General features: G+C 38.7%; 2 protein-coding genes and 1 non-coding gene across 4 annotated transcripts; 2 read left to right on the forward strand and 1 right to left on the reverse strand.

Moving 5' to 3' along the window:
* Positions 1–5,097: 5,097 nt before the first annotated feature.
* On the forward strand, positions 5,098–35,438 carry Fam98b (family with sequence similarity 98 member B). The gene is made up of 8 exons (XM_026391762.2): positions 5,098–5,186; positions 13,842–13,987; positions 15,491–15,625; positions 19,527–19,705; positions 22,105–22,185; positions 23,099–23,215; positions 31,198–31,365; positions 34,671–35,438. Exons 1-8 carry the CDS (start codon positions 5,116–5,118, stop codon positions 35,049–35,051), a joined length of 1,278 nt encoding a protein of 425 aa, XP_026247547.2. The 5' UTR covers positions 5,098–5,115; the 3' UTR covers positions 35,052–35,438.
* Positions 35,439–40,151: 4,713 nt separating this feature from the next.
* Positions 40,152–110,380, reverse strand: Rasgrp1 (RAS guanyl releasing protein 1). Of its 2 annotated transcripts, XM_026391076.2 has the most exons (17): positions 110,344–110,380; positions 105,451–105,635; positions 74,553–74,658; positions 68,727–68,789; positions 67,907–68,038; positions 65,451–65,604; positions 62,153–62,326; positions 61,096–61,212; positions 59,605–59,880; positions 58,412–58,492; positions 56,963–57,067; positions 55,999–56,108; positions 55,130–55,274; positions 54,375–54,411; positions 53,446–53,598; positions 43,398–43,783; positions 40,152–41,192 (listed from the first exon to the last, which is right to left on the reverse strand). In XM_026391076.2, the coding sequence occupies exons 1-17, from the start codon at positions 110,376–110,378 to the stop codon at positions 41,058–41,060; spliced, it is 2,394 nt and encodes a 797-aa protein (XP_026246861.1). In that variant the 5' UTR covers positions 110,379–110,380; the 3' UTR covers positions 40,152–41,057. The 2 variants fall into 2 exon arrangements, with proteins under 2 accessions (XP_026246861.1, XP_026246865.1); XM_026391080.2 differs by lacking the exon at positions 56,963–57,067.
* Positions 110,381–135,332: 24,952 nt separating this feature from the next.
* Positions 135,333–135,521, forward strand: LOC113186241 (U2 spliceosomal RNA). The gene has a single exon (XR_003301251.1). It is a non-coding gene; the product is annotated as a U2 spliceosomal RNA (small nuclear RNA).
* The last annotated feature ends 8,658 nt before the right edge of the window (positions 135,522–144,179 follow it).

Consider the following 144,179-nt stretch of genomic DNA (forward strand, 5'->3'; position numbering starts at 1 on the left):
GTTTCAAACTAAAAGCTTCTTCATAGCAAAGGAAACAATCAAGAACATGAATAGAGAGCCTACAGAAATGTGAGAAAATCTTTACTACCTGCACCTCAGATGGTACATTAATCTCCAGGATATACAAAGAACACCAAAACCTTAAAACCACAAACAAACAAACAAACAAAACAAATGACCCAATCAATAGTTGGGCTAAGGAACTGAACAGGCACTTCACAGAAGAAACATGAATGATTGAAAAATATATGAAAAAATGTCCTATATCTCTAGCAATTAGAGAAATGCAAATCAAAACTACACTGAGATTTCATTTCACCCCTATCAGAATGACAATTACCAAGAATATAAGTAACAATAGATGTTGGTGAGGACGTGGGGGAAAAGGTTTACTTACACATTGCTGGTGGGACTGCATTTTGGAGTAACCATTATGGAAAGCAGTATGGGGAGTCCATAGAAGACTTGGAATTGAATGACCATTTGACTCAGTTATCCCCCTCCTCGGTTTATACCCCAGATACTTAAAATCAGCATACTACAGTGATGCAGCCACTTCAATGTTTGTGCCAGCTCAGTTCATGATAGCAGAGCTATGGAACCAACCTAGGTACCCTACAACAGATGATAAAGAAAATGTGGTTCATATGCACAGTGGAATATTAATCAGCCATAAAGAAGAATATCATGTTAAGTGAAATAAGCTAGTCTCAAAAAACCAAAGACAGTGTTCTCTCTGATATGTAGATGCTAATCCACATCATTGGATTAGGCAAAGGGGAATGAAGGGGAGGGAAGATGGATGGGACTAGGAAAGATAGTAGAATGAATCAGACATAGCTTTCAGATCCTTAATGAATACATGACCAATGTAACTCCACATAATGTACAATGACAATAATAGGATCCTAATTGGAAAAAGTTATACTTATTCTATGGATGTATAATATGTCAAAATACACTCTACTGTCTTGTATATCTAGAAAGAACAAACAAATAAATAAATTAAAAAGAAAAGCTGCAACTCTGTGAGCTGCTACATACCACCAGTGGTAGTGAAGAAGAACTGGGCTTTGCCAGCTGCCACACAGGTGGACACTCCTTTGCTGTGATTGGCTGAACACTAAAAGGGCTTTTTTGGCTGCAGAAGCCTGCAGCTTTCATAGGCCCCACCCACCAGTAGAAGCAGAGAATCAAGTTTCAAACTCGGGTTTCACTGCTCAGTCAGAAGCAACTGTCCTCATAGAATGGCTAAATGACCTATGGGAGACTCAGCTGGGGCATCTGCTCAGGCTCAACGTCTTGCAGGTTGAGTTTCTGATTTCCAGTATCTTCCACATTGTGATGTGTTGTATTTTTATTTTCTTCCAGTTTAACATGCTAATTTTCATTGTAATTTCTAGTTTGATGCCTGATTATTTATAAAGGTATTGCTTAAATTCCAGAAATCAAAAATTTGCATCTTTTTTGAATTTTTTTTCTTCTTTTCTTATTGAGTCCCACTTTAATTAGGGATCATGCTCTTTAGGCTTTCAGTCTTTGAATGTGAAGAGACTTATTTTAGGATCTCTTAAAACATCAAGTTTTATAAGTGATATAGCACTTGAAAAAATACATATTCTGATGTTTTGGGTGCAGTGATCTATGTATATCAATTAGGTCAAATTTATAAGTCACATTTTCCAAATCTTTTGGATAACTACTGATAATTTCGATAGCTTGTTATACCATTAATGAGGGACATATGTTAAACTTTTTCCTCTGGCACTGTAGTTTTTAAAATTCATATATTTGGATGCTGGTTGTTAAGCAAATAGACATTTATGATTGTTAGAGCTTCCTGCTGTCTTGATCATATTATCATGAAATGCCCTTACTTATCTTTCTCCATAATACTTCTTGCACTGATAACTAATTTTTCTGACATTGATATTGCTATTCAGCTATTATATGGTTTAATATTTTGTTTTCTGTTTTACCTTCTTTTAGATTTAATAAACATTTTGCATTATTCTATTTTCCCTTTAGTTGTTAGTTAAATAATATTTGATTATTCCTTTTCTGATTATCTTAATGATGTCAATAGGCAATCTTGATTTACTACCACGAATTATTTATTTTACCATGTCCTGGACAATGGAAGAGCTTACAGTTCTTTAATCCTTTGCTAACTCCCCCCAACAATTTCCCAATTCTCTCTATATTTTAAATTTCATAAGATATTACTATTGCTGGTTTCATAAGACATTACTATTGAAGAGTTAATATGTGCCTAATTTTTCACTCTCATATTTATCCTTTCCAAGAGCACTCTCCATTCCTTTTTGTATTATTGTGGTTTCATCTGGCATTATTTTCTTTTTACCTGAAGAACTTCTTAATACTTTCTCAATATAGGCATGCTTGAAACAATGTATTTCAGTTTTTATTTATTTGAAAACATTTTTATTTTCACCTTCACTTATTAAGGATATTTTTGCTATGTGTAAAGTTACAGATCTGTAGTTATTTAGAGGATATGAAAGGTGTTATTCCATTGTTTTATTGCTCCTATTGTTTCTCTTGAGAGGTCAGCTTATGATTTTTGTTTTTGTTTTTTCTTTTTGTAGTGCTGGGGATCAAGGTTAGGGTCTTGTCCATGCTAGAGAAACATGCTATCACTGAGAATGTATCCTCAGTCGGCCAGCTTATGATATAGTATTGAAGTTTGAGGGTTTTTTCCTCTAGCTGCTTTTAAGATTTTTCCTTTTGCTATGTTCAGTATTTTTACTGAATTGTGATTATTCTAAATTGCAAATTTTATAAATTGTGACTTTCTTTGTATTTATTTGATTTGGAGTAAGCAGAGATCTTGGATCAGTGGTTGTTTTATTGAAATTTTTTTGTTTAGACTCTTTTATTTTTTTTTTTTGCTTCTCTATTTTCTCAATGTTTTTCATTTTGAAGTTTAATTGTTCCATTTATGGTCTAAGACCTTTTCACATATCTGTTATGCTTAAACAAAACAAAAACAAAAACCTTTATCAGTGCTTCAGTTCTATTGTTTATATATTTTTAATGAAAACCTGCAGCAGAAAACTCAAGGTCAACATGAATGAAAAAAAAGTTACCTCATTGCTATTTGTACTGGTTATTGAACCTAGAGGTGCTTAACTACTGAGCCTCGTCCCCAGCCCTTTGTATTTTTTGAGACAGAGCCTTGCTAAGTTGCTGAGGCTGGCTTTCAACTCGGGACATTTCTGCCTTAGCCTCCTGAGCTGCAGGGATTGCAGGCGTGCACCACCATGCCTGGCCTCTGGTATTAGATTTTGTTTGTTTGTTTGTTTTTTAATACCGGGGATTGAACCCAGGGCAGCTTAATCACCAAGCCACACCCTCAGTCCTTTTTAAAATATTTTATTAGAGACAGGGTCTCACTGAGTTGCTTAGGGCCTCAATAAGTTGCCGAGGCTGGCTTGGAACTTGTGGTCCTTCTATCTCACCCTCCAGAGTTGCTGCTATTAGATTTTTTTTTTTTTTTTTTTTTTTTTTTTTTTTTTGTGGTGCTGGGGATTGAACCCAGGCCCTTGTGCATGTGAAGCAAGCACTGTACCAACTGAGCTATATCTCCATCCCCTTGCTATTAGATTTTTACAAACGCTTTTTGTCAAGATTACTAAGACTAATACCTCTATAGCTCTCCAATTCCTTGATGAAGATGATAATCACTGGCAACATCCATTCTCTCTCATTTGGGGATGAATTCAGATTCATTAAAGTGCAAGACATTTAAATCTTGCGGGACACTAAGTAACAGTATCCTGTAAGTAGTCATTATACATTATGAGCAAGCATCTCTCAGGGTATGAAACACATTTATGAGTAGGCTTTTTCTTTGAACACTGATTGGGAGGTGAGAGTATTATTGACTTTTACTGTGGCTAGGGATGCTATGTATTCTGCAATGTAGATGACAATCTTTTACAAGAATAATTAGCCTGGAGTGGTGGTGCATGCCTCTAATGCCAACAACTATGGAGGTTGAGGCAGGAGTATTGCAAGCCAGACTCAGCAATTTAGTGAGGCCCTAACCAATTTAGCGACACATGCCTCAAAATAATACATAAAAACTCTGGGGATGTAGCTCAGTGGTAAAGCACCCCTGGATTCCATCCCTAGTACAAAAAAAAAAAATCAATAGTTGTAAATAGTTGTATGTCTTACATGACTTTAATCTGTAAGAGGGCCTTCTGAGATACCCCTGTAGGTGATATATCTGCTAATAATAATCTGACCCAATATTCTGATTCCCTTTTACATATTAAAACCTAGGAATTTTGTTCTGTATTGTTTAGATAAAGATTGAATTTCCCATGAATGGTAATAGAGGGAATAGTGTATTTTGTTTTTTGGAACTTTATGGAGGGTTAGTCATAATTCTATAAATTGATATCCAGTACCTTACTCTGCTCTTGGTATTTTTGTTGCTTATACAATTCATATATTGTTTGCAATACACATAGCTTGAATACGTATTTGAAGTGATTCCACAGACAGAAACAAATATCTGGTCACTTCATTGGTCTTCTATGTTTCATAATGAAATAATATTTTTGTTATAAATTACCTTCCCTTCTATATTAAAATCGGAGCATTGCTGTGCATATTGATTTAGTAATTATACTTGTCAGTAGATGCTATTGTTTAATAATTGTAACTCGAGATAATTATAATTTCATCTCAGGATTTTTGTTTCAAAAAGAGAGGTCTAAGCCGGGCTTGGTGGCACACATGGCAGCAGGATCGCAAGTTCAAAGCCAGCCTCAGCTACTTAGCCAGGTCCTAAGCAATTTAATATTTGATGTTTGATTTCAACATACTGATAAGGCTCCAGAAAGATTCCTTTTATTGCAATTATTTACTTTTTATTATTGTTTTAAGAAACTACTACTGTTATACAAAGCGGTTTTAGACTCTATCAATCAAGCGTGGACTTCGTTAGGCCGGGAACCTTGGCGGCCTCCTTCAGAGGTGCACTCAGTAGTCACCGTCGATATCCTAACCGGAACCTTGGCGCTGTGACGTTGGTTTCCGGCGGTCTCTTTAGAAAGCCGAACAGCTTTGGGCCAAAGGACCATGAGAGGGCCGGAGCCGGGTCCCGAAGCTACCATGGAGGGGGACGTGCTAGACACACTGGAGGCTCTGGGGTAAGTGTTCTTGGGACTTTTCCTTCGAAAACGTAACCTTTTCTTCTGTTTGGCTGCTGCAGCCTCCTCCCCGTCAGTCTCCGCCGAGTCTGCGCGGCCCGCGTGCAGGCCTCCTCAGCCTTGCTGCTTCCGGCGCCGACGGAGTTAAGCGGGAGGCGGGAGAGAAATCCGTTTAGAGGGTGGAGCAGGGCCGGAGAGCTGGGGCCCGTGGCCCCCTCTTACAAACTCTTTGCTTAGAAACTCTGCAGCCGGACCCGGCGGGATGGGCTGGCGTGGAGCCGGCGAGCTACCGCCTGTCCCGCAGGCACGCCCGTGCCGGCAGGTGATGTTTATGTTGACGTTGTTTTCGCGCCCGGAGGCGGTCCTGGAACCCGAACTATGGCTGTGGACTAGTCTCCTACAGTGTACAACCCGGGACTTGCTTGGGGCTCAAGAGTCAATCATTCCTGCATCTTTGACAGGAGAAAGCATTTTGTTTAGTTCAGTCCGAGTCCATGCATTGAACCATTTAATCCGTTCGCTAATACATATTTATGTGCTAGAAAAGGTTTTCGGATTATTATAAATTCAGTCGTGGAAGGTACAAGGAGTCTCTTGCCTGCTGCTATTCACAATTCAGAGTACTTTTATGAGAACTCCCAGGGGTCGAGGTGGCAGTGATGTTAACAGCTTGCAGGTGTCGGGGTCCTTATACTCCACAACATAACCTACGCTCATCCCGTTTTTCATCACAGCCCTTGCTCCCATCTTGTTTGCCAATTTGTCAGTCTCTTCAACTTCACGCTTCCTTTTTCTCCCTCCTCCCAAATCAGCTCCTGGAAAACTGGTACCTTCCGGGTTTTGTTTCCTGCTGCGCTCCCAGCAACATCCCAGATTGGGGTCTGTCACGTGTATGGTGACTGAGTGAATGAGTAAATGAATGAAGACAAGTTCAAAGGAAACTTGCACAGAAGTAAGCATAGGACCAGATTATTTGAGAGTCGAAAAGATTCCTATTAAAAACCTAAAAAGCTTGGAACAATCTGCATAGTCTTTTGCTGTGCTGCCTGCAAGGACTTCTTAATGGGGTGAGCTGTGCCTTCGCAGTACTGTGTAAAACTTGAAACCCTTATGTCCTTGATTTTTCTCCTCCAAACTGCATTTGTGCCTCTACCAACTGCTTCTTTAGTTGCACCCAGATAAAACCTACTCTGCTGTGACCCTGCATTAGAGAACTTTGTGTTAGTAGCTCTTGAATAAATGTTTGTTTAATGAAGGAACAGATAGTGATTATTTAAGAGGCATTTGTTTTTGTTTTTACTTATGTGCAACCCCTTGGAAATTCTTCCTTAATTTGATTAAAGAAGTAATGAAGACAAGAAGTTAAAATACTTCAAAGTGTTTAGACTCCAGTTTGATTGCCAAAGTACTCCCAATAAGAACAATGGGATCCTGTAAATCATTTATGAAAAGGGGGAAAACAGTGTTTTTATTCCTTCTTTCATTCCTTGAACTTACTGTTTATATTTTAGTGTTTTGGAAAATGAAGTTTTCTGTAGTCTTGACTTTAATCAAGAAAAATTAGTTTCACATTATTCAGTATGGGAAGTAAAAGAGTTTGCATACTATAAAATTGTTTTTTTTCCTAGAATACCTGAGGAAAAGGGTTTGACATTCGAATTCCATGTGATAATGAAATGTGAAAAAATAGTTTTTACAGTATATGTTATAATTTAATACTGTTTTCAAATGTCCATGTAAATAGTGACTAATGTGTTTTCTGTTGTGGTTTTAGACATTTAGGATACCAGTGAAGGTGCTTTAGTTTGTTGTATAAAGAAATTAATGGGAGGAACTAAAAGGGAATCTGATAAAGAATAATGTTATAGTATATTACAAATGAAAATGATTGGAATCACTCAGTTTCCTCATCTCTGAAATGAGTGTGTTGGAGCAGATGATTTCACAATAGTTCATGATTTTGTGGAACAGTAGGTCTTGTTATACATTAGAGTCATGTGTGGAACTGGGAGCAGTGGCACCCTTCTGTAATCTCAGTGACTCTGGAGGCTAAGGTAGGAGGATCATAAATTCAAGGCAAGCTTTAGCAATTAGTGAGACCCTGTCTCAGAAAAAAAAAAAAAAAATCATGTATGGAGGTTGTGAAAAATGTTCCCCATTCTGGCAGATACCACAGCTGACTGAATGATCATCTGCAGAGGTGCAGTATAGACTTGAATATTTTTACAAAGCTTCACAGCTTAGATTGAGAGCTACTAGTATAGAAGGTAACACAACTGTATGTTGAGCACTGTTCTGAGGTATTGGTGATGAACACAGTAGTCTTGGTTCTTGTCCCTGTTGGGCTTACAGTCAAGTGCAAAAACAGACAGGGTCACACAAATAATCATAAACTGTAACGAGTTCTTCAAATGAAAGGAACAGTAATATTTTAGAAAGCTTAGTGGTAGGTTCCTGAGTAATTGACTTTTGGGACAAAGTAGGAAGGGAGAATAGAAGTTAAGTACGTGAGATTGGATGGAAAAGGAGGATAAAGGTGTCCTTATAGTGAGAACAAAACATGAAGACCTTGAAGTAGGAAGGAGCATGTTGTATTAGAAGAAAAGGAAGTAACTTCATGTGGTAAGAAGGCAGAGTGCAAGGGACACAGTGGTGGGAGATTGGAAGCATGAATCGGGTGAGGACTAGCACATGCAGCAACTTTTTAGGCTTTGATGTAGATTTTATTCTTTAACAGCAATGGAATATGACAGAAGGGTTTTAAATAAAAAAGGGAGTGATTATATGTCTATTTGGAAAGGTACGTCTCTCAGCAAATGAGTTGGAGAATTTAGTGGCCTGAGACATTGTTTAGTGGCAGTGAATATGAAAAGAAGTACATTATAAGACTTAGTGAGTAATTGGATATTAGATTTCAGGGATTCATTTCTTTAGTTAATATTAAGCACCAAAGTGAAATGACACTGTAGAATCTAAATTGGATAGGAAATTAAGTGAAGAAAGGAGGGAGCTAGTAAATAGAATGTGGAAGGACCAATGGAATGGAAGTAGTGAGATCAAAGAGTAGTTGTAGGTGAGTAGTCAAAAAGGCAAGCTGGAAGGATAGATGTAGTAGGTTGTGATGAGGGAGTGATGTGTTTGAATTTGTGATTTGGGAGGTAGAGTAGGTGTAGCGAAGGCAAGGTCCAAGAGATAGCTGATTGATATAAGGTAAAGAAGGTTGGTAAAAAGGAAATTAGGAAATTGCAAGTTCAGAGTACCAGATAGGATATACATATGGACTTTGAATAAACTCATTATAATGGCAAAAATACAGGTGGAGAGGAAAGGTGATAAAAGGGAATGTTGAGTGTCCAGGAGATTGATAGATGAAAAACACAAGTGGAAGAGGGTGGCAGATCTGACTGGCTAGACCTTTTGAGAGAGCAGGAGCAGTGATTTGGATACTGTCTTGGAAAGTAAGGAGGACAAAAACCTATCAACTGATCTTGTGCAATTTGAGAATAAAAATAAGGAAAGCTAGAGGTGGTAGGAATAAACTTTTTGAGTGATATTGACAAAATATGAGTTGTTTATGGGTGGTACACAGTGGAAGAGATGGGAAGCAGGTAGGGGTAGAGAGCTGAATCAGAGGCTCGACTAGTCAGGTTGGCAAATAACAGGGGAAAATACACAATCTCATGTTATGTTAGCTGGTGAAAATAAACAGAAAGTAAGTAAGGCCCTGGATGTCTTTCTCTCTGAGGAAAGTTGCCAGTATCCTTAATGGAAAGATGTGGATCACCTAGCTTGAAGTGGTGCCAGACTACTACCAATTGTTCCAGTAAGAGGCCCTGGTGGGGAGGTAATCTAGGCTTATGAGGGATGTCACCAGTGTTTGGAATAACAATATCACTTTCCTAATAGGAATGTATAGAACAAACTAAGAGCATGGCTATTCTCAGTAAATAGCAGAATTGCATTGGGAAATCAAAGCAAGCATGCAGTAGTAGTAGTGATAAGCAGTAAACAGTTGCTAAATATGGCATAAATAGACTCTTGAATTCCTGCTGTAATTTCTCCTAGTCTACAAGGGTAAAAACAATGAGTAGTGATGACAAACATTGAGAGATATTTAAGTGAAAAAAAAAGTTTCTTAGTACTGTGCTGTTTAATGAGAGGTCTGTGGACCAGCAGCATTGATATCACCTGGGAATTAGGAATACAGAATCTTAGATCTCACTATTGCTCTGCTGAATTAGTCTATTTTAACAAGACCCTCAGGAGATCAATATGCATATGAAAGTTTAAGAAGCATTGCTGTAGTCTGATGTACTATTTCCTACTCTTATTCAATTATCTAGCAGAATATTTTCAGATATTTCTACTATGTAAAACAATTAGATATGTTTCTGAATGGCGACAGTTCAGTAGGGGAAGTAGGGATTAAGAACATAGGGCTGTAGCAATAAGAGTGTATGGCTCAGTTCCTAGCCAGTTAGCTATGATTATGACAGTCCCAAGGAAGTTCTCTCTCTGTACTTCAGTTTTCTCATCTGTAAAATGAGGTTAAGAAGAGTACCTACTCTAATAGGTATTATGGCAATTAAATGAGGTAATATATGCATAACGCTTAGGGCTAGCCTAAGTAAGCAGTTTGTGTTAGCTACTGTTACAATTATTATTAGATATTCAGATTTGTTAAATGTATTTATGTTTTCCTCTTTTTATTTTTACCTTACTTGATTAGCTAAGGCATTAAATATTATGAATTTTTTCCTTTGGTGATTTGAGCAGTTTTTATTGAATTTGATAAATGGCATTTCAATGAAAACTGACTTACATCTACCAATATGAATTAGTTGACATTTATTCAGGAGTTTATGATTATTTTATTGCAGAAATGAAAGCAAATGGGGGAAATAAGACATTTACTATTAAGTCTCAATGAAAATCACTGTATGATATGGAGGAAGAGGTGAGACATAGAGGAAGCAGCTTTGGGCTGGGGGTGCAGTCCCAGTTCTGCCTTTTATTTGCTGAATCATCTGGGTCAGGTTAGTTGCTTAGTTTCCTTATAGGTATTGACAGATGTTTGAGTTCATACAGAGTATTTGGGCTAAATTCACTTAAATCCTAATGCCATTGTTTATTTGCTTATTTTCTAGTCCTATAGAATTAGGATAATACCACCTCAAAGCATTGTTATAATGATTGAATGAATTATATATGACTAGCATTGTGCCTGGCCTGCTACTTAAGGCAGGTATCCTCACCTTGTTAAGTCTTAATTTCTTTACCTGCAAAGTGGGAGTTAGAAAATATTCCCCATGTGATACAACTGGAGAATTCAGAGAAAAACAAATGTAAATGACTTAAACATATGCAGAGACACACAGCCTTGCTTATAAAAGAAATGTAAACACTGACCTACCACATAGTCAGAATTCCAAGTTTGATATTTTCAGTGAATTACCAGACAGTGATAGATACCTTGATAGTACAACTCCTGTAGAGGTAGGTTTAATAATGAAGATTTAATAATGTCTAACAAAATTATACATCTATATACTCTTTGATCCCAAAATCCCACCTTTAGGAATCTATCCCAAATATACACTGATGAAACTTTGCCAAATTATAATAACAAAATAGTAGAAACTACCAGGATATCCTCATTAGAAGCTGATGAAGATATGATGTATTCAGACAGATAATACACAGCTGTAAAAATGATTGAAATTTATCTGTAAGTATTCATCTCTAGTAAATGCAAATATATGTATGAGCATGTATGTTTGAAGGAAGGAATAGAGCAGTGTGTAATAGGCTACCTTTTGTCTTAAAAAGGAGAAAAATATATATGCTTGTATTATTTTAAAAACTATTATAGAAGTATAACCCCAAACTTGTAAATATGGTTACATGTTGGGTGGGAGGCAGAACATAGGGAATAGAATAAGATTAAGATTGTGAATGTACCTTGTTTTGTAAATTAGACTTAAATCCACAGAAATATTTTATATAATTATAAAGCAGAATTAAATAAAAATGAAATCAAAACAAAACAAATCCCAAGCTATGGAATCAACCCAGGTGCCCTACAACAGATGAATGGATAAAGAAAATGTGGTATATATACACAATGGAATATTACTCAGCCATAAAAAGAATGACATTGTGACATTTGCTGGAAATGAGTGGATCTGGAGACTTAGCATAGCTAAGTGAAATAAATCAATCCATAAAAACCAAAAGTCAGATGTTCTCTCTGATACGTGGATGCTGACACACAACAAAGGGGTGTGGAAAAGAATAGAAGTTCAATAAATTCGATAAGGGGAATTAAGGGAAGGGTGGAGGGACAGGAAATAGGAAAGACAATAGAATCAGCCTGACTTAACTTTCCTACATACATAAATAAATACACCACAGTGAATCTCTACATCATTTACAATCATAAGATTGGGATCCTAATTAAAATAAGATGTACTCCATGTCTGTATACATATGTCACATTATACTCTACTGTCATGTATAACTAAAAAGAACAAATAAAAATAATTTTAAAATATTAAAAAATCCCTAAAAATTAAAGCACAATGAATCAAGTGTCTATTGGTATATTGAGTAGATGGAGTAATTGCCTGGAAATAAACTGTTTTTCTGTACAGTCTTAATGGAATATATTCTAAATATAAAAAATTGGATTAATTGGACAGTTTACTTCTCAGATGTATTTAATTGAAGAATTTGTCCAATTGAAGAGTTTGTCTCCAGACATTTTTCTAAAATGTTACAATTAAAATTCAAACATTTTGTTAATTGATAGTAAATTGTTCTGGTATATACAGTGAAAGGGAATTGAAAGCATTATTTACACATTGTGCCACATAAATTCAGCCAAATATGAGTACAACATATCAAGGCAAATTCCTTTCATGGACTTGCACTTTCTGTTCTGTTTTTTGTTCCAATGGGACTTAATGTTTTGGGTGTATACACCAATAGGTGACATGAAACAGAAGTTGGGATTATTATGGTAACCTGAGCATGTTGGAATCCAAGGAGAGGCTGAATGTTATATGTAACCTACTAATTGGAGTAATCTATGAATCACAGTGAATGGTAGAACCAGACAGAGCTGCATATTGCAGAATAGACAGCAAGGTTTGGGCAGAGCAGTCACCAACAGTTTCCAAATAAGCAATAGCTAATATCTGTAATATCAGAAATCCATATTTCCCTTTCTGGAACAGTGGCAATAACAGTGTATCTTAATAAATGCCATTGGGAGAGTGAAATGAAAATTTTCTCAAAAATAAAACCACTGAAAAGTTTAATTTGATTTACAGGGATTAATCACAGTTGAGGAATTTGACCCACAGGGATAATTAATTGATTCAAAAACTTAAACTATTTTCTGTAATGTTGTTAATATTGCTGGATTTCCTATTCTGAAACTAGGTAATTTATATCTATTTTATATTTAATTGGATTATATAAATATCATTAGAATTTTCATTTTAAAAGAAAATAAATATAAAACAAGTAAAAACCTCACAGTTGCAAATTCAGATTGGAAATAGCAATATGTATTCCTGATGTAATTTCTCTTAAAAAGACATACAGGGGTTAGGGGTATAGCTAAGTGGTAGTATGCATGCTTAGCTTGCCCAAAGCCCTAGGCTCAAACTCCAGTAACCCCTCCCCTCAAATATGTGGAAACAGTGACCAATGTGTAATAACAGATTATATACTCTAAATGCCATTAAAAAGGACGAGGGACTCTTGGAGAGATGTCTGACTACAGCAGGACTAGGGCAGGAACATCTTGTCATAGAAAGCAAGGAAAGTATTTAAAGACTACTAAGGATAAGTCATAGGACTCATTGGCCATATGAGTGGGCTCCTACTAATGAGAGTTAGAACAATTTAAATATCAATAACTGCAGTAGATTAAAACATATCAAATACATTAAAATTGTGAGATTATGACATTTTTAAAAGTTGCAGAAAGAACAATAAAAGAAAATTGATATCTAATTCAATTAAGATAATAAGGTATTTTGAAACTTTAAGGTTCTTGTCAAATACATTTGCAAAAGTATTTAAAAGTATAAAATTGTGAAGTGAAAAAATGATTCAGGTTAAATTGATCTCGTAGGTATTTTTCAGGTTTAGGTTTTTGAAATTTAAAATTTGCGCCTGTGTTTTTTTTCACTATAAATCTTATTTTTGGAACTAATATAAAACTGAAAAAGTTTCTATTATCTGACTTTGTATTATCTGTAATATTGACAATTGTTAGATAGTTTTATGGTAAAATGTTAAAATATGGGGAAAAAAGCCAAATACTATTTGTATAGAGTAAGAATTGGCAAACTATTTCTGTAAAAGGCCAGATAGTTAACATTATAGGCTTTACTGATCAATTACCTGGTTATAACTGCTCACATCTGCCCTGGTAGTATGAAAGCAGCCATAGACAATTCTGTAAATTAGTATGTTTATTCCCTGTGTTCTAATATCACTTCATGTATCGAAACAGATAGCATATAATTTTATATACATGTAATCTCTAATTTAAATTTTATTCCTAAGCCTGAATAGGCCTTAATAGAGAATATTAGATTTCTTTTCTTTTCTTTTTAATTGCCTTTTCTTCCTTTCTAGGTATAAGGGACCACTGTTAGAAGAACAAGCCCTTACCAAGGCAGCAGAAGGTGGACTGTCTTCACCTGAATTTTCAGAGCTCTGTATTTGGTTAGGCTCTCAAATAAAATCATTGTGCAACTTGGAAGAAAGTATCACTTCAACTGGTATTGTCATTTAGTTTTATTTACCTTTCTGTTATTAGTAATAAAATAAACTGCTAGCTCATAATTTATAATTTTATTAATCATGGGATCACAGTAGAAAGAAAAATTGCTAATGGGGAGAAGTTCAGTATGAGATATTAAAAATCTTGATTTAGAATTTTATGGTAGTACAAAACTGATTCTCAAATTTGATGTAAAATTATGAACAATACTATTTATCTGCCGTGTTGACTCTAGTATTGTTCTTTAGCAAAAAATAGTCTGAATTTGGTTATTTTAAAAAAATTTTTTAATATGACTCAGTTTTGAACTAATTTTATATACATGTAATCTCTAATTTAAATTTTATTTCTAAGCCTGAAACTCAGGGCATGTATTTATATAGAAATACTTTTATAAAAATATGCCCTGACTCAAAGCTTGTTCAATTTATTATCATCTTGGTAACTGGAGTCCTTGTGGATCTTTTTTTATTTTATTTTATTTTTTGGTACCAGGGATTGAACTTGGAGGCACTCGACACTGAATCACATCCGCAGCCCTGTTTTTTGTATCTTTTATTTAGAGACATGGTCTCACTGAATTGCCTTGCTGAGATTGGCTTTGAACTGTTGATCTTCCTGCCTCAGCTTCCTGAGCTGCTGGGATTACTGTCATGTACCACCCACCTGCCCCCACCCCCGCTCTCTGCCCAATCTTTGGTATAATTTCAGATAGTGTGAGAAAATAAAACATGAAAAACTATTGGGCATTTGCTAGGGAACAAAATAGTCTTCCCTTCTAAAGCTGTCCTTTGAAATTATTTTTTTCCTTGCCAAATTTTAACAGAAGTTGGTCTGGGAATGTAGCTCAGTGGTAGAGTACTTCCATAGCGGGTTCCATCTCTAGCACTGCAAACACAAAAGAAAACAAGCAACAAATTTAACAGAATTCCTGTGAAACAAAGTAAAATAATGTGAATTCAAAACAAGGCACAGTTCCTACATAATTACATTTCAAATTAAAGATAATGAAACTTAATTAAATGATTGCATTTAATAATCTGGTTAGAAATAAAAAAGAAATGGGTAATTTACTCTGAAGCCAGTTACAATAATTGTAGATCTAATAATGTTTTAAGTGTTTCAATTGCTAGTTCCAAATATTTCCAGTTTACCTGATTTTATGGAGAGTTCATTGGACAAAACTTGTCAGAGATTTAAATATAAGTGTTTGCAATCTTGTTATTACAGATGTTCTTAAATTGATTTTTGTTCTTAAATTTAAGCCTAAACACTTGTGCGTGCGTGTACACACACACACACACACACACACACACACACACACACTTTGTATGGAAATTAGTTGCCTTAAGCTAAGCTTTGTAGTTACACATCTAAGGATTAAATGTGAAAGTGAAAATTTAGAATTGAATATAAAATTGAAATTAATGAGGTAGATTTCATAGTATTGGATTATATGGTAAGTACTTAGTAAATGTATTATGATTTTTCTTTTTTAAAGGGAGAGATGACCTAGAGAGCTTCCAACTTGAGATAAGTGGTTTTTTAAAAGAAATGGCATGTCCATATTCTGTTCTCATATCAGGAGATATTAAAGACCGTTTAAAAAACAAGGATGACTGTTTGAAACTTCTATGTAAGTTATATTTCCTTGGACATTTAAATGCATGTGTTTGATCTGGTTTTGTTATTTTCAAGCCAAAATTTATGCAGTTTCATTAATGAAACATTACTCATTTTATCTGTTGAAAATATTTTAGTATTTGACTTAAAATATGATGCTGTCTCAGATGTTTGCATAAATAAATTTAAGTAAATTCTACGAGTATATCCTCTAACACTTGGGATGTTATGGTTAATATAGAATGCCCTGTTTGTACTTTCTATTTCCTTCACCTTATTCCTCTCTTAGCATTTATGACTAGATGTGTAAAGTTGGTGATCTCCAAGGTCCTATTTAATTTAAAACTCTGGGAACTAGACTGCTAAGGAGATTATGAGATCTCATTTTAGTGATAGGCATTGAATGATAATCTGTTCAAAAACATTTATTGATCACCTACTCTTCTCTTGTACCAAAAACTGTCATAGGCACCAGGAAGATGTTGGTGTGTTTTTTTTTTTTTTAAGAAAAGTTTGTATAGTCCTTTTTGATTATAAAAATATATGCTCAGGAGGAATGTGATGGGGTATTAATGTTTATGGATACCAAGTTTCACTGGGGAAGATGAAAAAGTTCTGGAGATTAATGGGATAATGGCAATGCAATAATATAAATATGCTTATTGTTACAGAGCTGTATGCCTAAAAATGGCTAAAATGGTAAAGTTTTAAACTTACATGCTGATGGTATAAGTCTTAGAAAGTAGACAAAATTGTAAAGAAGAAAATAATTTGTAACTTTACTACCTAGAGAGAATTATGAATACTTTTGGTGTATTTTCTTTTGAGGGGGCGGGTACTGGGGAATGAACTCAGGGGCATTCGACCACAGAGCCACATCCCCAGCCCTATTTTGTATTTTAGAGACAGGGTCTCACTGAGTTGCTTAGTGCCTTGCTTTTTCTGAAATTGGATTTGAACTCTCAATCCTCCTGCCTCAACCTCCGAAGATGCTGGGATTACAGGCTTATGTCATTGTGCCTTGCAACTTTTTGGTGTATTTTCTTTCCCCTTTTCTTGTGTGTGTACACACACATACACACACACAGAGGAATGATTGAGAAACTGTTACAGATGCAGTTCCTTTTCTTCTTCCCCTCATTTGATGTATTATTCTACTCTTCATTTCCCCCTCACTTCCTGTTGTTATTATTTTTTGGTACTGGTGATTGAATCCAGGACCTTGTGCATGCTAGGCAAGTGCTCCTTTTATTTTATTTTGAGACAGAGTCTAGTTAAATTACCAATGTTGGCTTTGAACTTGTAATCTTCCTGCCTCAGCCTCCCAGGTAGCTGGGATTACATGTGTACTCCACTATGCCCAGCTTTTTTTTTTTTTTTTAATCAAATTGATTTAAATTAACTCTATTACTTTTTATTGGCATAATATTTTTAGTTAATAGATTTCAAGTTTGGAGGTATTTTAATTTTTTTTTCTATTTTAAAACAATTTGTGTTTCTGGTTACTTTTACTTAGACAAAGACTATGAACATTAAAAAAAATCTTTTGTCTAGTTATATTGCCATATTTTGCTTCAGAAATCAATTCACAGTCTTACCAAAATTTACTCTTTATCTTTAGTTTAACTGAAGTATAGTTATAGTTAGCTGTTTGAATCATATTTAGTGATATAATAATCTTGCTATTGATCCTAGAATGTTTGTAGTGTGCTTAAAATAAAAAGGGCAAATTCCTTCCTATGGGAAAAGCTTTAATGAATCAAGAGGAAAACATGAGAACTTCACTAGAAAAATGTATGAAGTATATAAGACGTGAACATGTATTCTAAAAAAAATTTTTTTTTTTGTACTGGGAATTGAACCCAGGGGCACTCAACCACTGAGCCACATCCCCAACCCTTTTTAAGATATTTTATTTAGAGACAGGGTCTTGCTGTGTTGCTTAGGGCCTTGCTAAGTTGCTGAGGCTGGCTTTGAACTCGCAATCCTCCTGCCTCAGCCTCTTTGGATTACAGGCGTGTGCCACCACACCCTGCAAGAAAAAGAATTTTAAAATTGCATATAAAGTGAAAAGATGCACAATGTTTTTCAAAATCAAGGCATTATAAAAATAAAATAATACAAGTGTGTAGGATAACAAATTCTTATATACTGTAGACATGCTATGGGGGTCAAATAACTGGTGTAGCCTCTTGGGAGGCTTTCAAAATCATAGTTAAAAACTCACCTTTCTTTGACCTGGTAATTCATTGTCTCTGAATACATATCTAATGCCCTAAATATTGAAAGATAAATGAAAAGGATGTTTATTACAACATTGTGATATCAAGAAGACTGGAAACCTGAGTGTCCACAAATAGTTAAATGGGGATGGTGCATTTATGCAGTGATATCACAATCTAGTCGTTAGGAAAAATGAAAATAGATCAAATGTGCTTTTATGGAGAAATCTCTGAGATACGTTGGTAGTAAAAAGCAACATAGAACATGCATAATTTACTGTGGTGGGAAGACAACTTATTTTTCCCTGTATTCTTTATACTCTGCATAGGTTAGTCTTGACTAAACTCTTGATTGAACTATTGCTTAGAGCATGCTTCTGCAGAACAAATGCAGACTTCCAAAGATACATTTCTGAAGAACTAGTAGTCTCTTTTAATGAGGTTTTTAAATCAGAGGGTCCTTAGTGTAGTCCTCATCAATGAAGTATGGTAGATACTGGTTATAACTTTTTGGTATTTGGCTCTTTAGACTGTAATATGTAGATTGCATAAAAAATTAGTGTTTTTTCTCTCTCCATGAGAGTCACCTTGACTCTAAAACAAACTACACAGATGTCCCAACTTCTGCTTCATCTCTGTTCATTTAGAATCTCTGAGGATGGGATCCTGGTATCTATACTTTTTATACAGTTTCCTAGATATTGTGTTCTCAGCTGAATTTGAAACTGCTATATTAAATTGTGGCTTTTGTGTAATGTCAATTTTAACTAAGGACAAAAACAATATCATAACTGTTGTAGTAAAAAGTTAATTTAAAATAAGACTATCCATCAAAGGTTTTTTAGTAATTTTCTTAAATATGGCTTTTGAAAGAATAGAATAGAATAGTGAAAGGAGAGGGAGTTGTGAACAGCTTCGTGTGGTCTTTACTGACTCACATTGTTCCCTCCATGTATAGGTGAGTTAGAGCTACACATTCTCTCCTAGCCCAGTGCTTTGTCATAAGAGAATGTGTTAGTAAAGTCTCATACATTCTTAATTTTTTGGTAGGTCTTTTCTACTGGATTTTAAACGCTTTAAGGGTAGGCAGTCTCTCTGATGTTGCAACTCCATTGTATACACTGTGCCTGACTCAGAACAAAATGTGTAGGTACATTGAAAAAGCATTGTAGATCATTTACTATATTAATTAAAATGGAACTGCAGCCAGCTAGTGCAAAATCAAGGAAAATATAATAAGTCATTAATTCATCCCTCTTTTACCTGATGGTATTAAATAAATTCATTTTCATTTTTATTTTTAGTGCCCCCCCTTTTTTTACTCATTTATTCAAACTAAGTCTTAGAGTAAATTTTTACAGGTAAAATAGATGAAAAGTGAAGCTTCTCCTTTGGAGGGACCTGGAGCCTTGAATGCTTGATTCTAGAGGGAGCTGCTCAGGCTTCTCCAATGTGAAAAACAATTAGCCATTTAAAGTACAGTATAAATTTGAAAGAGTATTTTATGTAGCTTTAGGTAAGTTGTGTCCCATTCACCTCCGCTGCCTTAACACAGTTTACTGTGTTCTGCAAATGTTTTATTGCTCTTTGGTCCTTTGTAAGGGAATATTGGTTTTGGTATTGTTGATACTTATTTTATTTAAGATATTTGGTGCAGATAATAACATTTGTTTTAACCTTTTTTTGTTATAGTATTTTTAAGTACAGAACTTCAAGCTTCACAGATATTGCAGAAGAAGAAACGTAAAAGTTCTCAGTTAGATAAAAACAGTGAAATTTATCAGGAAGTTCAAGTTATATGTGATTCTCTTGGTGTTCCCAAGTCAACCACTTCCGACATTCCACTTATGCTAAACCAAGTGGAATCAAAGGTATTCTATTTGTTTTATTTTTATTTTCTCCAAATTTAGCTAAATACTAACATATAAATGCTGGATTAAAATGAAAGCCTTTCCTTTAAGAGTAAAATATACATTATCATTTCAAGACAAATTTATCTTCATGTAAACTAAATTTTGGATTTGGACTTAATGTCCATGTGACTTAATTTGCCTATGGCTAATATTTAAGAATCAGATCTTAACATGTGAGTAGTGTTAGGCTTGGCTAGAGTTTGCCATAATAGAAATAACTTTTCAAATTTAAAGATTCTGTTACTAATCAGTGATATAATACAGTATAATGAAAGAAGGATAGTTTTTCTGTAAAGTCAAAAGAGAAACTAAACTTTTTTCCCAATGGATGTTACAGTGGGGTTTCTTTGGCTCTGATTGAAAAGTTTTTTTGTTGACAAGTGTTCAGTAAGTGAGTATTACATAATGAATGCATAAATGAGTATTCTGACAGAATAGTTAAAGACAAGTACAAATCTCATACCTCATGCTTTTTCCCTTATAATGGTCTTCTGGGCTGTTTACCTAAAAAGGCTTCCTATACCAGTCACTTCCTATTAAAACTAAAAATTTCTCTATTTTCTTTCTTCTATCTGTGATGTGTGCCCAGAAGACAACTTATTATCATTGGGGGAAAAATTTTTACAATGCAATCTAAAGCTGTTCAAAGGTATAGCAGCAAATAGGTATCATTTACTGTTCTAAATGCTTATATGTATAACTCATCTAATTCTCATATTACACATGAGATAATAACCTCTATGGGAAAAAACTGAGGTATTGAAAGATTTAATAATTTAAATAAGTAAGTTTCCAAGTAATGGTAAAAACCTGAGGTTTGAACATATGTAGTCACTTTCCAGAGCCTATGATCTTAACTCACTCCATAACAAGGAATGTGAATATCTGAGGGTGGCTACATGTAGGAAACTATATGGGTGCATTCAGAATCCCTCTGGAGTGAGGAGTTAAAACCTGGTGCATGCCTTAATCCCAGTGACTTGGAAGTCTAAGGTAGGAGGATCAAAAGTTCAAGGCTAGCCAAGCAAGGTCCTAGGTAACATTGTGAGACCCTGTCTCAAAATAAAAAAGGGCTGGGGATATTGCTCAGTGGTTAGGTGCCCCTGGGTTCAACCCCCAGTACAAAAATCAATAAATAATGTATAAAATAACATAAAATTGACATTACTTATCATGATTGGAATTTGTAGAAATGACATATTTTAAGAAAATAAGTTAATTCCATAAGATATGTAAAGATCAGGTCAATATCATTGGTATAGAGGTAGATTGCTACTAAGCTAGTGAAGCTTAAACTCTGGGGTCTCATTTGCATAGGTACTTTCTAAGCTAATTTAAAATATGACTTTCTAGATATAATTTGCATGTCATGAAATTCATTTCATCTTAAATATATAATCAATGAATTTTAGTATATTTACCAGATTGTACAACCATCTCTAAAATCTAATTTTAGAACATTTCCATCACTGTGAAAAGAAACCTCATGTTCATTTACAGTCATTTCCTATTACTACCCCATCTTCCAATGTGATTTTGAATTATTTTTCTTCAGGAGTGCCCCCAACATTAATTAAATAAGCTTCATTCTCCTTAAAACCTGAACTGCTCCTGGTTATCTTCTATTACTACCTTATAACTAAGAAACTTTAAATATTTCATTTATTTTTGAAACATTTTCTTTAGCTAGTGAAAGATTCTCTAGTTAGGAAGGTGAGCCTACTTAGGCTGTCATTCTGTGGTCGTTTTATTCAGGATAGATTATTATTATTGGATAGCTCCTGATACTACTAAAGAAAAAGTAAATGCCAAATATCTTGCTTACCAAAATAAATGTTTTAAGTAATTTAAATCAGTGACTTTGCAAAAGTAATGAAAATGTGTATGTGGTGACAATAATTGACATTTTTATATTGTCTTGCTGAACAATGAAACCAGAATAAATACAATTAGAATGTGCACATTGTATTTGAGAAAAATCAGTATGCTTGTTAAATGTGTAAGTATCCTCTTTGAGAATTTACCAGGAAGTAAGAGATTGCCATCTTAAGAAGAAACTCCAAAATTATTTCACATAAGACCCAATTTCTCATAGTAGAACCCTTTAATAGGTACCTTAGTCTCTGTACACTATTTCTTCTTATTAGAAAGATCTTCTGTAACTTGAATCAATATAACTGGTGCTTATTTGAAAAAGATAGTAATGGTACTCTTTCCTGATTTGTGAAGGTGTATTTTAATTATATCACTTTAACATTTTATTTATTCTCTAATGTTCAAAACAACACTCGCACCAGAATAAGCTTGTTTTTAAATTAGGTATATACATTTTCACAATTTTTTGTATTTACTTTTAGGTAAAGGATATTCTCTCTAAAGTCCAGAAAAATCATGTGGGAAAACCACTGCTAAAAATTGATTTAAGTCCGGAACAGGCGGTAAATCTTCCTTTCTTATTAGTTTGGTGCATATGATTGTATTAGTTAATTTTTTGTTACTACATTGAAATACTCAAGTCAGAATAACTTTATAAAGAAAAGAGCTTTATCTATCTCAGTCTTAGAGCCTGAATGTCCAGACAGCATGGTGTAGGCTCTTGCAAGGGCTGCTTCTTGGCTTTGTAACCTAATGATTGCAAGGATGGTAGTTGAAGGGAGATCTCACATTGTCAAACAGGAAGCTGGAGAGGCTGGGGTCCCACAGTTCCTTTCAGAGGCAACCCCAGTTGACCTAAGGATCGTCTACTAGGCCCTATTTTTTAATTCTCTTACTGCTTCCCAATACTGCCAACCTTCAGACAAAGTCTCCAACACAGGAAACTTTGGGGGGGGGGACAAATAATATATGAACCATATAATGACTTAATTTTGTAAATGGACATTCAGGTTTTACAATGCATAGCATGCATGTTATATTGGAGAATTAAAATGGATTGATATTCTAGAGTAATATATATAAACATTTCTTCAATCAAATTATTAAGTGAAAACATACCTGGTCAAGAATATTGAAATTGCCCAATCTGTTAGTGTAGTTATGATTTCAAAAAGACAATATTTTTAAAGCTGATGAGAAGAGAAATTACTGGTATATTTTTTCTATATTGGACATACTACATGGAAAGTAGAGTTTTTACTTAATATGTTTAATTGAAGATAAACTTGTTTAATATCTTCTAATATCATAAATGTTCTATTAGATGTTCATTATTTAAATAATTCACCATAAGGTCTAAAGGGAATTAGAAAATGGTTAAGTATAGTATATTTTAAATTAGTAGGAAGTACTTAATTCTTAGGTTTCTGTGTAGAATGAGTCTGAAGTTTATGGTTTTTGTTCCAAATTCCTTAGGAACAACTGGAAAGAATTAATGATGCCCTTTCCTGTGAATATGAATGCCGCCGCCGCATGTTAATGAAACGTTTAGATGTGACAGTGCAGTCCTTTGGATGGTCTGATAGAGCAAAGGTAAGGCTGTTTTCCCATTTGTATCCTGTAGGTGGTATCCTGTGACAGCTCTTCAAGATCTTGTTTGCTATTATGCAACTGTACCACATTTGTTCCTTATCGCTAATCTGAACCACATGTCTAGGTCAACTACTGGTCTCTTATATAAAATGATCCTAGTCTTGCACAAATTCCTGTTTGCAAAAACTTAATTTTTCCACAGGCTTTCATATTTGTTTTAAATTCATAGATGGTGTGATTTATGTCAGAATATGCCATTGCAAAGGAGGCATCCTATGAGATAATTAGTAACTTATTAAGAAAGTAGGATATAGAAACGGGACAGATCGTACTGATGCCTGAACAGTTCTTAAAAGTTTCTTAAAACTGGGTAGGTGGGGGATGTGTTCCATTTGAAAAGGAGGTTTCAGGAGAGGGGAATTCCCATTTATGAATCCCTTCAGAAAGCTTTTTAGAAAGCTGTCTCCCATCACTCCCATTTTAGGTGTTTAATTTGTATTCAAGATTTAGTTTGGGATCCTCCCTATTATGGTTTAGATATTAGGTGTTCTCCAGAAATTCACGTGTGAGACAATGCAATAAAGTTTAGAGCTAATATGATCAAGTTATGAAAACCTTAACCTGATCAGTGTCTGGGTCCCCTGACAGAGATTAACTGGGTGGTAACTATAGCAGGTAGGGTATAACTGAAGGAAGTGGATCTTTGGGGTATTTATTTTGCCCCTGGTCAAGAGAGCTCTTTCTCTCTGCTTTCTGATGCCATGTTCTGAGCTGTTTTCCTTTGCTACACCCTTCCATCATGAGATTCTACCTGCCCTTGGGCCCCAAAGAATGGAATTGGCCATCTGTGGACTGAGACCTCTGAAACTATGAGCCCCCAAATAAAAGTATCCTCCTTTAAAATTCTTGTCAGATCTTTTGGTCATAGCAGTGAAAAAGCCGATTAAAATATCCCTAACCTAACTTGCATCACAGCCTGGATACTTTCCAGGCAGTAAACAGGGACAATAATAGAACTTACCTTCTTTCAAGGATCACCATTCTAGACTCCTTGTTGTCCACTATCTGAAAGTCATTTGTACATATGAATTACCCAGTTTTAAAAAATTATTTCACGTCGAATGGTAAATCTGGTTGGTACCTGTTACTTGATGCAGGTGAAGTTCAGGTATTATTTTCATTTTTTTGAATTAAGTGGGTAGTTCTTCTGTTTTGTGTTAATATCAGTTGGGGCTGCTTATGCAGGGCTTTGTTTTGGATATGGTTTGCCCCCCAAGTGGGCATGTGCTGGCATCTTGATCCCCAGTATGGTGGTGTTAAGATAATGAAACCTTTAAGAAGTGGGACCTAGTAGGGCTGGTGTTGTAGCTCAGTGGTAGAATACTTGGCTATCATGTGTGAGGCACTGGTTTCAATTCTCAGCACCACATATAAATAAATTAAATAAAGCCCATTGACAACTAAGAAAATATTAAAAAAAAAAAAAAAGAAGAAGAAGAAGTGGAACCTAGTGGAAAGTAATTAGATTGTCCACCCTCTTGAATGGATTAGTGCTGGTCGTGAGTGTGTTTGGTCTTGCAGAAGTGAATTCATTTTTGTGAGAATGGGTTGTTGTAAAGCAAGGCCACCCCGTGTACTTGGTCCCTCTGCACACAGCTATTTCCATTTGGCTTATTTGCCATGTTGTGATATAGCTGGGGGAGGGGGGGGGGCGGGGGGGGGCGGGCAGTGCTGTTTGGACTCTCTACTCACCAGAATTGTGAACCTAATAACTCTCTTTATGCTTTATCCATTCTCAGGTATTTTGTTATAGCAACACAAAACTAATACATGTAGCTTCTTTCATCTCATACCTGGCCTGGAATGACCAAGATGATTGTCTCACGTGTATGTGTCCTGACTCTGTTGTAGTACTTCCATTCTCCTCTTGGTTCTTGGCAGTCTCTCTCTCTCCATGTAGAGTGTTAGTTTTCTACAGCTGCTATAACAAATTGTCATAAACTTAGTAGCTGAAATAACACAAACTATTACAGTTCTGGAGACCAGAAGTTCTAAAATGAAGGTATTTACAGGATTGTAGACCTCCTGGTTGTTTTAGTGGAGAATCTGTTTCCTTACATTGCCTGGCTTTTACATGCCACCTGCGTAGTGTGGCTTTCACCCTAATCTGTCTCAAAGCAAGTAGCAGAATCTGATATTCTAGTCTTTCTCTCTGTCTCTGCTTCTGTTCTCGAATCACCTTCTGTCTCTGATACACTTCTGTCTCTCTTTTAAAGGATATTTGTGATTATAATACAGATTAATTTTTCCATCTTAAGATGCTTGTCTTAATTGCATCTGCATCTACAAGGTAATATTCCCAGGTTCTGTGAATAAGGATATACAGATGTCTAATTTTTTTAATTGAATTTTATTTTTCATGCATTATATTTCTACAAAATGGTGGTAGCTTTTTTTTCATCATAAGAATACTTATAAAAATTAAGTCTTCTAATGAGTATTTAGTATTTCTGTTATATTTTTGTCTCCCAGAAACTTGTGTCCTCTTATTGCAAGCTCATCTGTTTATATGGCTATCTTTGGCTGCTCCTCTGTTTTCTGGACCTCATGACCTGCTATTTCACTGATCACTCCCTCACTCTCTCACTCCCTCATTTTGCCATAGTAAATTTACAAACAACTTGTTAATACAGAGTGTATAGGACATGATTTTTCTGAATCCCAAATTCTGAAAATGTTTGTTCTGCCATCACATTTGATTTTTTTGATGAATATATATATAAAGTTCAAAAATAAAAAAAAATTTTTGTCTAAGAATATTGAAGGCATTATTTCAGTTTTTTCAAGAACTTGGTACTGCTGTTATGAAAACCAATGTCATTTGCTGTTGTTTGGATAACCTTTTATTTTTCTCCAGACTCTTGGGCTCTTCATTCATGCAGTTATGAAATTTTATAATGTATGTTGGTTTGAATCTTTTTTTATTCATTACACCAAACACTAGCTAGGCATTTCAATCTATAGATTCTTTTAGCTTTTATGTATTCTGTATTAATTTCTTCCCTTTTATTCTCTGAAATTCTTGTTAGTCAGATAGTGAACATCTGGTAGATCTGCTTAAGATGCTTTATTTTCTCTCTCATTTTCTTTCACTTCCTTTTTGATTTACTTATTGGAAATCTTTTCAATTTTATTTTGTACCTAGTATTGAATTTTTGTTTCTACCATCATTTTTAAATTGTCATAAATTCTTTTTTGATTCTTTGGGTTTTTTTAATATCTTTATTGTTTAGTTGTAGATGGACAATACCTTTATTTATCTTTATGTGGTGCTAAGGCTCAAATCCAGTGCCTCACATATGCTAGGTGAGTGCTCTACCACTGAGCCACAGTCCGAGCCCCTTGGGGTTTTATTAAAAAATTTTTTTTTTCTTATTTTTGGATGTACTGGCTTCTTGAATGCAGGTGAGAACTTTTTTTATTTTGGAGTTTTTGTTATTATTATTTTGCCTTCAATTTCCTCCAGGGTGATTTTTTTTTCATTTTTTTCCCCTTTTGATCTCATACTGGTGACTTTTTTCAGCTGGATGGTGGTCCTTGGTTGTCCATAAGAAAGAGGAACAGAAAATCAGATTGGAAACTTAGTCATTGATAAAGATTATTAACATCAGGCTTTGAAGCTGGCCGTTGTGCCGTGGCACTTTTGACTTTAGCATGTCTTTGTAGCTGCCCATTTTTTTTTTTTTTTTTTTACAAGAAAGGAAACTTCATTTTACCTTATACACCCCCCCCCCTTTTTGGTCAGGGAGGGAGGGATAGCAGCATGGAAGTAGGGATTGGAGTAGTTTTCTGTGATGTTGGTTTCCCACTCTCTATATCCCTTTTATTCTCTTTGCTATAAGATGTGTGTCTCTTTTTATATTTAGTGTATTCATTCTGACTCACTTATTTATCTATAAATCTTCCCTTATATATCTTACATAGAGTATTTCCAAACACCTAGGAGACAGATAAAGGAAAATGAAGAGTGGTTGTAACAAGGTTCTTGGTACAAAATATTATTTCAGATAACTTTTTTTTTGGGGGGGGGGTACTGGGGATTGAACTCACTGAACCACATCCCCAGCCCTATTTATTTAGAGACAGGGTCTCAATGAGTTGGCTTAGTGCCTCTCCATTGCTGAGGCTGGCTTTGAACTCATGATCCTCTGTCTCAGCCTCCTGAGCTGCTGGGATTACAGGCGTGCACCACCACACCTGGCTCAGATAACTTTTTTTTTTTTTTTTAAAGCATAGTAGTAGAATATCTATAAGGCAGAGCTGAAAGCTATCATCCATGTATTTTTGTTTTTCAGTAATAATGCAGTACCTTGTGTATGTCAAATGTCAAGCACTGTGATATACCTGATTGTGGATAGGCATATCAGATTCTCTATAATTAGGTATAGATGTTTGTAGAAGATTGCTGTTTCTATAATTCCTACTCAGTTTCTCAGGTGGTTAAAGTTTAATTCTTTTCTACATGTGTACCTGGATAAACTCTTGGATGTGTCTGTACATGTTATTGGAGTAACTGTTTGCAAGAAGCTCATATACCCTGAAGGCTGTGAATTATTAAAGAAGTGTATATAATTGTTGACCTCAAGAAAAACAGTTCAGCTATGTGAGAAGTACCAGTTTTTAATAACCTCCAGCAACTTAAGAGCTATTGTATATATGTTGGGTCTGTAGTTTAACCTGATAGAATTTTTATGAGAAAAAGGAATTTAGAAATATGAGGCAAATTGTGAAAGGTAGTTACATGAAACTTGCCTCATTAAACAACTTGGAGGATATTTTCAATGTTGGCTTTAATATTATAGAGAAATCTTAAACAAATGAGTTTTTTAAAAATATTTTTTAAGTTGTAGATGAACACAATAACTTTATTATTTTAATGTGGTGTTGAGGATCAAAACCAGTGCCTCACATGAGGGAGGCGAGAGCACTCTACCACTGAGCTACCACACCAGCCCACAAGTGAATTTTGATACATTCTTTTCTTTGAACATTCAGAGTGACATGGATACATAGGCATGTTGATCCTTTACTGGCCTTAAACAGAGGCTTTGAGCAAATATGCCTTTAGGAAATATGTTGCTATATCTTCTGATCTTGTTTCTTTTTCATCATATATCATATATTAGGATGGGGGGAGGTCTTTTTTTTTTTTTTAATTTGGTCTTTTCCCCAGTCTAGGAGATTTTAAAAAAAATATATTTTACCTTGGCTATCTGTAGATAATTTTTGGCCTTTTAATTCTTTTTGGTTTGATTATGTGCGTATATACCCTAAGTTTTGTTTTCTTGTTAAATTTAGTACATCTTTATCATTTTTTCTTTATTATTATGATAGAAAAATGTCTGATATTGTTGTGGCTGTCATCAAATATTGTTCTATAACAGTTTAAATTTCTACAGAGTATTTTGTCATATAGATATACTACACATTAAGGCTTTCTCTTACTTTGTCTGTTTGACCCTTTACTAAAATCCTTGGCAGCTAAATGATATATTCCTAAAAGTGGAATTTCTTGTTTAAAAAAAATTCATGATTTTAAGGCTTTTGAGTCATATTCTGGGTTCGCCTTTGAAGATTATACTCAGTTATTAGTAAGATTAATCTAGTTTCTTTTATTTTGCTAGTATTGAAGTAATAATATGAGTGTAATTTTATAGTTTGCCTTTTTCACTAAATATATGGTGACCATTGCCCATATTACTAAAAGCTCTACTTCGGTACCCTTTCTAAAATTAATTTTTATCACATAACATAAAATGTATTATTTAAAAATGTACAGTATGCTGGTATTTAGTATGTTCACTTTGTTATATAACCATTACCACTAATTCCAGAAAATGTGCATTGCCCCAAATGAATAAGTACCCATTAGCAGTTATTCCCAACACCCCATCTGCATTTCCTGGCAGCCATTTTTATAATGTATTTTCTGTCTCCAATTTACCTATTCTGAAGATTTCACGTAAATGGAATCATGACATGTGCCCTTTTGTGTCTGGCTGCTTAATTTACTAGGGATAATGTTTTCAGGGTTTGCCCATGTTGTAACATGTAAAAGAATTAAGTCCTTTTGGTGTCCTGTTTATGTTGGTATTGTATTTTGTCATGTGAAATTGCCATAATTTATTTATTGTTTTATATTTTTTCCCGTATTAACAAAAATGAAAAAAGTTGAATTTTTTTTTTTTTTAAGAATATTAGACACTTGAATTTCCTCTTTTTTTCCTATCTCCCCCCACCCCCTCAGAGTCTTCCTGTTTTCCTCTTGACTGAGCTTTTTATGTTAAGGAAGTTTTGTTAGTTGCTTTGTTAAAAATATTTTCCCCATTGTCTGTTGATTTGTTTTATACCTTTTGATGTGTAGAAATTTTAATCTTTATAATAGGGTTAAGTTTTTAAGCTAAAACTTCAAGCAGTTAACTATTCACTTCAGAATTCTCTTTGGTATTTGATGTGCCTTATTGTTATTATTAATGTTTTAATAAATAATTAACAGTTAATTCCTTATTGGAGCACTATTTAAAAAAATCTCTCACTTCTTGTGAATCTCTGATGCCTCCTTTATCATTTATGTAAATATATTCATATGTCTATGGGGCCCTCAATATCAGTTGTTTCTTTTCATCAATTTATTTTTTTCTTCTAGTTTTAATTAATTATATGGAGGTAGGAAAGTATACTGTCTCTATAAACTTGTGCTTCAGGGTCATTTGACCTTTATTAGTAAATGGACAGAACTGGTATTCCTCTCTGTGGTTTTGGAATAGTAACCTAACATTTCTAAGCTTATTTTTCCCCCCTGTCTGCAGAATGGGATATTAAAATCAACCACTCTAAAGGGATGTTTTGAAGATTGAAGAAATCATGCCTAAGTGAACAATATCCTGGAATATTTAGCTTTTTTTAAAAAATTTTTTTGTTCTAGAGATTGAACCTAAGGGAGCTTTACCACTGAGCTACATCCCCTTTATTTTTTAAATTTTGATGTAGGGTCTCTCAACTAAGATGCTTAGGGCCTCATTAAGTTGCTGAGGCTGACCTCAAACTTGAATCATCCTGCCTCTGGGATTATAGGTGTGCACCACTCTGTCTGGCTAAATGTCAGCCCTTTATTAGTAAATGGACAATGATAATTTTATATTAATATCTTGTAGGATTCTTTCAAAATTGTTCAAGTCATTCTTACGTATTTAGTTTCTGGATTTTTTTTTTTTTTTTTTGTACTGAGGATTTAACTCAGGGGCAGTTTACTACTGAGTTATATCCAAACCTTTTTTTTCTTTGAGACAAAGTCTCACTAAGTTGCTTAGGGCCTTGCTAAGTTGCTGAGGCTGGCCATGAACTGTCCCAGCCTCCCCAAACCCCCTCAGTTGCTGGGATTATAGGCATGTGCCACTTTCATCTTTTTTTTTTTTCATCCTTCCCCAAACCATTCTAATGGGATTATAGTAAGTCTAAATTTATAGGTTAATTTGAGAGAAAGTTAACATGAATATTCACTGTCTCCACCCAGAAAGTTGATATTTCTCACCATTTATTCAGGTTTTCCTTTTGTTTCTGCAAGATTTACTGAAGTTTTTTTTTTTTTTTTTTTTTTTTTTTTTTTTAAGTTCTGTACTTGGTTTTTTTTGTGGTTTTTTTTTTTTTTTTTTGGTAAAATTTTTAGATTTTTTTTTGTTAATATGAATAGAATCATTTCGTGTTATATTTCTTTGTGAGTTGTTGCTGGCATTTATATATTCTTTTAGCATCTGTTCGTCTATTTTTTCCTTTCACATATAAATTATCAGATATTTGAATTCCTTTGCTCTTTCCTATTTATTTTTTAATCTTTTTCTTTTCTGAAGTTTGTGACTGCTATTACATTGCTCTTTCATTAAACTTTACTTTTGTTCACTTTTTCCCTATCCTTTGTCATTTAGGTCAAAACAGATAACATAGCAAGAATTTACCAGCCCAAACGTTATGCTTTATCACCTAAGACAACAATTACGTTGGCACATCTACTTGCTGCTCGCGAAGATCTATCTAAGATCATTAGGACAAGTAGTGGCTCCAGCCGGGAAAAGACAGCGTGTGCCATTAATAAGGTTGGTTTTTCTTTCAACATAGTGGAGAGTGAATTTATCATATTCTTGTTTGACATTTTTACACAGTTTGGTTCATTTTTCTTTTTCTTTTTCTTTTTTTTTTTTTAACTTTTTAAAGGTATTTGTTTATATTAAAGACCTGAGAGATTTTCTCATTTTAATTTTATTTATTTATATGTGGTGCTGCGGCTTGAACCCAGGGCCTCACATGTGCTAGGCGAGTACTCTACCACTGAGCCATAACCCCAGCCCCCATTTTTCTTTTGTGATTTTTTGTGAAACAGAAAAGAGCATGGAGGAGCTTAGGTCCATGTTGGCTTAATTGTGCTTTTTAATGTGTATTATTTATTTGAATTTTTGTATTCATAAATTAAATCAAAATTTTATTTCAATCTAAGTAATTAAGAATTGCTTTTATCAGTAGCTTTAGCAAGAATTATTTGCTTTATTTCCAGTGTGAAGTTTTTTCTTTTTTGGTAAGAATTTGAAGGAATTTGTTCCAGGTACTTGTTTTTTTTTTTTTTTAGGGGATTTAAAAAATGTGTTCTTTTTAAATATACATGACAATAGAATATATTTTTGACATATTATACATACATGGAGTATAACTTCCCATTCTTGTGACTGTACGTGATGTAGAATTATACTGATCATGTATTCATATATGAACATAGAAAATTATGTCTGATTCATTCTAATGTCTTTCCTATTCCTATCCTACCTCCCTTCCTTTCATTTTTGTCTAATTCAATGAAATTCTGTCCCTCCCCACAACTTATTTTGTGTTGGCATTCACGAAATCAGAGAGAACATTTTGCCTTTGTTTTGGGGGATTGGCTTATTTCACTTAGTTACATCTATTTACCCGCAAATGCCATAATTTCATTCTTCTTTATGACTGACATTTTAGCTCTTTATATCTCTGGTATAAAGGGAAGATGAGCACATGTTTTAGAGTTATACTAATCTGGGTAAACACCTTAGCTCTAGCCTTTATTTAGAGGAATTGCTACCATGGCAAGTTACTGAATCTCTTAGAGCTTCTGTTTCCTGATTCAAAGTACAGATTCATTTCTCTGACAGTGATCTTAAATTAAACAAGCCCAAGGACACTGAGGTGTTTTTTTTTTTTTTCCCCTTGTTACAGTGGCAGTAATAGTAAACTAATTTAGAATGTTTATATCGGCTAACTAGCATGTCTTCTTTGTTTAGGTAGAGAAGTCCATGGCAGACTTTATTACAAAAGAGCAAAAAATCAAAAGAGATGTGGATAATTTTAAGGCATTGTTTTTTAGTACAATTTGAGATAGGATATCTTGTTGAGGGGACTTATTTCTTTCCTACTCCTTCCCCTTCATCTCCCTCCCCCATTCTCCCTTTTCTTTCCTCTCCTTTCCTCTATGCTAGGGATCCAACCCAGGGCATTGAGCATGCAAGGTAAATGCTCTACCACTGAGCTAGACCCCCAACCTTGGGGATAGTTGTTTTTAAAGTCAACTTGCTAATTATTACTATGTTAAGCATCACCAATGTTTGCCTCTCTGCTTCCATTTTAGATCATCCCCTTCTATATTCTGAAAATGTTCTTTCCTTCAGTATGTTACTTAATGTCTTGCATTGGATTATAGTCAAAATGTAGTCTTCCTGGATTTAAGTTCTGCTTCTTTAAGTAAAATTACCCTGTCTTTTCTGAGTTTATAGTCTGATTAGTTGAGGTAACCTTAAGTTCATTTCTTGGAGCAGCATCTCCATAGGCCCACCAACATATTATGTTTGGTTAGAGAGACCAGTGATAATAACAAGCAAAAGAAGGTTATTTTTTTTATTTGATGATTAGGATATTATTGCTGACATTAAAAGAGTGTTTGCATACTTAGAACGTTGTTGCAAAATGAGGATGTGGTGGTAATTTTTGTCATTCATTTACTCCATAATTTTTTTTAATATTTATTTTTTTAGTTGTAGTTGGACACAATACCTTTATTTTATTTGTTTTTAGGATTGAACCCCCAGGGCTTTGGACGTGCTAGGCAAGCACCCCACCCCTGAGCCACAACCCCAGCCCACATTTACCGCATAGATTTTTAAAGTCAGTTTGATTAGAGTATCAGTGGAAGTGGAATGCAACTGATTCATAGGTCATTTTGGTTAAAGAGTATATATTTTGCTTTTTTTCTGAAAAGCGTTAGTAAGATGCTATTGAATTCTCCTTGGCTGTGGTGGGTGATTGACACCCTCCTCAATTATCTGTCTTTCTCTCTGCTCATGGCATGTGTCGTACCTTCTAGAGAAGGTTAGGAACTTAAATTATTCCCTGATTTGTCCTTCAAGATTTTGCAAAGCATAAGTTAAGGAAGTATATCAACTTTTTATTTTTCTTATATAGGCTGAATATAAAGTGCTTGGGAACAGAAGTGTTTCAGATTTGGATTTCTTTTGAATTTTGGAATATTTGCGTATATGTAATGCAGTAACTTGGAGATGGGACCTAAGTTTAAACACAGAATTCATTTATGTTTTCTATGCATGTAACAAATAGCCTAAAGGGAATTTTATACCATATTTTTAGTGCACCTATGTGTTGACTGTGACCCATCACATGAGACCAATTATGGAATTTTCCACTTGTGAACATCATGTTGATGCTTAGAAAGTTTTGGATTTTGGAGTATTTCACCTTTTGAATTTTAGGAGTAGGGATGTTCAGCCTGCAATGTTATAGTTACTGTCATTAAAAAAGTAAGTGAGCTTAAGTTTCTCACAAGAAAGAAGTAATTCATTGAGAATCTTTGCATCTCTCTGCTGTGATGCCTGATGTTATATTCAACTCTGACTTCTTTACATTTACATGTTACCTTCTATACATTATGCTTTGTTGAAATAAAATGTGCTTAGGAATACAATCTTTTATCAGTTAATGTATTACCAAATCAATGTTAAATGTAGGGTATGTAGTTCATGTATGTGAAAAATTTTTTTTACTAAAAAAGTTCTTAGCATGATAGATACTACATTTGTTATAGAATTTGTTAGACAAATTTAAATAAGAGAAAATTAATAAGCCTTTACATTTCAGAAATACTCCCCCAGATTTTTTAAAAATAATACCACATTCTGAGGAATTTGTCATACATCACACTTATATTTTCAATATTAATTTATACTTCCATGTCTGATACTTTCATGTTAAATATTTGGCTTATATTTCTTTATTAGAAACAGTAACTTTAGTATTATTTGAAATCTTTATGTAAGTTTTAACTTTTAAAATACTAGAAACTGAAAGAAAATATTTCTTCACACAGGTGCTGATGGGAAGGGTGCCTGACAGGGGAGGACGGCCGAATGAAATTGAACCACCACCCCCTGAAATGCCCCCTTGGCAAAAGAGACAAGATGGTGGTGGAAGGGGTGGTTGGGGTGGTGGAGGTGGAGGTGGTGGCAGAGGAGGTGGTGGGGGTGGGAGAGGTGGCTGGGGAGGGGGAGGGGGAGGGGGAGGCGGGTGGGGAGGAGGTGGTGGAGGAGGTGGGGGTAGAGGAGGTTTCCAGGGTAGGGGAGATTATGGTGGTAGGGGAGATTATGGTGGAAGAGGAGGCTATGGTGGAAGAGGGGGCTATGGTGGGAGAGGTTATGGAGATCCTTATGGAGGAGGGGGTGGTGGTGGTGGAGGATATAGAAGATATTAAAAACTGCAACAATTAGATATTAGTGCTTACTTCTTGTTAGATACTTTAGGCATAGTATTCTAAATAACAAATTTGACTATTATCTTTGGAGAAAATACCATGTTAGATTCCCTGATGAAATCATTCTTGAATTGGGTTAATGTGTAAGAACATTGTTTTATACTACCAATTGATCTCTCAAAGTGATGACTTTTTCCATATTCTGTGTACTATTGAGCATGTTGTGTCTTTTTAAAAAACAAAAATATTTTTAAAAGTGTAAATATTTATTACCATCAAACTTGGAAAATGGAAAGTATTTTATTGTCATGATTGAATTTAGATTGTTAACCTGTATTTTGTTCAGGATTGAAACACATAAATAATTCTGCCTGTGATAGAAAAGAATATAGACTCTTGCCTCATCTGTTTTCCTGTAGATGTTTTATATTTGTTAATTCTATTTTACAAAGTAGGAAAGGGACTGATACTTCTGTTCAAAATGTAGTTGTCATGATTTGTATTTTCTTTTATGGGATGAGATTTCTTCTGATCACATTTCTGTTTAAGGTTCTATTAATTGAAGCCCAGGTTTTTTTTTTTTTTTTTGCTCAAGACAATACAGTGATAGCCTAGGTTTTTTTTACTATGCACATTTGATTTTGTTTTCTAGTTGGATTTGAAACTGGTATGATTTTATTTGAAATTAAGCTAAGTTAAAACTTGAGGTCAGAATTATTTGAAGGGACAAAAATACATACAGATGTTACATAATGTTGTGAAAATTTTTCCTATGAATTGGTCTTTTCATTGTTTGTGCCCTCGCTTTAGATAATCTGATATTCAAAGTTAGACTGAACTGTATCACACAGGATTAAGGCAGTAATTTCCAGCTTCAGTAGATCAGGGGTCAGGTAGGGCATTCACTGATAATTCTGATTCATAGCTAAATTTGGGAAACATAGTATTAGAGAATAGCTATATGTGGTCTGGTGAATAGAGCAAAGTCTTGGGGATTGAGAGTTATGAATTTAAACTGTGGTCAGGGGTGTTTTGGATTGAAATGACCTTAGCTCTCAAGGATTAATTTGCTCTTAGTTGTCAAATGAGGAATGAGCCAGTTGCCACTTGCTTAGGTTGTTTCATAAAGACATACTTACCAATGAATTTGTTGAAAATTTATAGAGCTCCTATTGTGAGGGTTTAAGAGGCGATTGGTATTTTTCTCTTAGTGTAAGAATTGGAGAAAAAAAGCTGATCATACAAAATTTCTCATACTTCTTATAAAATTTCAGTGTGGGCTCCTGGTCAATACCTGTACATAATAACCTGTGATCTAACCAGTTCAATGATAGCTTAATTACCAGTGAGCAAATGGTATTTGATATTTGGCAAGTTTGATATTTTATTTTACAGTAAATCCTCTGGTGAAATCTAAAATAATGTTAATTAAATCTTTAAACATAAATTTTGTGTATGATGTAGTCTTCAACATGTATTTATCAAGCTAACTCTTTGAAGGAATGTGTTCAGGACAGAAAAACATACAAAAGTTTTGGTTATTTGTAAACTAATGCTTTTTTTGTGTTTATATTTAATTAAGAGACTTAGTTTCATTTGTTATAATTGAAGGAAAAAGGATTTACTTAATTAAGAAAACACCAATTATCAGTAGCTATAAACTCAAAAATAAATACTTAAAAAAAAAAAAAAAATATATATATATATATATATATATGTATAAGCAAAAGACCACTTGAGTAAAATGTTCCAAAAGAGTTAGTTTTAAAAAATGTTCATTTAAAACTTTTACATTTCTGTTTCTTTTCTTTTTGGGAGCATTAGTTACTGATATGGAAAGAAGATTTACAACCATTTTTAACTTTTTTAATACTAAAGGTTTATGGTAAATATGGCAGAAGCATTAGTTTATAAACTTCTACAAAATTTTTTGTACCTTCATAGGTTATCTGTTGCTCGGTTATCTGTTGCAGTCACTATAAATCTTTTCTTAGTTGAACACCTTTCCTGGAGTTGTAGTAGAGCTGGAACTCCTATTTTCACATTGCTGTGAATGTCAATTGAATGAAAAGCTCAGTCCTCTAGACCCTAACATCTTCTTCTTTCTTTTAATATGGGATTTTCTTAATAATCTTTGATCTGTAAGTTTCTTTTGCATAACTGATTTAGGACCTTAATGTGAAAGGCCATTTATGTAAAAATGTTTTATAAATTGAGTTAAGTACAAATGTAGAATAAGATGAATGGTACTCCACTGCTTCCTAAAATCTAACAGCTTTTTTGATACATCCACTTAATTCTTTTGAACCTCCTCATTACTAGTTCTCAGCTTCATTTTTTTCTATTTTCATACTTTCCTTCCTCCTTCCTTTTTCTTCCTGTCTTTGTTCAACCAGTGGCACCTAATAGCACCTATGGACATGATCTTACTAGGAGTTTCTGGAGTAAAGTAGGAATTGACCTTTCCTATGGGCCATATAATAACATACATTCTGTCTATATGTAATTACCACACAATTACTCATAAACGCTTCTCAAAAGGGAAATAGGTATTTCCTTTGAATCTATTTCCTTGTGTTTTATAGATCTTGGAAATCTTGCCTCATTAAAGAGAATAAACAAAAATTTTAAACCAGCATTTAAAAAAAATTTTTACCTGTATTTGTGACAAAATATAGGACAACCTAAAATGTATGTGGCTAGACAACATTTTGATAGTGATACTTCTATACCTTGTAAGGAGCACAGGGTAGAGAAAATTTTGGTAGCAGTTTAATCTTTTCCTCAGGATCAGGTTGTCAGTATGATTTCATTCTTTTGTATGAAATATTATGAATTGCCAAAATGATAAATACAACCCCCTCCACATGTACCAGAATGCATTCCACAGTAGAATTTGAATGGCTGAAACACCTCCATTGGTCCACTTAACAAAATATTTGACTGGGGATTAAGGGAAAATCATGACTATCTCTAATCACTGTAAAGAATCATGACCACAAATAAATTGCATGAATCTGTTTGTACACTAGGTTGAATCATCTTCTACCAGTGTTATCTTTTTTGCTCGGTAGTTTGTTGAGGTGGAACTGTGAAATTAAAGATGAAAGCCACAGAGAAATGACAACCTCAGGTAGTCTCCATTAATGTTAAGAAATTACAGACTTAATATTTGGGTATGGTGGGAAAATGTTAGATATTTCTCCAAAGTTACTTTTTTTAAAAAAAAAAATTATTTTTTAGTTATAGGTGAACACAGTGTCTTTATTTTGCTTTACGTGGTGCTGAGAATGGAACTCAGTGCCTCGCGCATGCTAGGCGTGTGCTCTATTTCTGAGCCACGATTCCAGCCCCCAAAGTTACTTCTTCATGACATAAAAAACACAAGCTGAAAGTTTAGTTGCTTTGCTTGTCCTTTCAGGAAAATTGTTTGTTTAATAGCATAGGGGAGTGATCTCAGTGTGGAGTATAGTAAACATTCAGGTGAAGTTTCTATATATTCATAAAGTTGAAGAAACACAAGACATTTATTTTGTAGGGATCCTAATGTCTTTTATCATATAAATATTACACAAGGAAAACTTACATCAAGTATCAAAAAAAAAAAAAAAAACTTTACAATCTGTACATTTTTTTTCCCTTGCAGTTCTTTTACATTATACATCTTTAGACAGAAATTCACAAATGGTCAGGGAAAAGGTGGGACAATTAACAAAGAAAAGGAGAAGTGACATTGCTATATTTAAAGAAAAAAAATTCCTTGTTTTGACAGATCTATTTGTGCCCAAATTTATGTGAGAAACAAAAATTTGCAACCTAGGTTTGATAAACAAAAACTTGTTTCAGATTATTTCTATAGATTCCACCAGACCCTATAACTCAACATGAATAATATTAACTTATACAGCATAATTTGGCTCTTGCTGAACTGTAAAAACCTGTAATGAAATTATTACCTTCTATTCATTTTGATGGTAGATTGTGCAGTGCTTGAGACTATCTAGTCATAATTTGACTAAGGGGACTATGACCTTTTGAAGTCCTACATATAAAGATTATTTACATTAAAAAATAATTTAGGTGGTCTTTATTTTGGATGGGAGAGTAAGAAGAATGAAAAAAAATTTGTTTCTGTGACTCTTTAAAAAATTGAGTTACACAGCCTTTTTGGTCTTTATAAGAGGAAAATAATAGTGAAGAATACAATTTTAAAATTTGTCACAAATGCGTATTTGTTCCATATAAACTATGTAACAGTGCTATAATGAGGTGGTAGACCTGAGTAGCCCTGCTTTGAGGATTTCTGATTTTGGACTTAGAGAAAATAAATTTGTGTGTAAAGTGATTTTTTAAAATGTAATGAAACACCACCTATAAGCTAGTTCTGTGTCAGTAAAACTCAGTACAAAGAAGTGTTCAGATGGAAAGTAGTTTTTCATAAACTACTTGAGTGATCTGAATCCTCCAAGTAGGCAACACAGGGTGTGTGTGTGTGTGTGTGTGTGTGTGTGTGTGTGTGTGTATGTATACACTTTGCATTGTTATGAAGACTTGGTACTACTAGCTTTAGGTTTGAGACTTTCAGTTAAAATTATATTCTTGGCAGTTGGTTATTTTTTGTAGGAATTGAAAGTCGGCCTGATACCAGGCTTTCCAAGCATGAAAATCCCTCCCCCCAAAAAATGGTTATATGATTTTTAAAAATGGAACTAAAATAAGGCTGATATGGAGTTTGTGAATACTTGGCTAGGCAACCAAATGATTCCATTTATCATTAATCATCATATTAGGGTACTCCTGGGACTGTTGTTATTTTTGCCAAACAATAACAATTTACATTTAAGCAGTTTCTTTATCTTCTAACAAACAGAACTATATATTTATGAATTTGAAACAAAAAGTCACATTTGTGAATAAATGACTAAAGGTTGTTCACTTCCACATTTTTGAAGGAAAAAAAAGTTCCAAGCCACATGCATATCTGATATTGTATATACATACATGTTATGTACATATGTACATGCTGTCAACTATTATTTAAGCCACTAATCCAATTAGCTTATTTCTAAATAGTATTACTAGTAAAGACAGTTTAAGCACAAATTCAGAGGACTTTAAAAATTGTTTACTTAAAAGATAAAGATGGAACATTTAAATATACTTCAGAGATTGTTTCTTAAGAAACCATAAATTCCTAATTCTATCCACTGTAGAATATATGAGGACAAACATGTTTACATTGTTTTAGCTCATTAAGCCAGTCATGTATGAGATGGGAATAACTATGTTTCCAGGTATTGGATTTGATTACCTATAATGACTTAAGACTAGAACAATGAGTTGACCTGCAGACCTGCAATTGGATAATGTTGTGTTGTTTACTAGGTCCCTAAAAAGCCATGGCTGCATTTCTGGAAATTTATTTCTAGGTAGATATGCTCGTGTGTATGAGCACAGTGAGAAAGGAGGGGAAAGAAGCTAATTGATTAGGTCTGAGGTAGTGAAGCAGAAACCAGATTCACAAGGAGTGCTGGCATGTAGGAGTCAATCTGCTTTGGAATTGGGTATTTTTTCATTATGAACAAAAAAGTTGGGTAGAACAAATTAAATTCCTTAGTTTACAGAAAACTCAGGGAAGGAAGCAAATTCATTTTCCAGAGATTTTAGTTCTCAAGAAGAATCAGTTGAGCATGCCACATGAGATGCTACCCTTTCAGGAAACTGTAATCATGTTTTAGCACACTTTTGGTGTTAGTCCCAGAAAGGGAAAAAAGTTTTAGTATGAATACCAAAAGTTTCTCATTCTTCAGCTTTCCTCCCCTTTGAGCCAATTGATTAAAAGAGGAAACCGTGCTACAGATTAGGAATCTTTTAGGTAAAAACAAATAACAAAAACTGCTTTTCCTTTTTAAAGTACCCTCTTTAAACAGTCCATGTAAGGTTAATCAGTGAAAGAATAGATCTCCAGTATACTCATCTACAAATTGTGTTTCTTGAGTTTCTGGGCTAAGAACAGTCACCTTGTTCCATTTGTGCTAAGACATGATTGGTTTTTTCAAGCTGGAGAGATTCTATTTTCTTCTGTGCATATTTCAGCTGGATCTTTAGGGCATCATTATCTGCTTTCAGGGTATTTATTTCCTAAAGGGAAAGGAGAATAAGGTATGTTAATAAAGCAGCAATGAATAGCAAATCAGTTAAAGTATTGGAAGCACTACACTTGATTGGCATCTCCTATTCACTATGGTTGAGAATTAAAAATAGTTATTTTGCCCTGAATATAAAATAACATGTAAATATTAAATAAGCATGTACAAACAGCAATTAGTCTTTGTTAACATATCACAGATGTGAGTGGCTAGCAAGCAGAATAAACCATTCCTGGGCAGTGGGTGGAGGATGACAAAACCTTTAGACATTGTGTAGTAGATCTTAACTTGGCAGAAAAAAAAGTCTGGTGAGATCTGAGCTGTGAAAGAAGTGCTTGCAGATTCTATGTTATAGTTTATTTAATCTAAGACCCTCTCCAAGTCATTGAAACTAGTATGTCCTTTTGATGAAGATAAAAATTTTTACTACACCCCCTAAACTGGGATTTAGTGATCTAATTTGTAGAGATTTAATTACAGAGTCATCAGTTTATTTCCAAGCTTCTGATTTTGAAGCCAGTGTTCATAGATTGCATTGCACTGATTACACCAAAAGAATATGTGGGTGGTGTCTGGACAATTAAGGATAAATTGGGTTGTTTTTCAGCCTGAATTACCTGGTTTGCTGCCCATCGGCTACCATATAATATTGAGTATGTGCTCGTGCTTTCTTACATGATGACAGACTATCTTAACCCTCCACTCACTCTGAAAATAGGTGGTAGATCTAGATTTTTTTTTAAAGAGAGAGTGAGAGAGGAGAGAGAGAGAGAGAGAATTTTTAATATTTATTTTTTAGTTCTCGGTGGATACAACATCTTTGTTTGTATGTGGTGCTGAGGATCGAACCCGGGCCGCACGCATGCCAGGCGAGCTCGCTACCGCTTGAGCCACATCCCCAGCCCCTAGATCTAGATTTTAGTAGAAGCAGAAAACATTGCTATATAGTGTCAGACTGGAGATTGGAACTTGGGTACAGGTGACCCAAGAAACTTTGCTTTTTCTTTTGTCCCATGCTGATTCAGAGGTACATGTAGACTAAAACAACATGTCATATTTATTCATACTTCTATTCATATATTACATGCTACTTTAAAATACTGGTATAATTTAACTAGTTTCTTGTGGATAGAATTGTCAAATTACAAACAAGTCTTTATAAGGATTTTATTTAATTGAAAAGTGGGACATGTTATTGTTACTCTAAAATGTACCTACTGAATTACGGTCCTGAAGTCTCTTTGGCATGGGTAAAAATAAAGAGAGCAACCATGAAAATGTTTAGGGGGTTTGCTGGCCCTGGGTAGGAATTATCCTGGACCTAATTTATCTGAAATCTTTCTGCTAGCTACATTATTCAGTTCATAGGCATGTAAAATTTCAAGATTTGAAAACTTAGCATGCAATTACATTTTTGTATTTTACAGAGGACCAAAGAAACATCTAGGATTGGAAACAAATCTTTGCCTCCAAGATCAAAGTCCTTTTAACTTTATCAAGTTTATTTTTCAAGCTTTCTTTCACTGTTTATAAAACTTCTGTTTGGTAACTTTTACCCCTAAGGAGAAAGGGCTTTGTGTAACCATGGTTGGTCACTTGATTCCTAAAGTGAATCTTAATACTTTAAATAAGAAGTCTTCCCTTTTATCCAGGAAATCTCTTGTTTTGTTTTCATATGTTTTTCCTAATATTATGTTCTTCATTCCAGGCATCAAATCAAGAGTTTCGCAAACATATCTAACTTGTTTCTTCAAAAGTTTCTCTAATTCTGTTCTGTGGAGTCTGACAGGGAAGGTGTGATGTTGAGAACAGTGCAGGGAATCCTGAGGCCGGCTGGGCAGTTTCACTGTATAGTCTGTAGAATTAGATAAGGAATTCTAACTAGGTGGATGTTTGTACTGCTATGTGTCTCCCAACATGTATTGCAAACCTTGATGTTTTGGGAAAAGGCAGACAAGCACTCCTCCCCTTTAATAAAATGAGGGATAATGTTAAAACTAATATATCCTTGCTTCCTTGTTTCTAAAATGGCTTATTGCCTATAATTGGCAATGTTGTTCTTCCCTTTCTCCCTCCCCTCCTTTATTCTATTAGTAATAATCTGAGTTGAATCTTCAGAATCTTCAGTTTACATGTTCTGCCCTGTTTAGTTGTACTTTACCACAAGACTCTGAAAAATAGTGAAATGAACAGGTACCTGTTCCAGCTCTTGGTAGGTTGGGAGTCTGAGGTGACGGAGCTCTTCTTTTGATTTTATGAGGGATTCTTTATTTTCCCACTTGACAAAAGCCCGCTTTCTGACCAAGACTGGGCTGGGGCATGGAGATGTGGGACTGGGAAGCACATAAAGGGTGTCCTGGGCTGTCCTCCTTGGAGAAGACAACACAAAGTGACCTGAAGGGCCCTCACTGCCAATCCAAGGAAGTGACTCAGTCTGGGTGGTCTTGTGGGCAACAGTTCTCTTCAGACGAACGGAAATCTTCTGTGAGGACACTCCCATCAACATGATTGTTCGGTCCTTACTCTCCTCACTGTGTTCCACCATTTCCCCATTAGGGAATGTAAAAGAGCCTTCCTCAGGTGCTATGGGAAGACACAGTGAGTTAGTATTCTCAGAAAAGCAGAGGACTCAAGATACTCACATGAGTTTCACATGAGACATGTCTTGCTATTACAGGAACTCCCCATTTCCAAATAGCCTTCATTTGCAGGTATCCATGCAGGGGGTAAGTGGAGGCTGAAACCCAGGGATTTCAAACTACAGCCTTTTTTCCTGTTTGTAAAAAAAAGGTTGCCTGGAGAGTTAGTGTTTCTGCAGGTAAGTTGGAATCCCTGTCTGAATGCTGCACAGTTTCATCAATTCAGAAAAGATCCCATTTGTATAATAGACACAGCTTAAATATGAGGGAAAAGTTAGCTTTGTGGAAGTATGTTCCAAAATATATCACTCTTGCTTGATATTGATGCAAAAGAACAGATGTGTCATTCTGGGTCTTTTCATTGAACCAATATACCTCCCTAGGACCCAGCATGGAAATGTTAACCATAAAGAGAATTTCCTAGAAAAGTAGAGTATTTGAGATGAATGGTAGGCTTTAAGGTAAACTGCAGATCATCTAAGTTTATTGTTTGCAAAGACTCAGCACTAAGTGTGGGTTCTCTGAAAAGTCCTATTATGTCCTAGACAACACTTTACACACAAATTTTGGATTATTTCATTAAATGGGGATGAAAAAATCCTACCTTCCAAACTTTGGGGAATGATATGACTATGTGAAAGTGTACATTTGTATTAAAGTTTTTGTTTTTTTTCCTGTTATAGATTTTTTAGTTAAGACATTGGATTTAATCCCGGGCCTTACAAATGCTAGGCACTGGGTTACATCCATCCCAACCTTTTATTTTCTTATGTTTTTATTTTGAGTCAAGGTCTTGCTAACTTGCCCAGGCTGGCCTCAAACTTGATCCTCCTACCTCAGCCTCTTGAATAGGTGGGATTATAGGTATGCCGCCAAACTTGGCTTATTTTCCTACTTTTTAAATTAATGCATATTAAATGTACATATTGATGATCGATCATGTCCAACTACCCATTCTTCTACCCTCCTCCTGACCCCCACTTCTTAGTCCCTAGTAATCACTATTCTACTTTTAAGTCAACTTTTTTTTTTAATTTACACATACGAAAGATAGTATGCAATACGTTTCTGTGTCTGGCTTAATTTGATTAACATGTTATCTTCCTGTTTTATCCATTTTGCTGCAAATAACAATTTACTTTTCCTTATGGCCTAATAACATTCAGTTGTGTTCATATACCATATTTTCTTTATCCATTCATCTTGGCAGTCACCTACGCTAGTTCTATATCTTTGTTACTGTGAATAGTGCTGCAGTAAATTTGGCAGACAGGTATATTTTTCATTTGCTAGCATCACTTTCTTTGGATATGTGCCAAGAAATGAGATATCTAGATTATATGGTAGTTCTAGTTTTAGTTTTTTGAGGAACCTCCATACTGTTTTCTGTAATGTTTGTATTCATTGACGTTCCCCTTAACAGTGTATAAGAGTTCCTTTTTTTAACATATCCTTTTTAGCATGTGTTAGTGGTTTTTTTTTTCAATTGTTATTCTAACTGGGATGAAATGGTATCATAGTTTTCATTTGCATTTCTCTAGTGGCTAATGATACGGAACATGTTTTAATATACTTATTGGCCTTCTATAATTCTTCAGAAAAGTACTCAGATAATGGGTCCATTTTTTTTTAACTTAGATTATTTGTGGTTTTTTTGTAAAGTTTTTAGGTTCTTTATATATTCTGGATATTAACTAGATAAACAGCTGGAAGATTTTTTTTGCATATTATCTCTTCACTCTTTTTTTTATACAGAAGCTTTTAAATTTGATGTAATAAGGATTGCTTTGGCTATCTGGGGTCTTTTGTGCTTATGTATGGATTTTAGGATTATTTTTTTTCTGGTTCTGTAAAGAATGCCATTGGTGTTTTGATGGGATTACATTGTGTTTGTAATGTAATGGATTGGAAGAATATTGTTAAAGTGTCCATGCTACCCAACATCAATACAAAAATCCTCAACAAAATAGCATCTCAAATTCAACAGCACATCAGAAATATCCTACAAAGATGGTTCAACATTTGCAAATCAATAAACATATCACAAACAGAATGAAGGATAAAAATCATTATAATCAACTCAATATTTGCAGAAAAAGCATTTGATTAAAATTCAATATCCTTTCATGGTAAAAACATTGAACAAATTAGGTATAGAAGGATCATATCTCAATATTATAAAGTATATATATATGACTGGCCCCCTTATATGTACTTTTGCCTGATTGCTCTAAAACTTCTAGTACTTATTGAATAAGTGAGAGTAGTTCCCATTGTCTTGTTCCTGATCTTAGAGAAGATGCTTTAATTTTATCCCCACTGGTATGAAGTTGGCTGTGGGCCAGTCATATATATACTTTATAATATTGAGATACGATCCTTCTGTACCTAATTTGTTCAAGGTTTTTACTATGAAAGGATATTGCATTTTTTTATTGGTTGTTCAAAACCTTACAAAGTTCTTGACATATCATATTTCATACATTAGCTTCAAGTGGGTTATGAACTCCCATTTTTACCCCAAATACAGATTGCAGAATCACATCGGTTACACATCCACATTTTTACATAATGCCATACTAGTAACTGTTGTATTCTGCTACCTTTCCTATCCTCTACTATTCCCCCTCCCCTCCCCTCCCTTCTTCTCTCTCTACCCCATCTACTGTAATTCATTTCTCTCCTTGTTTATTTTCCCATTCCCCTCACAACCTCTTATATGTAATTTTGTATAACAATGAGGGTCTCCCTCCATTTCTATGCAATTCCCCTTTTCTCTCCCTTTCCCTCCCACCTCATGTCTCTGTTTAATGTTAATCTTTTCTTCCTGCTCTTCCTCCCTGCTCTATTCTTAGTTGCTCTCATTATATCAAAGAAGACATTTGGTATTTGTTTTTTAGGGATTGGCTAGCTTCACTAAGCATAATCTGCTCTAGTGCCATCCATTTCCCTGCAAATTCCATGATTTTGTCATTTTTTAGTGCTGCATAATACTCCATGGTGTATAGATGCCACATTTTTTAATCCATTCATCCATTGAAGGGCATCTGGGTTGGTTCCACAGTCTAGCTATTGTGAATTGTGCTGCTATGAACATCGATGTGGCAGTATTCCTGTAGTACGCTCTTTTAAGGTCTTCAGGGAATAGTCCAAGAAGGGCAATAGCTGGGTCAAATGGTGGTTCCATTCCCAGCTTTCCCAGGAATCTCCATAGTGCTTTCCAAATTGGCCGCACCAATTTGCAGTTCCACCAGCAATGTACAAGAGTACCCTTTTCCCCACATCCTCTCCAGCACTTGTTGTTGTTTGACTTCATAATGGATGCAGGATATTGCATTTTAATCAAATGCTTTTTCTGCAAATGTTGAGTTGATCATGATTTTTATCCTTCGTTCTGTTTATATGATATATTTATTGATTTGTGAATGTTGAACCATCTTTATATACTTAGAAGGAAACCAACTTGATCATGGTGTAGGATATTTTTGATGTGCTGTTCCGAGTTTGAGATGCTATTCTGTTGAGGATTTTTATATTGATATTCCTCAGGGATATTGGTCTGTAGTTTTTTGTTGTTATGTCCTTGTCAGGTTTTAGTGACATAGTAATGCTAGTCTCAGAGAATGTATTTGGCAGGGCTCCCTCTCTTTTAATTCTGTGGAACAGTTTGAGAAGCATTGGTGCTAGTTCTTTAAAACTTTGTTGAATTCAGCAGTGAAGCTTCCAATTCTGGGATTTTCTTTTTTGGGAGATGTTTGTGTTTGTGTTTTTTAACTGATTCTGTCTCATTACTTGTTATAGGTTTGTTCAGGTTTTGTATCCTGTTGGTTCAGTTTTGGTAGGTCATATAACTTTGTTTATTTCTTCTAGATTTTCCAATTGGTTAACATGGTTTTTTCAAATAATCCTTAATAATCCTTTGTATGTCTGTAATGTCAGATGTAATGTCTCCTGTTTCACTTCTAATTTTTTTATTTGGGTCTTCACTTTTTTCTTAGTTTATCTAAAGGTTTGCCAGTTTTGTTTATTTTTACAAAGAACCCTTTGAGTAAGTGATGCTTTTTTTTTTTTATTCATTTATTTCTGCTGATTTTTTTCCCCTTAATTTTTGGTCTGGTTTGTTCTTTTCTAAGCCTTTGAGAAACATCATTAGGTTGTTTATTTGAAATTTTCTTAAAAAAATTTTTTTAATGTAGGCATTCATTGATAGAAATTTCCATGTTAGTGCTGCTTTTGCTGCATTCCACAGGTTTTGATATGTTGTGTTTTTATTTTCATTTGCTTCAAGAAATTTTTAAATTTCCCTTCTGACTTCTTCAATGTCTCACTGTTCATTCAATGTGTTGTTCAGCCTCTGTATACTCATAATTTCTAAAGTTTCTCTTATTGCTTCTTGTTTTATTCCACTATGATCAGAAAAGATATGTGGTACGGGTTTTGTTTTTTTTTTTTTTTTAACTGTTAAGACTTGTTTTGTGGCCTTGATAGTACTTGATCTATTCTAGAAAACATGTTTTGATGAAAAAAATCTGTAATTTGAAGCTGTTAGAATGTTCTATAAATGTCTATTAAGTCCATTTGATCTATAATAGAATTTAACTCTGATGTTTCTTTGTTGATTTTGAGGGGGTTAGTATCTGTCCATTAAAAAGAGTGAGATATTGTACTAGAGCCTATCCTGTTAGATCTAATTGTGTTTATCTTATTAAATTGGCTGCTCTGGCATTTGGTGCATATAGATTTACAATTGCTATATTTTCTTGAGGACTTAATCTTTTAATCATTATATAGTGAGCTTATTTGTCTCTTTTTACAACTTTAAAAGTTTACTTTGTCAGAAATATAAGGAGAGCTTGTAAAGCCTCCTTGCTTTACAATTCCATTTTCTTGAAATATCATTTTCCATCCTTTCACATTAAGTCTGACCGTTTATCTATACTAGTGAGGTGAGTTTCTTGTAGGCAGCATATTGTTGGGTCTTCTTTTTATTCACTCAGCCAGCCTGTATATTTTAATTGGAGAATTTAGTCCATTTACATTCAAGATTATTGAAAGATAGATTTGTGCTTGTCATTTTGTTGAGTTTCTTCTAGTTGTTTTGCATATTCTTTGTTCTTTTCTCCCTCTTTTAATCATCTTTGTGATTTGATGGTTTTCCATATTGTAATGGTTACTTCTTTTCTGTTTCTTTCTTGTGTATGTACTCTTCTAGTGGGATTTGAATTTAATGCTATCATTATGGTAGTCATCTTTCTTTCACTTAGGGATATAGGACTCCCTAAAGCATCTTTTGTAAGGCAGGTCTGTTGGTCCAGAATTCCCTGATGTTGCTCATCTTACAAGGTCTTTGTTTCTGAAGGATATACCTTTGCTGGGTATGGTAATCTCAGTTGGCAATTATTTTCTTTCAGAACTTGGAATATTCATTCTCTCCTGGCCTATAGGTTTTCTGCTAAGAAATCTGTTAGTCTAATGGGGAACTCCTTAAATGTGACTGGGTGCTTTTCTCTTGAGATTTTAAAGTTACTTCTTTGTCCTGTATTTTTGATAGTTTGAATATAATGCCATAGAAAATATCTTTTCTGATCTCCTATTTAGAATTCTATAAACCTCCTATACACGGATGTCCATATCTTTCCCTAGATAAGGGCAATTTTGTGATTTTATTCATTTAATAAGTTTTCTACCCCCATTAACCTTCATTTCCTCACATTGAATGTTCCAGTGATTCAGATGTTTGATTGTTTAATGTTGTCTCAAGATCTTGAATGCTCTCTTCTTTTTTTTTTTTTCTGTCTAAATGTGTCATTTCAAAAGACTTGTCTTTAAGCTTTGATATTCTTTCTTCCCCTTGATCTACTGTTATCACGGCTTTCAGCTGAATTTTTTATTTCATTTATTGACCTCTTCATTCCCATGATTTCTGTTTGGTTCTTTTTTAGAATCTCTATTTATTTGTGGAATTTCTCATTCATATCCTACATTTTCTTCCTTCTTTAGCTATATAGCTTTATTTTCTCGGATCTTAGTAAGATGTTTAAAAAATCATTCTTTTGACTTATGGGGCATATAATCCATTTTGGTTTCTTTGGACTCTGTTACTAGAAAGATGTGATCTTTTGGAGGGTGTCATAGTACCTTGTTTTTTCATATTTCTTGTGTTCCTCTGTTGAAATTTGTCCTTCTGGTAGATCTGACATCTCTACCACTTTTATGGAGTAGCTTTCTTTATAAGCAGCTTTCTCCTGAAATGTGTCTTAGGGTATTGGTTTGTTATGAAATGATGACTTTATTTCCAGCTGGGCACCATGGTGTAGTCTCCCTGAAGTTTCTTTGGCTGTGATTAGTGAATGTAGACACTGTGTTCAAGTCATAGAGACTTGCAGCTCATGCAAGAATGGGACACACTAATGGTTTAAATCAGGTATGGTATGGACAGCATAGAGTGTGGGTTGCACACTTTGTAGCTACTACCACTATAGAAGTGGTGGCCCCTGTTATATGATAGAAGTTTGCTTAGGCACTGGTGATACTGGCTTTGTTACTTTTAAGAGTATTTGGTATTGGTTGCATCAGTTCTGACACGGGACCTGAAGTACTTGACTTCTGATCAGACAGTGGTATTGACCTAGGTGCTTCACCAGGATAGATGGGGACAGGAATCACAGCAATCCCTCCATGGAACTTACACCCAGTCTTGCCAGCAGTGTGTGATCAAATAAGGTGCAGGGGTAGCCAGTGGTGGAAAGGTTTGTAGTGTTTCTGTCTGCTGCTACTGTGGCATGCCCACCTAGGAACAGGAACCCTTAGTTGTGTGCCAGGGGTCTGGGTGATAGCTGGGGCTTTGCATCCCCTTACTCTTTAGCTGTAGTTTCTACCAGGGAGTGAGTAGAATTGTGTCCCAGTTGAAACTAGCAAAATTTCTCTCAAAGTCTCCCTTGACTTGTGTGCCAAGGAACAGAGTGACTGCCAGGGCCACCCCTCAACTCTGTCAGCAGAAGGCCCCCATGAATAAGGGCAGAACATGGCTGGTGCCAGCTAGTTTCTATCTAGACCTCTTTAGGTCATGTTGGGGGGTGGGGAGGAACAGCTGGAGTGCTCCATAGCTCCATGAGTGTGGTGGTACACACCTATAATCCCAGTGACTTGGGAGGCTAAGGCAGGAGTGTCCCAAGCTTAAGATCTGCGTCTGCAACTTAACTGCTTTGTCTTAGGGGGCTGAGGATGTAGTTTAGTGGTAGAGGAGCTCCCCTGGATTCAATCCCTAGGCTTACAAATAACAAAGAAAGAAAAAAGCCTAGCACACAGCAGTGGAACCACAGCTCTTTCCTGATAGTGATGGGCTCATCTGTTTTCAGTCCTGGCACTGGTGTGAATCTGCATGCAATTGGTCATGCCCCTGGGCTAGCAGGGCAGGCTTCCTGATTTCCTGGTTCTTGAGGGCAGTACCTTCTGTTCCTGTGTAGCAATATCCATCCCCTGCTATGCAGAGCACTCAGCAGATTTGAATCAGAGACACTCTACTGAACCGCATTTGGTTCATGAGGTAGCTATGAACTGAATCATTGCAGTGAAGTGTATGAGATTCCCAGAATTGGTCATATGCAAGGTTTTCTGACCCTTAGAGCAGTCCAAATTCAAACAACAGTTCCCTTCTTAAGATGGTTTCTTGCTGCAACATTCTGGAGGTTCACTAGGAGATGCAAAATCCTTTTCCAAAGCAAGTCTGCTGTGCAAATCTCAGGTTACACTCTGTAGTTAGACTGCAATCCTTAGAGGGTTGTGAAACCCTCCGTTAGCTAGGATTGCCAGTATCTGTACCAATAAGAGTTTTCTGGAACTTTTTCACCTTTACCCCTGCATAGGGGAGATTTCCCTTCTCCTGACTGTGGAGCCATGTGGCAAGTGTTGGAATATTTGTTTCTCTTACTCTGCTGTTGTTCTTCATCTCTGAATCTTACAAGGTTTTTGTTTTTCTTATTTCCAGTTTACTCCCACATTCACTGTACTGAAAATGCAGCTGTATACCTGTTATATTGGTTCTTTATGGAGGTGCCGGTGCTAGATGCCTCTATTTAGCCATCTTGAACTCCACTATTCTTTTACTTTTCTTTAACCCAGTTATACTATTTTTACCAATCACATTTCCCCAATTATGAATATAACATCTATTATTTTGTTCAAATTCATATACATACAAGCAGCTTAGAATAAAAGAAGGCAAATAAGAGAAAAGCAACAGAAACTAAAATTACAGAAAGAGTTCCAAGACACTGCTGTGTTATAAAAACCAAAAGAGCTATAAATTTCAAGAAGTGAAAATTCATCCATAAAAAAAATTTACAGTGAAGTGATGGGCTAAGGAAAAGTCATTGGCAATTTTGATTTGATAAGAAGGTGTGCTATCCCAGAAAATAATTATTAATGCTAAGATGGAAGCAGTTTGAATGGAGGATAATAGTCTCTCTTTTCTGTACTCCTGTCATTTGTGTCACTGCAGTCTATTTGACTCTTGGCACATACCCTTCTGCGTTGTTTCTAACCTGCTCCTTGTTTGTATAGTATCTTTGCTAAGTAGACAGAGGCAGACATTTCTGCTGCTTTGCAGTTTGGACCTGGGGAATCTCAGAGACAGTTTAAAAATCACTTTCTTATTCTATTATTTGCATTTTGACACAAGCACATTTATATCTCAATTGTTGAAAATTTTGGCTTAGTCCTAGGATTGCTTAGTCCTTGTATGATTTGGAATTTTAATCTGCAAATTTGTCTTGAGAGTTTTGCTTATTCTCTTCCTTTTGTGTCTACTATTCTATTTCTAGAATTTTGACAGTTATTTCCTTCTGTCCTCATTGAGTCCCCAGTCTAAGACCAGGTCTTAATGGTTTGGGATTCCTATCCTGGAAAAAAAAATGGGAATATCACAGGTAGCCACTCATAGTGGATGGCCTTGCCTGTAATTAATGATAGCTTTAAGTGACAGTTGCAGTTTTTTTCCTGTCTCCTATCTCAGTTTTAAGTAGTGAGTCTGGTTCTGTTCACCTTTTATGCAAAGGTGGTCTCTGTTACTCTGCAGAAATAAAATTCTCAGCCACATTTGCCTGCTTCTGCAAATGGAATCAAGAAAACCTATGGCTTCAGTTTTCACTTCTTATAGTATGTTTTCACTACATTTCTGAGTAGTAGAAGAGTGACTAGCTCCTCTTTGATTATTCCTTTTAAATTAATATACTGTTTATAGATCATGTTATATATACATGCACATTCACCTTACTGTTTTTAGGTTTGGGGGTGGAGTAGGACAATTGTTAACTTGAAGCACTATCTTGGCCAGGAATCAGTGTCTGCACTTCGTATAGGTGCTCAGCAAACACTAGCAACTCCTGATTTCTATGCCTACCCTGCACTATTATTCTAGTACCCTTATGTCTGAGATAGAGGCAGGGAGCTGAAACTCAAAAGTGTGGCAGGGATCAGTCCTGGCCTAGCAGTAGAGGTTAAGGTTTACTGAAACTTGGACATGCAATCATGAGGTGATCTTTCTTACCCACACACTCCACTCTTCCTCTATATTTTCCAAGATGAACATTCCCAGTGCTTACTTACCATGGAGCAGATCTTTGGCTCCCAGTGAGCAGAGGTTGGGCATTGGCCCCACAGAGGTACTATTCTCAGTGGAAGGTGCTGGGTTCTTGGCTCGCTTCTTGCATTCGAAAACCACCAGGTCTTTGCATTGTTTGTGGCAGTTCATCCCACAGTCTGTGGACAAGAAACCCTAGTCAGGAAGGCTTTCTGTTTCCTCCAGGATCTCACAACCAAACTCATCCAGTGATCTCTTTTTCAAACATGTCTATCCTGTCTTCTGGAGCTAGGATACCTAACATTCCCCATGAACCCAGCATTCTTCTCTCTTGATAAACCCTGGGCCTCACAAGCTGATCATATCCCTTATCTGTGAGTCTGAGAATCAAAAGCAGAATACCTTGGAGGGAAGAGATGGTATCCAGGTCATCCTGCACACTCTGCCTACTCTAGGGAGACCCCTGGAAGCTCCCAGCTGCTAGGTCTTAACTTTTTCTTTCTTGCAGTAAAAGAAATAAAAATAAAACTTTCTCCCATTCCTGAATTATCCTACTCACAAGGAAGGACACTTTAGGTTCTGAGATATCTGCTGATAAAAGGAAAGCCGACAAGAGTCTTTTATAATCATTTATATCATATTCCAGAAGGGATTGTCCTTTTTATTGAGAATCCACCCTTCCATGAGAGTATGAAAACAGTCTCTTATCAGCTGCCCCTATTTTCAGAGCAGTCAAGGTAGAGAGAGGATCTTGTAAAGGCAAACTGTGTCACAGGTCACCCAAGGTATTCCTCTCTCCTGTGTGATGGCAGTCCTTCTCAGAGTGCTCTTGGGAAGCCAATTTGAAAATGAGGTTCTGTCTCTACCAAGAAGTTGTGGACTTCATAGACGAGTACTGCTGTTGAGAGTCCCTCAAACTAGGGAGAACAATGTGGCCAACAAAGCTGACTCTTACCTTTACATCGATATCCTTGTTTGATCACTCCCCAGAGCTAGGAGACAAATGAGAATATACATGTCATTCATCTATCTGGTGTGAGGCTACAGGGTAATACTCATTCATTTTCCTTCACTCTACTCTCTAGCTTAAATAGAAAGGACACCTATTTTATTTCTTGTCTTGTTCCTCAGACCTTAAACTGAAAGCAGGAAAAAGCATTGTTGGCCAAGCTTGACTAGTGTTTTTATGATCCAGGCCTTCTGCAGGCCTGAAATGGATGAATCAGGAGCAACAGGCTGCTCTGAACTCCATACTGACAGACAAGGATATGGTCTTGGGTCAGGAACCTGTTTTAGAGGACATTTATTGGGTCAGGGTGGGACAGAGGAGGGGAGAGCTCGGGTGAGCTCTTAAAGGCAGGTTTTATGTTTTGTTTTGTTTTGACAGGGGAAGGAGGGTATCTAATATTTTTTCTAGCATTTGAAACAGCACATGAATATGATACTTCGAAATGTATATCCAAAGTCCACCATTGTTGTACCATTTATCCCAGGCCTCATATACCAGTAATAAGAAAAAGTGAGAAAAAGAAAGACAACGTGAACACAAATAAAATCCATACACTTGAGGACTAGGTCCTTCTCCGTGTTACTTGGGCACTAAGCTGGGATAAGTTTGTAAGGATTGTGAAGCCCATGCCTGTCTTACTCACTTAAATGTCCTGTACGCTTCACCAAGTTCAACCCTGATACAGTCTAACAATAACTTACAAATCCAGCGCAGTTGTCGCAGAAAGTGGGCTTCAGGTAGGTGGTCTCTTGGAAGTTGTGAGGAAAGCCCAGGCCCAGTTTAGAGTAGATAGAGCTGGCCCTCATGAAGTAGGCTGTAATCTCATCCCTGCTGATGAGGCCTTCCCTGCCAGCACATGACAGGCAAGTATGTGAGTTGAGGCACAGCCTTAAATACTCACCTTTTATCATCAGTGGCAATACGGTGTGTACTACGTGAAGATTGCTTCCACAAGCCCTCCTCATCCTAAGGATAGTGATGAGGACAGCATGTAATAAGTAGGTAAAGCAGGTTACTCAGTCCCAGAGCCATTCTTTGGCTAGACGAGGTAACTGACTTTACCACTATCTACAAGACTTGAAAAATAAATGATGTAAAATTTATTTCTAGAGAGGAAAAATGACTTATGTTATAGTTTCTGACTTTAGACAGTATATAACTAGAACCCACAGCCATATATTTGGTTTCTCATAAAGAATTATAATAGAAGATAATAATTGAGAAAAGTAAATATGCAAAATGTGAGTAAATATTAGTTCTTTCCCATAATTTGTAAGATGAAACGAGAAGGAAGATTGAACTTTTTCTTATTTGTAGTTGGCTCTTCCTAAGATAGCAGATTTATGGAATCTTCAATTTCGAGTTATTTTTAAAAGCATGAATATTTCATGGTCTTTTGTCCAAACTGAAGGCAAAGAGACCTTCAGTTGATGACTCTTTTAGCTCCAGTATTCATTACATAATCATAGCAGCAACACATACGAGTTTACAGGTTCTTCTAGTGAAACACCTATAAACCTGTTCTCATCAGCAGGCTCATAACAACATATTCCTGTACATACATCCTCACCTGTCTTTGTCCATCACACAGAAGGAAAATGGAAAACTGGCAGCAATCTTTTCAAACTCTTCCTGAGAAATGTATCCATCCTGGTCATGATCATAGTTCTTGAAGACAGACTGAAAAAAAGGAGTGTCTGTGGTGATTATTATATAGAGAAACCTATAATCTCCCTTTAGCCAAGTGAAAAGGGGGCTGGGGCAGTTGTGACAAGCCTTTTGACAGCCTGAATGAGAGGAACAAGGAAACAAAAACTGAACCCTGGATAAGCTGAGACAGAATCCATTCCATGAGCTATGGCAAAGATGCACAGATTGCTTCCCAGGTCTTTGCCTTTAGGGGTGGCTAGGTGCTCTTGACAATTAGCAATCAGCTGTGCCATTGCACTGCTAGTCCACTGCATAAGGAGTGTTCTCCCTCCACCCTGCCCTTCTGCCATCACTCAGCTCAGATTATGCCTTTTCTGAGAAGCTCCTATGAACAGTGGAGTTGGAAGTGCTTTCTCCCTACTTTAATCCTCTGCTCCTCACTGTTGTGCTCTTTGATTTCTCTTGTTACACAAGAATGGCCCATAGTAATACAGGCAGAAGTATGCAAGTACGGAGCCCCTCCTCTGCAGTTAGCATGGAGAATTGAACCAAGTAGGGCCACAATGCTCAGTTTCAGATTCTTGTTACCCTTACTATACTCAGACCTTTCCCAATTCCTCTTTGCCCCTGTCAACCAGCTTTCAGACATGCTTTCTTGCTAGGTCTTTAAGGAGAGTCAGACCTGCCTCATATGAGACCAAAGTGCTAGCAAATTATACCTTCTGAACCATTCCTTAGCTACAGTATGAGAATAGGGTCCTTGTGCTCCTGCGGGAATGAGTTTCGACTTTCTCACCTTTGTGTTTCTGTCACTGTGCTCCCTCATCCTTGTCCCCACACAAAATTAATGCCTAGTTTCTGTCTGTTGAAACAGAGGTACTTACATCCACCATCCTCTGGACGTGTTTGCTAATGGTCTTTGGGTCTGGTTTGGGAGATACTCCGGAGGCCCAGTCTACTACTACCGGTGGCTTTGAAGGTGTCAGTGGCTAAAATGAAATATTCAGAGAAATCCATAATGTGGTATTACAACTTAGAGCCCCTTCCTTTCCCACTACCTGACAATTCCATCTATAGATAAGCCCTGGCTGTGTGCAGTGGCATAGAGTACACATGTAACTGAAATCTGTATGAATGATCTTGATTAACAGTGTTGTGCTTTACAGTTCCTATAGTGCACTTCTCATACATTATCTCCAGCTACAGATAATTTAAAATACTCAATGTGCCCAAGTTTCATTCCTTTTCCATTAAACTCTTGTCAGAGCTATCAACAAAGTAAAGTGAATCATTTAAATTTGCTCTATCCTCTAGTCACTTTTTAGTAGAGAGGTGAATGAGAAAAAAAAAAACTAGTAAAAAGGCATCAAGATACATAAGAAAAAAACAAAAACTGAACCCTGAATAAGCTGAGATAGAATCCATTCTTAAATATTTGAAACTTAGCCCAAATTAAAATCTCCTCTAAAAACAGGAGAAATTCACCTTTTTACTGAAGTGTCTCTGACACCCTGAAAATAGAACCTACTAAATATTTCCAGTGAATATTTTTCATTACAATAGGAAGCTAGAACTTGATTTTTCTGTGTAGAGGCAGTGAAATCTAGCCCCTCTAAATAGATCAGCTGGATTTCTTATGTGCAGACAGCTATTCCCTTGAGGAGCACTGATTTGGGGGTTGGGAAACTTCCAAGGAGACTGAAATGATTTTACATGCCTGCAGGAGAGACAGGGCCGATAACCTCACTTTGAGGTTCCTAAGATGTGCAGTTCCAGGACTAAGTTCTATTTTGAGGACTGCTGGACATCAAGAGGTCAGAAGACCCAGCAAACTGCTCTTTCTGTGAGGTCTGAAACTGACATCAGAAATAATGGGGCTATTCTACCTACCATGCCAGAAAACAGAAGTAAAGCTTCTCATTAGTATGCATATCTTCCCCCTCATTAACAAATCATAGTAAAACAACTTATGTGGGGACACTTTTCATAGGAAAATGATGTCACTCTAGTTCATAGTACTATCTCCCTTCTCTAATTTGTAAACCACTGACTGATTCCACCACTCAAGACGCTTTCATGGTATATAGTTTTTACTGTTCATAGTCATCCCTTCAACTCGATCACAAGCTGTTTATGAACAGCAATTGTGTGTCACTCATTTCGAGAAGCTTTCTCTGTTCCTAGCTCAAGGCTGTCATATAGAAACAATATACTTATGAAACATTCTTATGAATATCTTATGAAACAAAAAAATTCTGTTTCTTAAGATAAATTAACTTAAGGAGCAACTAGTAAAGTACCACCACACACCAGTTTTAACGTGAGAAACTCACTGGGGCTCTGTGGTTCCTTGGCTCTCGTGCATAGGAAAGCTCATAAATTTCATCTTCAGTGTAGTAGAGATCCAGAGATAACTGTGGATCAAAGCAGAACAGGGTTAATTGCTAGGATACCATCTACTTACCCCAAGACTCATGTTCCTTTCCTGGTTCCTTTTCTCCAGTGGTTTAATCTTCTTGGCATGTAACAGTTTGTTTTATAAATTCACAAAATTTGGCCAGTGTAACACCTGCTACTGCAATAGGGCAAACATTAGTTATTTCTTGTTAAATTGTTTTTAAGTTTTGGAGAAGTCCCAGGATGCCCTCTTTTTAACTATGATTTCATATTTTTGGTTTAACATCTAAGCCTTTATAAGCCATCTAAGCCCCTGTTCATTTTGTCCAAGGCAGAGATCAGCCAAGGTCAGCAACTAAAGAGAAAGGGCTAGAACACCAAGATTCAGCCTGGGGTGCTATCGAAATGTTTCTGCAAGGTAGAAAGAGGTTATGGTCATTATTCCATTTCACAAAAAGAATTGGGTTAAAACTTGTATAATTTTAGAACTGAGAGAGAAGTTAGAAGGTGTCTTGGAGACTAACCCCTCTGAATTCACAGAGGAAACAGACTTGGAGAGTATGGGCCCACAGTCGCCCAATCAGTGAACCACAGAATTGCAGGTCTGGAAGGAAGGAAGCTCAGCTGTTTTTACCTCACACCCAAAATGCAAATCCTGGTTTCCACACCACTGACAAGAGTTTACCTACCCTTTGGCTTGGACATCTCCAGGAGCAGGGTTCTAAGCCAGTAGTAGCTGGACTCAAAGAACAAACCTGCCTGTTATACTCACTGTCTCCCTGTTTTTAGATAGCACACAGTTTCCCCTTGTTTCCAATGCTATATCCTGATTTGCCCTGTGCTGCTCCTAAAGAGATTAAGACTGCTTTCATGGGAGTAAGGAAACACTCCTAGCAGTCCAAAAGGCACACTGCTCAAGAGAAAGGATCTCCCCATCTGGGTCTGCATCAAGGCTCTGAATAATGTGTGGTCTCTTGGCAGGTTATGTCTATGCCCTAGTACCCCATCCATAAAGTGGAAATAGTAGTTCTATTTCATAGAGTTTTTATGAGGCTTAACTGCTCATATTTGGCGAGGTGTACCGAATGAAGCTTGGCATGCAAAAATTGTTCTCAAGAGTCAACCTCACCGTGAGCAGATGCACCAAGTCCTTGTTGGCTTCCAATGGTGGGGCTACCTCCTGCAGCTGGACCAATTCATTGATGTGATTGTACAGAGCCAGCAGCTTGTGGACGTTCACCTTCCCATCTTCCAGATAGTCGGGCATAGCTTCATACAGGGAAATGAGATCCTTGAGATGCACCCCCAGTATGGGGATCTTGAAGTGGGTGCACTCCCCATAAGCTCGCCTGTAGTTGTCATAATTTCTGCAGGAGGACAGCAGCTCAGTCATCTCACCCAGAACCTACAAAGTAGAACAGACCAGTCACAGGTACTTGCTGAATATGGTATGTTGTCTGTAATGGCTGTCTTGCTTATTCTCATTCCCTGCCATGGTTTTACTCTATCCATAAAAGGTAGAGATAGTGGCTTCCAAACTAACACTGGCTATATCAAGTGTCACAGAATACACTACACACTTTACTTGATTTTACTACATAACTTAAAGAATTTAAGTAGAGTTTAATTATTTTTGTATTCAAATTATTTCTTTTCAAAAATTAATAATATAAACACCTGACATAAAAATTGAAGAGGCAGCCAGGAACAGTGACACACACCTGTAATCCCAGTGGCTCACGAGGCTGAGGCAGGAGGATCACAAGTTCAAAGCCGGCCTCAGCAAAAGTGAGGTGCTAAACAACTCAGTGAGATCCTGCCTCTAAATAAAATACAAAATAGAGCTGGGGATGTGGCTCAGTGGTTGGCACCTGCGTTCAATGCCCAGTATACACAGACACACACAAAAATAAAATCTGAAGATTTTTATTTATTTTACAGAGGTACATACAATAAATAACAAGTATCCCTTTAGTCCTGAGCCAGGGACACTGTAGTTCTTAACATTTGAAATGTGATGTCAGAAAGTGCTGCCTTTGTGGCTGGCAGGGGGGACGCATGTGTTTTAACTGTGGAGTTACAGTAGCTTCTTGCATGTTACTTTCCTTATGAAGCCCTCTATGGAGCTTTATCTCAAGACAGAGCTCATCTCCAACTGTGAGAAAATTTGAGTATTCAGAAAGTCATTCTCCAAGTGTTCTGGGTAGCTTGGGTTTTAACATGTCACTATACACTTGACTTGCAAACTGAACTTTGGTTAACTGAACCTTACTCCTTTTGGGAAAACATTTTGGAGCAAGGAGCTGGGTCAAGGGAATCAGCAGTAAAGATGGTGACTGAATATTCAGTTGCCTATGAACTTGGGAAAGACATATATCATTTCAACTGGCCCAGCAGGAAGGTGTGCAGTGACACTGTCTTATGATCAGACAGAATCATAAATACTCTCAAATCTATAACTTTCCAATCCTATGGATTTCCTTAGGGTTTGCCTCCTTGGTCCTTTCCCTGGTTGATGAGATGTGGTGTGGTTTGGAAATGCTGATCTGAACCTTAAGGAGAAAATGGTTCTGGTGTTGGGAATGCTCCTAAGGGCCGGAGAGAAGATAGTAGCACTGACCTTATTGATTTCATGTGGGACATGCGAACTGGTCTCCTTGAGCCTGGAGATTGAGCTGTGACATAGCCCCCCTATTACAGCCATCAATGTATTGAAGTTCTGTAGCTGGTGGAGTTTCTGTGACACAAGAGACAAGACAGCAGAGTCATTGTACATGTGAGTTATAAGGGGAGTTTAGAGGCTGACTCTTGTCTCTGCCACGAGTCTTCCTTATACCCATCAAAGACTAGTAATCAAGAATTGCACTTTTCTGTTTCTCTCTCCCTTTCAGCTGAATTCCAGATGAATGGATCCTAAATTACAAGGTGGCACATCTTCCTCTCTTTGCTGTAGCTGATCTGTGACCACCATCTAAATCAGTGGTGTCCAAGAATCATCCTGAGCATTTGTTGAACTCAAAAACTGTTAAACCCAAACCAGACATTCTGATTCCCTGGATCTGGGATGGGCTTAGAGATTTCTACCTTTAATGAATATCAGAGTAGGTGGTCCAGGTACCAAACTTTGAGCAACACTAGTGAACTCATCCAGAGTTGGAAAAATATCATTAAGTATAATGTTTTATTCGTTTACCCCAGATTTATCAGTTTGTTTTATTCTTGAGCATAAGGAGTTTGTCTTTAGGCAATGTTCAATGCCTGAAGACATAAGAAGGGATACAGAAGCTGGAATCTCTACCCCTTAGACATTAAATCCAACTAATGCAGCATGAGCTCCAAGACCTAAGAAAACCCAGGCTGGTTTGGCTCCAGCAAAACAGAACTTCCTTGACTTTTCCATGTGGGCCAGATTTGCCAAAAAAAAAAAAAAAGGGTAAGCATCTTCTGAAAAATGTTTAAAGATCTACATGTGAATCCGGATCCTGAGATGGCCTGTATGGCCCTCCACATTGTCCTTGGGTGAGAAAATTTAAAAATCACACCTAAATTAGGGAACAGTTGAAGCACATAAGGCCTATATGGTTCAGGAAGAACAGCTCAAACCAATAGAGTAGGCTGGAAGGAAAGGGAATGGATGATTTAACTCAGAGACCAGGCAAAAATCTTAACCCACTCACCTGAGCCACATGGATGAACTTGATGAAAACTTCTGCCCGGAGCTGCGGGGTGGGGCGGCTGAGAACCATCAGTTGTACCCACTGGGAGATGCCATTGCACAGGGCAATGGATCGCTCCATGGTGGGGTTCTCCTTCACACAGCTATTTACAAGGTAATTTTGATAATCAGAGAACTGGGGGGGGGGAAAAAACACCATCAGGACTGTGCACTGGTATTCTGGGAAATCTGAGGGACAAGTCAGCTCTGCTCAGTAGTAGCTGGGATGTGCTATGGGACAGACAAACTTGTATCCTCCCCTCCTACATCTCTGCCATGAGGCCAAAAGGAATGATGGGAGGAAAGTCACATCATGGCCCCTCTACATGAAAATTAATTAGGCATCAGTGGATAAGTACACACCCTAATTAATCTAACTGTTGTTTTTGAGTGGATATTGTTTGTGTCTCCTCTAGATTCTAAAAACACTGTAGAACTATTTCACCATTAGTTCTGGCTCTGCTGCTAAATTTGAAAAAGATAATTCCCTTCACAAAAACAAATCTTTCCCAGCTATTTTCTTTTCTTAAAAATGTGATAATAAAATCTCCCCTATTTAGGACATAAAGTTATCTCAATCAAACAAGATAATATATGAAAGCACTTCTAACTTTTTGAAGTGCTATATACATGCAAAGTGGTGCTAATAGGATAATTATTATCTCATGCTAAAACAAGCCTGTTTGGATTTTCTTCTGCTAACTTGAACAGAGGCCAAAGGAAAGGGGTACATGAGACGTGGTTAACTATATATTCAGTGACCATAGTTTCCCAAACAAGACAATGGCATTTTCTGTGGTTTACAACAAAACAGCATATGTGAAACTGGAAATGTCCTGGAAGATCTGGTATGTGATGCCTGTAGCCATCATGTCCCTGTCGTAAGAGTCTTTCTGCTCACACGGTATAGCCAAGAGGGAGGAATGGTCTGTTTTCTTCCAACACTCCTACGGGAGTCTTTGGTGCTATGCCCAGTCTGAACTCTTCCCAGTGAAAGCAGGTGTGGCCACGTGGCATAACCACAGGATTTGAGGGAAAGATCTAAGAGCCAATGAGTGATTTACCACATTGCCATTTGTTTACCACAGAGATAGTGGCAATTCTTGAGACGTTGAAGCTGCTATTATCTGGGTCCTGAGTCAATGATCAGCCCCTGCTGACCCGTGTTAGACATGTCCCATATTGCTTAGAGTGAAAAATGAATTTTTGTGTTGTTAACCATTGAGATTGCATGTGTGTGCATGTGTTGGGGGGTGTTACGGCAGTATGCCTTAGTCTTGCCTTAAGAGTAGTAAATAACACCAATGAGAAGCAATGAGGTTATAATACCAATGAGATTATGTAACCTAAATAAAAGAGCTGTAAATTAACAAGGTAACCATTTTACTGTGTGGTGATTGCTGATGGGTAGAGAAATCTGAGTAGGACCAAAATTACTCCTTTAAGGAGACATAAGAGAGACACAGAAACCAAAAGTGTTGGGCTGCGGATAGAAAACACACTTGTCTGAAACAAGTTAAAAGTTACCATGATTCATTCCAATGAATAGCCTCCCACTGTAGAGACACCAATTGCATCCCCTGGTTGTTGCTGCTATTTTTAAGAATTAGCCCCATAGGCTCATCCCTGCTAAAGAATTGCAACAAACAAGGTTCACAGCAGAGATAAATTTCCCTTCAATCTCAGTTGGAAAGAAAAGTGGGAAAACTCTTTAGGACTACGTGGGGAAAACAAAAAAATTCCCTGAAATAGTCTTCTATAAAGCAAATCAAACCACTCAAAAAGAAATGAAGGTTCAAACTTTTGTTTTCAGTCCGAAATAGAACACTTATTCAACCCCCAGGGAGATGGGCTAGGATTGCTTGTTCTGAACTGATTTTTCACTTCTGCCTGCAATGATCTGAACACTGGCATCAAACAGATGTCCTGCAGGCCTGACTGAACAGCCCTGCCAGTTTCTCCCCAGCAGAGCTCAGATTTCCAGTGTGATAAATAACCCTTTTCAGTGGCTCTCAGCTGTGCCTGGTGTCCTGCCCCGTGATAGGGGAGGCGTTGCCAAATGGAAACTCCCCAAGTGAAGCTTTACAATGGGGCTCAGTGTCTGGGGGTGCAGGTGAGGGTACTGGGACTCCAAGAACAGGTTAATACTTGAAGACTTATTTCTAAGTAGAATGGAGGGTTCCTGGCTGGCTGGCCAAACAGCTATGATGACAACAGAAGTCTTGTCAATGGGAAAGAATGAAATAACCTTTGTAACCTGGTTGGCATGTCTCTTTCCAGATGCAACTAGGTTCAATAAATTGGTGCTGAGTGACTAGGAGATGTAGTCCCAGCCCTGGCTCTTGACTCTGTTAAGCTGTACTGACTTTGCTCAAATCAGGCCTCTAGGCCTCCTCTCTCATCTGGGGAGCACAGGTCATTCTAGAATACACTGGGCATCTTAGTACTCCCTAGTTTTAGAGCAAAGCTGAAAACTGTACCTGCTGGCAGGAGTGGAACCTGAGTGGAGTAATGGTGTTTGTTCTTAGGAAGGTGTATTGGCCAATGAGGGTCTGTTGGCACCTGAAATGTTGACAATTTCTCTTGTATGGAAACAATGTGCTCTGGTATGACACATGAGGATGCATGTGTGTGCTCTCCCTGTTCCTGGCAGTATACTGAAATCTCTCTCCAGCACCACTTCTTTTGGCTCTGCTTAGTTGCCCCAGTAGCAATGATAAGGTCAGCACAGTTTATCTCTAGAAGTATGACTGCTGGGCCATGTCAGCACCACTCTAGGGGTTTAGGGATATTTGAGGTAGGCTAGGAGTATCTTTTCTACTTTAGGATTTCCCAGAATCATTCAAAGCCTACCCTTGAATGAATTTAAACTTCTAGGGAGACATATCCCAGTTTTATTTTTTTAGGAAGATATAAAAGAAGTTCTGGAAGCCTAATGATCATCGCAGGGGGGAGGGTGTGTGTGCGTATATTCTCGCATATGCACGTGTGCAAGGTCCCTGCGTGCCCAAAGTGCATTACTGGAGCGAGTGTTGGGGTGGGGTGAAGTGGGTATGGAGGATGTGAGATGGAAGCACAGCAGAAGCAAACCAGGGGAACTCAGATGTACTGATTTTCCAGACTGTATGGTGGTTTACTGGGAAAGCCTACCAGCACTGCTGGGGCCCCTAGTGTTAGTTAGACCGACTGTTTGCTCAATTTCTCTGCTTATTTTTCAAAATTTCCCAGAATAGGTTTTCTCCTGCCCCTTGGGTACATACTGATATCCTTCGAAAGGACTTGAACTCAAGGTAGGTGAGGTGCTCAGATAGCTCTTCTGGTTCCAGATGGTCAAAGAGCAGGGAGACTTTCCGTTTCTTGCTGGTATTTGATTTTATCCTTTGGGTAAGTTTCCTGGACCAGTCACGGGCGTTGCTTTTGTGGGTAATTGTGAGAGGGAGAAGACAAGGAGAAAGAATAAATTCCCATTACTTTTGCAAGTATATCCACTGGTTTCGTCCACAAGGATATGCAAAGCACCAATAGCTTTGCTTGGCTAAAACAATGCATTAACAGAATTTCCCCAGATCAGTTTTGTTTTGTTTTTTTTCCTGTGGTAGCTGGTTTTCAAGTAGCCTTTTGAATATATCTTGGAGAACAGGGTAAATAAGTTTACTCTGAGGCAGTGGAAGGAGAGTTTCAGGCACTGGTCACAGTTTCCTTGTCTTTGGTCCAGGCTCCCTTGTGTATTATGCCTGCTCTCCCAACGCTTTTGTTCCTGAATTCTCATGAGAGAGACAGGAGAGTGGAAATCTGAAGGCAGTGGGACAGTTCTCATGCCAGAAGAGCTCAGAGAACCACAGAGAGAAGACATCATGCTGGAAGGAATTGTGTGTAGAACAAGTGATCGCCCAGGGCAGATCTGAATCATTTTCCTCCACTGTCCCCAGCCACTGAAATGACCAAGGAAACCTAGCTGACCCTAGAGTGCCCCTATTCCTCTAGTTCCTCATAAGAAACCCCTGTGTCTTTTATGGGGTTTCAATTTCCCCCAACAAGACAGAAGCAGAGGAAAGCAGCCCAGTTTTGAAAGGCAGTAACTTGGAAATCTGTGTGTCCCAAATTGGTATCCCTAGATACCTTGCCTCTGATACAAGAGTTCTGTGATCAAATGAGCATAGGAAATGCAACAGATTCTGTAGCCATCTTGATCGGTGAGCATACTACAAACTCTAAAATGCATTGTAAAAGCAAAATTTAACAGGTTATTTCTGAAGTACATCTGGTCAGATAATACCCCACAGATTATAATTCTGTGGAAAATATTGGTACAGGAAAGTCAGCTAGGAAATATTAGGACAGGAGACCTAAGTTTGACAACTGTTCTGTCTCTAAATTCTCCATCTTCAAAATGAAAAACAAATTTTTACTTTGAAAACTCTCTTTAACCTTTTAAGATATATAATTCTAAGCAAAGAAGTACACAGAACCCAAACTGATGAACAGCCTTGTATGGGGCTCTGGGATGTGATTTTGAAGTCACTTCTATGTAGGCAGGGCATCGTGCATTGGGAACAGGCCTCCCAGTCCAGTTTTGGCTCTGACACAAGCTTACCACAGACTGGTCAGTTTCCCAGTCAGAAAACCAGGACTTTAGATGAGTTGATAGCTAGAATGTTTTTTCATTGCTAGAATTATAAATCTTAGGGATTTGTGATATTGCAAATAACATGGCTGTGCTGTGAAAATTTTAGCATACAATGTGTGTGCACTCCTCCCTCAAACTAGGAAGGACATTCATTTTCCTGATTCAGCCAATCTAAGAAATAATAAAAATATTCCTGAGATCCCTTCCCAGCTCTAGAAGTTTAAATGATTTTCACAGACATCCGTAGATGTTATAAACCCTCTGTTGATTACGTTTCTCAGCAGTTCTTTCCCCATTTACAAGTTCAGGGTGCCTCCTGCATTGACTAATAAAGAAGCATGAATCCAGTGTTGTACTTTCAGTTTCTCAGGAGGTGGATACATTTTAGGTGAGGTCTTGCTACCTGATTTCTTTTTGACTGGGATTTATTTTTGTCCCACTCTTGGATATTAATTACCTATGGCTCAATCATGGGTTCTGTCTGCTTTCCTATTAAATGTCCATTGTACTCTTTTTTATTTGTTCTTTTTAGTTATACGTGTCAGTAGAATGTATTTTGATATATTATACATACGTGGAATGTAACTTTCCATTCTTGTAGTTGTACATGATATGGAGTTACACTAGTCACGTATTCATATATGAACATAGGATAGTTATGTCTGATTCATTTTACTGTCTCTCCTATTCCCATTTCCCCTCCCTTCCCTTCATTCCCCTTTGTCTAATTCAGAGTACTTATATTGTTTCCTAACCCACCCCACCCCTTTATGTTGTGTTAGCATTTGCATATCAGAGAGAACATTTGGCCTTTGGGTTTTGTGAGATTGGCTTATTTTACTTAGCACATACTCTCCAGTTCCCTCCATTTACTGGCAAATGCTATATTTCATGTTCCTTTATGGCTGAGTAATATTCCATTGTACCAGCGTTCATGGTGAGGCAATATGAACCCACTTCTCTGAGATCAGAGCGCTCAGCAGGGAAGGGGAGCAGCCATCATCACAGGGACAGAAGCCTAGAAAAGCAGTCTGAGTCATAGGAGGAAGATGGTTAAAAAAAAAAAATCACGAAAACCTTGACACTCACATTTGAGTTGTGTCAATTAGGCGGCAATGTAGCTCCTCACCATTGGCTTTTACCAGTTCCTGAAACTCCTCCATGGTGTTTGTCAAGCTGGCATCCATTTTAAACATGATCCAGAATTCTGTTATCCAGTACCTATGGGGAGGGAGTTAAAAACCACAATCCAACACTGAAGCCAAGGACTCATAATTGGGCGGGCTCCCAAAGGAATTTTTGATCACAAGGAGGATTCAGAAAAAGACAGAGGCTGATCCGTTCTATGGTGAAGCAGATGGGTGGGGACAAGGAGGGACCTAAACCATCCAGCCAAAGTCTTCAGTGTCTCCATACACAGAATGCTCTGACAAGACAGGTAAAGTAGCCAGGACATGATCATGCATCATTATGTGCATCAGTTAATCACAAAGTGAAGAACTGCAGATAAACCAAATATCCAAAAATGGAACAAAATCTGTAAAATATACTTTATAACATATTAGAATGTTATATGGTCATGAAAAAACAGTGTTTTTAAGAAGTCTTTAATGACTATAGAATATACTGACAATAGAAAGCTAAGTGAAAACTAAAGAATATAAAACACTTGATGCCAAAATACTGTAAAATTGAAAAAAAAAATGATATGAAGTTTAAGTTCAGGTATACCAGAAGAAATTCACTGTGCCCTCTAGAGGCAGTTCTAGTAGCAAGCCTTGGTCTTTTTGGTCTGTCCAAGGGGCTTTATGGATGGTGGGGACGGGAAGGGCAGGGAGGACCAGAAGAACTACAGCCTTTCACTTCAGCTCCCCTCCACAGAGTCTCCATGCAAGTGCAGAAACATTACCTTACAAAATAGCAGATCTTCAGGCAAAGCCCTGGTGAGTTCTTTGCCAAGGCTTCCTTATAGGTAGGGCTGTGGTTAAGGGAAATGGAAGCCTCTGTCACAGAAACCAAACAACCTCCATCTTTGAAAGTATTTACTAAAACAACTGCCTGAAATAAGGGGCACATGACCTCTTCCCTGTGCCCAAGAGGAGTCCAACTGCATCACCAAGCTAAAATGAGCCTTTTATCTTTTAAAATGTAACGGATTCATGCAGTGAAAAAAATTGTATAGTGAATTAGGAAAGGAAGACATATATGTTCAAATATATTTTCATGATAATTAAGAACAATACTGTGAAAATTATAATAAATAAACCTAGAGGATGCCACTAGACTGACCCAGTAAACTGTGATGTCCAATCAGACAAAGCTATGGGCATAATCCAATATACAACTGGAGATCACCTTAAAGAGTGTTGCCATTCTGAAGATTCCAAAATACGAAAGAACAGAAAAATCTCATCGAGTTTGCTTATCTGTAGAGATAGATACATGGAAAGTGTACTCATTTATTTTAAGAGTCAAAGAAATGAGAACTTCAATCCAGTGAGGAGCCTGAGGCAGGAGGTTCTGCCATCTTCCCTCCATCAATGGATTTAGGAATTAGATTATGTGGGCTGTGTATTTCACAAGCCTGGACATGGTGGTGCACGCCTGTAATCCAAGCAATTTTAGAAGCTGAGACGGGAGGATGGCAAGTTCGAGGCTACACTCAGCAACTTTGAGGCCCTAACTCAAAAAATACAAAGTACTGGAGATGTAGCTTCATGGTAAAATGCTCCTGGGTTCAGTTGCCAGTACCAAAAAAAAAGCAAAAACATAATCACTGCAATCTAAGATTGAGTGGCTTCCAGCTGAGCTCAGGAGAGGAGTGCAGTGAGCAGCCAGGAAAGATCAAAAGCCAAGGATAGTCAAAACCATATTTAGAGTTAAATATAGAAAAGCCAAGGATAGTCAAAACCATAGTGCTAATGTTTATTAGGAAGGCATTTGTGCATTTTGAAACTTTATATATTTTAGAGCATATTAGAATGATAGCCTTGAAATTTCCATTAGGAATGTTTTAAGTGCTTCACATTTGTGGTTTTAAATTGGAACTTAAATAATTTTATGCATAGTTTTGAAACATGTAGATAATGCTAGCTTTACTGTTTATAACTTTAATTTATTAGAGTTGTAAATAATTACTTAGAATTCAGGGAGATATCTGAAGCACTTAAAAATAATATAAAATGTAAAATGAGTACCTGTAGTTTAAGACCATTTAAAGTATTCAATTAACATTATTCAAATTAACCAAACATTTTTCAACTGCTTGCTGACATGTACTGGACTTATACAAAAATAAGATATGCAAGCTCAACTTGAAAACCTAAAGGACTATGGTTATGAAATTTATAACTTTAATAAAGTGACTCATAATTTTAAAAATTGAATTTTAATAGACTTACTGCCTATTAAAATATGTCCTTGAGATTAGAAAACAAAACAAAAACCACACAACCCCCCTACATCAACAAAGGTAATTAAAACAAAAGTACAAGCAACTGGCAAACTTTATGGAATAAGAGGTTTTGGTGCCCACCTTTCTGCAGGCGTGAAAGGCAGAAGTGAGAATGAGATGGTTTTATATTTCTTTATGCCAAATTAATTGCTTTGAAGCTGGGATTTAAGCACAAAGCACATTTTAGATAAATACCTCTTAAGAGTCTATATTTGTAATATTCGGCTAGTTGAATTATTTTCTTTCTTTGTTAAAGGGGAAGGAACAAAAGACATGCTTCTCTATTAAAATAACAGATACATGAAATCAATATGGTGGTATTTGCCTTCCTCCTGGTTGTTCCTTATCCTCCCTTCATGTCTACTGACAGCAAATGTAGTCTGCATGTGGTTCTGTGTCATTGTACAAATCCAGTCTGTCTATCTAATGCCTAGCCTGGAGCCACTCTGAATGTTGTGTGGAAGGCTGGAAGCTGCCTGAGGTCTTCAGAGCCCAGAAACCATGATAGAGGCAGTCCCTGCAGGCCAGGCAGAGCTCCCTCTTTCCAACTCTAGGAGATGAAACAAACTTAGTAAGAGGCTGAGGCTCTGCTACTCTGGCGTGAATTGCAGGGTTTGCTGGAAGCCTCAGACTCTGGCCCACCTTTCTTCTTTTCACAGCTCCTACTATGGCCAGAAAGCACCAGCACATGCTGACCTTACTTTTTAGGCATCTAAACTATTCAATGCATGTTTTAAAATCTCTCTCTCTCTCTCTCTCTCTCTCTCTCTCTCTCTCTCTCTCTCTCACTCACTCACTCACACACACACACACACACACACACAATGAAAAAGAGGAAACCATCTGAGTTTATTTAACTAAAAATTCTCTTATTTCCAGGCGAAAGAACAAGGAAACCAAGAGCGAAGGAAAACATCATTTTGCTGTCAGTGTTTAACCTTTCCATTACAGAGTCTTCTTTCATACTGCCTGTCTTAGAATCCTGTCTTCCACCCTAGCTTAGTTTTTAAGCTAAGCAAAGCCTAGAAATCTAAAAAGTTTGGGTATAAAGAGAAAAGTTATCCCAGTGCTTTGTGTCCATATGGTGCAACATTGATTGCACCCTATCATGAGACGGAAACTAGGCTCAGAGAAACAAAGGTGGAGTAAGCCTTTGTCCCTGCCCTTGGGGGGCAATCTAGTGTAGGGATGATTTGCAAATAGGTAAGTGTATGTGCTTTAAAACATCCTTATATTGCTCTTAAAGTAATCTGTGATTTAATTAATTTTGCAGTACCCTTGCAACCTTTCATATTAGTAACAACATTCAAGCCTCAGCAGCTAGACTCGGTTACTTGACACAGTCATTAGCCAGAGCACATGGTATTACATGCAAAGCTTAGAGACAGAAGATCAGGTAGATATCTTTAGTTAGTTCACAGAATAAAAACACTTCACACTTTCTGCAGTCACAGATGAGAAGCTGAAAAGCTTCTAGGCAGATTACCTCCAGGCTACAGGGAGACACACTTTGACTGAAGCAATACAAAACTAAAGCCAAAGCAGTTAAATAGATTTTCAATCAAGAAGACTATCTTCAACCACTACAAGTATTTTTAAAAGAAGAGAAGGGCTGGAAAAGTCAAGGAAAGGCTCCACAGAGAGGGTCTTGAAAGGAAAACACTTAGCTAGCAGAGGGAAAAACAGGTTTCCAGGCCCAGGCATCTCAGAGGAATCCAGGGTAGAGGGAAAGGGGCTCCTGGGAGAGCTGTAGGATGCAACAGGGAGGGTGGATGGTGTCAGAGGCAAGATGCAGCAGGGAGTGGGGGCAGGCTCACACTGTGGAGGCATTTTGCAGGCAAGTTGAGGAGTCAGACATGAACCCTAGTAGTTGGCAGAGGCTCCAAAGCAACAGCCTGCCCAATTTGTTTTTAGGATGTGAGTTAATATCCAGGTGTGGATAATAACCAGACTGGAGAACCATATAAATGAGAAGACCAGTAGGGGGCAGAGGTCTGGGATTGTGACAGTGGGGACCTGGACAGGGATGGTGGTATAGAAATGAAGGGATGAGAGCAGAAACAGGTCATTTCTGAAGCAGAAACCCTGGGACTGGGTGGCAGATTCTGTAGGAGGTGAAAAGCAGGGAGGAGTCAGGACTGCTCCTGATGTTTCTGGTTTTGGCAACTGGATGGATAATGACACCACCACCTGAAACTGAAAATGAAGATACTGGTGCCAGTGTGGAATATAATAAGACTGTGGGTAGTTGGGGGTGGTAGTGGTGAGCAAATGAACATATTATGGTGTTTGGATATGTTAAGATTGAAGTGTGGGCACGAAAAACTAGTCCAGACCTTCAAAAAATGGCTTAGTTTACAGAAACATAAATTGGAAGAAGTCACCATCAGCACAGAACCACCATGGTGGACATCCTGGGGAGAAACCGCCCATGGAAAGGCAGTCAAGAGAATGGAACACTGGGATGGTATCCTGGGATTAAAGTGGTGCTCAGAGAAGAGGCCAGATGAGATGCTGGAGAAGGCACAGCCTAAAGACAGAGACCCAGGAAGGTCCTGTCCAGGAGCCCTGGGGGAGAGCTGAAGAGAGCTGAGGGTTGCAGGCATTGGTGATGCCTACTACTTCTGGAAGGTCAGTGTAAACAAGGATGGGAAAAAGGCCCCTGGGCTTAGCAATTGGGAGGTCACTGCACTGGTGACATCAGAGAAAAGTATGAGTCCTGGGGTAGGCGCCATGGTTGACTTACAGAGTGCGTAGGAGTAGACAGATTGAAGATAATGCAGACTGCTTTAAGACATTTCTGCATCAAATTTCTAACAATAGAATGAAGGGGTGGCAAGGTTAAGAGTTTAGTTTTTTAGGTTAAGGACACTTGAATGTGTGGCTCAGTTAATGGGCAGGTGCCCCTGAAGAGGCAAAGTTTGGAAGTACAGGAGGGAGATGAAATAACACATAGGGTGATGGCAGGGCAGAGGGGGCCAACTCAAGGGCAGCACCCAGTGCATCCCGAGGGTGAGCACCCAGGGTACAATTTAGTTCAGAGGCTCTCAAACAAATTTTTAAGGAGGAGTACATAATCACTGACACTGTTTACAATCACTCATGCATGCAGTCAATAAAAAGCAGACAGACTTTGAGTCGGTGTTACTGTGGTTTTAAAATTCCCTGCAGAGGAGGCTTCCCACTTATTACCTGCACCTCTCATTATGGGGACCTTTCCCAACAAACACTACACCCTTGGCACGCTCTTAGAAACACCACCTTTGAGATGAGAGATAAAAATTTCTGAGCACATTTAGAGGAGGGATTCAATTTGACCTTTTTTTGTTTTGTTTTGTTTTGTTTTTTGATGGTGCTTAGGATTGAACCCAGGGCCTCATACAAGCTAGGCAAGTACTCTACCATCAGGTACATCCCCAGACCTTTCAATTTTCATTTTTGAAATAGGGTCTTACTAAATTGCCCAGGCAGTAATCTACTTGCCTCAGCCTCCAGAGTCACTGGAGGCATGGGCCACTGCACACAGCAATTTTTAAGTTTTAGTATTTTTTTTGTGTGTGTGGCAACATGAAATGGGGAATTAAAGCAATGAAGGATTACAGCAGCAGTCACAAGTCATGACTCAGTCCCAGGGGCTTGGGCCTCAGGTGCTAAACAGTCTCACCTCCTCTACAGCCTTTATTTCTTGGGGGCTACATCCCCCAGTGTCATTTGTGAGAAGAAGGAGGAGGAGGTAGGTCCTTCTCTGCCCTGCTTGGTTCACACCCCACGGGAAGGCTAACATTTATCAGGGCTTGCTTGGTGCACAGTCAATGTCTCTGTCAGAAGCAGGAAGGCACCAGCAGATTCTCCAGATGCTCTTGCCTTGGGAAGCTTTCTTCAGAGCCTGGAAGGCTGAGAACTGGGCAGGGAAGCCAGAAAGGGATGCATCATTTGAATCGTGCTGTTGTCCTTGTCAGTTTGTTCAGGATAAACATGAATTTTGACTACTCTACAGGAAAAGTAGTTTTTACTTGCAAGAGATACTGAAGGTGACCATGTTTGCACCTTTGACCACCCCCAGAGAAATCAGCATCAGTACCAGTATACCACTCAATGCATGAATGAACATGATACACAAATGAATACATGAATGAATATGCACACATTCCATATAAAAGGAGATGGACATTTCTCACTCAGGCTATTCCAAACCAAGCAAAACGAAAGCATGCTTCAAATCTCCAGCTACTTTTGGAATAGATCCCGTTCTGGCATTCCAGTCACTATGTTAAAGGATATAGGGTCATAACTTTTTGCAGCAGGTCAGCAGAGGAGATGATGATTCGGTGCATGGTCAGCATGACTTGCAACAGCTGGTTACTTCGACACAAGTTCCCATCTGCATCTGAAAATATAAAGAGCAGCATCTGAGTCAGGTCCAGTCAGGCATCTGGTGGACACCTGATACCCTCCTCTTCCACTTCTCTGGAAGCTAGCCAGAGCATGCCTCAGGCTCATCCCTTCTTCTTGGCTTTTCTCTCTTCTTGCTGTACTCTATCTTCTCCCAAGTGTCCATTTTGATGCTCATTAGTCCCCTTGCCCCAAAGATGATAAAATCTTGAAAAAAGGATAAAATCTACATCAATACACCTAAGTGTCTGTTGAAAGCAGAGGCAGTCCAGGTTTTGTGAGGCCTAAAGTTCATATGATGCAGGAGAAACCTCCCTAGGGTCATAATGAGAAAAGTTACAGTATAAATTGATTGTAATTAAAATACCTTACTTTCAAAACATTTTACAAAAATGTCTGATCACATGAATAGGGCCCTCCCACAACCTTAGGAGTGAATCATGCAAATAAAGGGCCCTAGAATGAAAATTCTCCTAGTTTCATGGTTAATGTGCCTCTGGATTGAAATAAAGGAGACAGATTAGAAGCAAACATGACAATGGAAGGTGGTCAGTAGATTACAGGTATTCATGTTGATTTGTATTGAAGAGCTTGGTTACCTGGGTTTTCCAAATCCCACCTGGTAACAGATAATAAGATGCATTCTATACACCAGCAACAAACATAAAGATTCCCTTGAAGTGGTTTTCAAAACCTTTTCAACATTTATGGTATGAAGTGTCAGGGCCAGAGCTGATTACTTATTGCCATATCTACTCTCTGGTCTTCAGCATGAATCACATCACTGGGGCTCCCTTACCAGCTGGGTTCAGCCACTGGGAAACAGGAGCAAGAGATGGGAGGGAAGTCAAAATATGTCTTTCTCATTTCCTCTCTGCCTTAACAGCACATCCTTGATAGTAGCTACATGCAATTGGATGAATAATCACATGGGTTGGCCCTTCCTTCATGACTACAGCTCTGGCTGGGATATCAAACTGTTTATCTCTTTGACCCTTAGTCTAAGGGTGGTAATGACTTAACTGTTGACAGTTTCTAATGCAACATCTTTTAATATTTCTTCATTTACAGAAATTAAGTGAATTCTATTCCTAGCCAGGAATTTGAATGGCTCAATGAAAAGCATCAAATGAAAGAATATACATGAATTGTTTGTCATCTGTATTGCTATTTAAAATATTTTATAGAGGTTAGGCCTGGTAATCATAGAAACTTGGGAGGCTGATGCAGGAGGATTGCAAGTTGGAAAACAGCCTGGGCACCTTTGAAAGACCCTATCTCATGATAAAAAAATAAAAAAGGACTGGGGATGTAGCTCAGTGGTAGAGCAACCCTGGATTCAATCCCCAGTAAACCCCGGCCCCCACAAATACACTATAGAAAAGGGGTTGTCATTTTTATTTTCTTTCACATTTATCAAATTGTAAACAAAGGACATAGAACATTTGGGCCCAGAAGTTCTGATGCCTCAAATGAAACCTAAAGTCATAGTTCATTGAGAAAACACTGTAAACTGACAGGCTCCTCCCTCCCTACCACCAAATCCACCAATTTACTGATGCCCTTCCTACTGCCCTTTCCTTTACCATGGAAGACCTTTCATAGTGGAAGACCTTGTATAGTGCTCCAGTCTCCTCTCCTCAAGGACGCTGGTGCTGCACCTGGCCACCTTCTCTCCTATAATCCCAATACTTTTCTCTCTACTGGTTTACTTCCACTGGCATTCCATGTGCCCCTGTATCTCCCACTTGAAACAAAATGAAATAAAAACAGAACCATAACTCTCCTCCTAGTCTCCAGCTTCCTCTGCAGCTTTCTGTTTCCTTTCAGCAAAAACTCTCTGTCACTACTTTCTCACCTCCCATTTACTCTTCCATCATTCCATTGTGACTTATTCCATTCCATTATTCCATTAAATATTTTCTTTCTAAAGTTACCAATGCCAAAGGTTACTTCATTGCCAAATCCAATAGTCATACCTCTGTTCATGTTACTTCATGATTCAACTGCATTCAACCCAAAAACACAACCCAAAGTTGACAACTCTCCTTCCTGGAACACTTTCTTCCCTTGGCTTCCATAGCATCACATTCTCTCACTTCTCTCTCACGCTCTTCTTCTGTCTCCTCTTCCTCTGCTAAGCTCTTAAATGTCATCATGCTCTATGGCTTAGTCTTCCCACTTCTTTTTTTCTAACATTTAAAAAAAATTGTTTAAACTTCTTAAATTTTAAATTTAAAAATCAACTTTTTTTTTTCTAGTGAAATCATCCAGTCCTATGACTGAAATACCAGCTCTATGCTGACAACTGCCCAACTTATATATCTTTAGCCATGACCACCGAATTAGTATGCCCAGCAGCCTACCTGGCAAATCCACTTGGAAGTGCAAGTTCAAACTTAACTCACCCAGACAAAATCAGGACTTTCTCCTCCCAGTTCATTCCTCCTCCATTTGTCCTCATCTCTAGAAATGGCACAACCAACCATCTTCAGAGTTGCCCAACCTAAAAGCCTGGGAGTCATGCTTCATTTCTCATTTTCCTCATATCTAATCCATCAGGAGGTCTTGATTTTACTTTCAAAATATATCTCACTTGTCTCCATCCTTGCCATAACCCTCATTCGGCCACCATGATGCAATGAATTGACTTCCCTGCTTCTACTCTGGTTCACCTATAGTCCATTCTCCACACAGTAGCTAGAAGTGAGCTCCTGAAAACTATAAATCAGGTCATGTGCTTATATTAATATACGTTAACAAATTCCATTATATTTGGTATAAAACAAACCCCTTACTGTGGCCAGCAGAGCTTCACCTATTCTACCTCTTTTAATATTACCCACTTCATTTTTTTTTAACCACATTGCTCCTCTCCATGCATCTGTGTATACCTCATACTCCAAGCTTATTCCTACCTCGTGGCCTTTGCATTTGCTATTCCCCTCCACATAGTCTTTCTTCCCTTGATTCATTCATGTTATGTAAATCTCAATCATCACATCCCCAGAGAGGTCTTCCTTAAACTACCTAAGGTACCCATTCTCCTGCCTGAGTTTCTTCATAGCACTTATGTTCTAAAGTTATCTGGTTATTTTTTCTTTAATTTTTAATTTACAGAATTTCCAATAGAACACAAACTTCATGAAACCTAAGCCTTCTCTGTTTTTTCCCACAACCTATTTCTAAAACCTAGAACAGTACCCACAATGGTATGCACTCTAGGCATGTGTTGAGTAGATGAGTGAACTCATTCATGCCTCTCTGGAAACTGAGTTTGCTTGTAATTAGTTATATCATTGACTGTGTATAATATACACACTTATTTTCTTCTCAGCCACAGTTTTCAAAAGAAACTCAAAATCACAATTTAGTAAAACATTTTAATGAAATATACATGGTTATAGCTGTGTAAATCTTCCATTAATTCTTCTGTACTTATACTCTGGTGAGGTACGTCTAGCATTGTTTTCTCTGTTTTCTGGCCCACATAATTTCTGTGATAATTGTCTCTTGCCACAAAATACTGCAAAACAAACTATGCCAAAATTCAGTAACTTAAAATAGCAACCATTTATTTTTGCTGAAGTGTCTCAGTTGGGGGGCAAGTGAAATAGACTGGGCTTTGCTGGCGCACTACTCCACATGTCTCCCAGCTTCCTTGGAGCAGCAGCCTATCAGGGGCAGGTTCTTCTCATGATGGCAGGGCACTGAAAGGTAACTAGAAATATCCAAGGCCTCTTGAACTTAGTCTTGGAAGTGGAATGCTGTCACTTCTGCCTCATTCTGTTGGCTAAAGTAAGTCATATTTCTGAATCTAAAGTTGAAGGGAGGGAACTTCAAAGTCACATTGAAGATATCAGGCACAGGGAAGGTAAAAAAAAAAAATTGGTGGCAAGCATGCAATCAAACCCCCATAGCTACAGAGGGGTAACTTCTTAATGCAGCATTTGACAATAGTTTTTACAATGTGGACCTCTTCACAGAGATGGCAGTATTCATATTCTTGAATAGTGAAACTGCAATATGCAATATACTTAAAGGTATGCATTAGAATGTTCCCATGTGCTCCATGCACTATGGACACAGGCCCAGGCTTGGTAGGTATGGACAGCACTCAAGACTTGCTATCTAATTTTCCCTTTGTGGCTGACTATAGTACTTAAGAGGAGGCATGACACTTGATAAGCATTGCTGTCATTCACATAGCAATTATCATTACTGAAGCCCTACTTAATGCCAGGGGCTGTGCTAAGGACTTTAACAATGTTATGTATAATTCTCAGAAGACCCTGCAATGTTGGCGTTATTCACTGTTTACAGCTGAAGAAATTAAGGCATAGTGAGGTTAGGAAAGGGACAATGAATGGCAGAGTTAGGATTTAGCCTTAGGTCTGTTTGATTCCAGAACCCCTGTTCTTTCCATCACACCTGGTTGCAATCTGCAGGCCATCTGTTGGGAGAGGGAGCCAAGAATTAAATGGGAGGCTAATGAGGGTGAGTGCTAAGAACTCTTCCAGTCCTTATGACTATAAGAGATGCCATCAGGATCCTGGGTTGGAGCCAAGGCACACTTGGCAGAATGGCCTTTATATTCTGGTGAATTCTTGAAAACTCTTGAAAGCTTTGGTCACTTGGTCCTGATCTTGAAAGTTGCCTTTAGGAGGAGAACCCAGGTGGCCATGCCTAAGAGTCACAATTGTTCACACTTTACCTTTACCTTGTGCCTCTTCTAGAGTTCCAGTGATGTTCCCACACTGCAGCTTGTGAGTCCTACCATGTTCTCTGTGGGGGTGAGTGCTGGCAAATGTTAAGACCAGAGGGGATGACTCACTCCACAAGAGGAGGTAGAGATGGGGTGAGGGAAAGAGCAAGGAGACTTTCCACGGCTAGTCAAGAGCTCCACTGCCTCTCCCTCCTCAGTTCTTTTTCAACAAGAGAACAGCCCAGTGTAGTCACTTGCCCTCATTCCCACCACCATCTCTTCCCCATGTGACCATCAAATGCCAGATGAGCTTATCGACGTTGCATTCCTTTCCCACCCTCATCCCATACAGTGCACGCCTCTTCCCTTTGAGAACCACCTCCCTTTGAAAAACACATTTTCCAAATGGTGGTCAAGATGGAATCTACCTTCTGGGCTGCTGGAATATAAATAAATAAACACACACACACACACACACACACACACACATCTATATAATTTCTGTAAGCTGATTTAAATATTTCAAGGAATTATTCTATTTTGTTTTCATCTTTTAGGCTTTTAAAAATGCAGGGTGTCATACTAAAAATTCTAATAAGTAAAATGTGCAATGCATAATAAAATGTGCATATTTTTTCATTACCATCTGTTCTCCTTATACATTCAGAGAAAGACTTCTTTAAAGGGTTGAAACCTCAGTGAGGTACAAACTGTCAATCCTACATACTCTACCACTTGACTTAGGGAATAACGTATGCTGCTAGAAAAGTATACTAATTAAAGACGCCTAACCTGTGGACCATTTGCTCAACAGAACAAACAGAAAAGCCATGTGAGATTCTTTTGTCTATGAGCCAACAACCAATTTTCCACCATTAGTCTTAGTGCTGGCAGTAGCTGTGCTTTATGGAATCACAGATTCTTAGGGAGAAAAAGACAATCCTCTCCTTTACTTTCTATCTCAGGCATTATTTCCTCCTGAAAGCATAATTGGGACGTGATACCTACCTAACCTCTACCTACATCCTTCCAACGAGAGGAAAGAATTTCCTAACTATTCTGTGTGGCAACTTTTCATTCTACTTCAATTAACAAGATTGTGGGGGAGGCGGAGACTTTGGTTCAGTGGCATAGCAATGAATTGAGGCCGTGGGTTTGATCCTTAGTACCACACACAAACACACACAATTTTTTTTTTTTTGGTACTATTACCCAATATGGACAAGGAAGCTACTCTGTGGAAAGCACTGACATAGGCACTAAAGGAGGTTTGATGAGCGGTAAGAAACCCTTGTCCTTGAGGAGCACACAATCTAGTTGAGGATTTAACACACACTCAAGACGCCTAATATTTCCAAATAGGAAACGTTAAGCAGGAACCCCATGGAGACCCAGCTATAAGATGGTAAGTTAAGAGGGAGAGCCATCCCATTCAGATATTATGGTTTGCCAAGGATATCAGGTGACCTTGGCCAGGAGACCTGCAACTTCAAGATTCAAAAGACCATCTATTCAGTCTGTCTCTAAACCCCACCAACTTCTTTCTTGCTTGCTTGCTTTTTTTTTTTTTCCTTGACGTAATTTTAAATAAACTGCTTGCTTCAGAGAGATGAACTGCTCCTAGACGATCAGAATCCTGTGAGTGAAAACCAGCCAAGGGTTGCACACCACATCCTGCCTCTTTCTGACAAGAGCTGGGGGGACTTTGCTACAGTGAGATGAGTCTGGGGGATGAGATGGAAATGCCATGCTGCCAAATGGACATAAATGAAAACAAACAGCCAACACCAGAGAGGAACTCCAGAACAGTCTTTTCTTCCCCCTTTGTTTTGGTTTCCATGGAAATTTCTTGATGTGTAAAGGGATGTTGAGTGTACCAAAGGCAAAATGTCAGAAACTAGTACTCTGAGGGTAGGGAAGCCGTCAGCACTCGGGGCATAATATGACGTACCAGATGGGTTGCAACCAGGCCCTGAAAATGATAATGGAAAAACGAGGACCAGAAGACCATGCAGGCAGAGCTGAAGCTGCCCATGGAAGTCACAACTTCCAGAAAGGGTAGACTGGAGGAATGTTCCAGAGACACAAAACCCACCCCACAGCAAGACTATAACATGTGTTAAACCCTATTTGGAGAGTGTGCAAAAACTGGTGAGTGGAAAATTAAGATTACTGGTTTTTGTTGTTTATTATTTTTTAGTGCTGACAGTCGAAACTGAGGCAGCAGATGCACATGAAGGAGGAAGGAGGCGATGCCCACTCTGAGCTCAATAGCTTCTACTCCCTAAGCAGCTTATAACATAACCAATGCCACTTTGATTTTTTTTTAAATCCTCTGTCCCTGAAGAGGACAACAATCAGGGGAAAGCAAGTGATTTGCCAAGGATCAGGACTCACTTCTCAGGGCAAGTATGAGAATAGTCAGTATGGTTGCTACCAGCAGCATGCTTATAAAAGTAACAAACAAGAAAGATGGGGAATGGTTTATATAGGGTTTGCATATTTCCGTGGTACGAATGTTCCCACGTGGTCAATCTCAGCTACCATAATGAAATCACTGAACATGGAGTGGGGAAGAAATGCTTGCAGTAATCTCTGGAGACAGCTGTGGGCGACCTCCAATGTGCACCTACCTCTGTAAGTTCATCAGCAGATCTGAGGTCACAGGGCTGCTGTTTGCTGGGCTTCCTTTGTATCCCTTCCCACACCGTCTCCTGCTCCACAGGATGACCATGAGCTCAATGTTAAGGATGAAAAAAATCTCTGGTGAGACCCTAACCCTCAAACCTACCACTTTTCATGAAATCAACACAAGGAAGCTATTGGCATCATTTAGATGGGTCACTAGTATCCAAAGAGTCCATTAGACAGTGGCCAGTGGGAAGATGCCAGGTGCCCTGGGCTCTCAGTGCCCTGCACAGCCAGCAAAAGTGCTCTCCACTCTTATAGTCAAATCACCACCAACAGAAATGTTCTTCCCTGGCATGGCTTTCCTTCTGAGGCATGAAACTCTATGTAAAGTATGACCTAGATTTCCTGGATGAGTGATTGCAATCTGTAAACGTCTAAGCAAGTACATGAATTGCCTAAAGTGAGAAAGAGCTTTTAGCTGTATTGCCTCTGCTGAGCAAGACAGCCAGCTTCCCTGGGGAACTGCTGCCTCGATCTGGATCTGTCATGTTGGAGGAATCTGCAGTCTGAGAAGTCATAAGGGAAGCTGTTCTTTTTAATTCTGCAAAGTGGACACAGTTCTGTGGGTGGGGCTGAGGCTTAGAACTAAAGATGAGGCCTGGGAGAAGACATGATAGGTCTTGGGCACACCCAGTGAGCCAACCTGGGACAACACTGGGGCTACAGACTTTAAGAGTCACTGTCAAAATGTAGTGCCAACTTCTGCTTTCCCCAGTGTCCATCCAACTCTCTGGGACAACCAAATTATCTGGCTGCAATGTTATGCTGCAATGTGGTTCTTTGGTGAACTGCTGTCAAGGCGGTCTACTTGGCTCACAGACAGGAAACATTCCCACTGCAGTGTCGTAGGAATGTACCTGGCAAGGGGAAAAGCAGAAGCAAGGTTCTGTCCCAGCTTCCCAGAGGGACACAGAGCTGCTGGCACATGGCTGGGAGGGAGGACAGCAAAGGCCAGGGAACCCAAAGAAAAAGAGACAAATTGAAAAGAAAATCTGGGACATGCTCATACCTTGCTCATTGGAATTTATTCCTAGCATTTCACTCTTGTCTATTAAATTCTGGGCCCTTTTGTCATATCTTTGGACAGACACTAAGGAACAACTTGGGGTGAAGTTGAGAATCATGGGTTAGCCAAGACCTCAGCCTTCTTCAGAAAAATTTTCTGAATGTGTGATTTTGATCCTATCAGATCTGCAAGCCTAAAGAATAGATAGATAGTCTCAATCAGTGCATGACAGCATTGTAGCAGGGTGTGCTGATATAAAATGGCAATATACTGATTACAACCCAACCACCAAATATACTTATGACCACAGAAATTTTTCTTTGCATATGATTCTCTGCAATAAATAGTTCTATAATATATATATCTCAACACCATGCATGGTAGAAGTCACTGAGCAAAGTCTTTTGCAGTCAGACAGAAAATAGTCTGAGGTGTCCCTTACTCTTCTTTGGTTGGAGTTTGGTTGATTAGATTAAATGTATTACAATGCTTGATAAACTGTAGAGCACTATAACAGTGATAAATTGCTGTTTCTCTTAATGGGATTTAAAACATCTTGTCTTTTTCTTTGCGCCTGATGGTCCTTGGCTATCCTGAGTGGGACTATGATATTTTTTTTTCTTTTGTTAAACCCTTCACTGTAAACACAATCCAAAGAGCTGCTGTCCACTGTGGTTTGTCAAACCATCTGTAATTGGACTTGGACTTGGGTTCCCCTCAAACATGGTCTCACTCCATAGCAGTTGGCTGATGGCCTTCCAAGCTTCCTTCCCATCCTAGCTTTTAAGTGTATCCTCCCCTGGGATCCTCAAAAGGATTTTTTGTTGTTTACAGAGGTGCTGGAGAGAAACCCACATGAGGGTGTAGGGAGAGAACTGCAAGGGAGGGTGAGGAATCTCTTTTTCTCTGAAAAAAGGAAGAAACTGGCTCTACTCAGCAGTCAAAAGTCAAATAAGAAAGTGTTTCAAAACATCTCAGTGGTGAACTGATGCTGTGTTGTGACGGTCTTACAGAAATTGCTAAAAGGCAACACTGAAATTCACAAGTTGTTGCCAACTGGAAGATGGAAGAGACCAGGAGAAATAATGGTCTTGTTGGAGAAAAGGCAGAATCTAACCAGAAGAAATGAGTTACAGTTACAGTCTTGCTGCTGCTCTCAATCTTTTTGCTAACATATTGGGGGCATTTCCTGTGTAGCAGTCACTATTCCAAGATTTTGTATATATTAACCATATCGTTGGCATCTGTTAGATGAAAAAACTCAAGTAGGGTCACTTGCCCAAGTTAACACAGTTATTAAGTGGCAGACCAGGATTGAGTCTGACAGGCCACCTGGCCCCAGGATGACCCCTATCATTGCTGAGCCTATGTGCTCACTTACAGAAGGACAGTTTGGTGATGTCTCAGCCCTGGCTTCCCAGCAAAGAGGTAATCAGGAGATCAGTCTAGAAGAAAGAATGCTGATATCTTTTGGGGTGAACAAAGTTCTGAGCTGAGTTCAAACCACTGTGATGTCTCATTGATTTGTGGGTGTCAAGTATCTAGATGGCTTGACAGTTGTCACGTAGGTACATGAAACTCTCACTGTGCTGTTGAAATACCACCAACCTACATTTATTAGTGCTTTGTGGACAACCACTCTCTCCTTGTATATTGTCTCCGCTGAGCTTCACAACTTTGAGATAGGTATTGTTTTTATTATTTATAGGTGAGGAGCCAGAGAAGAAGGCAATGTGACCTGCCTGAAGTCACATATTTGATAAGTGACAGGATGGGGACTTAAGTTCTGATCTTTTGACTTAAGCCTTACCCTTTCTACCACATCCCACTGCTTCTCAGCCTGAAAGCTGTGAAGACAAAAAGCACATCCTATGCTCAGCACTTGAGTCTGGAGCGAGCCTACATGCTAAATGAGCACACTAGCAATGGTCGCCACCAGAATGTAGCATCAGCCACGTTACAGATATTCTAATTTTCACTACAACACTGCATGGTAAATGTTTTCTTCATTTAGCACAAGAAGAAACAGATTCAAGAGAAGTAAAAATAAGTTGTCACTGGTCCCACAGCTGGAAAGTAGCTAGAAAGGGCTGCACATTTTGTCCTTTTTTGTTTATCATTCTGGTTTTAGGTTTTTATTTTATTCATATCTATGATAATTATGCATTGCCTCTTAAGAGGGAATCCTTCAAAGGTAAGGGAAAAGGTTGTCTACTTTCTGTTGATTCCCTGCAATCTCTAGGGCCCTGCTATACATACCATACTGGGACCATTTCCTTCATTTAATCAAAGAATGTAGGAACAGACATAGACTGACAACTGCCAATAAACACAAAACAGTAAGGGTACACTTAATATAAGGAAAGAGTTACATGGCTTTGGGAGGGACAAGAAGCTAAGGATTTGTGTCCCTAGCATATGGAGATGGGAGGGGCTATAAGGAGGCGATGGTAACAGACATCAGTATTTTAAGAAACAAAAAGGTAAAAAGGGGAGAAAAGAAACTCTAAGGACAAAGCAGGAACTAATATTCAGACTCTTCTATTAATCTATGTTAATGTCACTGGAATTTAATTCCATTTAAAGACCTAGGCAGGGCCGCCCCTTGCCATATGTAAAAACCAGGTGAATCTGAGACTCCCAGATACCTTTAAGAATCCTGAATTTTGTGGTCACTATGCCATAAAATGGCATGAATCTCTCGTGAAGGAGGTATCCTCACATGAGAAAAATTTATACTAACATTAAAAAAAAAACTTTGTAAGCTTTTTAGATTTTCCCAGTTTGCCAGGTGTAGTGGTGTATGTCTATAATTCCAGCAGCTTGGGAGGCTGAGGCATGAGGATGGAATTCAAAGCTAGTCTCAGTAACTTAGCAAGACCCTGTCTCAAAATTCAAAATAAATAAATAAATAAGAGCTGGGGATGTGGCTCAGTGGTTAAGTACCCTTGGGCTCAATCACTAGTACAAAAAAAAAATCCCAGATTTTATTAATGAAAACATATTATTTTCCAGGCCTAAAATGGTAAGGGGCCATGCTTGAAGAAGCTGATGTTATGCATCTTTGAAGGATCAGATTGATTCCAAGATTTCTCACATTAGTGGTATCCTCATTAATTGCTCAATAAGATCTTGGTTTGTTCCTGGACCCTGTTCTGAGAGAAGTGGAGCAGTGGTCAAGGCAATGAGGTCAGTGGACCAACCCCAAATGTGGGTGCTAGAAATGCTACTAAACAATTCTGACTTACATTTGCATAACACTTTCACATGCATTATCTCATTTGACTAGCGCAGTTGTCTTGTGAGGTAGGTAGGGACTATATCCATTTTACAGATGCGAAAGGCACAAAGACAGGGCTGATACTGTCCAACTGGCATTTTTTTTTCAGATTGATGGGGACCAATTTGGTACCAGTTATTAAATATTTTGAATATCACCACTGGATAAATAACTTGCTCACGGATAATACCAGCACCAAATGGCAGAGCTGGAGTTCCAGGCTTGGATTTTCTTATTACAAGCCCAGAGCTCTTTGTTAAATAAATAAATTAATAATAAAAATATGATAGAGTCTGTGGGGGCCGCAGACCTAACAAGGATCCTGTCCAGGAAATGTCAGAAATCTACAGGCAATAATTCAAACAGGATACAGTAAAAGCCCAGAAGAAGGCCCCCAAAAAACATATTTGACAAGAAAACATGGCTAACCCTTCATGAAGAGGATGGTATTTGAGGCAGGCCCTAGAGGAGGGTCAGATTTTGATAGAGTAACACAATGGTAAGGGTTGTGCGGGGTCAGGCAAGAAATGATTTCTAGGTTTGGAAATGTCAGTTAAAAATATATTTGGGAAAGGATGTGAGGTTCCGTTTGGTTAAATTAGAAACTCTGTATGTAGGGAGAGACATGAGGAGAGGTAGATCAGGGTCAGGACTGGAGATTACACACTAGACTGAGGAATTGCCCTTATTCTGATTTTTGTTTTTAAACTGCAAAAGCACTGATTTAAAAACATGGGGCAAAAATAGAACTTCAAAAGCAGATGGACCACTGAGAGAGGAAAGCAGGCTCTCTGAGCCGGCATCTGCTACTGACGGCTTGTTCTACCTTATGACCTGAGACCTAAGGGCTCTTTTCAAGGTAGGTCATTTCCAGAGAACCTGGAACCTGATTTCGATTTCCACATATATACTTTTCCCTGATTGCACAGCCACAGCCACCCTGAGGGGGCTAGAAAGTACACGTGTCCAGGCATGCACGTGCTGCTCCAGTGAGGTCACAACGGAGGAGGAAAACAAAGGGTGGCTTTTGCTGAACTTGACTAATTTTGTTGTTATTTAGGAAAAGATGCCGCTTGCAGTGATCACTTTTCCTCCCTCACCTTACCCCTATTAGCATCTTAACCATCAAGTTCTTTCCTGTCCACATCCTTCTCTGCTTCCTTGAGAAGCTGAGGAATCATAAAGGAAAGACATCCGTGGTGACAGAGATTCAAAGACCCGAGGGCTTCCACCATCTGTCACCTGGATGCTGATGGAAGAAATCCAGACCCCCTAAGTGTATTAGAATTCAGCAAGAACAAGGCTTAAAGTTGGCAAGGCTTTGGCCTCACCTGCTTGGGCAAATGGGGTAAATATGGTTATTTCACCTTCAGTTCTTCCTAAGTACCAGCTGGCACATCTACCCCTGATCCACAGAAAGTGACTACTACCATTTAGTCATTCAGGACAGGTCTAGAGCAGACTGTAAAGTAGGTAAGCACTTGGAAGCCTTCTCCACTTGGGTTTTTCTCTTGCTCTTCTACCTTTCAGTACTGTGAAACACTTGGTCACCTTTGCAAACCATAGGAAAGATCCACTAATAATCACTATGAGAAGATGGCATAGTAATGAGTAAAATTTGGCTTAAGTGGGTGATTTTTTTTCTTTCTATTGAAGAGGCCTTAATATAATATTCTGCTAGTATTCACCCTTTGGAGAGTTTTAGGAGAAGAATCAATGTTTTTTTTTTTTCCTCTTATAATGAATAACAGGTTCAACTTATTCAGCAGTAAATGAATATCTTAAACCTGACTGATTTCCAAGACTTCTTGAGTACCTCAGAAACAAAAAAACAAACAATAAACTGCCAAACATATTCCAATGCCTTTCCTGAGATCTACTATATCAGGATACCAGAGATGGAGCATAGAATTTGCATTTTAGAAAGTTCTTTAGGAATTTGATGATCAGTCAAGATCTATTAGGCTGATTTAGACTATTTCGTTCATTCCTTGCCTGGGGTAGGTTCTATAAACTACTAAATGACCCCATGAAGACCCTTCCAATTTCAGAAGTCAGTGGTAAGGCCTCTTAGCTGATTTCAGGGCTAATGGAAGTGAAGTGCTTAAAGAGGTGACATTGTAGACTTGGTTGACAATATATGTGGATTTGTTTTTGAATTTACTATTCTGTTCCCAATTAAACTATAGCTTTATAGTAAGTCTTGAAAACAAGAAGTGTAAATTTTTCAGCTTCATTCTTTTTCAAAATTGTTCTAGCTATTCTAGGTCCTTTCCTTCCCATATAAACTATAGTTACATTGTCTGAATTTCTAGTTGTTTTCCTCCTTCCTAGTGTTTGCTAAGATAATGACCTGCCTTCAACTTTAATCATCTTTTTTTTAAATTTTAGCATTCAGTATAGTCTTACATCCATCACAGTGAAATTTTATTTTCCATATACTTTGTTTTTCAGTACAAAATTTAAAAAATTTAGTTGTAATGAACATGATACCTTATTTTATTTAGTTATTTTTATGTGGTGCTGAGGATGGAACCCAGAGCTTCACACATGCAAGATGAACACTCTATCACTGAGCCACAACCCCAGCCCTCAGTTCAAAAATTTTGATTTGGTTCCTTTTAATGTTTCCATTTCTCTGTTGAAGTTACCCATCTGTTCATCTTACTTTCAATCCTCCAATGCATTTACTATAGCTGTTTTAAATTCTTTGTCCAGTATTTCCAACATTTGTGTCATCTCTGAGTTCATTTCTATTAACCTTTTTCTTCTGGTTATCAATCACATTTTCCTGCTTCTTCTTATGCCTTGAAATTTTTTATTGAATGCTGGGCACTGTGAGCATGATTTTGAGAATTTGGATTATGTTCCTTTATAGAGATATTTAAGTTATTAAAGTCATAGATTTCTCTTTTTAAAATACATTTTTTTAGTTGTCAATGGACCTTAATTTTACTTATTTATATCTGGTACTGAGAATTGAACCCAGTGTCTCACACATGCTAGGCAGGCACTCTACCACTGAGCTACAACCCCAGCCCAGTAAATAGCTCTTTCCAAGCTTAGAGTTAGGCTTTTTTAGGGTGGGACAAGAGTAGTATTTATTCTAGGGCTAAAGCAGCTCAACTTCTATATTATAGTCTTTTCTACATCCCATTTGAAAGCACAAAGCATAATGTCTCTCCACTCTCTGGTAGGAACTATACCATTTCCCTTCTATTCGAACTTCTTTGACTCACATGCCCCCAGTAACTGTTTAAGTGTCATGGATTGATATTCATGAATAGTTTAGTATTTGGTTGAAGACTAAAGGAGATCCCATCTCTCCTCTATGTCTTTCCACAAATTCCTGACATCCCAGAACCCCTGAATACTACCTCTGCTTTCTCTTTGAGGCAACATGGTACTCCCTGGGTCCAGTTCCTAAATCATGATTTGTAAAGCACTTCCAGGTAGAAAGCTAAGGTGAGTTTTGAATTCACTTCATGTGCTTCCATTTTATCCACAGTCACAAAGTCTGTTGCATTTTCTAATACCTAAAAATGGATGTTTCACATATTTTGTCAAGTTTGAGAGTTGTTTATAGGAGGAAAATAATTTTAATACTCAATATTCCATTATGATCAAAATCTAAGTTCCTGTTCTGATGTTTAATACCCTTATAAATGGGAAATCCATTTTTTTATCCATTCATCTGTTGAAGGAAATCTAGGTTGTTTCTATAGTTTGGTTATTATGAGTTGAACTGCTATAAACATTGATGTGGCTGCATCATTGTATGCTGATTTTAAGTCCTTTGGGTATAAACCAAGGAGTGGGATAGATGGGTTAAATGGTGGTTCTATTCCAAGTTTTCTGAGAATCTCCATACTGCTCTCCATAATTGTTGTACCAATTTGCAGTCCCACCAGCAATATATGAGTGTATCTTTTCCCCCACATTCTCACCAACATTTATTGTTGCTTATATTCTTGATAATTGACATTCTGACTGGAGTGAGATGAAATCTTAGAGTCGTTTTGATTTGCATTTCTCTAATTTCTAGAGATGTTGAACATTTTTTTCATGTATTTGTTGATTGATTGTTTTTCTTTTTTGTGAAGTGTCTATTCAGTTCTTTAGTCAATTTATTGATTGAGTTATTTGTCCTTCAACAGATGAATGAATAAAGACAATGTGGTATATATACACATTTTGGCTTATTTTGCTTAGCATGATAGAGAACATCCCCAAAAACCAAAGGTGGAATGTTTTCTCTGATATGAGAATGCTAATTCACAATGGGGGACAAGTGCTACAGAAGAATAGAGGTACTTTGGATTAGGTAGAGGGGAGTGAAAGGAGGGGAGGGGCATGGAGATAGGAAGGATAGTAGAATGAATCTGACATTATTACCCTATGTACATATATGACTACATGACTGGTATGATTCTACATCATGTACAATCAGAAGAATGAGAAATCATACTCCATTTATGTATGATGTGTCAAAATGTATTCTGAGGTCATATATAACTAATTAGAACAAATTTTTAAAAATAAATAAATGGGAAGTCCAAGTTCTTTGTCAAATTTAAATGCACTTATTCTTTATATGTCCTCTTGGAGGTAATAACTCATTAGTAGCTCTTCTATACTTCACACTAACAAGACATACATAAGCTTAATGTTATTAAGACAAAGAAGAGAAATCCACCTGTCTTCTTCTTAGGTTCTGCCATTTTATATTCTCATAGATTGTATTATGGTGTCATTTCTTAATTGTTTACCACCTCTGTACTTTCTACAACCTTTCTATTCTTACCTTAAAACTCAAACTCAATTGCACACTGCACTCTAGTGTTTGGTTGGCTCGTGGTGCAACAGAGAGATGTTTTCTGAGCCCAGCATATAAGCCTTCCTTTGGGAAGTATTCCTTCCATAAATTCAAATGCTGCACTTTTAAGTTTCACCCCTGTGACCACAGTAGATCGGTTTAAGTGGTAGTCACCTGGTCCAACTGGAATCAAAGTTCTTTCCTGGATTTTTTTTCCCAGTGAATTTGAGAGAAAAACATATTAAATCTTTAAAGGCAAGAAATGCATGATAGTATCATGTTTCTTGTCCATGGAGGAAAGAAACTTTCTATGAAAGAGAATGATTAGCTGACAAGCAGAAGGGTGTGTGTTAGGTGGGAAGAGGTGAAAGAAGACAGTGAACAAACATGCAGGAGTCTCCTAATGATAGTGTAGTCCCTGATATCAGATGATCCCAAGGCTTACATACAGGCATCCTGTACTGTACTCTTCTTATGCTTTATATGAAATACCCCATATTCCTTCCAATAAATTTCATAAAACAGTTCATGTCGGATTTTTGTCATGGTCTGGGTTAATATTTTGAAAAATGAGAAACTTTTTGGGTCTCATTTATTGAACACCAAATTAATATACCTCAAATTTGTGTAAAAATCTAAATTATAATACTACCTACTAAGCTCACACCTACTAAGCTCACAGCCATTCTAACCAGATATTTCCATCTAGTATTTCCACAGTGTGATTTTGGATCTTATGACATTTTGCATTATTAATCTGAGGTAGTAATATACTAACATTCAATAAATCTACAGTAATAATGATTGATGCCACTTTTGAGTATACACTGTGCAATGTAGTAATGATAACATTTTATATCAATTCTTTCTTTTTGCAGTGCTAGAGATTGATCCCCAAGGTCTTGCACATGCTAGGCAAGCTCTCTGCCACTGAGCTACATATTCAGCCCAATCTTTTCAAACTTTCTATTTTACAACAATCCAGGGAAGTATGTAATAGCTTTTTTGTTGATAGAATTTGAGTCTCAGAAACATTAAGAAACTTGCTAAGGGCACAAAATTACTGTATTCCAGGGTTAGGACTGGACCTCACAATATAATGAGGGAAATACTCCCTTAACATGGAAATTCTATTTCTATAAATACAATTTCAGATTACTTAACTTTTTCGAAGATGTATGACACTACCAGCTCATATTAAATTTATAATACACTAAAATCCCTTAGTATTTATTGTAAGAACTACAATTAATCCAGTTTCCCCCCATCAGAATTTATAAGCAGTAATATTTTTAAACTTCAAGTGCAAGACTTCATTTACTCCTATAGGTTCTTTGTTCTACATTATTGATCTTCCTGAATTTTGATTTTCATATAAGGTTATTTACTATTCACAGCAGTGCATATAATGAAAACATGGACTGTGTTTAAGTCTGATGAAAATATCCAGAGCTACTTATACTCATGGTTATATACATGACCCTACAGAATGACATCTGTCCATCTCATATCCATAAAGGTATACTGTGAGTATGACTATTAACCAGTTTGGAATATGTTTGGATTTTTACCTAGCTTGTACTTGCTCATTTAATATTTACTGAGCCCTTACTTTTTGACTTGGGAACAGAGCCTGTCAGTGGCATTCACATGCTCTCGGGTTGTACCATTATAATGTGTGCCAACCCAACTCCACCTGCTGAGAGCTTTCTGGAGGCCCTTCATACCTCCATCTATGTGCAAGACACTCTGGGAAGCCAACACCCTCTAGAAGCAGCCTTAACTACTGGTTGGTGGCACTTGGAATGTAAACACACTTCTCCTGGATGGGATGGTTCCGAAGGCAGTCTTAAACTTGACCCCAGTGTGGGAGCCCATTTGATGATACACTCTCCAGGAGCAGCTTTTCTTCTTCCCCCGTCAGCTTTGGGTAGGATCACCTCACAAACATACATTTTGTTCAAATTCTTGTCTCAGGATCTGCTTCTGGGAATTCTCAAACTAAGATAAACTTATTTAATTTTCACCTAACTCTACTATTAACCATTTTGTAGATGAAGAGATTAAAGTAAACCAATTTGCCTTAGGCAACAATTGGTAAACAGCAGGGGCAGGATTAGATCCCCAAACCCTGCTGTGACCTGGCTGTTGCATCAAGGCCAGGCTGGGTCTTTCCACCAAGGCTGGGGTAAGGTGGGAGGGGTGGAGGGGCCAGCTGGAATTACTGAATTCCAGCTCCTATCTCTGAGAGTAAAAATGAAGATCAGAGCTTCTAGTTGCTTTTTATATTTGTTTTGGGTTTTTTTTTTTTTTTTAAATATCCAGGAATTCAACATGAGTAGAGAAGGACTGGTATGACATAGAATGTAATATACATGGATACGTTATTTTCATGATGTGCAATTAAAGTAGCCCATTTTTGTTCTTGACTTTCCTCTCCCCTCTTTAAGATAGACATGGCTACTCCATTTCAGTGCTCTAGAAAATGAGAGCAATCAATTCCAGAAGAAAGCTGGAGGCATCACTATACCTGATTTTCAGACATACTACAAAGCCATAGTAACCAAAATAGCATGGTATTGGCATAAACCAGACATGTGGAACAATAAAATATAGAAGCCCAAAGTAAACCCAGGCATCCATACACAGGAGAAAGGACAGCTTCTTCAACGTGTGTAGCTGGAAAAACTGGAGAGTCACATGAAGATTGAAACTTGAGCTCTATCTCTTATCTGGTACAAAAAAAATCAACTCAAAATGAATCAAAGAACTAAATATAAGACCTGAAACTACTAGACGAATGCTCTTCAAAAATTCACTAGAAGAATGCACTTCAAAACATTGGTACAGGCAATGGTTTTCTGAATAGGACCCCAGACGCATAGGAAATGAAAGCAAAAAAACTGACATATAGGATTCCATCAAACCAAAATGCTTCTGCACAGCAAACAACCAACAGAGTGAAGAGACAACCCACAGAACTGGAGAAAGTATTTGCCAATTATTCATCTGACAAAGGGTTAGTATTCAGAATATATAAAAACCAAAAAAAGTAATTCAATGTATAAATGGGCAAATGATCTATTTTTCTTTTTTTGTTTAGTACTGAGGATTGAACCCAGTAATGCTCAACCACTGAGCCACACCCCTAGGCTCCCCTCGCTTTAAATTTAGAGACAAGGTCTTGCTGAGTTGCTAAATTGCTGAGGCTGGCTTTGAACTCACAATCCTCCAGCCTCAGCCTCCTAAGCCACTGGGATTACAGTCATGTACCACCATGCCCGGCTTTATTTTTCTTTTCTAAGGTTTAAATTTTTTTTATTTTTCTTCTCAAAAGAAGAAATACCAATGGCAATAAATATATGAAAATAATAATAAATATTGTTAGCCATCAGGGGAATGTAAATCAATACAACAATGAGATACTATCTCATCCCAGTTAGAAGGTCAAATGCCTATTATAAAAAAAAAAAAATCCCAAAAGAAATGTTAGCAAAGATGTAGAGAAAAAGGAACTTGTATACACTGTTGGTAGTATTGTGAATTAGTATAATCATCATTGAGAACATTATGGATATTCCTCAGAAAACTAAAATTAGATCTATTGTATGATCCAGTTATCTAACTTTTGGGTATATATCCAAAGGAAATGAAACCAGTATTCCAAAGAGATACTTGCATGCCCATGTTTACTGCAGCCCTACTCATAATAGCTAAGATATGAAATCAGCCTAGGTGCCTATCAATGAATTAATGGATAAAGAAAATGTGATACACATATGTGCAATGAAATATTATTCATCCATAAAGAATGAAATCCTGTCATTTGCAGAAAGATGGTTGGAACTAGAGATCATCACGTTAAGTAAAATAAGCCAGAACAGGAAGACAAGTACTACGTGTTCTGTCTCATATGTGGATGCTAAAACAAGTCAACCTGAAATGTAGAATAGTGATTATCAGAAGCTGTGAAGGGTGTGTGTGGAGAAAACAGTGGAAAAAGGAAGGCTGGATTTGATCAGTGTACAATGAATACATGTATGCAAATATCACATTGAACCCTGTTAATACATGTAATTAATACATGCTGATAAAAATTTAAAAGATAATAACACAACACCAAACGCAATGATTCTTTAATATCATAAAATATCCAATTAGTGTCCAAATTTCCAAATATATATAATGACATATTAAAAATGTATGTGTAAACACACATATACACATAATTTTCAGGAGAAAGAATCATACACTACAATTGATCTTCATTAATCCAGAGGGTCCTCCTCCATCTCTTTTTCCCCAATTTTCAGGGTGCCCTTTTTCTCAGTTAACTGAAGCTAAATCCATTAAGGTTGACCCTAGTGGTTACTGATTAGCTAATGAGACTCTTAAGCCACCGGGGACAGGGCAGGTGGTGGGACCACAGGCAGAGTAAGTGTGGGGAGCTGCTTCATTGAGGCCATACACTCAGGTGAGCCCCAGAGTTCATCGCTGAGAGCAGGCACTGGTCCTTAACAATAACTGGACAGCTCAGTGGCAGGCACTATGGGTCACGGGCTATCTTCTGAAAGCAGCGTAGAAGAAGTGGAATGACTCACTGTGTGGTCTGGATTGCATGGGACTAGAGGGAAATGATGAGCCCACCATGGTAGGTTTAAATGGAGAAAAGCTGGAACCCATGGTGAGGAGGAAGGATGCATGAAAAAGCCTATATGCATATGGCATTTAAATAAATAAATGCAAAATTAACTCAAACAATGAACCACTCATCAGACTGAAGGAAGCTCTATAGGCTATAACTACATTCTCACAAGATACACTCAACCATGTTAACGTTGGGATTTTTTTTTTTTTTTTTCGCTTTCTGAATGCCCTGGGTTCCCGTATAAAATGGGATGGTTCACAAAGTAACAGAAACATGTGTGAGACTGTGTGGTTCAGGCAGATCAATGAAGAAGACACTTATATGGCTCCTTTTGCTCCTCCACCCAGAAACTCTCATTTAACCGGCTTAAGCCTAAACTTTCCAAATTCTCAGATATCTTCATCCTCAACTGTCTTCTTTACTAGTCTGGTTGTTCTGTTCCCTCCCTCATTACAAAACTGTCAATCCCTACTCCCTTTTGTCCATTTCAGTTAACTACTGGTGTCCTTCCAATTCAATCTCATTCTGGCAGCTTCTTTTATTTGAAGTTTCTAGAAGAACCTCAGCAATCTCCCCAGGGCCCTTGACCACACTCTGGGAAAAAAACAGAGTAGACAACACGGCCTCCCTCCCTCAACTGCTGCCCAGCACCCCTTCCTCACAGCAGAAGAATCACAGCTATATCCAACTGTAGCTTCTTTGCAGTTCTGTCTTTGTATTTCTCACCTAGAGGTTACTTGAGACTCCCTAAGAAAGCTAAGAAAAGATTTTTTTGTTTCTGAAAGTAAAGCTTAAACAAAACTTTCACTATACATAACAAAAATGAGGGATAGAATTTTAAGTTAATGGAAGTATTTTTTCTTTGTTTATTACAATTATAATCAGTCAGGCTTATTGCAATTTAGCACTGGAAAGAACAAAGTACTCTTCTTGCAATTCCTTTAATTCTTCATCAGCATCATTGTAGTTGCCAAGCAACCTTCAATTTTATGTCCCATAGTTGAAAGAATTATGCCAGAATTATTTTTTTTTTCAGGATAGAATAGCAACTTTGTGGGTTAGTACACCATTTTATAAATATGAAGGTTGAATTATGGAAAGTAAAGTTATGGTATTTTATCAAAAGTCAACATAACTATATTACCTGTAACTATCCATAGAAGTCAATTTAGGAAATAAAAAAAAAAAACAAGAAAGTTGATATTGCTAATCTTGCTTATGGTAGAATGAATGATTATAATCCCTTTGCTAGTGCGTATTTTCTAAGTTTTCTATAGTGAATATGAGTGATTTAAAAGTTGTTAATATTTAAAAAGTAAGTATGAGAACTGAGTGACACTTAGAGCTTCACAAATACAAGAACTTATAGAATAGTGGGAATTAAATGAGACTATGTATATAAAATATTAATATAAACACTGTTATTCATCGTAATTACTGAAAAGTTAGGTATTACTAATCGATGATATTTTAAATATTTTAAAAGTCTAGGTAAGTGGTTGATTTTGTTAGTATATCTTACCACAATGAAAAAAAATCTTACATAAGAACAATATAAACTCAGTCTATATTAATAATTAAGATATAATGGATTTAAATATGGTTGGGACTCCGCCCTAAGAATATTGGCTCTCCAAACAATCAAAAGCACTTTCTTTAAATACACAGATTCTGAAGAACTTTTTTCAAGTTCACATTTGATATCAAAATGAAACCTTCTCCTAGACATTTTTAGTTTCAGAATTCATTTCAATAGTATCACAATGAGGAAAAACCAAAGCTCTGAGTTACAAAGTGACCTGTTAAAGCACTTTGGTTTCAAGCCAATGTCAATTTCAGAAATAAAACTCAACACTTCTTCTTCTCCAGGAGCAACTCACAAACTTTTGCTGGTCATCCCTAACAGGAATGATGCGGCATTACACACTGGATTTAATAAAACTCTAATTAAAATGGCAATGAGATATTCACCAAGTCTTTGGAATATGAATTTTTAAAGCTTAGAGTTAATGAAAGAAAAAAGAAATGGAGACAAATTTAGCTATATAAAAATGTGAATTTCTACATATTATAAAACTAAATGCAACATAAAAAGGAAATAGGAAGAAAATGCCTGTAGCAAATAATATCTATAGAGTTAACAGATTTTTAAATATGAAAAGCTTTTGCAAACCTCTAGTAGTAAAAAGCATTAATTAAGCAGCAGGTGATAAATAGGCAAAAGATATGAACAGTTTATAAAATTGAAATACGGTTATCACTCAAACTTACAAAAACACACTCAATAAAAGTTTGGTTGTATACATTAAGGGTGCCTGTTACCATGGAGTAGAATGATTAAACGGGTGGAATCAGAAATAAAGAGACAGAGCATAAAATATATGATGAACAGAAGTCCACAAAATTGAGAGTTGGTTGATCAGAAACAAGGGATGCTTTAATCCTGGAGAATTTTTAGAAGTGAAATAAAAATTTAAAAAAGCACAGAGTGATAACTTCAATTCCAGAATATGAATCTCTCATTGGTTTTAAAGTTTTGTCCCATTATCACTTCAAGAACACTTCTTAACCTTACTAATATTTGATTTCCTTATCTTTACGGTATATTGTTTCTTTCCTTTGAAGAACACGTGGGGATTTTTTTTTTAAAAAAAGATATGTAGATGAAAGAAGCAAAACAATGGAAAAATTATTACTTTCTCCTAACTAGGTGATACAAAATAAGATTCCCAGTTGGGGAGTTTCCCTTCCCCTCTAAACACTTTGCGTGGTAAGCATCCTCTATACCTGGAAGACAGTGGTGTGCTGGTAAACGTTTGACAATGGTCTCTCTAGGGTTGGCATTGAACAGGAAGCACTGATAGTAGCATTTGTTGATTTCCAAAGTGTGAATACTTCCAACGTAGACAATATCAAGCTAAGCTACTAGCATGATTTTACTGGTAATGGACTTGGGAAGCAACTGCACAAATGCATGCCATTATACAGCATTTATACCAAATAGACATATTCTCAAAAGCACAGATCATAGTAAAATATAGTAATGTATTAGGAAGTGATAAGTCTTGAATACTTCTGACCTTCTTGTAAAAATATGATTTAAGTGAATATAGTTTAATTTTTAATGATGCAAGCTTGAAGAATTCTTGAAAATTTAACAACTTGCTCTTGTGAGCTGGTACCAGTCAATCCAGCACATCACTGCTAGGAAATAATGCAACTAGAGGTGAAATAAAATTTTAAAAAGCACACCTAGTTGGTGTGCCCCAAAGCTGGCCCATACTTTGCCTCTTGCCCTGTATTTTCCTCCCAGTAAATCTAGGGTACCTCAGCTAGGCTGTAGCTCAAACTCACTACTCCTGCAGAATAAGGCACAATGCTTGGACACTATAATGCTCTAGGCAAAGGCCAACAGGCTCTTAGATCAGAAGATAGGCCTGGGGTGGCACTGTCCTTCTCCATGGTTCTACAGTTCTGTTACTGCTGTCTCTGTTGATTTTGAGCAGACTGTGTTCACACTGTTTCTTAATAACCTTTAGATCAACAGACTGCCTTAAAAAAATTAATTGGTGAAGTGGTATATCTGGGTGATTTCTTGGGAGGCCCTTCTCCAGCTAAGCCACTACTTGTAAGCCTCTAACCCATGGAGGCTGGGCGTTAATTAGGGAGCCTGCCCCTGCCATGCTTTATGAAACAGGACTGAGTGCTGCATAAAGGTAGAAACATACAGTAGGAAAGTTGCCTTTGAATGCAAACAATCACATTATAGTTACAACAGACATCCACATTCTCTTTATTTCTATGGTCAAAAGATTTACAGACTTAGTTGAGTTCTATAGACAGTTTACCTTAGTTGAGAAGAAACAGGAAGGCAGGAAAATCTGACAGTAGTTGTCCCTGGGTTTCAAACCTGCTCACAGGCAGGGCCTCTTAATTACACAAAGGCTGGACTGCTTTAAGATCCCCAAGAGGCTATTTCCCTCATGTGCTTTTCTAGTTCATAGCTTGAAAAACCTATTTGCTCCATTGCTTCTCCAGAGATTTGTGCTTTTCAGGGTTTCCTAGAAAGCGTGAGAGAAACCTCTGGGATGTCCAGGAAGCAAATGGGCTATGCAGCAAGTTTTATCGTAGGTCACAGGTCACCTCCATCAAGACCAGAGTGACTACTGGCCAAATAGAAAGTTCTGGGTTTGGCCTACAGGAATACAATGCTGAACACCCTCCCTTAAAGACTACTCCTCACATCATAGTTGGAGAATGTCAAGTATGGCAGAACGTCTTGAGCCTGAGATAACTTAACCAGAGGTCAGCTTCCTTCCTACCAACTAATGAGCTGCACTTTACACGGGCCATTGAACTTTTCCAAGTTTCAATTCTCTAGCAGTTCAAAGAGCAAAACAATACTCACCTCATAGAGTAATGAGGAGGATAACCGGATCAAAACAGGTAAAAGCACAGTGCCCTAGGAGAATGTAGTATGCAAGTTTTCAACTACTGTCAGTCCTTGACTGTCTCTCTTGGCAGTAAAATTCATCTCTGGATGATTATTGAAAAAACTCAGAATTCCTGAGTTTTTTCAATAATCCTCTATTACTGAGGGAGGCCTGCTGTGAACAGTGCACACAGGGGAGCACAGATAAGCAGGAAGGGACTTCCCACCTTCCAAAGGCCTGATAGTCACTGTAACTTATGCATATAAGAGGGCAAGCATGCCAGCCTTAGGCACTGGGTGGTGCCAGCCAAAGATGCAACAGAGGGCTCATTAAAATAAAAGGCATCCTGACCACAAAGTGGCAATTCACTCCCCAAGATTAAGAGTAGGTGTGCCTGGGAGCCGCACCCCAGAACCATGCTTTACATGTGAAACCTTGTGGTCATGACTGCCAGCAACTAGGGGTTCCACTGAGGAGGCTTTTCGGTCAGCTGTGGGCTTCATATAGTCCATCATCAGCAGGGGGTAAGACTAGGGCTCCTTCCTGACCTTACTCTTCACTTGGTTCTTGCTGTTCCCAGTTCTTGGGTCTAAGTGCCCATTGATGTCATGGCCCTTATCTTCTGGTTTTGTTCTCCGGTTGCCTGCGGGCACCTTGCTCTGGTGCACAGACTTGAAGTTGCAGAGTGGTGAGAAATCCCTAACGTTCCTTTTGCCAACAGGGGAACTGTGATCCCAACAAGTGTGTTTGCCTTTTATGACTCTGATTTTAAAATCAGATATAATGTTTTATCTTTAATTATTGTCTACAAAATGTTTAACATCTAGTAGCTTCGTGATGGAGAAAATATGTTATTAATTTGGGGCTGTTTCCAGTTTGCAAGGTCTTTGAGTAGCATTAATAAAATGCATATACTAATTCATTAATTAAAAAGAAATTCAGGAAGATGCCTGGTGGTCTAAAAGATGGGATCTAACAAATATTTCTTACATGGAATGGGTTAAATTTCTACTCTGGAGAGGCCAGGCCTGCAGAATTAGATACAGGCCTGTCCTGTGTGGCATGTAGGTCTCCTGAGTGCAGGAAGGAGGGTTTGAAGAGAAATATCCAAGTCGGCCCCAGCTCAGGTTGCTGTGGCTGCCAGGGGTAGGGGAGGAACATGAGCAACATGTTTTTTTTTTAGGCCATGGGCTTGAGCGAGTTGTTTCAATTCTCAGAAATTCAATTCACTTTCTTGTTTGTCCAAAAAAAGATAGTAATACCTGACCTATTTCAGAGTTGTTTTGAGTATAAAAGAAAATCAATACATAAGAAGTGATAAGAAAAAAATGATAGTCCATAAATATGAGATACCGGGATGCATTTCTCTTTGCTTTGACAGTTAAAACAAAACATTGAGTTTCTTTTTCACCCCTCCCCAGAGCAGAAGGGCTGCTTGCAGACAGGTGCTTTCTGGGTCTTTTGTGTGTGTGTGTGTGTGTGTGTATTTGTGTGTGTGTGTGTGTGTTTCTTTTCTGATGCTATCAGAAATTGCCTTACACTGAGGAAACTAGGAGAGGCTTCATGAATTTGTACATTTAAAGACTTCTATTTGTCCCCAGTGTTCACGGCCCTACTACAAAGTGGAAAAAAAAAATAAAAAATAAAAAGCCCAGATGATCTCATAGGTCTTTCTACCTCTGAAACAGATGGTATGATTCACATACATTTGACATAAATGTACCAGGTTGTGATGATTTGCCTCATTATGCTCAGCTGAAGAGTGGATTAACTGGCAGTAATATATTGAGGATGTAAAACATGACCTCTGATTAGAACAGAAGGTAGGAGTGGGCTGTTCCATGGTTAGAGCAATGAATTATGACTCAAGGCACTAAGTTTCTAATCACAGGTCTGTAAATTTGTGTGAGGCACTGGGAAGTCTGCTGGAGACCTTCAGACATACCCTTAATTTGTATGTGCAGGCTATGTATTCTCATAAACATTATAATGCACACTTCTTCTGAGAACAGTGTGGGTGATAAAATTAACGGTTAATAATGCTAGAGACAGCCACCCCTAAAGATTTCTGAATGCCTGTGATGCTAACAGTATTCAGACTGCCACCTATAAATGCTAGTGAAATGCAAATCCCATAGTTTCCAGAAAAATCTATCCGCTACTTTTCCCCCTTCAAGTCAACCATTTACCCTCTCTAGTACCGTAAAACAGACTGTGATGACGGAAATATTCCCTATTTACTCTGTCCAGCAGTAGGCACTGCTGCTTGAACTTGAACTAGGACTAGTGAGGCTCCAGAACTCAATTTTCAATTTGATTTAATTTTAACTAATTGAAACGCATATGACAATAAACCCGTGGTGTGGCCAGTGGCTACTGGCTACTGTTTCAGATAGCGAGGCTGCAGCCAAATTAACTAATGAATTAGTCAGTCTATCTTCAAGAGAGCTTTTTTTGTAGCTCGGATACAAAACAGATATCCCAACAGATATCCTAACAGATACCTCAACTGATAACCAAAGATGGAAGATTGAGAAGAGAATAAAAAGCACTCCCATCCCCTCTAGACATAGGTTTTTTTTTTTTTTTTCCTCTTTCATGTAAATTCTGTGACAGGAAACTCTGCAGTACATACTACAACAAACCCTGAGCTCTAACCTTATCATTTCCCCATAGCATTCCTTAGGTCCAAGACAGTCTGGAGACTGGCAACGCTCCTCAATCTGCCACCTTGTATCAGAGTACACTTACTTACAGTATACATCTGCGTGGTGAAAAGCACATATTGTTCCTGCATACCTTCATTTATCATCAACCATCTTTTGTGTGTGCATATATGTACATATTTTATATATAATATATGTTTTTCTAAATAGTACGCTTCTCAGGTATCATAAGCTCTAGTGGCATGGGGGTTTGGTCACTGTCATTCCCCTTACACATTGCCCAGCAAGTCAGATGCAATTAGGGGCTTAAAGAATGCTTCTTGATAATGAATAAAAAACCATTAGATTCAGTGGGATTTTTACAGCTATTACACACACACACACACACACACACACATATATGTATGTGTGTGTGTGTGTGTGTGTGTATATATATATATATATATATATATATATATATATATATATATATAATTTTAGTTGTTGATTGACCTGTATTTTATTCATTTATTTACACGTGGTGCTGAGCAGTGAACCCCAGGTCTCATATATGTTAGGCAAGTGCTACAACCCCAGCCCAGCTATTAAATGTTTTTGAGTTCAACACATTCCAAAACAATGTATTAGTGCCTTTGTAGAATTTGTTGAGAGGAGTGGGTTACACTTGGTTATTATGGGGAAGGACTTTGCAATTGGTTATATATTTTTCTGTTTGATGTCATGATTACTTGAATGTTAGGAAAAGAGTCCTGCACTCAGCAGGTGGTTGAATGGCTCTGAGGAAGAAAGATAATATGATAAGTATATTAATGATCCCAATTTTCTTAATAGTGAAAGAGCAAGAAAATAAGTCATTTTTCATAAAACAATCATTATGTTCTGCTAAGGACCAGTAAATATGACTGAAAAAAAAAGTGGGTAAGGAACTTTGCAATTTATCCAAGCTGGGAACTAGATACAAGCAGCATGTGAATAATGGCTGTTGTACCCATTGGCTTCCACTGTCTTTACTTATCTCTTTGCATGTGTGTGTTTTAAGAACATTTTGAAAAAGAAAATCATTCATTTTGCTCCCAAATTCATCCTTAACTGAAAGATCAAAAGGTAAATAAAGAGGAATTTACTAGTAATAAAACCCTTGCATTATTTTTCAGTACAGGGAATCAAATCCAGAGCCTTGTGCATGCTAGGTAAGTACTCTACCACAGAACTACACCCCTAGATTTTCTCTCTCTTTTTCAAGTTAAAAGGTCTACAATAAACAGCACTGCAAAACAGTGATTCTCAAAGTGGGGTTCTTAGAGCAGCTGCATGTGTATCACCTGGGAACTTGTTAGAAATGCAAATTTGGGGGCCCTGCCCTGCTCCAGACCCGATGGAGCAGAAACTTTGGGGGTGGGGTCCAGCCATCTGCATTACTTAAAAATAAAACAAAACAAAAAACCCCTCCACATGATTCTGATGCACTGATGTTTAGGAATGATTGTTTAAACTAATTTTGAAATAGTTGATTCAGTGTTGTACTAAATGAGTATCTCTATAAATAAGTCTAACCAAACACTAAAAATGTCCAGTCAATAGACCAGTTCTGAGATCTAATAGCTCTTGTGCTACCAGGGATCCCCTTAACCCTCCTCTCTGCTCTCTAGGAGGCTACCAGGGCTGGGGTGGGAGCTACAGAGCTGAGCCAACAAACTCATCTTCTTCCCAGTGGGAGATGGAAGAATACAAAAAGGGGCACACAGAGGAATTGGATATTGGAAATCTTTGAATTCAAAGATTTCATAGAAATCCATTAATTTAATCTTTTCCCTTTTGGAACAAAGCAAATATTTAGCACTTTCCAATCACTTGTACACAAATGATAATCAAAAGAAAGATAGTGCTTATAAAATTAAAAATAAATCTTTTCAGAGAATTGCTTTATAGCTCCGCTGAGCCTGAGTACCCTTTGTGATGAGTACAGGTGTTGACAAAGAGCAGTGTCTGGATAATTCGCTGCCCGTATGTGTGTCCACACGCTCACTTCCCAGCTCCTTGATCCTCCATCATAACATTTATTAACCAGAATCTTCTAATCACAGACACACTTGCAATTCCAGATTGTAAGAGGAATTATCGAGACATTATTTGTCCAAATGATTCAAAGGCTTTCAAATTTCTGTTGGATAACAATGTTTGCTCACATAACAGACTTTATCTGCCCCAAGAACACAAGGACAAAAGAGTGTCAGAGGACCAGACGCACAATATTATTTTATGATATTTTCCATCATGAGACAGATCTCCAACCTAAGAAAAATGAAAATGCAAACTCTGTTCAGTAACTTTTTTCACTTTAAATTGCACCTCTCATCACGACCTATTACACCCACATAGTCATGTGCCATAGGCACTGCAGACTGTCTCCAACATTTCAAAGGCTCAAAAGCTATTTTTAAAGCCAAAATACAATCTAGGTTGCTATTCTATAAAACATTTTTTAAGGGAAGAACAAAGTAATATAGCGATTTCTCTGCACACAAGCAATTAGCCAACTCACCAAAAGATTGAATACAGCTGTCAATGAGATCGTCCAGGCTGGCTCCTTTGGCCAAATGTCCCAGGGACACCATCATTCGGAACTGGGTGATCTGGGCCAGACTGGGATGGGAAGGGAAGGGGCTGTTGGCTGATTTCGCCTCTAGTCTTGCTTTAGGGGCAGCTCTGGAGCCATGGGAAGGTTTCCTGGGGAAAGAGAGAAGGCAGTGAGGGCAAGCAGAGCAGCTCCAGGCTCTGAAGGCAGATTGGACAGCAAAAGGCGTGGAGATAAAACAATTAATCCCCAGAGTTGGGCTGATAGAATACATACCCCTCCCACTTAGCAAATGCACCAAATGGACTGCTTGGCTGTTAAAGAGACATCTCCCCAGCAAATGACAGGTGAGATTTTAGGATTGCAACTATGGCTCTTTGCCCTGGCTTGAGGATTGCTCTGTCCTGCTGTTTCCTGGTTCCCAAAGGGGAAAGGCAGAGGCAAGACTGTATCTTGGCAGTCCTTAGTTTCTATCAATATATATATATATATTTTTTTATTTTAGCTGTTAGGCCCCTGACTTGGACCTTAAAAGAATTAAGTTGGCCTAGTCTTCAGTTAAGTTCATTCTTCATGAGCAAAACCAGAGATGTTGCAGGTGGCCAGGCAGCTTCAGAAACATCTTTAAGAACTTTAAGGGAGAAGTCAAAGACTGAAGCATATGGAGTGAGGAATTGTGGTGGTGGTATTTAGATTTTAAGTTAGCTCTGCCTTTATTACAAACATTGGCTAATTTTAAGAAACGGTGTCATTATTGATAATACAGGTAGTCATTATGGGCCATTTTAATCATTACACATTATTCCATGAAGTACTTGCTTGGGTCCTTAACAATTAAAAAAGAAAGCTGAGCTAAGAGAGGTTTGTTCCAGAACTAAATGTAAAAAGAGAAGTTTGGATCTGGATCTGGATCTGGATCCAGGATCCTAAGGCCCTTCATTTTCCTCACTTAGTTTACCTTTGGTCATGGCCTAGTCTGTACGAGTTATTTTGCAAAACTCTCATGAACATTAAGTATTTTATTTTCCTCTTTATTAAAAAATACATTCACACAGATACATATCTGAAATCTCTTAAGGGCATTGATAGGTGTTGCTGCTCATAGCTTTTTTAGCATGTAGCTAATTTTCCTTCCCTATTGTGGCTTTTTTCCCAATTTACTCCCAAAGAAGAGAAAGGACAAAGTGAAAGAGACATATACCCCATAACTGTGACTTTGTGCTCATCACATTTTATGATCAACACAAAATGGAAGCAATTAATCGGTTAGTGCTTATTCTATGAGCAAGACATTGCATTGGTAGAGGGACCACAGTGAGACAGTATACCTGAGGGTACTTTGTATGCCAAAAAATATGCTCATTGTATGTTAGGTGTTATGTAAAGGCAATCTAGAATTTCTTTAATATATTTAAAAAAAAACCTAGTTGGGGAATCAGACTGAGATAATAAAAAGGTAACTACATAATTCTTAAGTGTCCTGTGAGGGTCAAGGACAAGAAATACGATGTCCTCAGAGGAGGGAGAAGCAGTTGCTGGGTGAGTGTTGGAAGAGCTTCTCTGACAAGATAATATCTCACTCAGAAGGGGCTAAGTGCTTAGATCAACAAAAAATGTTGAGCACACCTGGGTTTTGGAAAGCCAGCCTGCCATAAGACAACTCTCTGAACACGGGCCAATCAGTACCAGGCCAGTCTCAAGGAGGGAGCACCTCGGGGCTTCAGGTTCTGTTTCAAACTAGCTTTGGGACACTGGTCTGTGGTAGCAATAGGCTCTGTTCCAACCTGGAGTGAGGCCAATTAAAACGAATCACCAATTGGTTACTGAGTTTTGCTAACCCAAGGCAGTGATTCCTGAAAGAGTGAATTGATGACTCAAACAAGTTTCTGGCCATTACTGATTTTTACTCAGGTCCTATAATAGCCTCAGAATAAAATGATAATCTAAAAACAAAACAGTAATGGCCACCATGAATTGAGTTACCTATGCTATGGGGGCACTGTGTTGGGGATCTGCATTGTCTCTGAAGTTGTTATTTTCATATCATGATACTCAAGCTGAGTTAGAAAAGAGCCTAAAGGTTGCACAACTTGAGCTGGATTGGGATTTGTTCCCGGAGCCTCCATGGCTTTAGAGTAAAAAATATTTACTGTGCCTTCAATTGTGAACCTTCTACTGCATCAGAATTGGCAAGCAGACTCACAGAGAGGCTGAAAAGGTTAATTCAATGTAAAACAAGTTGAAGCCTTCAAAAACATAGCTTACAATACAGAGGCTGAATCTCTGTCCTTATTCCTTCTTCAGGTCCTTGAAACTCTCCTCAGAACCTCAGGGCTGGATGGATTTTTCACATTCATTTTCCAAACTCCTTGCCTATAGATATAGAGGTCCAGGCTTGGAAAGGCAATGTGACTGGCCACCAGGGCAAAGCAGTCTAAAACCCAGCCTCCTAGGCCCCATGCCATATTTCCCAGCTGGGCTCCCTTCCCTTCTTGGAAGTACTGACAATTCCCTAAACCTGGCCCAGTGTAGGGATTAGTTAGCTTTCTGCTTCACCTGCTGCCTTAGCATCATTTAGATCACCTCCAAAGGCAGAGTAGGAGAAAGACACAAGTCCTGACCTTCCTGGTAAAAGTCTCTTTTCTCTTTTCCACGGTAGTTTTCCCTAGACTCTGGAAAAGAGGCAAAAGCACAGCACATAGGCACCTGTCCTGCTTTGCAAACAGAGCTCATCCTGCTGAAGCTGGGAGGTGACTGGAGATTCAGAGAAAATTCGATTTTCTTTCTTAGTTGGTGGCATTGGTCAATCAGGACTTCTTAGCCCACCCTGTTCTCTAGTTCTAGTAACGTGTCCTGGTGTGGCCACTAAGGGAAACCACTTTTATTCATTTGGCACTTCTCAGAGGTAGGTGCTTTTACCAGAATTAGAATGAACTGTGATAGATAGGAATAAAGAAAGATCTAGAAAGAAGTATTTAGGGTAGAAAAAAAGGGGGAAGGTGAGATGCAACTTGGAAAGTAGGAAGGCCTGAGATACCAGACTTGGGCATTGGAAATGGGGGAGGGGAATTATTAAAAATTCACTGCCCTAAGATAGGATTAACTGCTCCATAAACGGAAACTTGGCTCTTTTGCTATTTAGTCTCTTGAGTGGTTGCTTTATGAAAAATCCTCAAGTTGCTCCTCTATCTCTTCTGGTGAAATGGTGGCAGATAAGGATTTATGAGATATTTTATTGTAGGAAGGTGTAAGAGTGTTTTGACAAATGATATAATGAATAGTCTAGTTCTGAAAAGCATATTTTTAAAGGATAATTAAGCCAAATGTCGTCAGTTTAATTTGCAAAACAAGACACCCCCCCAAAACAAAATACCCATATTAGCTTAAAGGTGTTTTTCTTAACATTTTATTTTTTTGTTATAGTCGGACAAAATACTTATTTTTATTAATTTATTTTTATGTGGTGTTGAGGATCGAACCCAGGTCCTCATACGTGCTAGGTGAGCACTCTACCACTGAATCACAACCCAAGCCCCAACTTGAAGGTGTTTCTGATCTAAAAGTGGCCCCCCACAGAGCTTACTGAAATATGTTGTTAAAACTCTGAACTGGTTTATGTGAAATCCTCTTAAGGCACAGGTATCTCAGAGGGGTCACAGTTGCAACCTAACCTTATCATAAAATCCAGCATAAAAGAGTGAAAGATGAAATGGAGGGAGAGAACTGGAACTCCCACAGCTTGCTTTGCAGGGGAAGGTGACTTCCATTAGCTTCTAGTGAGGATTCTAGGAGTCCTGTCCTTTCCTCCCCATAATACAGACTCCATTTAACTGATGCTCCTCTCTCCCAGTCTAGTGAAAAGTGCAGTGGCCGACCCTCAGATACACGTATTGGGGGCAAGGACTGCATTGAGGACTGAAAAACCTTAGTCCAGGGGATTGTAAGTACAGAAGGTCCAGCATCACAAAGCACCCTAGCCCTGTAGGTATGGCTGTGCAGGCTGGGCAGGCACAGTCATATCCTAGTCTATGTGAATGGATTTGTGAAGTGCACAACTTGCTCTGCCCTGTACCGAGACCGGACGTCGTCCGGGCTGCAGCCTACTTCCGGTCCTTTGGGAGTCAGTTCTTCATTTGCCTGGCCCTGCCAGGGCTTTTTCTCTTGCCAAGAGCCCTTTAACTAAGTGTCACTCTTCCTTCATCTCCTGTCATCCCAAGACCCTCTTAAGCATCTCTCTAGAATCCCAGTGGTGGAGAGGAGGAGTGCGGGCTCTCATTCAGAAGTTATATGGTTTGCTAACCAAGGATTTGGAAACTTCTCTGGCGCAGGGGCAACCAAGCGGTGCCACCTCCGCTTGTTTGCTCGCTACAAACGCCTTTGGCCGTTTTGGGCAGGACCGAAAGAGAGCGCCAGGTGGCGCTGCCAGCGCCCCGCGCCTGCAGCAGGTGCTGGGGGCGCGGAGAGTCGGCGAGTGGGAAAATGGGAGTTCGGGTGTCCGGGGAAAATTCGGGAGGAGGTCGGAGGTTGGGTACCACATGGGTGAAGGGCACTGGTCCTAGCCGTTCTGGATCCCTCCAGGCGAACTCGGCCTCGCAGCCTCACCGCCAGCACAGCCCCAAATCCCTCCTCCACCCCCGACGCGCGACTTGCTAGGCGCGGGTCTCCTCGGACGTCAGCTGAGACCCCGGCTCCCCGAGGTCCTCCATCCCCCTCCAACAGCTTCCCTTGGGAGAAAGGTTCTTGTCGCCCGCAACTCCCGTCTGCCCATCAACAAGAGGATCGCAAGGGCCGCCCGCGCAGCTGTCCTTTCCCCCAAGAAAGGAAACTGACGGTCCCTAGGGCGCCGCCACCTCTACTCACCGCGGAGCCTCTCGCGCCTTGCCCAGGGTGCCCATGGCCGCGGCCGAGCGCCTGGAGCCGTCTCACCTAGCGCGGCGGGACGGGCTCGGCGGGGCGCGGCGCATCGCCACGGCCACCGCCTCCAGCCCGGCCTCTCCGCCCCGGGTCCTCGCCGCCCCCGGCCACCCGCCTGCAGCTCTCGGAGCCAGGCGAGCCGACAGAGGCGCACCCGCAGGCACAAACTTTGTGTGAGCGCGCCCCCTCGCCTCACTCGCGCGCGCGCGCACACACACTCGCCCGCACGAACCACCTGACAAACGCTGATGTTATCGGCTGTAGGAAACGTGTAGGGCTCTGAGCTCTTCTACGAAACCTGCCCCCATTACTCAGTAGCGCCCCAAGGCCTGCGCCTCAAACAGATCTCTTTTCACACCCGTCGATTGTCGACCTCTCCCAGGCGAAGGGTTAAGTCAGGGAGAGCAGCAGCGGAGGGGGAAGGCTCGCGACTCCCTTGAATCACCCCTGTCCCGGGCCCACGTCCGCTCCTTACAGAGGAGCCGTGAGTCCAGCTGTCTACCACCTGAGCCCGAGGGAGCGAGCTTCACTTAGTGGCTCTCCTGGGACTCCTTCCCCCACCTTCGCAGACCTCTCTTGTACACATCAATCAAAGCACAGAGTCGGGGCTGAGAACTAAGTCAGCTGTGGAGTTGCTGGAACCTCGCATTTGGGTCTCTTGGTAGTAGTTCGCAAGATCTGGCCATCGATGTGTGCGCTGCTCCCTGGAGGAGGACTGCAGGTGTAGAGATGCGCTCCGGAGGCGAGATCCGTATCTGGACCCAGAGAGAGACAGCTGCCTGGAGTTCGTGGGTGTGGGTGATGTGGGAAAAGGAGCAGGGGTGGAAGGGTGGGAGAGCCTTCTTACAATGACAAGAGTGGCGGCCCACACCACTCCCCACCAGCAGATTGTCCAAAGGATGGTAATAACAATAGCTGATACTGATTGTGTTGTGTGTTTTCTATACCTCAGTTAAACCAATCCCCCAATCACAAAGAGGTCACCCTTTAAGAGATGAGAAAAAAAAAAAAAAAGGTTTAGAGAATACCATGCCTCAGATCACACCACCAATAAACAGCAGAGAACTGAGATCTGCCTGCTACCTATAATCCCTTGCAGGGTTGTCCTACTAGCACTCTCATTGTCACATTCCCTAACTCTAGCCACAATGATAGTTGTCTTCCCAGCCACAGGGTTCTAGACTATAAGACCTGTTTGCAATGTCACTTACATATTTCCTTATATTTATACACCACCTTGTTGTAAAGAACAATTTAAGAGCACTTACAAGAGTACATGACCTCAAAAAGAAGTGTGTAAAAATGAAGAATAAGGCACATAAAATGGGACTGGGAATGAACATGAGTTGAAAAACTTGTACCCCATAGGGTTTAATACATTTGCTTCAAGTGGGGCCACAATATGTGACAGCCCCCTCCCTCCGCCCCCGACCCCCTTGGCAAGTTCTCAAAAGGAATTTTTTTTGTTCCTTTGGTGCTGGGGATTGAACCCAGAGCCTCCCACATGCTAAGTGCTCTACCACTGAGCCATGCCTCCAGGCTTTCTGTTCTTCTTGTTACAGAGACCATAAATATATTTCTTCAGAAAACCCTCCTGAACACTGAGTAATATGAAGAACCAAGTCCTTGGTCACAGCCAGAGAGAAGGGCAGGCAAAAGTTCAATAACTATTAATTAATGACTCTATTCCTCACTAAGGGGCTCTAACTTTCACAAGGTTTTAGTGCTATTATACCTCCTCTCTCATGTGAGCCCTAAAACACAGACAAGCAAAAAATGTGGATGAAGATGGTAAAGAGTCGTATCTTTACCTATATTCATATCTATTTCCAAAAACAATCATGAGTTGTGCGGGCTTTGGTTTTGTTCAGAGATCTTCTCTAACTACCAGATACACAACCTTTCACTGATCTCGTCCCAGAGTGAGCTCTTTGCCATTGCCCTTCAGAAAGTTAAATGTTACTTAGACTTCATATTGCCACATAATATCCCATGCCTTTGTCTTATCTCTAGAATCATCTTATCTTTGTCTTATCTCTATATTGTAAATGATGAGGTCAAGGATCAGGTCTTATGCTTTGTTAGCGTCCAAAGAACAGCTAGCTTTGAGCAACACATGTGGGTCATAAACTGCTATTGATTCAGTTTTGCAATGTGGAATATAATGATCTCAAAGAAGAAAATTACATCCTTACTGATTATTTCTGAAGAAAGGATGTGTGTTTTCCTTAAAAGTCTCTTGTATACAGAAAAATTGGTAATCTTCCTGGAGCTCTAATCTCTAGGTTTCATGGGACCCCCTTCACCATTGCTCCATTGCTTCTGTTGAGAATAGAGCCCCTCTGTTCTCAGTCTCTGGACACCAAAGGCCTTGTATGTGGCAAGGAAATAATCCAGACTTATACTGTATATACATATGTATATATGCCAAGTGACTAATCATATATCTTTATGTAAATACATGATGATATTTATATGTAAGTATGTGTTTATGTATACAGATAGGTTATTTGGTGTATACTCTTAATAGTAAACACACATACAGGCAGTTACATACACTTAAATACCTAAATTCCACAAAACATAAGTAGTACAAGTCGAGATTATTTCTTCATTCGTGAAATGAGTCTTGCTGAGTTAAGAAAGAAGCCTAGGGCTGGGGATGTGGCTCAAGCGGTAGCGCGCTCGTCTGGCATGCGTGCAGCCCGGGTTCGATACTCAGAACCACATACAGAGATGTTGTGTCCGCTGAAAACTAAAAAAAAAATAAATATTCTCTCTCTCTTTAAAAAAAAAAAAAGAAGAAGAAAGAAAGAAGCCTACATAGTCTCCACAATTTCTTTCTCTTGGGCTTCCTGAAAAATCTACACTTCACCTGTATTTGATTCTGTTTCTGGGCCCACCTGAGATTTTTGTTTTTTAAAAAATTCAGCTTTTTATTGAACGTATTACAAAAGAAATACGTTGAAATACCAAAGCCCTTGACCTCATCAGATTCCTCTGATTCTTCTTTCTTTGCCTCTACTTTCTCCACAGTGGGCCCAGTCCCAGTAATAGAAGGGCAGAATCTCCTTCTGGTGCAAAGCTGCAGCTGGAGTAGGCCTACCTCCTCGATTTTGCAGTTGAGGCTCTCAAAGGTGAACATTGGCCAGGCTTTCTGTAAATCATACAGGGCAAAAAGGTTTAACATTTACAACAGCTACTTTGCCAAGGACATTGATCTTCTGTGGCGGTCAACTCAAGTGCAGGATTCGAGCAGAATAGATACAAGCAAGCTTGGAGACCAAGGCCATGGTTCAGGGAATTCAGGGCTGTCATTGCTGGATGAAGTGAGAGCCTCACCCCAACACAGCCTTAGCATTCTCAGAAGGACTAGAACCTTGGCAGCCGCCGAGGAAAGGGTATACCTGAGGTATTCTGGATGCTTCTTCCTGAGCAATGCAACTTTTCTAAATATCTAAAAATTAGTAATTAGCTTGGTCTTGCTCTTCATCCTCCATAGTCTCCCTAGTGTATGAGGCTCCTCTGGCCTTGAGAGCAAGGGTTGGTTTTGCTTTTCTTGTACCCTTGTTTTCTTCTTTTCTTACTCTCCTACTTATTTGATAGGCGAGAGTCAATGTTTCTGTAGCAGCTAAGTCGGGGCAATTAAAGTCTTTCTGTCCATCCTTTGGGTGAGGCCATTCCTCTGGACTCTTTCTCTGTCACTTTTCCTCTTTCCAGTCAGGACCTTTTACTTAGATTGGTGGAGATATATTAGTCAGCATTTCCTTGATGTTACCAAAATGCCTGACATGAGCAACTTAAAGGAGGAAAGGTTAATATTGGCTCACTGTTTCGTCCACTGTCTGCTGTTGCCATTGCTTTGGGCCTGAGACAAGGAAGAACATCAGGGTGGAAGGGTGTGGCAGGAAAACTACTCAGCTCATGGCAGTCAGGAAGCAGAGAAAAAGGTGGTGGTCAGGGAGAGAAGGGTTCGGGGACAAGATATAGTCTCCCAGGACATACCCCTCAGAGACCTACTTCCTTCAATCAGGTCTAGTCTTCGACACTTCCCAATAATGCCTTCAAATTACTCATCCGCTGGTGAGGTCAGAGCCCTCATGGCCCAGTCACTTCCCCCATAGCCCCGGTTTTGAACACTGTGGTCTTGGGAGGGGGGCACTTCCAAATTTAAACTATAATAGGACAGTTATAGGTGCAACTTCTGACATTATATTCAATTATTTTTTATGTATGGTTTTCCAGAGGGAAAGTTATACAGCTTTCATCAGATTTTCTCAATGGTCCATTAATCAAGCTACGTGTTTTCACTTTCTTCCATGGCTTCAGCAGAACCCACATAACTCTCCTGAATGTATACCCTTGATGATTGATATTCAGGCCCACATTTCCAACTGCAGCCTCCTTGAGGTATCCTTGAGACTCTCTAAAGGGGTCCTTATGGAGGGGCATGTATCTTGTGTTTTGTGTGAGATCACCCAAAACACAGACCCTACATGTGGACATCCATCCTTGTTTTCAACTGTTTTGAAGAATGCTGCCTGTCTCTACAAAGTCCCTTCCAGAGCCCCCAAAGGCATATTTATTTACATTACCAGCGATTATATTTTCAATCATATGGCCCTAAAGAGTATCTCCAAATTTGATCAAATTTGGCCTTGGTATTTTTTTTTTAAGAGTGCTAACAACAACAACAATAACAACAAATACCAATGATGTTGTCTTGTGACTATTTTTCCTGGTGAGTGGGGAGTTTCTGGAGGATTTTGCACAGAGAACGGCTGGGATCTGACTTCAGCTTGAGCTGGGACCCTGGGGCTGATGAAATACAGGTAGGAGGTTCTGGGAAGAAGTGACCCTCCTAATTTCCCAAAGTATGGGGTCTGCCGGGTCTGGCTTTCAAACTGGTTTAACCATTACTTGGCAGTGAGAAAGTCATTTTAAGCCTGTGACAGTCAGATTTAAGGTACATGTAAAACTGAACACAAGCTGCTTGAAACAATAATGACCCTTACTACATGTGCTTCTGCAAGATTAATCCTTACTGTGGATCCTTCAAATTTATTATTTCTCAATGGCATTTTAAAAATGCTATTTAGAATCTATTAAATCAATTCATTACTGGGTTGGCATTATAGTTTTAAAAATTCAGTTCTTGTTCTGCCCATCATGACATCAGTAAGTCTTGATAATTACTTCTGGAAAGGGAACCAAGTGGCTCTGGATAGGAGGGATTCTTCATTGCTCCCACTTTATAACTTTTATTTTTCTATTTTTGCATGCATCTAGTCAATAAATAAATGCTATTTCAAATCATTCCAGCACAGAACTTAACTGCTTTCTGATCTTGCCTGAAAGGGTTTTAGAAACCAGAGGCTGGAGCCACAAAGTTAAGTTATTGGAGAATCTACTTTATTCAAGTTTATTTGATGAAATTCATCATTTCTTGCAAATGTTGGAATGACAGAATGGCTTATAGAGTTAAAAGTGTGAGGTATGGAGTTAGTTTGAGTTTGACTCTCAGCTCCAATGCTTCATAGTGATGTGACTTTAAGCTGGTTAACAACTTTCTTGAACCTGTTTGTGAAAGTAGGTACAAGCACTGCCCAGCTTGTATAGCCTTGCTGATGATGGCACTGAAGGACCTGTACCTCACACGTGGTAAGCACTGAAGACACGCTAGTGTTTTGAGCACTTCCTCTCTGCCAGGTTGCAGGATTCCAAGTGGTTAGGTAATGTAGTGCTCTGCGTTCAAGTCCATGGGGCAACTGCCAGGTTCTTGCGAGATGGAGGGTCAACTTCTCAAAGGAGGTGAGGTCTGGGCTGGTAGGATGAATAAAGAGCTGAACAGAAGTGAGGGGAGAGGAAGGTGTTTTAGAGAAAAGGAATCTGCAGAGGTAAGGAAGAGCAGGGCTCTCTGTGCTGAACCACAACACTCAGGAACATATCTTCCTCCCTCCCCACCCCACCCTTCACCTATATATAAATAAGGTTTTCAAGTCTGACTTAATCTTGCTGCCTGCATGTGGAGTCTGGGAGCCTTCACACATAGAAGAGTCTCCATGAGCTCTTTGAATCCCTCACTCCACTCTGGATATGAATCCATTAACACTGCTCCTCAGGTTTGCCTCTGGGTGCTTGAGACAAGTGCTACAAAAAAGAGGGCTGAGTTAATTCAAATTCACACTGGGCCTCTTTTCAAAAGGCTGGCATTGCAATCTGAACAGCAATAATTTAAATGCTAAAACCAGTTTTGTCATGCAACTAACTATTTTTAAAACTCCTATTGTGTACCCAGCACCTTGCTGCATTCGGTCTGCTTAATAATTTAACACCTACAAAGATAACATAGGTAAAAGCTGGGAAAAAAGAGTTCGTAGAAAGATTCAAATGACCAGGACCAGCCAAAGGATGTGGTTTTCTGTGTTAAAAAAAAAAAAAAAAAACCTGTTTAATTTAATATGCAGTCAAAAAAGTACTGTGATGAGCGTAGTATTGAAATGAAAACTCCTGAATGTTAATAGATTAACTTGCAAGAAATGCAGCAGAGAAAATCATTGCAATTTAATGTGGGTGGATGTTTCTCAAACTGGGGTTCATCTGCAGATGAACCCTTCAGGTCTGCAAGAAATTGTTTTTCCTAAAAGAAGTCATATTTACTCATATTTAAGAAAGCCTAAAGTAAACCGTTTTATACAAAATTCACAAGCGTTTCACCCCTTGAATTTTGCAGGGGAGGGCGTGGTTGAACCAGGGACTGAACTCAAGGGTACTCAACCACTAAGCCACTCCCCAGCCCTAATTTGTATTTTATTTAGAGACAGGGTCTCACTGAATTGCTTAGCACCTCACTGTTGCTGAGGCTGGCTTTGAACTCGTGATTCTCCTGCCTCAGCTTCCCAAGCCACTGAAGTTACAGGTGTACACCACCAGTGCCCGGCTCACCACTTGATTTTGACAGTAGAGTTCCCAGTACTCCATCCCCCTATCCCTGTGCCAAAGTGCAATCTTATGCATCACACACAGGCTTAAGTATCTTTTTTATTCGGTCTGATTCTTTGTCATGGTAATAGGGAGCCATACTTCCATGGGCAGAAAGCAGCCTTATGAAAGTAGAACTTGGGGTCCTCGAATAATCTGTCTTCTTTGTTCGTTTCTTTTGTGCTGTCTGGCTTGGGAGGTGAGAAGCAGGGCACTCAGAGACAGACTGAGGAGGGCGTATCTCACCCTCTGTTTTCTGTGACTAGAATTTGTGTTTCACAAATAATAAAATCACATGTGAGAGAGCATTGTGGGCATTCAAAATGCACAGATTAAAAAACAAAGCTTCAATTTGCTGTATAGTATGGGTTAGGACTGGCCTGCAACCCTATCTAGTTTGCAACAGGCTCAAACATTTTGGTAGAAATAATTTCTTAGCATCCATATCCATGGGCGACGGCAAATTTGCTATAAAAGAAAATACCACCTTCTTTGTTTTTTTATTGTTTTAGTTTTTTTCTGTTCCTTGCATTAAAGTGAAAAGGCCGGACTCCAAACAGTGTGCTGCTGAAGAAGTCTGCATGACAGGCTCTCAAGTATGGACTGTGACCAGCTCTTGACTAGATGTCAAGCAAGTGTTCCGCATCATTGATCTTGAGTTAATTAATCAGCAAAAACCATTGCCATATGTTGCGATAAGTGTAATCTCTGCCCGTTTATGTGTGATTTGCAAGAGTCCCAGAAGCGAGACTTCCCAGAGGGACTTACCTCATGCTGGATCTTAATTTGGACCATGCAGGTGTGATCCTGCTGTGCTGTTAGTGGCTTTGACGTCATTAGTTTGTATTTGGGTTGGGGGTGTGAAGAAATGGGCTAGATTTATGATGAGTGCGTGAAATAAACAAGTTATATATAATCAGTATTGGTGCTTGTTTAACAAATCCTCTTAAAAGTTAAAATCAATGTGACTTTTGCTTTGTAACCAAGAGAAAGTAAATGTGTAAGGGACAGTTGTGGGACACGTCCTAGGATCCCCTCACCACCCTTTAAAGCCTGTTTAAACTCAGTAGGAGTGCAATTTTTGACATTTCATGCCCCTTCTTCCAAAATAATTTCTAAACTATATTTTATAACTGTTAGAATAAAGATAAATATAACACAGACCGGATTATTACAGACTCATTATTATCACATTCTTTTTTCTGTTGTTGCTGTCTGATTTTAAAAGAAATTAATAGAACTCAGGGCTCCTATAACTTCCCTGGTCCTACATACTGTACCTCCTGGATCTCAATTAGGCTTGCTCCTTCCTGAAAGACAAAGTGCTCTTTCTTGGTTCCAGGAGAGTTGGTGGCTTCCTGTTTTTGTAGATCCTCGTCCCTCCTTGTGCTTTAAGGAGGAGGATGAAAGATGATCACCTGGAGGGCAGCCAGATGGGAAATGAGGGCTTGCCAAGTGGTGGGGTGCCATACACACAGGATCCTAGAACTGGAGGCTCTAAGAAAGGATTTTCAAGGCAGTGAAACTACTTTGTAGGACATTGGTAGATGCATGTCATTGAACATCCCACCCAAACTTAGAGAATTCGCAACACTAAGCATGATTCCTAAAGTAAATCATGATGTGTCCATGTAGGGTCATCAGTTGCAACAAATGTACCATTCTGGTAGGGGGTCCTCGTGATGGGGGATGCTGTGCTCCTGTGAAAAAAGAAGGAATGTGGGAAATCTCTGTATTCAAATCAATTGTGCTGGGAACCTAAAACTGCTCTTTTAAAATAATAAAATCCATTAAAAAAAAAAGAACAAAACAAATTAAGGGCTTGAAAGGGTCATTTAAGATCAGAGGATCTAATTTAAAGGGGCAAAAAGGCAGTCCCTACTGTCCAACCAGATGTCAGTTCAGTGAATCAGAAATGCAAACTCTGAACCACAGACAAGTCTTACTGCTTCCATGCCAGACTTGAACTTGGGGTCGTTATACTCAGAGAGCTGGCTAGAAAGCACCTGGCAACCTCTGGCAACGGAGGAAAGTTGAGCAGACTATTAGGCAAAATTGGTAGGTGGCAAGAACAAATAAACAAGGAAACCCAAAAGGGCTGAGTTACAGGTTAAATTTTGTCAAAAGGCAGAGTTAGAATCTATGATCAAACAATTTTTTTTAAACTTTCTTCTTTGTACTTTCTGTTTCCTTAAAATTCCTCATGATTATCTGCACCATCCTATAGTCTATCTCCTACAGGTTGAGCACTGTGCCAAAAATACCTATTGTATATTTCACTTCATCCTCGCAAACAGCTTCTGGATGATTTGCCATTGTCCTTGTCCCTCCTTAATAGATGAGGAACTTGAGGCTGAGAAAGGTCGAGCTGCTTGTGCAAGAACGGGTATCTAGTGAGAAGTGAATCTGGACTCCAGATCAGTGTGATTCTGGAACCCTTCGCCGCACCGCTCACTCTTGCTGTATTAAATTTTGTACCCAATTTGAGCTTGTTGGTTATTACTTGGTATGAGGTGCTGAGGGAGGCAAAGAGGATGGTCACCAACTCTGGTTGTTCCTGGTCTTCAGTGAAGTGCTGAACCTTTAGCTGTCTTATCAACTATATGGTACAAGTCTGAGATGGGGTGAGGATTTTGGCCTCTTTACAAGCTATTCCTTGCCTAGCTCAAGTTGGAATTGCTCTTAAAAAATGATTTGGCTATTGGTCGAGAGAAAAGGAACCATAAACTTAGACTTGCTTTGGCCTTGCCCCAAGTTTTCACTTTCAAGTTATTTGAAAAGTGAAAGTAGATATGTCGTCAGTGTGTTATGAGTATGTTGGTGGGGGCCATGCTAGTTTAATCTATCAGTTCTCATAGGATAGGTACCATAGTGTATGTGTGTGAGTGTGTGTGTGTGTGTATGTGTGTGAGAAACATGTTATAATCTCTTCTCCATGATTCCTTTTTTGAGGGCTTTGATTTTTTTCCTATAAAAAAAGGGGACATTATTAGATTAAGTGATCCAAATATTTTTTCCTTAGGGTTTTCTAAAGACAAACCAAGAAGTTTTATTTACTAAGGTATATTTGAAGAGGGTTTTAGCTTATTTTCATATTCTTAAAAATATTCTCATGACCAAGCTATTATTAGAATTTTTGCTCCAATCTCAAAATCCACTTTGAACAGATGAGAATATTTTTCTGAGGTGCAGAAATAAATTCAAATATTTTTTCCCCAGACTATTTTGTCCAGTCTCTCAAGATCCCAGCCAACACCATTCTTTCCCGTCATAGCTCAGACACCCAGGGTTCTCAGCATTCTCCCACCTTGTTGCCCTCCCTACCTGCTCACAGCCTACTCAGATCTGGCACCGAAGGGAGAGGTGCCCTCACTTGCCTTGCTGTCCATACAGGATGACTCACATGCTTGGAGGTCCTTGACTTAGTGGTCCTGTTTTTTTTTTTTTTATTGTTGTTTTTAGTACTGGGGATCCAACCCAGGGCAGCTTAGCCACTGAGCCACATCCCCAGCCTCCTTTTTTTTTTTTTTTTAAATATATTTGTTTTAGAGATAGGGTCTCACTAAGTTGCTGAGGGACTCACTGAGTTGCTGAGGCTGGCTTTGAACTCGAGATCCTCCTTCCTCAACAGTCATGTGCCACCGGAGTGGATCAGCAGTGATCCTGAATATTCTTGGTCTTTAGCCCCTCTGAAGGGACTCTCAAGGGACATATAAACTTCTATTTATTACTACTCCATTGGTGTTCCTTTTACTCTTTCAGGACATTTGAGAGCCAATTTTTGTTTTATCTTTTATTTAAAGTGGAATCCTGGTAGCTCTGACAGCCCTGGAGTGCAGACTACGTCCTGCCCAAAACCCTGACGTATACAAAGGAAGGGTCAGATGGTAAATTATGCAACGATGCCTCTAAGATAGACAGGGACAAGATATAAGGAAATATAAGGAAATGCATGCTTATCAACTTTCTAGCTTTGCTAAAAAGAAGCATATCAGGTCCACATTACTGAAAAATTATTTAGTTGTGACCCACTTGACTTCTTCCGCTGGTGAAAGATCTCTTTTCCCCCCTGAAAAAAAAAAAAAAAAACCTGTATTTTTGCCTTAGTGACTTAGCGGCAGGGAGCTGAGTTGCCTGAGATTGACAACAGTCCTAACATTTTGTATGCTGTAACTTTAGTAAGGTTGGGCATCTCCCATATCTAGGGTAAGTTTCTCAGTGTCAGGGGTGGCTTTTGAATCAGACTCTCAAGGCCCCAGGTTTTTGGCAGATGCAGCTCTTTGAAAACAGTAAGTCATTGTTGCATGACACAAATAGGACCGGAGCTAAAGAAAATTAAGGTTTTGAAAAACTGTCTAAAACAAAAATCCTTTTAGTCCCTCGTCTTCAGAATTTCACTCCTCACTGAATCAAAGTTGCTCATTTTGCAGAGAAAGTACATCAAACTGTGTTCCCTGGAATCCAGGCAGGATTGTACTTTGATGGGAGGGTCAGCCACACTTAAAGATACTTTGTGCTTATTGCTTGGCATAAAGTCCATCTGGAGGGGAAGAGAGAAACACTCCTTTCCTGTCTTATCTGCAATTATTCTCATGTGTACTTCATGAGAGGCATAGCTGTAATTACAGGTACTTATCAAACAGAAAGCAATAACATTCTAACAGAGGACAACACTCGGGGAATCAATTTCTAGCTTACTAAGTTCCTTTTATTCCTGTCATTTTTAACACCTCTTGAAAACCACAGAACTCAGCACTCACCTGAGGTACAGGATGGTCTTATCAACTCTGTGAGGACCTTAAGAAGTAGACCCCATCCTGGGAATGACTGGGAAGAATCCAGATTTCTGAGACTACCCCATGGACATCTAAAGGGGGACTGGTTTCTTGGAGAAGATTTAGGGTGGTGAGAAACTTCTGGAAATAGATCAAACTAAATTTTCACAACTGAAGATTGACTGCAACAGGCAGGTCCAGAGTTACAGGGCTATAGCGTGAGAAATTTCCAAACCTTCCTCATTTTCCTAAGATGTTAGTGGACAGGTTAGTTCCTCTTCCCGCTCATCGTTCATTACTCACAGAGGTCCTCCCCAAGGCCCAGAGATAAGTGCCACAGGGTGAGTCAGTAGTAAATACAGAATTGCATCACCTCTTCAAAACCCAGCCTGGCTTTCTGACCAAAAGAGTGTCTAGTTTTACTTGAAAGGATTATGTCATAGGCGGGAAAGCACTGGCCTTTGCCTTTCTTAGTCTTGTTTCCTGGTTTCCAGCCGGTATTAGATGAAAGCCTGATTAGCTTTTGTAATTGATTCACATTACATAAGTTGATTTTTTACACGTTCTCTCTGTGCTGAATTATTTTTCCTCATTTAAAAAAGGCAGAAGGCCACGTAAGCTTTTTTTTTTTTTCCTTTCATTTTTTCTTTTTGGTTTGTAGAAATTTTCTGTGTCTAGAAATTATCTCCATTGTATCTCTTGCTCTGAGCTGTACATGGTCTTGAGGTTGAGGGAGCCAAGTACCTGGCTAGACTCCTAACAGGAATTCTAGTGATCATGATTCTACTGATGATGATTTGTTATTTGTTATTCTTGTTTTTTTTTTTTTTTAATCTGGGAATAAGACATGAAAACTCAAAGTACACTTATATTTTTACTTTGAATATAAACACCAACAATCTTTTAATATCATAGCTTGTCTGAGAAGATAATTTCTGAGGACGTTAATCAGGACTGTTGTGAACTTGGGGAGGGCCAGAAGGTCTCGGAGTTGGTCTCAGAGTTCTATCTCCTTGCTTCCTTTCTTCCTAGGAACTGCACCAGCCAGGATGCCCCACCACAGTCCAAAAGGGACAGGACCTAGAAAGGGGTCAGGGGTCATCAGACTTTAAGTTTTGCAGAGTTTCCCTCAGTTTTTAATAAACACACAGTATTTAGGTTAGTTCATTTCTTTGTTTCCTTGCTTAATACCCTGGACCAGTCACTCATCTCTGAGACCTTGGGCTACCCAGCTGTGCTCTAGTCGGTAGCTGATAATTTTCACCTGGCTTAGTTTTGACAGCTCTTCAATTAGACACGTGATGCAGTAAAATGTCACTCATCCACACTCCATACTTGGAGAGGCTAGTAAAGCCAGAGGTATGTGAGGAAGCTTACTATTTTTTAAATATATACATGAAGCAAGTGTTTATTAAACCTAAGCATATGATTGTATGAGCAAATCATAACCTGCTAAGACGAAAACTACCTTTGAAGATTCGCATACTTTCTGAAGCACTGCTACTAATTATAGATAAGTTTAGCAAAGCAGTCTGAAAGAATCTTCCATTAATGTTTGTCCTGGAAGTGAAAAAATAAAAACACACCACAAAACTCTGTATTCTTAAGGATATTCTGTAGATCAGATTTCTTTCTTTCTTTTTTAAACAGCACATTTGCTTGCTTCACACCAATTGGCCCAAACTTGAGAAGTTAAACAAGATGTCATAAGGTTATGAGTCTTGGGGTGACTGATTAGACCTTGATTTTTCAAGGGCTATTTAAGGAGCTTTGGGCCTAGGTATAGGGTTCCTCTGTGTGAGTCTGTAAAGGTGCGTGTTTGCATGTGACCGTGAGTATGGGCACTCATTCAGATATATGTGATGAGTATACATTTTCAGTGCCAAAGGAGTTCAAAGAAGCAGATTCAGGGAAATAAAAAAGTGCTATAGGAGTTACCTGGATAGGAAAGGAGGAAGGATCTCAGGATTTGAGATTAAGTAATAGGCAAGAAAGTAAGGCTTCACAATATAAAAAAGAAGCAGGGAGGCAAGGCCAGTGTAACCTCATCAAAAAATATTGAGATCTTGGGTGGAATTAAAAGTGGAACCTACTAGCATAGATTTTCTGAGGCAGACGGTTATTTTTTCATTTGCCCAGTGTTTATGTTTTAGGATAACAAATGAACTTTGAGATTTGTGTCTTAGAACAAAAGATCTGTATTCTATGCTTGACTCTGGTATTGCACAAAATAATCCATCTGCTGGTAAGGATGTGGGGAGAAAGGCACTCTCATACATTGTTGGTGGGACTGCAAATTGGTGAAACCACTATGGAAAGCAGTATGAAGATTCCTCAGAAAACTTGGAATGGAATCACCATTTGACCTAGTTATCCCACTTTTTGGTCTATACCCTAAGGACTTAAAAACAGCATACTACAGTGATACAGCCATCTCAACATTTATAGCGGCTCAGCTCACAATAGCTACACTATTAAAAACAACCTAGGTCTTTCAATGGATGAATAGATAAAGAAAATGTATATATACACAATGGAATATTACTCAGCCATAAATAAGAATGAAATAACACTGGTAAATGGATGCAACTGGAGAATATCAAGTGAAACAAGTCAATCCCCAAAACTCAAAGGCCGAATGTTTTCTCTGATTTGTGAAAATGCTAACCCAAAACAAGAGAGGTTGGGGAGGGGAATAATAGAAATCCAATAGATCAGACAAAGGGAAACAAAGGGAAGGGAGGAGGAAGGGAACAGGAAAGACAGGGTTAATTGGACATAACTTTCCTCGTCTTGTATTTGAAACATGACCAGGATAACTCCAATCATGTTCAACCACAAGAGTGGTATCCTAAATAGAATAAGTTACACTCTGTGTATTTATAATTTGCTAAAATACATTCTACTGTCATGTATAACTACAAAGAACAAATAAAACAAATCCAACTGTAATGTATCTGATTTCTAGTGAGAACACAGGCATGATCCTTGAACTCCTGGGGCCTTTAGTCTAGTTAGTGGAGTTTTTCTTACTCATTCCTTCGGTGCTTGAAAATGGTCTAGCTTCTCTGAGACTAGGACAGCTTTGGGCAAGTGTGTACTGGACATTTCTGCCTTCTCTTCATTTTATTCTTTGGTGTCCCGAGGACAAATATTTTTCTAAGTGTGAAATGTTCTTTGTCCTCATGGATGATTCCTCACTCCCATCAAATGAATGTTTCTACTTCCAAATACTATTTGTCATTTCATAGTTTCAGAGCCATCTCCAGATATAAACGACCCACCTTCCTGATTAGTCTTTCTGCACAGTTCAGCCCAGGGCCTCTGAATGCTGACAATTGTGCAGGGCAAAAGGCTTTCCCACAAGGGCTCAGGCGCAACGTGGCTACAGACACGCTTTAGACAGTCCTTTGCTTTCCAGGATGCCAGGATTGTGAACAGGGTCGGCAGATACAGAAATGATAGAACTGGATTGTCCCCCCACAACAAAAATAACTGCCTCACTTACCAGTTCAAGGCCTGAGATTCCTAAAGAGTGAACCTGCCTTTAAGGCATTTAAATTTCCCTTTAAAAAGACTCACGTTGTCCAGTGTGCAGCCATTTCAGGTTTTAACTATGTGTGTACATGTATGTGTATGTTTGTGTGTATAAATACACAAGGAAACTGAAGTCCCCTAAAAGAGGGTTACTCAAGTAAGTTAACTAGAAAATGTAAACTTAGAAGCAGAAACTTGACCCTTTTTATTCAAATTTAGTATTCTTACTATTAACCATGTTGCTTTCTCCATAAATATTCTACTCTAAAAAAATTAGCATAATTATTTTAGCAGATTAAAAACCTATCACAGATAAAGTGTCCCCGTTTGAAATGGAGTTTCTCTGGCAAAAGTGTGTGTGTGTGTGTGTGTGTGTGTGTGTGTGTGTGTATGTGCATGTGTTTGTGTCTGTGCATGTGTTTGTGTCTGTGTGTTTCTCCATTTTTATGATGAATTTCAGACAGAGAAGTGGAAATTGCACCTTCAATGTTCCCAAAGGCCTGTATGCCAAAGGCTTGGTGCATAGCCTGTGGCACTAGTGGGAGGTGGTGGAATCTTTAGGAAAGGGGGGGACATTTTAGTTGGATGAAGTTAGGTGACTGAGGGGCATGCCCTTGAAAGGGAAGCACGACCCTGGCCTCTTTCTCTCTTTGCTTCTCGTCTCCATGAGGTGAGCAGCTTTGGTAGGCCACGTGCCCCCTGCCATGATGTTCTGCCTACAACATCACAGGCTCAAAAACAATGGAGCCAGCTGACTGACACCTCAGAAACCATCAGCCAAAATGAATCTCTCCTCCTTTTAAGTTGTTCATCTCATCTCAGGTATTTTTGCCACTGCAATGGAAAACTGAATAGCCCAGGTACATAGAACATCCACCTACCCTCCACTTAGATTCAATAATTAACAGTTTGCCATATTTGCTTTTTTTTTTCTTTTATGAATTCTTTTCAAGGGTTAGGGTGTAAATCAGTGGCACAGTACTTGCTTAACATGTGTGAGACCCTGGATTCGACTCCAGCACTGAAAAAGGAAAAAAGGAAAAAAGAATATTCTTACGTTCTTTTCAATAATAATTTTCAGACAGCACACCACTTCACTCTTAAATACTTCAGCCTTAATCTCCTGAGTGTAAGGACAATCTCCCACAGACCTATAACATCTCATCTATACTAAAAATAATTCCATAAAAATATCAAATAACCGGTTCATAACCAAATGTTTCCAGTCATTCAGTCCATAATCAAATGTTTCCAGTTGTTAAACCATCTTCACGTGTTTTCATTTGCTCTAAGAATGCCTTTGAAGCCTCTTCTTCAGAACTGGATCTGGATTAGAATCACCCATTGATGGGGTCATTAGGTCTCTGCTACAGTTCCAATGTGGTTTGTTCCCCCACAGGTTTGCATATTGGAGACTTGTGGTGTCCAGTGTGGTAATGAGAGAGGTTGTGGGACCTCTAAGAAGTGGGCCTAGCAGAAATGGTGAGGTCATTGAGGACGCTGCCCTCAAAATGAATTAAGGTAGTTGTACTGGGACTCCGATTTAGTTCCCATGAAGAGGTTGTTGTGAAAGAGTAAGCCTGACCCCTCCTGCTTTCTGGCTTCCTTTCTTCTGCATGCTATCCTCCTCTTGCATGTACTCCCACCATTGTGATGCCTGCCATTCACCTTTGGCTACATGCACTTGAACCTCACAACCTCAAGCTAAATCACTTCTTTTTAAAATTAAGGTACTTAGTTTTGGGATTTTGTTATAGTGACAGAGAACAGATTAATACAGTCTCTTTAGTTTCTTTTAGTCTAGAACTGTACTGTCTAGTATAGAAGCTATAACGCAGAAGTGGCTATCGAGCACTAGAAATGTGGTTAATATAAATTGATATGTGTTTTAAGTAGAAAATACATATTGAATTCTAAAGATTTAGCACAAAATAAAGAGTAAAATCAACACATTTTAAATTTTGATTACATGTTGAAATATTTTGACTGTAGTAAGTAGAATATATTGTTAAAATTAATTTTCTTTGTTTCTTTTTATTTATTTCCTAATAAGATCACCAGCAGATTAAAAATTATATATGTGGTTTGTATAATATCTCTATTGGGCATGGCCAGTTGTACAATGTGCCTCCTTCCTTTTTCCTTATGACAGTGGCAGAATGATGTGTCTATGACAGTTGTTTTTAGAGGACAGATGTACTTTTTCCAGGAAAGGAAGGGTTAGGAAAAGTCTGCAGAAAAAGCTACTTCTAGGGAAGGCCTGGATGGGAGGTCTTGGTGATAAACCATACAGAGCCTGTCAGAAGGAGATGCTGGAAAATCCCCCTTCATCACATATTTGCTCAGATTGGGCCAGATTTGTAAAAGAAGCTGCTTTTTATTATTATAGTATCCACGTATTCACTTTCGTTTCATGCATTATCTTGATTTTTATTTTCTTTCCTACTGAATTTCTTTCTCAGCTTTTATTAAAAATTCTTTCTGTGCCTGCTCACTTCTAAATTTTTTCTTCTCACTTTATTTTTGGGGAAACCTAATGCTCCTGAGCACTGTTTTAACCACCAGTCTAGAGTTCCTGAACATTGTGGCCCTTGATAAATCAACAGACATCACAGACATTCCAGACTCAATGCCAGTGTTTCCTCTTTGACTCTTTCTCATTCTCCCTAAGCCTGATGGAATCAGGTGTTTGATGGAATCAGACGCCAGATTCCAGGCTACCTCCCTTCTAGAAGCTTCTTGAGTACCTCATTAGAGTCTTCTTTTTTTAAAAAATAATTTCTCATTTTATTATAAAAGTTATATGATCATTTGAATAAAGGTAAGAATATATATATATATATATATATATATATATATATATATATATATATAAATTCTTAGTGTCACTCCATTATTATACAATAGGATAGGTTGGCTCTTCCTAGAATAAGCAACAACATCTTGCCTTCTTGTATTAGTTTCCTGTGTTGCTGCTGCAACACAGAACCCCAAAATAATACAGATTTATTACCTTACCACTCTGGAGGTTAGAAATCTGAATGAGTCCTAAGGTTCTAAAATCAGGAAGGCAGCAGGGCTCTATTCATTCTGTAGATTCCAGGACAGAACCAGATCCCTTGACCTTTGCAACTGCTGGCATCCCTTGGAATGAATGAAGTGGGTGGCATTTTGTGGCTTGTGGTCTCTTTTTTTACCTTCAAAGTGCAGTAGTAGTTCAGCATCTACCTCTAGGGACACATCTCCTGTTTTTTAACTTTATCCCTCTCACCTCCCTCTTGTGGTTACACTGGGCCTCCCAGGGTAAGGCAAGATAATCTTTCTCCATCAAGATCCTTCATCTTCATCTTCAAAGTCCCTTCTTCCATATGAGAAAGCACATTCAATGGCTCCATGGAGTAAGATGTGGATTTTTTTTTGGAGATGGGGAGTCTGTTATTCTATTATACTTTTCCAATCTCAAGACACATTCCATTATTGGTTTGTCTCCAGTTGTGTACATGCACATGTTTATTGTTATAAACTGATGAATAGTGAGGAGGTTTTTGTGGGAGGAGGGGAAAGTGAAAGCAGAAAACAGCTTAAAAGGCTCCATTCTTGCTGAAGAGTTGGATTTGATAGAGGATGATGGCCAGAAATAGATGGAACCATGTAAGAAAGACTGTAGCTCTGTGAACATGCTAGGGTGCTTCAGGATCAAAGAAAAACACGGCTCAGAGTTGCCTGATTTTGTCAAGAACTCAGCAGAGTCCTGATGTACCAGAAATAGAAGCATCTGGAGGGAGAAAAGTGGCATGGACCTGCTTATTCTTATAGTGGCAGCAGAAAAACCATGCAAGAGAGAGCACTGGTGGATGAGACAAAGGACAGGTGAATACCATAGGTCAACTGCAGACCATTATGGGCACAGTGGGGTTCCACTTGGAGTCTCCCCAAAGGTCCTCCTATGATACAAAAGGAGATGTTAAAGGCAGCCTCTGTGTGTGTGTGTGTGTGTGTGCACGCGCGCACACGCATGTGCTTGTGCACATTCCACTTAGTGATATATTGTGAACATTTTCTTTCCATAGTAAGTACATTTCTTCTATGATATATAGGACTTCCCGTATGGCATGTTTGGAGACACAATATTTATCCAACCACTTCTCTTTCTTGCTGGTGGTTCCAGTTTTTCACCCACTAATGTAAAGCATAGCATAATGGATGTTCTTAAAAATTTCACATATCCATAATTATTTTCTTTGGAAAACTTATTGAAAGTGAAATTGCTGAATCCAAGCATATAGAAATCATTCTGAGGAGGGTAGGATGATATTGTTGATTTTTAACTTTTTTCTTTTCCTTCTAGCCAGTAAACTCCCCCAGCAGAAACCTAGGAAGTAATTGAGTTAGAGGTGAACAGGTTCTGGTGAAGCAGGGCTAGATCCCTCTATTTCTGCCTCCCCTCCCTCTCTGCTGCCAGGGGCTCTGAGGAACCTCTGGGTCTCAGAGGTACAGAGGTACTACAGTGTGAGCTAACCTTACTTTCTTTTCCATTTGACTTGTTTGCTCTTAGTGGCTTTGATTGAACTGCTAGTAGTCTAGCTGGGTCCTTTGGAGATCACTATCACTGGGTCCCTGCCACACCTCCTTCCTAAGTGGTCAGTAGGTGCTGCAGCCCAGCTGGCCGGGCAAAATAGCCAGGGGGTGACAAGCAACTTGTGTACATTGATACAGCAGGAGAGGGAGCTGTTTATTGTAGGACAGGAGGGGTATATATACATTCCACACAGCTTATCTTAATTAACATAAACTAGATCCAGCAGTCAACCAATAAGGAATCTCCACACTTAATGGCTCGCTGGTGTTACTTCACAAACCACTCCCTCTGGCAAAATGCCAGGTGCCATCTGATTTGTTTACAGACCCTAACAAGTAGGTACTTGTTAATCTTAGATAGCAGCCATTGCACAACACTTCAGAAGCAGGAGGGACTGTAGGTATGGTTGAAAGGGCAGAAACTGAACCACACCCAGTTGAGGGAGATATCTAGGGAGTCTGGATGTAGCAGATGAATTTGGGGAATGCCTGTGACTTAGATCTTGGGGAACGAGACAGTTTAATATATACATGGAATTTTAAATATACAGGTGATTTTGAAAATATAAAACTCAACCTGCTCTTTTGGAAGATGAGAAAATGAGATCCAGAGAAGGTGAAAGGTCAGACAGCAACTCAGTGGCATAATAAGTCATCATGAAAACTACACACAAATGCTCATTCACTTTGACTATATTTGAGCTTCTCCTGCCCCTTTATTTAAAGGGAAAAGAACAGAGAAGAAGAAACTAACATTTAAAACATGAATTATGTGCCAGACAATGATCTAGATGGCCATCCTCATCATCTTCCCCTCCTTCTTACTCTCTTTCTCCTTTTTCTCCTCTTATCCCTTCTCTCCCTTTTCTTTTTTAAACCCCTGTCTGGATGGAGCTTACCTTGCACTGTCCTGTACACAAGGTCCTCGCTTAGAATTTCAGTCCCGGATCACAGGCATTGAGCATTGAGTGACCAGCAATGAATGACAATGCTGTGATTTGATGCCAAAGACCATCCTTTCTCAACTTGGTTCTGTTTCACTGACCTAGAAAGATAACTGATGCCTGAGGTCCAATTGCAGAGGAATCTGGAAAGAAATATTAAGACCAGACAGAGTAAAGGATGATTAACAAGAATTAGAAGCGGTTAACAGACAAAACTCTAAATAGGATATAGATGCCTCACTTTGATTTAAACATAACAGGTCATAAAATACTACCCAGAGTAGTATTGTACTATAGTAAGTTCCTGAAGGTCCTTGACACTAAAGTTGGTGTAACAGGAAGTGATATAAAATACAAAGAGAAATCCTCTTCTTTAGGTCAAATTCCTCTGGGAAATATTTCCTGGTATCAAACATTCCATAGCTTTTTCTGACTTTTTTTTATAAGAATGTGAGGTTAGATTCAAATCTCTGGAGTTATTTGGAAGACTTGAGCACCCATACTGTGGGCAGAGAGAGACAATCTTATGAGGGGAGGTAAGAAATGAGGATATGTGCATACTTACCTTGAGTTTGAACCCTAGCATTATCCTTTACCCACCCAAATCTACAAAAGGAGATGTTTTCCTGATTTTAGGGGGAAATTCTAGGCCTTGTCTACCAGATTAAACTTCTCTTGGAAGTTCATAACACTATAGACTGAGGCTGATAGGCAGTAGGCATAAAAGAATGCTAGGAAAATTCTAGAGTTTACCCACAGGGTTGGCCTTCCTTGGAACAAATGTTTTCTGATTCAGAAAGTCCACTGTAACACAGCTCAGGAGCCCATGGTTTCATGAGTGAAGCAGACTTCAAAGTTCTCCTAAAGCTGAATACAGTTGAACCTCTGAACTGCTTCTCCACTTTTCCAACTTACAGATTCCAAAGCTATTTCCCTTTTCACAAGTTACAGAAGAGTAGATTTTTATTTCGAGAAAACATAAGCTGTCACTCTAGCTTGGTGTGCTCTTTACTGCCTCCCAAACTCGCACCTGCACCAAGACCTAGGCCCTGTAGCCTTCATCCCCCTCTCTCCCCACTGTCTTTCTCTGGGCTCAGTGCTCACCCTATTAGTTCCATCTTTCCTCTAGTTACCACTTAGGATTTTACCAGTGGCTGTCTCATGTTATTCTCCTGTTTCTCTTGTGGGTTAATCCCATGAAGCCTCAAATTTATACATTTCTTGAGAGTAGGGAAGTATTGGAGGGATGCATTTGAAAAACATTTCAGTGCCATAAATCTGAGAGAAATACACGAGAGCAGGACTTTCAAGTCTGATTACTGGAGTTTAAATTCAGACTCTAGCCTTGGTCAACTTACTTAACCTACCTGTGCTCTGATCTCCTCATCTCTAGACTGGGCATAATAATGATGCTTACCTCCCAGGGCACTAATTAAATTAGATAATTCATAAAAATGCCTGTCACATCATAAGTCCTAAAAATGTCAAATGTTATTATTATGCTCATGTGCCAGGTTCTATAGTAGGCCATTTTCACTCATGATTTAAATTCGTCACCAGAGTTTGGTGGGCAGGTGTAGTAGACACAGTTGGCGGCCCACACACCAGCCAGCTATTGCTTTCTTCTTGTCAGAGGCCTGGCTTTTGTTTGGGAGTTTGTCTTCCTTTCTATCACCCTGTCCTCAGGAAAAGTGATTCTGTCTTCAGCTGATGGATAAGCACTGGAGTCCAAGCTACTCATGTTATGTGTCACCTGTGATTGGCTCAGACGTGGTCATGTGATATAGTTCTGGCCAATGAGGTGTGAGGAGAAGTCTGGTGGGGTGGGAGTGGACAATGAGGAAAATTTTCTCACTGAACTAAAGGAGGCACACAGGATGGTCCTTGGTGTTGCATATTTTGCCTGTCGCAATTTGCCACACACCTGTGCTCATACCTGTTCTGTGAGATTAAGAGTTCCCATGGATGTTAAAGCTCCTGAATCTTGCTTTTTCTGTGACTTTTAGCCATGGAAATTTATTTACAGTTAAGTATTTTTATACAGTTAAGTATTCCACTCCCTATGACCCAGATGAGGACCTGAACCTCAAAGAGATTTTTATTATTTATTCCAAGGCAGACAGGTAACAAGTGGTCGAGCAAAACAGAATCTCATGCATCTTCTGTGGTACCCAGTCCCAACGCCATGCTAGGATGAATACTTGTTGAATAAGCAGACAACATCTCAGGGGCTCATGATGCTACATCAGGGTGGTCTGGTAGTTCTGCTAGAGGAGCCCTGCAACATGACATGCTTCAGAAGTCTTGATGACTTTCCAACCAGGTGTCATGTGAGCCTCGTGAGTTCTCCTAATAGCAAAAAGAGTGATTATCTAAAGTGATTTTCATTTCTAGGACATACTTCAGCACACTCAGATCCCTGACAACTCATGCTTGCTCTTTATTTAAATAACAGACTTGGATTTGGTAGTTACCACTTCTTAATGTCATCTTCTTTCAAAAAGACAAGATTCATGCTATAAATGCTTAGGAAATCTAGTTTCTCCATTTCTTGCAGCAAGTTGTGCTGAATTGATCTCAGCATTGATCTCCAGTCGGAGGGTCACTAACATGGATATTTTGGTGAGGTGGTCAAATCTGGTAGGGGGCAGGTCTGAGTGGTTTCTTCCCTGAGGGACCTGTGCTCTGGTTTAGTAGATACTGCTTTGATTTTTATCTGGGGAGGAAGTATTAAAAGCACCTCTAATGCTATTGAAAAGCTAGTGTTGGGGCTCAAAAAACAGTATCCCAAAGGCATGTACTTTGACATGCTGAGAGACCTGAGGTCGTACCCCAGAATCCAAGTATGTATGACCTTCCCTCATTTCTCCCTCTCCCAGTTCAAGAAGAGGCTTTCTGCAAGGTTTGTCTGTTCAGAGTCTGGACCCCTGAGGAGGAAAATAAGGACCCTGATGTCCTTTTGAGAGCTTTCATTAATTAAACTCATATTGCAGGAGGAAAGATTGAAGTCTGTCAACACACCTGGACTGACTTTTGTCTCACTTTTGGTCACTGGAATAGAGGACAAAAGCTCTCTGTTTAGTCCCACACTTCTAGTCCCACTTTTTCCTCTATTTCAGTTCTATAGAGAATCACTGAAGAATCATGTGTGTTTTGCTGGCTAAATGGACTTTGTCCCCAGGACACTGTATGTTCTCAAAACTCAAGGAGTTCCCCTGAAAATCCACTATACCCCTCAAGATTATTTCCATTCCCCATTCTTCCCCCTCCTCTATTGGAAAAGTGGTATATATTTCTGAATGATGCTGGGCTGGTGGGTGGTCATGCACTCCTGTGATTTTTCCTCTATGCAATGATTTCCCCCTTTTTCACATTAATAAACTATAGTATACCTCTTCTCCTATTTAATCTTTGCGTGTAGTTTATTCTAGCAAATCTGCAGAGAGCAGAGGGGAAATTTTCCTTTGCTTCTACACTAACTGAAGGAAGAATACCTTAGAATGACATTGTGCATAGTTACAGAGGCATGATTAGGTTTCTACCACACCCTTGCCTCATGGAGTTCTGTACTAGCCTACTCAGTCCTCACTGAACGTGCACCTGGGCAGAATCTCAAGGGCAGTGAGTGACCTTGACTGAGATGGCCAAGCGAGAGAATAAACAGCTAATGACCTAAGATTGTAACTGGGTTAATGTCCATCAGCATTACACCCATGCTAGTCAAATTCATAGTTAAACTCTCCTCCTAACTTTAGAAATGATCACAGGAGAGAAACCAATAATAAGAAGAATGACAGTTTACACTTACTGAGCACTTATCCCATACTGGGCTCTGTTTAAAACTCTATGTGTATAACTATCTGAATTCTCACAATCTGTCTTAGTTGAAATGTCACAACTTGTATTAATTAGTACAACACTTCCAACAATAATAAAGAGAAAGAAAAATAATTTCCTTTTTACCCTTCTTAGCAGGGACTCCCTATCATAAAAGACTAATTAATAAGAGAAAAACAGAAGTTTATCAACATGTACACTTCCTACATTCATGGGGAGAACATCCATAGAAAAGTAAATTCTAGAGAAGTTCCTGAAGACAGTATTTAAACATTAGGCTTATATTGCTCCTCAGCTTTTTGGCTAAGATCAACTGTACTATCTGTTCTTATTGATTTAATATCTGATAGTCCTCTTTCTGAGGAGAATACATTAAATGGATTTTTGGAGCAGGGAGATAGAATACGGCTTGCTCCATCCACGCCACACATTGACCTGGTATTGCAGTACTTCCAGGAATGGTACACACCCCTGCCTCTGTCTCCTGCTCCCCAAAATATTTGGCTCAAATCCATCATTTTCTGAATCAAAGAAAGAATGGTGTGGGATGGTCAGGAAGAGCACATTAATACAATGTAAGGTTTGTTGAACAGATGTAAATAGGTGCCCCCTCCATTGAATCTTGAGTGATCTACTCATTCTTTTCTTCTTGGAACAGACTGGGAGACACCCTTTCAAATAGAGCCTTCCTTCATAGATGTCAATTTCTCACCCAGAAGAACAACTTTTACAGCAACTCCTGTAATGGCAGTTTCTCAAGATGACCAGGTTCAAATAATAAAGATGACCAAAAGGCATGTTTTGGGATGGTGTATTCTTGTCTCTTATAGCCTTATTTGGGGTGATGTGTCCTGTGTCTATTCAGATACTCTTATTTTTTAGATCATAAAACTGAGGCACAGAAAGGATAAGTAACTTACTCAGGGTTTTACAGCCAGGAAGTAGCAAAGTCAGAATTTAAATTATGGTGTTCCAAGTCCAAAATATGACTTTAATCATTACTCCTTGGGGCCTTAATAGCCAAAGTAGTTCGTGAGAACAAACAAATGGCTTGAAAACAATAAACAGATGGTGAAGAACAAAATATGTTTACCAAGCTGGTTTCATTTCTCCACCTTATCTGTGTCCCAGGAGCAGTGGGGTGGAGTGGGCAGAGTCTGAAGGGGCAATATTTGGAGACCACCCTGGCTTTGCCCTCACTAGTTCTTTTAGGCCCACAGAGGATAAGCAATGTACTCCCTTCTTTTTGACATCTGGACTAAAATATATGACATACAAAATGTGGGATACCTACCAGTCACCAACTAATTCAGTTTCTTTGGGAGTGGGTGGGATCAGGATCTGCATTTCTCAACATGCTCTCTGAGTGATCCTGATGCAGGTGGTCTTTGGATACACTTAGAAACCAGTTGATCTTTGGGACTCTTTTCTGTTCAGTATCTGATGACATTAGGCTGCTTGCCTTTGTGTGGTGTCTCTTCTTCACTTCTTCTGTAGAAAGGCAGAGGGGTTGAGGGGAGGCATGTGGAGTCAGGCTTTGGGTGACAATGGGCCACTAGCCACTGGTGGCCTCTGAGTCTAATTGCTCATATAAAGCAGGATCAGAGGAGACCAAATGTAGGAGCTAGAGTGGGGCAGCTGCTCAGGTGGTACTGGTACTACCTCCCGGTCACCAGAGCCTGACCCGCTCTATTGCTGTGGGGGCTGCAGAGAGAATTGGACTCTAAGTTCCTCAGCATTCTTGGGGAAGGAAACTCAGAACTCTCTCCTATTCTCTTCATTTTAGCATCCCTCTCTCTTTTAAAGAAACTTTGGTCCAGTTCCCCTAGTTTAGGTATAGCACAGACAACCCTTAACATCCTTTTTTAAACCTGTGCAGCCTCAGTGCCTCAGGAAATCACTACCAACTGTTTAAAGATGGCTGATAAGATGCCTGTAGTCCCCTCGAAAGCAACCTTTTAAATTTAAATTTTTTTGTTTTTTAAAACCTGCCTCTCTTCGAGAGCCAACATGATTGGCATCTGTTCTAATTTGAGGGTCACAGCCAAGAGCTGAAGAGTGAAAAAGGATTTCATTGGTAGCCACTAAATTGTGGAATCCATAGTGCTAATTGTAAAAAGAGAGAGGTAAAATTATAGGTCTTCAGAGATTCAGAGCATGCTACCCCAAAATACGGCACCTTGGCATTTTGTGGAAGCAGCTAAAGCAGGAAGATCATGTTTCATTTCCTCTTGCTCTCCTCCCCTGGAGCAGGTCACAACACCCAGCACCTTCTTCCCATAGTGGGTCACCCACCCTCCCTCCAGAGGTGCCCTCCCCAACCTTGAGGAAAGGGATACCCTCAACTAAAGACAGAGGACACACAGGACAATCGGAACCAACAGGCCTTGCTATATTCCCAGTTTATTGCCATTATATCCCACCCCCCTCATCCAAGGTGAGGAATCATCTGAGCAGGGCTCTTTTATCTGCCCTGGGTGGTTAAAAGTCACTCTGTCATGTTTAGAAAGTTAATTCTGCCCTTTCTTTGAGCAAGAGGAAGATAAAAGGAGATAATAGTGTGCTTCCTAGAGAGTGACTCAAAAGTTCAGATAAAAGCAGTCAAGCTGGGTAGTCTCTACTCCAGGACCCCAGCCCTTAGGCAACTGTCTTTGCTGGAAGGAACTGTGAAAGAGTGCAGTGTCTCTTTGGAAAGTTGGAAAAGGCAGCATCTCCCAGTTGGCCATCAGGAAGGTGCTAACCCACTTCAACCTCGAGAAACCCTTCAATAATAAACACATTTCCTGCCTGGGCCATGTCAATAGCCTCTGGGCCAAAAGAGAGGCTTACCTGTGTCCCTGTGTCCTCTAGGACACATTATCTTAAACTTCAGGACTGCTTCCTGGATAAAACTTGCCTGAGAGTAAGGAAGGAGTTCTGGGAGGCTTAGACCATTTTGGATCATATGAGAAGGAAAACACGACTTCACTGAAAGTGCCCTGGTGCTAAGCCCTGAACCCTCCTTTGGTGGAGGATGAGGAAGCTTTTAAAAAATAACTGCTTCTCAGAATGGCAGAGACTGGGAAGCTCATGCGTTTGCCCCGGTGGGTATAGGGGAAGGAAAAGAAATCAATGTTTTTTTTCACCCATTGCAAGATTCATGGCTGAAGCTCCTATAGCAAAAGATAGATTAACAAGAAAAAAACTACACACATTTATTTAATACAGGTTTTATGTGTTCCAGGAGTCTTAAAAGTGAAGATCCAAAGAGACAGAGAGAACTGTATTCTTATGCTGAGGTGTGATGAAGAGTGGGCCGTTGTGTAGAAGTACAATTATAAGGAAGGGTGAATGACCTCATGGTAATGAGGGGGGTACTTAAGCAAGGCCTGTTCCTTCAGATTCTTCTTGGCGCCTCTGTGTCTTGGCTCCTTTTCTCCAGGTAGAGAGAGAGTCTCCCTGGAGTGACCTTCAGGGGAAGGTCAGCTAGAATTTCTGGCCTACTTCTGGGAGAAGGGAGGAAGAAGGTGAGAATAGGAAATGCCAAGGTGCTATGTTTGCGGATAGTGTGTCCTGAACCCCATCCATGGGACATATGTGCAGTCGACTGGCAACATAGCCCAATTAATTTAATACGGATATAAAGATGTGAAGTCAAGAAAAGTCAACATTAATTCTCTCCAGGGAAGGTGCCTTATTAGTCAACCCACAAGTCGCAGCCAGTGACAAGAAGGTGTGAAAAAGTCATTTAATAAAGAAAGGGCTCCCTGTTGGTTCAGTGGATTTCAATTGACTGGTTAATAAATACTTGATAAAGGTTTCTGGAAGGCACACAAGTTATTTTCCCCTTTTCCTTAATGCCACCAGTCTTTGTTCTATGCAACCACAGAGTGACCTTCCCATCACCTCCAGAAAGCCCAAGTTTCCTCTCTGAAGACTAAGGACAATGGGCAAAGTTACAGAGGGGCAATGGGTGGAGAAACATCTTATTCCTCAAACTGCTGTTATAACCCTTAATAAATGAAAAGCTAAAGTGGGTGGAGAGAAAAAGTGAAGTGTGAGGCCACCCAGAGTTTCTGCAAGTCACTGGGAGGCGGGAGGCAGAGCTGTTTCTGTATTGATCTTCCCTCCTGATGCCTGTTCAATTCTTTCCAATCTCACCTTTCCTCACATGCTCTTGATAATAACCTGCATCTGCAGAGATCTTACTTAGAATTAATATTATTTTCAGAAATTGGTTTGGGTCAAAGAAACTGGGGAACAGCCAAGGTAGAATAAGGCATATTTTTTTGTTTAATTTACTCATGTCACTGCACACTTGTTTTTAAGATAGTTTGAAATATTTTCCAAAGAATATTCCCCTGTGTGATATTAATAAATAATACAAAGAGTTTATGATTAAATAAGTTGAGGAATGCAGAGTTAGTATAGATTATATAGATTTCTTTGGGGTGGGATTGCTCAGAGTTTTTAATAAACAAATGCACATTTTATATCATGGGCTACATGGGGAACAGTTCCCAAACTTAGGAACTCAGGGTATCATGACACAATAGTGACTTAAGGAACACACTTGAAAAGATGCCAATTATTTCTCAACCAGTTGATTTCACTATTTGAAGGCTTCTTCCACAGCTTACACAAGAAACACCCCACAGAAAGACATGATGGGTCAGGAGAGTCAGAAGATCTGTGTTCTAGTGCCATGTTCTTACTAACAGCAGCAAGTAATAACTCATTACCTAGACTCAACTTTATCATCTGTTACCTTGCTTGCAGAGCAATAGTTGGGAGTATCAAATGAGACATTTGAAATGGCACACATGTAAGTTAGTGGTAGTTATGATAACATGTATCACAACCAAGACAGAAATTCCATATCTTATTTGTTTGCATAATGATTCAAGGCACAGCTGTCCCTCTTTCTACTTTATTTATTCTTTTTCAAATCAACAAGTTTGCTTATTTTGGACAAGGCATTACTTAAGTTGATTCTAGAAGAACTGTGCTGAGATTCATAGCAATGATCTTGAAAAGTTTAAATCCCCCAGTTTGCTTGGGGTAGTATTTCTTAGGGATAACCGAGTAAATGCATAACTCACTTTGTCTGAACAAGCTCAGTATGATAGTCCTTTTTACCTATTATTTGGGGTCATTAATGAATTTGTCTCCTGTTAAAAGAAAACAAGCAGCTTTTGGGGCAGAGTTTGTTGCAAGGCATTTCTCTTATCATTTCCATGAACTCAATTCTCTTCCTATATGACTGGTTTTTATAATCCCTTTCTCAAAGATAAAGATTGGCCTTAGTTTCAGTCTTTTTAGAATAACTGCACATTTTCAGACTGAGATAATCTACCTTTGCTTGTCTAAGGATGTTATTAAAGCTGTACTAGAGAAGGATATGTTTTCTGAGATGATTAAGTTTGGTAGTTGTTGAGGCACATCTTGAAAGGGGTGGATCAAAGCCAACAAACCAAGCTGAGGTCAAGGGCATAGCATACTGGTGAACCAGAGCAAAAGCAGTTTGTAGTACAACTTGAATAATAATGCCATCCATAGCAATTACTATGTGCCAGACACTGTTCTGTGCACTTGACATAAATTAACTCCTTTAAATCTCAAAATAGCCCTGTAGGTGTGTACCATTATTATCCTGAATCCACATGCAAGGGAAGTGGCAAGTTTAATTGCCTACTCCAGAGTTTTGGCTTCAGGGATGGTATATGAGATCCTAGTAGATGGACATATCCTGAAACTTGCCTTACCAACAAGGCTCTGGGGTGATCCTCCTGGCCATGACTGATTGCATCCCTAGTGGACACTCGATTTAAAGGTCACCCATTCATTGGCAAATCATATTCTTCAAAAAATTTTAACTGGGAATCAGAGAGATAAAGGTCTCCAGAAAAGCTGTAGAAATGAGGGAGCCATTTTAGATCACATGCAAGTAGATGAGAAAATAGTGAGAGTTGTTCTGCTGAGAGGGCAGAGAAAAGTAGGCAGAGTGAGCCTAAGAAACAGAAGGATGGTAAACACTCCAGCTCTGGGGTCTGACGAGACTGGGTTAGAATATGGATTCTGTTGTTTGTGAACTTGGACTAAGCACCTAACTTCTTCAGAACTCAATTTCCTCATCTTTAAGGTAGGAATGGTGATATCTCTATCAAGACCTACTCAGCGTAGCACCTGGCATGTGACAATTACTACTCAAAACAGCACTTGTTATCATTACTAGTTGTATTTCTGCTCGTTTCTCAGTTCTGCTAAGTCTTGGCTTTACTTACACCCTTTTCTAAGGCACCATTGCCTCTGCACCCCCATGGTGACACTCTCTCACCTGAGGGAGTTTTAATGGGAACATGTGCCCTGTCCTATGGTATAGTGATCACTAATAGCTCCCCACCCCCACTTTAAGACCAGCTCTTTAGAGGATGATGTGAGTCATGTGTAGGATTTGCTCTTCATGGAATCACAACAACAAAAAAAAGATAATATAAACAATCCATCCTCCCACATCCCATTTCCTCCTTTTCTTCTCAGTTATGGTAATTCAGCATCAATGATTTATTGTGTGCAGTATCATGGTACTGCACTGGGCTATATGCGTGTGTGTGTGTGTGTGTAGTGTGTATGCATGTGTGCATGTGTGTGTATGTGTGTGTATATGTGCATATATGTGTATCCATGTGTGTGCTGTGTATGTTTGTGTGCGTATGTGTATGTGCATGTGTGTGTAGCGTGCATATGTGTATGTGTATGTGTGTGTGTGTGTGTGTGTGTGAAGCCCTATCCCAGGTGAAAGGGGTGTGGATGAATTGTAGGAAAACACAAAAGTAGTTTTTTAAACTTGAAATAATTGAAAAACAATATGATATATGTCAAGTATGCCAGTTTTATTTATAGGCCAATGATTCCTAAGTGAAGTTCTGTGGAAACATTAAAAAGCAACAATTGCAATAACAGCAGAAGGTCTTTTCCCAAAATTTCAGTCAGACAGCCTGAGGAAGGTGGTGGAAAATATTTAAAAGCTCCTCAGAAAGTTTTGTTTTGGATTCAGAGTTCAGAACCAGCACCATAGAGCACGCATGCAGTTCAGGTTTCTGGAGCTCAGGGCTTGCCAAGTACTTCTTGATTAAAAGGTTGCAAGCAGAACTGGATCTCAAAAGTTGCAAGACAGACAAGAGTGTGGAGCCTTCCAGGTAGGGACTGGGGAGAGCAGAGGCAGGGTATTTAGGTTCTCCATAACATCAGGTAGGGGTGGGGAGGAAATGAGGCCTGTGAAACAGGAGCAGCAGGTCCAAAAGGGAGGGCCGCTGGGGCAGAGTCGTGCTTCCATTGAGCCTTTGTGCTTGCAGATTCAGCCTCATCTTGGCCTATTTTTACAGCAGTCTTTTAGAGGTGAGCGGGGTAGTGTTCCTGTTGTCCCTTGTTGCAAAGCTAGGTAGCCTGTAGTTAGCCCTGAGAATATCTCATTTCTATTCCTGGTCTTTACTCTTGGTGCCATAAAGCAAAACCAACTCCAAATTAGAAGAGAAGAGAACATAAGTTGATGTCCCATTTTTTTTTTTTTTTTTTTTGTGGTAAGTTCTGGATCAGCTCCTCCTGGAAAAGCCGGTTCAGTCTGGCTGGAGCCAGTCTCAGGCTCAGTACCGGCCTCCAGGAAGTTGGCAGTTCAGTGGATTCACAACTTAGTTTTGTGGTACTGACACCCTCTTTACAAGAAAGGTTTACTGAGGACAGAGGAGTCTTAGCTGAGGAAGACTTCCGGGAAACTATAAAGACTTTAGCAGAAAAACTTGCTAGGGCTCGCTACACATAACTCCTGCTGAACCTGCAGCCTGGGCTTTGATCTGACGTGGGAATCTGTCTTTTCTAAAACACCCACCCCAACCTGCGGGGTCCAGCTTCCCACAGCTTTGCCTCCCTGAGATTGGTCCTTCTCTGTCAACCCAAAGTTTGGACCTGGCTCATTGACTTTCTCCTTCTCAGCAATCCTCTATCCTGTGTCCTTTGACATCATGCACCAGCATTTGACAAAATGAATCTATTTAAAGTGAATACTATAGCCAATATAATAAAAGCTATAGGAAATTCTATAGTTCTTGTATTCTGACTATTCCAAGAAATAAAATGTTTAGGGCCCAGGGACCTATATTGTTAACAACTATCATTGGAGCGTCTTATGTCCACTGCACTTCACAGCTATCTAAACATGGAGCTTCCGGAGACATCTTGCCTAAGTGGCCTGTGGTGCAGAGATTGTAAGAAGAAATGTTCTTTGTGTAGAAAGGCCTTTCTTGGCCTAGTGTCCTTGTCATACTCTGTGCAAGACTGTTGCAATCAAGGAGAGTAATGCATAATAATTGTTAGCACAGAAAGATTCAGACTCAAACATTTCCAACCTCCAATGTTGGGGGTATGAGTTGCCTTATTTTTATTACCCTCCCATCCTCTTACACAGAAGTGTATTCCCATCACCTAGAACCTCAGTGAGCCATACCATATTATCAGAAGGAAAGGCAAGAAAATTAGCTATGTGTTTCCTTCCTCTTTGCACACACTGATCTGCTGACATTACCAGGGAGCTTTGGGATGGGTGTGTATATGGGTGACTCATGAGGAAGAACAGGCCCTTCTGGGGAGAGTCACATTCTCAAGAAGCATGAAAGAGCCCCCAAATTAGACTTTCAGGACTTTTACTAGGCCTTCTTATGAGCAAACCGTGTCGCTGATTGTGTGAGTCCATGTGAGCTGAACACGTCAGACTTCTCCAGAAGTTTCTGTGGTAACTGTTTAGAAGTACAATGGAATATACAAAGAGCAACAATGGTGTCCCATGACTGCCATAATGAGTAGTCAAGACACTCACCATGCTGCTTAATGAGTCGTTCTTGTGTAGGATCCAGCACCGATTAGGACCTCAGTCAGGGGAAGCCGTCAGGTGCTACAAATGCATTTGTCCCCTCTAGTGCTATGAAGGCAAAGGTTTTGATCATTTGATTCTCAGTGCCTGTCAGTAACAGTAACTCAATAAACAGGTGCGAATGGATGAACTGATTGCTTGGTATGGGCTCAGTGTGGTGCTAGACTAGAGTAATGACTTGACAAAGTAATGGTTGCTGTCCTTGAAGAGTTTTCAGCTTCCTGGATA

The sequence above is a fragment of the Urocitellus parryii genome, chromosome 6 (genome assembly GCF_045843805.1).
Source record: "Urocitellus parryii isolate mUroPar1 chromosome 6, mUroPar1.hap1, whole genome shotgun sequence".
Classification (NCBI taxonomy): Eukaryota; Metazoa; Chordata; class Mammalia; order Rodentia; family Sciuridae; genus Urocitellus; species Urocitellus parryii.

What these genes read in the sequence shown, in the direction of transcription:
- Fam98b (XM_026391762.2), top strand. Translation starts at nt 5,116, where the DNA reads ATGAGAGGGCCGGAGCCGGGTCCCGAAGCTACCATGGAGGGGGACGTG. An exon ending in TAAACCAAGTGGAATCAAAG is followed by an intron (nt 19,706 to 22,104) that starts GTATTCTATTTG and finishes ATTTACTTTTAG; the next exon opens with GTAAAGGATATTCTCTCTAA. An exon ending in CAGCGTGTGCCATTAATAAG is followed by an intron (nt 31,366 to 34,670) that starts GTTGGTTTTTCT and finishes TTCTTCACACAG; the next exon opens with GTGCTGATGGGAAGGGTGCC.
- Rasgrp1 (XM_026391076.2), bottom strand. Translation starts at nt 110,378, where the DNA reads ATGGGCACCCTGGGCAAGGCGCGAGAGGCTCCGCG. An exon ending in CTAATTGACACAACTCAAAT is followed by an intron (nt 65,605 to 67,906) that starts GTGAGTGTCAAG and finishes TACCCACAAAAG; the next exon opens with CAACGCCCGTGACTGGTCCA. An exon ending in CCTACCAAGAGCTGGAACAG is followed by an intron (nt 41,193 to 43,397) that starts GTACCTGTTCAT and finishes CTTTCCCTTTAG; the next exon opens with GAAATAAATACCCTGAAAGC.